The 144,179-nt window shown below is 41.0% G+C and overlaps 3 pseudogenes; all 3 read right to left on the reverse strand.

Moving 5' to 3' along the window:
* Window positions 1-594: 594 nt before the first annotated feature.
* Window positions 595-68,055, reverse strand: LOC103287715 (cTAGE family member 2-like; annotated as a pseudogene).
* On the reverse strand, window positions 68,052-71,046 carry LOC129147282 (cTAGE family member 2-like; annotated as a pseudogene).
* Window positions 71,047-103,279: 32,233 nt separating this feature from the next.
* Window positions 103,280-106,100, reverse strand: LOC103287714 (dolichyl-diphosphooligosaccharide--protein glycosyltransferase subunit 1-like; annotated as a pseudogene).
* Window positions 106,101-144,179: the final 38,079 nt, after the last annotated feature.

Genomic DNA, 144,179 nt, shown 5'->3' on the forward strand with positions numbered 1-144,179 from the left:
ATAATACTAGCAGCTTCTAAAAATGAGAGTTTGAGGGTGAAAATCCATCACATTATTGAGACATAAAGGCTAAGTTCAAGAGTCCGGTGCAATATTTGGAGGCTAGAAGAGGAAACGTCAAAGAAGTCTGGCTTGTGGAGCCGCCTCTCGCAGCTGGTAGGTGCCTGGGCATGAAGAAGCAGGGGCCCAGCGTGCTGGCTGCCCCCTTCAGGATGCCTCTTAAGCGTAGGTCAGCTCTCGCTGCTGATGACCTAGCAGCCTGGCTTCTTAGTCACTTCTGAGTGGTGGCGTTCGGCATGGCTGTTGGAGAGGTAAAGCCTCCTGGAACATGACAACCTGAGCCTCCCAGGCCTCCTGTGGGACTTTTAGTCATTTGCCAGCCTCCGCCCCTCACTTAGGAGCTGGGAAATGGCTTGCCTACTTGCTTTATAAAACCCGCACGTTCTCTTAACATCGTGGTTTTTTTTTTAGGGAAGCTTTTGCTTCATTGGTTTTTATGATGATGTTAACATATTCAGACGCCAGACGCAAGGCCACTTTAAAAAAAGATAATCTCTTACAAATGGTTATATTTCTTTCTCTGGCTATTTGGTGTCAAGATGACAAGTGGCTCATAGGTGTGGGGTCTGTGTAGGAAGTCTCCGACATGGCCACACTGAGAATGTTTATTGTAGAAAGGGAACTTTTGCCCTGTGAAGTCACCTCCTCCGAGTCACCAGTAGCTTTCTGATATTCTATCACAGGAAATTCCTGGTGGTCCACAAAAGCAGTCTTCGGAGTGCAGCTGCAGAGAGAGAAAATAACTGCTGGATTTGACAGTAAGTCTGGGGACCCGTGTTCAGGGGTGGCCGGCACCTGGGCTCAGTGAAATGCAAACTGGGAGACTCTGAACAATGTCAAAATAATCCAAGGAACAGAGGTCAACTGACCTCTCATTGTAATGCATTTAATGCTGAGAAGAAGGTACTAGAGGATGTCTTTTGTAGCCCAACAAGGTAGTGAGGAGTTCTATTGACTTTGGTTTCCTTGAAGCTGTCGTAACTGCCCTACCGCCCCATTTTTTCCCATCACCTGATGCTGATTGTCAAACCTCGGCTTGAAAGTGTAGGGAAGCCCTGGCTGGTGTGGCTCAGCTGGTTGGGCGTCGCCTGTGCACGGAAAGGTTGCTGGTTCCATTCCCCGTCAGGGCCCATGCCTGGGTTTGGGGCTTGATTCCTGGAAGGGGGTGTGCAGGAGGCAATGGATGTATGTTTCACTTCCACATCCATGTTTTTCTCCCCCTCTCCCTTCTTTTCTCTCTAAAAAGAGAAAACAATCTTAAGAAAAAGAAAGGTAAGACAGTGACATGCTTGAAGCAGCAGATTTTGAATGAAAAACGGCCTTACATCAGTGATTTTGACTCAGAACATTAACATGCTTTAAATACCTTACAGATTTTTCCTCACCAACCTCAACTGTGTGACACAATCCAAATCCCTTCATTTTCTGGGCCTTAGTTGTCTCATCTGTAAGTGGGGAGCGTCATGAATCTCTAAGGGCTCTTCCAGATTTGAGATCCTAGATTCAAAGCCTTTCCATGTCCCTGCCTCGGGGAAGGAGCAGGCACCATCTGTTGCTCTCGATGGATGAGGAGCCTGAACCATGGGTCATGCCCAGGACTCATGAATGATTTGGTGCAAGTGTCCTTTTCTTGGAAGATCTCTGGCTCTGACTGTGGTGTAAGAATTAGAATGAGCAACACCGGCCTAAAGTAACAAACAATACAGGTGAATTAGGGATTGACTTCTCTAAGATAATTATGACCCTTCATTTGGGATTGTGTCTGGGCTCTTTGAAGGCCACCTCAATAGCTATTTTTTTCTGAAGTCCCGTAGAACAATGTAAGTTTTGCATTAAACCCTTAATCTTCTGTACCAATGTGTTTTGAGTGCCTTCAGTGCACCAAGTGGCTTGCTTGAATTGGTCCACCTTAAAGGCAAAAATCTCATTGGATGTTTTTGGACTGTTGCAATAGAACTGGCCTGAAGAATATTTAAATGTCTGCATGATTCTCTGTGCAGTAAGATGGAAGGCCAAGGAGAGGCAGAAATTCATAGGAGCCAAGGCAATGATGAAGTCGGGAAGGACTGATTCAATAGTCTTTGTGGCCTTCTGTTGGCAGCCTGCAGTTTCTAACCACACAACTGGCGGCTGCTACACACCTCCCACCAGCCATAACAATTCATGGAAATTAATAAATGCATTTATTGGGAGAGGTCATGGATAACACAGGAAAATCAGTCCCCCAGCTTCCCAGATAAATACTTGGGATCGAGTTTCAATAGAAACCAGCAACCTCTTTCACAGCACTGAGTATTTATAGCAAACAGAAGTGGTTCAAGTTTGTAGATAGTTCAGCAAGGTTCAGTATGGTTCTTGTATTTGTTTAGTTAACAAATGTGTTTAGAGGAGGTTTGTGTCACAAAATACCAAGTAGAAATTTTGGAATATGAGAAGACTGAATTAATGAGTCTGATTGTCCTCTCAGACTGTGGTCATAAAAACAATCATTTTTGCTTAAAATTGACATGCTGTTCAATGGGGGTAAGAATAGTCTTCAACAAATGCTGCTGGATGAGGTAGATATCCACATGCAAAAGATTAAATTGAACCTTTTCTTATATCACACACAAAATTAACTCACAATAGATCATAGACCTATATGTAAGAGCTAAAACTATTACGTTTTTAGAAGAAAACATAAGAGTAAGTCTCTGTGACCTTTAATTAGTCAATGCTTGCTTAGATATGACACCAGAAGCCTAAGCAACCAAAGAAAAAATAGATAAATTTTACTACATCAAAAGTTAAACCTTTTGTACTACAAATGATATATCAAGAAAGTAAAAAGGCCGAAACCGGTTTGGCTCAGTGGATAGAGCGTCGGCCTGCGGACTGAAAGGTCCCAGGTTCGATTCCGGTCAAGGGCATGTACCTTGGTTTCGGGCACATCCCCAGTAGGGGGTGTGCAAGAGGCAGCTGATCGATGTTTCTCTCTCATCGATGTTTCTAACTCTCTATCCCTCTCTCTTCCTCTCTGTAAAGAATCAATAAAATATATTAAAAAAAAAAAAGAAAGTAAAAAAATGCCAGGCTGGTGTGGCTCAGTGGTTGAGCATCAGCCCATGAACCAAGAGGTCACTGGTTTGATTCCCTGCAGGGGCACATGCCTGGGTTGTGGGCTCAAACCCAAGTAGGGGTGTGCAGGAGGCAGACAATCGATGTTTCCCTCTCATCAATGTTTCCATTTCTCTATCCTTCTCCCTTCTCCACTCTCTAAAGTCAATAAAAATTTATTTAAAAAAAATAAAAAGACAACCCACAGAATGGGTGAAAGTTTTTGGAAATCACATATCAAATAAGAAACTGATGTTGAGAATATATAAAGAACTCTGACATAATGGTAAGATATGTACACATATAATACCTAAATAAAAAATATTAAAAAAAAAAAAAAAAAAAAAGAACTCTGACAAGTCAAAAACAAAAAGTCAAGTAACCCAATTTAAAAAATGTGCAAAGGATTTGAATAGATATTTCTCCAAATAAGCTTTATAGATGGCCAAATAAGCACATGAAAAGATGTTCACCTTCATTAGACAGTAGAGAAATGCAAATCAAAATCGCAATGAAATACAACTTCAAGCCCACTAGGGTAACTATAATAAAAAAGACAACAGTAACAAGTGTTGGCCAGAATATGGAGACATTAGAACTCTCATGTATTGCAGGTGGGAAGGTAAATTTGTGTAGCTGGTGTGAAAGCAGTTTTGCAGCTTCTCAAAACATTAAACATAGAATTACCATATGAGTCAACAATTCCAGTCCTAGGTATATGCCCAAGAAAATTGAAAACATATGTCCTCACACATAAACTTGTACATAAATGTTCAAAGCACCATTATTCATAATATAGCCAAAAACATGAAAACCACCCAAGTATCCATTATATAATGAATAGATAAACACAATGTAATATAGTCATACAATATTATTCAGTTATAAAATTGAAAAACGTACTGATACACGTGTACCATGCATGAACCTTGAAAACATTGTGCTAAGTGAAAAAGCCAGGTACAAAAGACCATATATTATGTGATTCCATTATATGGAGTGTCCAGAATGGGCAAATCTATAGAGACAGGAAGTAGATAGTGGTTTTCTAGGACTGTAGGTAGGGAGGAGGGAGAAGGAGGGAGTTGGCTGAAGGACTGCTAATGGGTTTCTTGTTTGGGATGATATTACTATCCTAAATTCATATCATGGAGATGGTTGTACATGTCTGTATAGATACTAAAACCATTGAATTGTATATGTTATGCAGGTGAATCTTTTTGTTAATCCTCACCCAGTGATATTTTTTCCATTGTTTTTTTTTTTTTAGAGAGAGTGGAAAGGGTGGGGAGAGAGAGAGAAAGAGAGAAAAAAACATCGATGTGAGAGAGACACATTAATTGGTTGCCTCCTGACTGAGCCTGCAACCAATGCATGTGCCCTTGATTGGAACTGAATCCAGGACCCTTCAGTTTGTGGGCTGACACTCTTATCTACTAAGCCAAATCGGCTAGGTTAGGGCACGCGCAGGTGACTTTTACAATATGTGAATTATATTTCAGTAACTCCTTAAAACTGACATGTAGGTAAGTAGGTGATAAGACATTATGATGTGGCTGCACTCTCTAGGCCTGCTACTCCCCATGATCCCCTTCTCACCTCACCAGAACCTCCACCCAGATAGCCAAAGGGAGGCCTTTCCCAGCTGGGCTGTGAGAAGGGAGGTAGCAGTGTTTCTCTACTGCCTCCTTCTAATTGGCTGAGTCCCAGAGAGAGAAAAGACCCAAAGAAAGGCCTCAGGCTGTTTTTGGTTATTGAAGAAAAAAATGGTCTATCTGTACTGACTAGTATACCTCTCTCTCCAGAGCTTTAAAAATGGTTTTTAGTTTCTTATAGAATCTTTTAAAAGTATAAATATTTACATATTACAAATTGACACTATATATGACAGTCTAATCCTTTTCCTTTTATATATTTATAATATATGTATATTTGAATATTAACATTTTTGCTATTCCATTTTTTCTATTCCAGAGTCTTAGTCCCTTTTAGTATGATTTATCATGGTGTTGTTGTTTTTTGTTAACCACAGTTGGTTATGGTGGTCATTAAATGTACCTGATAGGTTTTCTGTTTGCAAAGAGTGTGGCTGGATACGGCTGCATTTGCTGAGCTCTGCTGTCTATCTCTCCATTGATATACTGCTCATGGCTGCTCCCAGCCAATGGCTGAGCACACCAGGGATTCTGAGGCCTGTTCCGGGGATGCCTGTGACAGATTACTTTGGCTCTAGGACTCCTTGTCAGCCTTAATGAAGCCTTTCCAGAACTACATTGCATTCTCTCATCCTTCAATTGTCAAACCTTCCTTTCCTCACAAAGTGGGGGACCGTGTGACGAGGGACATTGCCCTTGACTGCTCCTGGCAGGTGAACTACACTGGATCTCTGACCTCCCTCGGGGCTGTTGGTGATGCCTCACTGCTGTTGATACTTTTTCATGTTGTTCTAGTCTGACCAGCAACCCCTGCCAGAGTATTGTGGCTTGTGAAACTGATCCAAAGCCAACTGTGTTTGGCTTTCTGGCCCATTTGCATTCTGACAATGGTGAGCCTTTTATTGCAAAAGGCTCTCAACAATGTGCTGCTAGTCAAGTATCTGATGGAGTTTCTGTGCTTTCTGCCATTCACAGACATTCTGTGTTGTTGACTGTGGAAACAGCCTACTCAAAGATTGACTGACAAAAAAATTCTGACTCTACTCCTTCACCTTTTCCTAGTCCATACATATTAGTGAGACAGTTTGGTCATTGAATTTGGAAGTCCCCAGAAAGGAATTGCCTTCTTTCAGCATCTTCTTGGGGAACGATCAGGACAAAAGAAGTGGGGGGTGATCATCAAGAATTGTGAAGGGGCCGAAACCGGTTTGGCTTAGTGAATAGAGTGTCGGCCTGCGGGCCCCAGGTTCGATTCCGGTCGGGGGCGTGTACCTTGGTTTCGGGCACATCCCCAGTGGGGGGAGTGCAGGAGGCAGCTGATCGATGTTTCTCTCTCATCGATGTTTCTAACTCTCTATCCCTCTCTCTTCCTCTCTGTAAAAAAATCAATAAAATATTAAAAAAAAAAAAGAATTGTGAAGGGTTTGTCCTACTTGCATACTAACAAGTTAGCCTGTCATCATTTCAGTGATGCTGGCAGAAGACACAAGACTCCTGGGTCAGAGACAAGGGACTTTGCCATTCAAGGCAATAGCAGTAGCCAGAGTTCCCAAGCCCAGTTCCCACATGGTAATAGGATGAAGGGAAGGTTAAATCTGTGCATGCAATGGGTGGCATGCAGGAAAGGAGCCCCAAATTTAAGGAGCCCACATCTTTAATAGTGGACAATGAGTCTGCCTGATCTTTGTCCTAGAGAAAAACATTATTACATGGAAACTTAATAATGCCCTTTGTTCTGGAGGGAGACATTATAGTGATCTTCCAAGGCTGTAGGCTAGACAAACACTCTGGAAAAAAAGTGTCTAGAACAAAAAAAGCCAGTGCTTTTGCTCACAAGGTGTGTAGAGAGACCCTGGTAAATTGTCTCCCAATAATTACATGGACCTATTTTGAAAACTTGGGACCTGCTATTATGATAAATGACATGAAGCTCCTTTCTGTCACCTAGCAGCAGTTCTAGGCTGGCCTGTGGTAAGCTCTCTGGGGGCACCCCAGGCAACAGGGAATTAAAACTTAATTCTTGTTCAGCTACCTGGATTTTCTTGTTGGGTTAATATGGCCCTACATTCGTGGTCGGCAAACTGCGGCTCTCGAGCCACATGCGGCTCTTTGGCCCCTTGAGTGTGGCTCTTCCACAAAATACCACAGCCTGGGCGAGTCTATTTTGAAGAAGTGGCGTTAGAAGAAGTTTAAGTTTAAAAAATGTGGCTCTCAAAAGAAATTTCAATCGTTGTACTGTTGATATTTGGCTCTGTTGACTAATGAGTTTGCCGACCACTGCCCTAGATCATAGAGCTAGTGATCACATGGTTGAGTAAATTGCTTGCCAAGTCCTCCTGCAGTGACCCACGCAGGCCAAAGTGAGGGAATAGTGTTGTGATGGACTGAGTTGTATCCCCGACACCAATTCATATGTTGAAGTACTAACCCCCTATGTAACTGTATTTGAAAATGGAGCCTTTAGGGAGATCATTAAGGTTAAATAAGGTTATAAGGGTAGGTCCTAATCAATAGGACTGGTATACTTATAAGAAGAGAAAGAGATAGCAGATCTCCTCCCCTTCCCTCCAGTGCAGAGGGAATGCCATGTAAAGACATATTGAGAAGGTGGATGTCTGCAAGCCAGGAACCAACCTTGGCACCTTGGTTGTGGACTTCCCAGCTTCCAAAATGGTGAGAAAATAGATGTCTATTGTGTAAACCACCCTGTCCATAATATTTTGTTATGGCAACCTCAGCAGACTAATTCTATATACATTTTTTAAAAGTGCCCTTGTCCTTCTTGTACTTGAAGAGAAAGGTCTTGGTGTACATAGGGGAATATTTGGGAAAAAAGTCATCCCCCTGAAAAGTCTAGTACCCACCTGACACCATACATAGTTATTACAATATCATTGACTCTATTCCCTATCCTGTGCTTTACATCCCCATGACTAATTTTGTAGCAACCAATTTTTGCTTCTTAATGCCTTCACCTTTTTCACCCAGAGGGTCTTCTTAATGTTATTTTATTATGGTAATATATACGTAACATAAAATTTACCATTTCAACCACTTTTGAGTGTACAATTCAGAGGCATTCGATACATTCATAATGTTGTGAAGCCATCACCACTATCAAGTTCCAGAACTTTTTCTTCATCCTACAGAGAAACTGTATATCCATTAAACCATAATCCCCTATTCTCCCCTCCCCCAGTTCCTGGTAAACACCATTCTACTTTCTCTCTCTATTAATTTGCCTATTCTAGGGATCTTGTATAAGTGGAATTACACAATATTTGTTCTTTTGTGTCTGGCTTATTTCATGTAGCATATGTTTTTAAGGTTCGTTCATGTTGTAGCATGTGTCAGAATTTCATCCCATTTTAAGTCTGAACAATATTCCATTGTATGTATATACCATGCTTTGCTTATCCATTCATCCATTGATGCGCATCTGGGTTGCTCCCACCTATGGGCTATATAGCTTAGTGTTTTGAATCACAGTAACCTAACTTTGAGAACTGTCTCTGCACCTGCAAACTTTTTGAACTAGTGTAACTTAATTTCTTTAAACTTTAGTTTCCTCATCCTTAAAAGGGGAATAATGATGGTACCTGCATTGTAGAGTTATTGAGTTAAATGATAAAATGTATTAACAGCACTCAGTACAGAGCCTCAATAAATATTAATTACCATAATCCAGGTGGCACAGGAGAAAGAGTTTGGCTTTAGAATCAAATAGCCGTGTGTCCAAATCTCAGATGTCTTGCTGTTGGGTTGTTACTGAGGGAAGTTATTTGAGCTTCAGTTTCCCTATTTAGAATAGTAACATTCATTCTTTTGTACAACAAACATTTATTGACACCTACTCTGAACTCACAGGCATTCTTCTGTAAGATGGGATCAGTGAACAATACAGAAAAATAAACCCATACCCTCATGGAGCTTACATTCTAGTCATGTGAGAACTGAAACAGAAATGATTCCCAATTTATGTGCTTGTTTATCAGGACTAATAGTTTATTTACCAAGTTCTCCAGCGCCTCATCTCAGTTTTCCCACCAATCCTAAGCTGGTATGTTATAAACTGTCCAATTCTAGCCCATTTCCCACCTTGCAAAATCATCCTTAACATCATCTAGCCCAAGCCCCAAACTCCTATAGACACTGTGCTCTAAGTTCTCCTTTTTAGATAATACTAAGATTCTGTCAAGATAGCTTTCTCCCTTATTGAGTAAACCTAATACAGTCAGCTTTCCTCGATCAATAGGTTTTTCTAGTAGTTGTTTGGGCAGTAAGGGGGGATATAAACAATAAACAAGATAAGTAAGTGTAGAGTTGTTATAAAGAGACGTGGTGAGAGCTAATGGGAAGGGGGTTTTACAGGGCAGATTATTTGACTTATTTGACTTTACTTTGAGCAAGAATAAGAAGCAATTGAAAAGTTTGGGCCAGAGAAGTGGCATGGTCAGATGTATGATTTAATAGGTTAACTCTGGCACCAGCATTGAGAAATGACTGAGGAGAGCAAGGAGGAAGCCAGGAGACTGGGGGTAGGAATGGACTTGTCAAGAGGTAGTTGGCCTCTCTGTTTCGAATGTGAGACAGTACCACAGCTTCCTTACAGGATATCATAGAGTTTTAATGCCATGCCACTTGTGATTTGCCAACTAATAGTAAGAACTCAGTAAAGAGTAAACTGCGGATTTGCACACACTTACCTTCTGCCCGCAGCCGTGTTTTCCTGCTCCTGTCATTTGGTAAACTGAGGTGCCACTTTCCCGGGGATCCTTTCCTGATGTTCTTGGTCAGGCTTAAGTGTCTTTTAGGTGCCTCCATCACCCATCCTCCTTTGCACATGCACACTGCAACCTGAGCACTGTAGGTTGTTAGCGCTCTTACTTGTTCCTGTCCCTCTGCAGACTGCCCTCTCCGGGAGGCGGGCTTCACCCCCTTGTTCATTATTGAATACTCTGCACCCAGGACAAAGTCTGCAACACAGCTGGCATTCAGCCCACACCTGTTCCTTCTTATTAACGGCTTGATAATAATTTGTCATGGGAAAAAGGACAAGTTCCTTCATCTCAAGTATGGAGTTTGGGTTCATTTGCTGGGATTACATCTATCTATCTATCTATCTATCTATCTATCTATCTATCTATCTATCTATCTATCTATCATTGTTTTTAGCATTAAAAAAATAAATCCTCACCCGAGGATATTTTTCTGTTGATTTTTAGAGAGAGCGTGGAAGAGAAAGGGAAAGACAGAGAAACATTGATGTGAGAGAAACACATTGATTGGTTGTCTCCTGCACAAGCCTTGACCGGGCCTGGGGCAGGGGAAGAGCCTGCAACGTGCCCTTGACTGGAATAGAATCCGGGACCCTTTAGTCTGCAGGCCAATTCTCTATCCACTGAGCCAAACTGACTAGGGCCCCACTTATATTTAAAAGCCATGGAGGGCCGAGACCGGTTTGGCTCAGTGGATAGGGCGTCGGCCTGCGGACTCAAGGGTCCCGGGTTCGATTCTGGTCAGGGGCATGTACCTTGGTTGCGGGCACATCCCCAGTGGGGGGTGTGCAGGAGGCGGCTGGTCGATGTTTCTCTCTCATCGATGTTTCTGACTCTCTATCCCTCTCTCTTCCTCTCTGTGAAAAATCAATAAAATATATTTTAAAAAAAATAAAAATAAAAGCCATGGAGGAATAGCTCTCAACCATAGTTAGTTGTGGGCAAAATTGCAAAGTAGCCAAAAACTCCTGGACTTTTTGCCTTGATTTTGATTTAAAAAAATTTTTAGTTATAATGTTATTTATCTTAATTACTGAGTTTTTTGGTGTCCTTGGGAAATTGCTATGTTCTTTGTTCTCTGGGAAATTGCTTCACCAACCTCACCCTTGCCCTGGCCCTGCTGGAGAGGCAGGTAGGTGAGGTGTTGAGGGATGTGGGTGTGGGGCATGACATTTTTTTGAGTGTTACATGAGGAGCTTTGAAGAGAAAGTCTTAAAGGCTCCAAGCTGGGTGTATTCGTTATTAAGGGCTATTATAACAAAGAAAAGTTCCACAGACTGGGTGCCTTAAACTACAAACGTTTATTTTCTCACAGTTCTGGAGGCATATGAGTTCAAGGTGCCCACTGGTGAGGCTCTTGGCTTGTGGATAACTGTCTTCTCTCTGTGTTTTCACATGGCTTCTTCTCTGTGTTTTCACATGTCTTCTCTGGTGTCGCTTCTTCTTCATATAAGAATATCAGTTCTATAGGGTCAGGGCCCCAACCTTGTGACCTCATTTACCCTTACTTACCTCTTTAAAGGCCATGTCTTGAAAAACAGTCACATTGAGGGTTAAGGCTTCAACATATGAATCTTGAGGGACACAACTGAGTCCATAACAGTGGGTACCCCCTCTTCTATTCAGCTCATGCTGCCTGATGACAGCTTGGTACTAGAACACTGAGAATTAGCGTATGGATTTTGGTTCTCTCTCTAATGAGCTTTGTGATCTTGGGTAATTACGTATTGTCTCTGAACCTCAGCCTCCCCATCTCTAACATAGGTCAATAGTACACAGGGAGATGAAGAGGCTAATCTGAGATAATATAAAAAACCTTGAACACAATTCTCAGTAAACTTTAGGCCCCCTCCCTTTTGCAAACTACTTGGAAATGAGGAAACAGAAACTAGCACTGGAATGACGTTAAGGAGGCAGTTCAGCTCATCGACTTCAGGTAGCCGGAGAGCTAGAGTGGCTAGACAGAGACTATCTATTATTCTTCTGAATTTCGGTGGCTGCACACCAGTGTCCTTCACAATATTAGGTCTTCAAGCAGACATTGGGCAAGAGTCCCAGTCCTCACAGATATCTTTAGGTCAAACAGGAACCTTCCACGGCTGTCGGACAGGAGGGAAAAGTGCTGAGTCATGGATTTGTTTCCTTCTGATTCTGTGGTTCTTATCATGTCCTTCAGGAAACATTAGCACGCCCAGCTATTAATAATGATGATGAAATGAAGTTTCTGACTAAATCCGGGGTGGAGGTGAGGGTCACCTGTCCGGCTAACCTATCCTGCTATCTATGCAGGAAGGAAGGGACCTATCTGAGGGCAGGCTGTGAAGATAGGAATGTACAGCTGAGAATCCCTCAGCTTCACGCGATAGGGCAACCCAAGCCTCCTAAAGGTCGTGGTTGGGCGGGAGCTGTGAATGTTGTCATTGGCAGATTTTCCCAACCATTTCCAAAAGCCCTTAGTAGGCAAAGAGTGCAGATAAAGGCATAGTACCCGAGACCTTACAGAGTGGGACGACAGTCCTCATCCATTGCAGGATGAAGTATTTGTTTAAGTGAATAGAGGACTATACTTACACCCTCAAAAAGATGAAATGTTTTCCCTGGGAATTTCTATAAATTTTTTATCCCTTTGTCCCCCTTTTATATTAAAACATGAGCTGCGAAGGCTCATCCTTCCTGTACTCCTTCTCCTGCTCTCTCAATGTCCCCTCATGAGGCCCAACTAGTGTTGGCAAGAAGGAATAGTGTCAGATAATAATTTCTGTTTGGTGCCTAGAACCTTCCAGAATTTATGGTTATCAGAGTGACTCACAAGAGAGACTTTCATACTCTTTTTTTCTCCCAGAAGGTAAAGGACAGTTATGGCCACGCCCCTCAGTGAATAAGCTATTTTATGCTATTGCCTGCATTACTGGGTTCAGAAGCTCATTCTTTTACCCACAGCCTGAATGGAAAATTTCACTCAGATGATGGAGTATACGTTATACCTCCATTGCCCAACCCATTCAAACTTAATTGATATAAGGGAAAGTTTATTTCCACTGTTTTTGGTCTCTTTCCCTTCTTAAATTCATACTTAAGAAGTTTTCACAATGGAATTTAATTCCCAGCATTTAAATCAAGTTGTTGATTAACTTGAGGAACCCAGGAAGAATTCCTGTTGCAATCTGTTACCACAAACAGAGGGGTGAAGCTTACTAAAGCAATAAACTTGAGTAAGTCACTCAGTATCTACAACTGCAATGTCACTACAGTAGCCACTAGCCACATGTGGCTCTGGCTCTTTAAATTAAGCAATTAGTATAAACTAAAAATTCAGTTCCTCAGCCATACTATTCACCTTTCATGTGCTCGACAGCTGTGGCTTGTGGCTTCTGGACTGGACAGGAAGATACAGAACATTTCTATCACTGTGGAAAGTTCTCCGGGACTGCCCTGGTCTACAGGCTTAGCTTCATCACCTGACTGGGAAGTAACCTCAGATATCAGATGAGATGGTGCACTTGGGCACTTTGTACACTCTGAAGTGCACCACAAGTCATTAGCCTTAACTTGTAATTTGGATGGATGCAGAGTAGATTCCAGATTTCCTAAAGGAAACTTTCATGAAATAATCTGTCTCTTTTGGCATATCTGTCTGATAGTTTTACAAGTCAGCCCCATTTCTCCCATTATAATCAGTGTGACACGCATTCACCTTTCTTCGGCAGAAAGAGAAGGAAGTCCCTATCCACTCTAACTCCTGATTTCCAGATGGTCCTCAAATGCTAGCATCTTCCCCTGGACAAGCTCTCTAGGGCTTCTTTTGCCCCAACTTTAAGCCTCATATTATGTAGCAGAACAGTTCCTGTGGGAGGGCATAAAACTATCCTCCCCGACCCTCTGTCATACACAGACCCAAAGTCTCTGCTCCTACATGTTTGTCTCAGGAAGTATGCAGTAGAGATGTATACTGGAAGAGAAGGGGCTTTGATCTGAAATGGGACTGGGCTGGCTTTCACCTCTGTCACAAAGCTTTCATTGCCCCCGTCCTGCAGCGGTTCCTATTCTATATGTGACATATCATCCTCCTAGGAACTCTGACTTAGATATTTGATATTGTCTTAAATTCTTTCTCATTGCTAACCCTCATAGCTGAACAGTTGCCAAGCTCTGGTCACATTACTTTGTCTTTTCAGCCTATCCAGGGTAATCAGGTTCTATGGGAAAACTGGCTTATAGTGTCCAAGCTAATAACGTTGGTCTGAGACAGGAAGGCCATGTACTTTTTTTTCTAAAAGGAATTGTGTCTTTTCAGGAGAGAAGTCTACTAGGGACGCTAAATCAAGATAGAAAGACTACCTAGCAGATGGATGGGAACTGAAATTAAAGATGCCATAGCAATGGCCCAGTATCTCCAGTCCCCTACATGCTGTCCCCTGGCCTGGGCAGCCCCTATGCCCCCCATTGCTGGAGGCTCAGTGTCTCTCCTTCTGCCCACGTCCCCAGTGCAGCTGCCCTCAGCCCCTCTCACTACAGCAATAGTAACGTGAAGACATTAAGAACACTTGGTAGACTCCAGGCTTTATTTTCCCCCAATTAGTGATCTGAAAGTATATTATCACTCTTCTCACAATGCTCAACGTCATGAAAGGCTGCATCAACCATTCTTCCCGGGCAGTGTATGCACCTGTTAGCCAAGCTGCCAAGTAGAGTTGTCCCTCAGACAGAAATATTCCAGCAGAGGAGAAATGGCTTTCTGTCGGATGTGAGGCAGAGAATCTGGGCATGTGGAAAGACCTGCAAAGCTGTGGTTCTAGGCAGAGCTCCTGTGTCTTCATTCCCAGCCAGGCAGCTTTCTATGTCACTGCTCTTGCCTGAAAAAGCTAAGCAGAGATTTTTCAGAATGAAATCGCTTTGGGATGTTGTAAGTGATTCTATCGTTGTACCCAGGAATTTTGGATCTTTCATCTAGATTAGAGAAGAAAGAAATGAACAAGAAAAAAAAGAAAATGTACCAAGGAGGAGAATAAAAGAGAAAACAAGTGAGGTGGGAGTGCTTAGTGATGAGAAAATAGGAAGGAAAGACAAAGAAAATAATTGGTTAGAGGCTTAAGACACAAGAAAGAAAGAACCACAAACAACACTGAGAGTAGAAATTGCTCACTTGTAAAGAGAAAGTAAAAAGGGTCCATGAACTTGAAACAAACAAAACAAAACTAGGGATAAACCAAAGGGAAGAGGATAGTGGTATAAAAGAAGATTGAGCCCGGCTGGCGTGGCTCAGGGGTTGGGTGTCAACCTATGAAATGTTACACAGTTCAATTCCCAGTTCAATTCCGGATCAGGGCACATGCCTGGGTTGCAGGCTCGACCCCCCAGTAGCGGGGGCGTGCAGGAGGTAGGCGATCAATGATTCTCTCATCATTGATGTTTCTATCTCTCTCTCCCTTCCCTTCCTTTCTGAAATATATATATATTTCAGAATTATACACACACACACACACACACATATACACACACACACACACACATATATAAAGAAGATTGACATATATCAACTTGACTACTTAAATAATTTTCCTAGTGCATTTTCAGAATGATTTATCACCTAATAACTGGTAAAATTTTTATGATATTACAAACATAGTCAAATAGCTTATCTCTAAGGGCCTCCGATGTCCAATATGTAAAATGGAGAGAATTCCCTGCCCGCACTCTCCGGTGCCAATAAAATGATGCAAGGGAAAAGGAGTTGGTTAACTGTAGAAACGCCAGCCACTTGCAAGCCTTTTCTGTTTAAGCTGTATCCCTTATCAGTTGGCATGAAGAGGAGAGTGTGGTTAAGGGAACTTCAGAAAAGGCAGTTTTGGGCACCAAATGGGGCATAGAAAGGTTCTTACAATGTCATCAGGTTTATACTCATAAAATTTCAACATCTTGAGATAAAAGTCAGGGCAGAGGGGGAACACCCTCGGGCCATTCCTGGGAGGTGGCTTGCATTCCTGACCTTTCTCTTGGCAGTTGGGTTGTGGATGGTACACTTTTAGCCCTAACTTCTCAGAAGCAAGCCTGCATTATCCATTAGGGCCTGTCCATCCAGTTCAAGTTCACAGTGATAAATCTCGAAGCCTCCAAGGGTCTCACAAAGGTGGGTGTGGTGTGCTGATAGCAGGCATGATTAAGTGCTTTCCTGTGTCAAATATAGCTGTAATATACTACAAACAGGCAGTTGGGTTTTATACAAACTGATCTGGCTGCTATCAGCTGCTCTGACATTTTATACTAATACTTAAAATAAATCTAGAAACAGGAAAGAAAGTACAGAATTATTGTTTTAAGCAGCCTGTGCAAGCTTATCTTCAAAGTGGCAGAGGTTCCATTGTATTTAGAGAAACTGCTCACTCCACTGGCATAAAGGTTAGCAGCAGGATCGCCACCACTGAGAGCCAGTTTCCCACGTGAGTGCTGGCTTCACAGCATCGCACTCACTCCTGGCAAAGGACTCTGTCCCACCGTCATTGTCTTTGTGCTAAAAGCACCAAATGCCTTATAGGAGCAATTTAGAATTTCTCCTTAAAACAAGCCAAACCATTATGATATTGAGAGTCAGACTTAAAAGTCTGAAAGCATTTCCCCTTTGAAATGTTGGTTTTGACCTCCGCGTGTGGTGTTTTTTGCGTGTGTATGCATCACAGCTGAAACCAAAAGGAAGCCTTGTGCTATTCTGGATTTTCGTTTTTGGAATGGGAATCTGAGGGAGAAGTGTCCCATGAAATTAAAACGTAATTCTTTAAAGTGAACACAGAAGTCATTTAGCTCATCCAGTAACTCTCAACTCTGGCAATGCAGAAGAATCACTTGGGGAGTTTTAAAAAGATTGATGCCGAAGACCCACGACCTGAGTCCAATTTAATAATTCTGGAGACTTCTAGGGTTTTAACATCTCTCTAGGTGATTCCAATGGGTGGCAGGATGGAGGAACACTTATTTCAATGGCTCATTAGACAGATGTGGCATCTGAGGGCCAGAAAGGAGGGGCTTCTGGGGTCCCTCAGAAAGTGTGAGGGCACCTCCAGGCTGGGACCCTGAGCTCCATTCGGCAGTCTTTGTTCACACTGTAACTTATTGGTGCCCTTAACTGAAATCAATCTAAGAATGACTTGAATTCTAAATACTTAAATTTGCAATCATGGAGCTCAGTTTCTTTCTGATAGCCTCATTTCATAATTCAAAGTACTTTTTTTTCTGTGGACATAATCAAAGGATTTTATTTTTGTCATTTCTGGAAATTTCTTTATTTCTTGGTTTCTCCTTTCTCTCTCGAAACAACTTTGCATAGATTCGAGAATGACTTTAGAAGATTGATGCTTACGAAAGCTTATTACTCTTTCTGTGCGAATGTCCTCGTTTTTGGTGAACATTTTCAAAATCATTTTGTACCAAGTGTAGAATACATGCAATAGATGATTATGGAGATTATACTTACAGGATTTTCTGGCATAAACCTATTTTAAATATCCTATCTTTATATTCACATAAAGAGTAAAAAGAAGCCCTACCTGGTTTGGCTCAGTGGATAGAGCATTGGCCTGTGGACTCAAGAGTCCCAGGTTCGATTCCGGTCAAGGGCATGTACCTGGGTTGCGGGCACATCCCCGGTAGGAGGTGTGCAGGAGGCAGCTGATCGATGTTTCTCTCTCATTGATGTTTCTAACTCTCTATCCCTCTCCCTTCCTCTCTGTAAAGAATCAATAAAATATATATTTTAAAAAAAGAGTGAAAAGGAACTAGACATTTTAATATTTTGGTATCTAAATGATGTCCCTGAGATTATGCTTCAAGTGTTATGAAAAGGTTTGGTGAGCTCATGTGTTCCACTTGTAGGTTTGGAAAAGATGGTCACTTTATAGATACTTACATGATGCTGATGGAAACTGGTCATGGCCCTGAGACATAGGTGTGGCCACTGCTAGACTGGAGATAGTAACCCCTGCTCTTCTGGTCGTCTCCCCACCATGAGGAGCAGGTGACTTGTGTGGCCAGGGTGACAGCACAGAGCAGAGGCCCAAAAGCTACTGGTCTGATTGGCTTGTCCCTGCTAGCACATCTTAAAAAGTAGCAGGAGAGGTCTAGGAGGGTGCTTTGGATGGTAAGGACCCACTCTTCATGTTTCATCCCCTTTGGTCATATAGCTGTCCCCATCCCCTGACTCTTCCCATATAACTTCCTCTACTATCTCAACCCCACCTTCTGTGTGCTCAGGATCCTGACTGTATCTGAAATTCGGGCTGGCCGGTCACCACCATCCCCTCTCTGGCTTTTACAAGCAGCCTCTTCCCTGTCTTTTCTGCTTCACTGTTGTTGTCTTCTCATTTCTTATTCACCTGCAGCATCTGCTCATGCTCCTCTCATAATAAAAACAAACAAACAAACAAACAAACAGAAAATTCATTGAAGGCTTCACTATCTCCTCCGTATATCCTCATCCCTGCCATGTCCTAGTTTCAATGCCAGCCCTATCCTCATCCCTTGCCTTTCTTTGGGCCCACTCTCTGCAATCCAGGCTACAGGGTGTCAAACGTGGCTGCACTCGAATCACGGAGGTCTGTGTCCTGACCTCAGTGATACTGCTCATTAATTTGGGGTGCAACATGAGCATGGGGGCTTTCCTAAGTTCCCCAGGTGATTCTAATAGGCAGCCAAGTTGAAGAACATCTTCTCAGTGTTTGTGGGCTACGTGAGTGTTCTCTCCTCCCTTGGCCTTTGCACAGGCTGCTGCCTTGGCCTAAATGCTCTGTCCCACCCACTTCTTTTGGTTACCTGGTCATAGCTTACTTGCAAGAGGAGGCCATGGGACAGTTCAGTGTTAGCTGAAGGGCAGGGTGGCCAACAGGAGATTCAAGCGAGATTCCCCACTTAGAGGGTCAGCAAATCATCATTTTGTAAGAATCTGAGAGGAAGGGCGTTCCGTGCAGAAGGTCCCTCCCTCATGGAAAATGGGCTTTGTCTTTTAATTCTGGCTGACTATGGTTTCAGACCATGTTCTCTAATGCAAAGGAGGGTTGGAAATGAGATACTTTGGGGACTTTGGATGCCATTCCATTCCTGAATTTAAGTGTCCTCTACAAATTCTTTGCATAGCTTGCTTGCGTACACATACGCGCAACTTTCTCCCACATCTACATATCACAGAGAGGTGGGGTCCTCAGACCTCTAGGACTGCTTTGCCTAATTGGGGGAGAGAGGAGTGGAGGCAGGGTGGGGTTGTTAAAATATCTTCAGAAGCTGGACTAATCACAATGACCACTCCCTAAAGATAGGAATACATCTTGGCTTTGATCACCCCATTCTATTCCACAACAAATAGAGAGCGATTCTGTTGATTAAAGCAGCTTGAAACTGATCATTTCCTTCAATCACCAATTCTATTTCATATCTCCCTTCCCCCACAAGCATCTTTGACATTTTCTTCTGATTCACAGAAGAACAAGAACTTACAGATTTTATCTTACAGGACCATAAAGGATGTTTAAACAAAAACCCAAGTTCATGTAAGTGAAGGAGGATTTTAGGTTAGTCCTAGTCCCATCTGTGTACGACACACTGATTGCTTTGTGCAATCCCTGATGTTCACAGACGAAATGCAGTTCAAATCACGATGCATTTTAGATAACATGAATAATAGCAAAGGCCACGCAGTCTGATTCATTCTAATCCCAGCTCCACTATTTACTAGTATATGACCCTGAGAACATTCCTCACATTTCTGTACCCCAGTTTCCTCATCTCAAAAACTGATATGTTAATAGTACCTACCCCAAAGATTGGTGTGAGTTTTAACCCACTGGTTGCTTTTGAAGAGCTGACTTGGCACTTGGTGATACATGTTAATTGAATAAATGTAACTTTTAAAAAGTGGCTAGGATTTTTTTTTCCTGGCTGAGTCTTCATTTTGGTATGAATAGCATCACTTTCTTTAAATAGATTAGATGAATAGTTCCCATAAATTAAAGATGGTACAAGAAAGAAAGGCCCCCTGTCCAGTTTAAGTCCCAGTGTTACAACAGACTCTCTGTGCCTGACCAACATAGTCCTCAGAACGTGCATTTTAGGCCTAGAAGTGACATCACAGGTCTCATTTCCTCATGAAAATATAAACTTCAAATTACATAGCGGCCCAGTGATACCTGGCTGCAGAGCTGGTTTAGTGGCAGAGCTGTGACAATCTTTTTGGGTACCATGTGTCCCCAGGACACCAGGTGCCCAAATTGCATTGGGCATGACTTTTCGGATCACACCAGACCAGGTGCTAATTTATCCCTTCTCACCACTTACCATCTCACAGTGCCTAAATTAACTGGATGTCAGAAACATTTCTCACTTCTGAAACGCCAAATTCTGAACAAAAATACAGGAGAACTTTTTCGTAAGGACATTTTTGCTGCATTACATCTTAACAGCTACCCCTGAAGATCTTGGGTGGAACGTGAAAAGGTTAAGGATGAGCCCTGACAGTGTAAGCATAAGGAACCAATGCGTTAGAAATGAAAGTATTGCACAATTATTTCCAAAGAATGGACCTGCAAGTTTTTAAAAAAATTATTTAACTAGCTATTCAAGGTTCTTACTTGAAAAGAGAGAAACACTGAGGTTTTTAACCTTGTAGCTTTAGGTATTGTGGATAGTGATGTCTCTTGTTTGCTGAGATGATAAAAGGGCTTGTAATTAAATCAGCACTAAGCAAGCAGCGTGATTAGAGCTGGATAACATCTAAAACTACTAGGAGAATATTTCCACAAGAAGAAAGGAATTCACCCAAAGAAGGTATTGGGTAACTTTAAGACATTTAAGGTTAATGATATACATACCCACACACTAGTATATTCCCTCCCCCCACTCACCCACCCCAAGTTTTTCTTCTCTTTAATCAATTCACAAATAAGAAGTGCTGGCAGAGGACAAACATATAACTGAACTGGGTCACGAATCTACCCGAGGTTTTTAACACATTCTCAGACCAGGGTAGGTTTTAATCCCACTTGTCTTTAATCACATCATCACACTGACAAGTCTCCTGGTACGTGAAATCTTTGGGTCTAGCAACCAGGAGCCTCATGTGTATTCCAAACTTCACCTGTGAGGTGAATATAGCTCAGGTGACCTCACTGAACAAACCAGGCACCTCCTCAGTCAGAATTTCCCAAATGCCTGTGAGGTTGCCTCAGTTTCAGGTTCCACAAGCAGGCGGGAGTGCCTGGGTGGTGTAGTGAGGACAATGTTCAGCGATAGGCTTTGATTAGATGGCCCCTTAGCGCTGGGTTTACGGGATGGCTTTGCTCTGACACCACCTGTAGAGCCAGAACAATGCTCAATAAAGCTTAGACCTGCCACCTTGCACTGGACAGAAGGTAAACAGATAACCTTTGGGAAGATCCTTCACCTGAGTCCCTCAGTACCTGCAAAGTCACTGTAAGATTAGAAAATGTAATTACATCTGATACAGTGATCACCAAGACATTGTTTGGAGAGAGGGCTTTATCAGCTCCATTGTGCGAAGGTTAATGGAGGCTGGGATCTCTCGCCACTGGTCTCTCACCTCGAACAAAATAAGATCTGATTATAATGTTTAGAAAGTAGCTCAATAGCCCTTAGAGTTCCAACACTTTATGATTTACTTCAGTTGGTAGAAGCTAGCCATGGAGCCCCACAAATCTGAACCCACGTGACAGTGAGATCTGTGTACTGATGTGACACCCAGTTGACTGGCTCTAGGTCCTCTAGTGTCCTGTCTATGCTTCTCCTCCTACCTGCATAGAGCACCAACCTCATTATATAATGTTTCTCTGACTCCTCCACTAAGATGGAAAGACCCTTAAAAGACACTTATTTGGTATTCCCAGAGCCTAGCACAGATTTTGTTTTATAAGAGTCACTCCCCACACGATTACTGACCTGCTCAGAGAAATCTTGGGTTTTCCCCTAGGTCAGTGGTCGGCAAACTCATTAGTCAACAGAGCCAAATATCAACAGTACAACGATTGAAATTTCTTTTGAGAGCCAAATTTTTTAAACTTAAACTTCTTCTAACGCCACTTCTTCAAAATAGACTCGCCCAGGCCATGGTATTTTGTGGAAGAGCCACACTCAAGGGGCCAAAGAGCCGCATGTGGCTCGAGAGCCGCAGTTTGCCGACCACGGCACTAGGTAAATATTGGAAAGGTGGGTGAGGATGGAGTGGACCATGAGCCTCCCTCACTCCCCCAATTTCAGCCCCTGAAAATAGGTTGAATATTTACAAGCCCTGGAGGAGGAGGAAAAGGTGGGTGGGGGTAGAAGCAGAAGAGAAAATCCCCATAGTGAAAGGACATTGTTCACTTCATTTTTGAACCAGATGGGATCATCTTATCCAAATGCCTCATTTAACAGATGGGGAAACAAAGCTTGAATAAGCCACATAGAAGGATTATAACTTACATTATTTTTCTATCACATCATGACAAAGTTTCCATGCCATCCAAGTATTCACTTTGGCTGCTGAGAGAGTGTAGTGCTTACCCAGAGAGCACTGTATTCTTCTACAATCAGAGAGAAAAAAGGCCAATGCTTTTAGTTTAGTAAATTAGGGGATTGGGTATAGATCTAAAAATTGGGACCCAAAGAATCTTAAAAACACATAACATAGCTAGACACATAAAAAAGACATTTTAAGTTAAGAAGTACATAACATGATTCAGAAAATGTCTTCTAAGTCTTGTTGATCCAAAATTGGGTTTGATCAAATAACAGGACAATGTGTATTATGGTTTGATTTCCAACAAGTCCATACACGTCCCCACCTCAGCTTATTCCACATTTTCCACAGAGCTTAGACCTGGTGGGCTCTCTGCTGGGCCTGAGTAAGTTACTGGTAGGTAGCCCAACAGCCCGAGCCCATGGAGGAAAGGAAGAAATACAACCTGTGGAAACAGGGAAAGCAGTTCTCAACTAGTCAGTGTGAAAAAGGGGGGACTTGCTAAGAAGAGGTTCACCTGTTACTAACGTCTCCTGAAAGAAGTATGCCACGAGCGCAAGCTCAAGTATCATTATTCTCTAAATGTTTGATCATCAACACAAAATACAAACAGCTTACTTTAATACCGCATTTTCACCGGCATTGCATCTTTGTTCCTCAACAGGGTCCTATAGATAGAGGAAGGGACACAATGGAGAGGTTGAGCAATTAGCCCAGTCACCCAGCAAAGGCGAGGGTCAGAGCTGGGATGCGTTTCTTCCAGTTACACTTCACAGGCTCCCTGACCAGATATAGGAATACATTTTAGACTCTGCAGCTCATCCCTTTTCAAAGGAATCAGCCTATGAGACCCAAGACCCAGCCTCTTCTTTCTGTGTACTCGCATGCCCAGCAGGCATCCTTGCCTCGGAGTCTTGCACCAAGGTCAATCTGTACCAAGAACTTCTGACACAGACAGGAAGGAAAAGGCAAAGAACATGACCACAGAACACCTTGGTACCAACCGCATTTTCCCGTAGAAACATTTGGGTTTCCACTTGTATACTGCTCTATAGAAACCACCAACAAGTAATGTAGAACCTCCCCATTATTAGAAGTTATCACCTTCTTGATCTAGCAGGTATTGAATATGAAATAGATGACTTCCAGGCAATTCCCCATCATCCAATGCCTCTTTATCAACCATTTCCAGTTGGCTGGTTGTTCAGTTCTTGTGCACTCGGTGGCAATACAAAGACACCACGTGCTGGAGAAATCTGTGCGCAGGAAGAACACGTTGTAGCCATATTTTCGTTTTAGCCCAGGGATTTAAACATCCACGTAGTATTAATGCCCATTCCAGGATTATTTAAAGCAAACAGTCTCTTGCAATTGAAGCTGGCCTTTAAGTTCCCTTGAAAATGAAAATACCAAACCATCCACTGATTTGTATAAAACCCTTAAGAACACCTTCCATCCGGGCGAAGCATCCTTGTAGTTCCAAAGGTGACTCTGCAGATTTGCAGGAGGCTCTGGGTTGGCAATTTCAGTGATAGTTTCCCCCGTGTCATCTCTCTGGAAACACATGCTACGGTCTTCACACTTAATAACAATCCGAGCAAGGTGGAGAGATTTTAGGTGCCCTCACACCAGACCCAGGAGCCTGTAAACCATCTTTACTTACACAGCCGGCCGGGGGGGCAGCCCAGGCAGCCGGAGCAGAACATCCTGAGGGGTACAGTCCTGGAGACTGAAAATGAGGGAAGAGATCTGGAAAACTGGGATTTAACGAACTGGCCTTTGCATTTGCCACAATGGGATATTGTTAGGCCTGGGCTCCATGAAACAATAGACTTCGATAGGACATAATGCCCATTCAGAAGGACAGATTTACATCCTACCTCTTCAAGCACTCTGAGCTCCCTTTCCGTTTGCTCTCGGGGCACACAATGTATGTGTAACAGATTACTTGTCCTATTCTCTTCCTGTTCTCCCTCCCCCCTTCCCTTACTTCTGCCCCAGACTTCCAGTGAGTCCAGGATGGTTTTTATCTCTTGAAATGCTGCGTGATTTGTCATGGGACTCCCCTGCTGAAATACTCATATTGCTCTTCCTGGCCGAATGGATTCGAAGGGCAGGTCTGTTTGAATGTATTTGTATCCCAATTTCTCCAAGCCTGAAATCAGCCCCTAGATCAAATTCCTGGCTGCCTGAGATAAAGAATCTTCTATTTGTTAACAAAAGCCCATTCTCATTTTTATTGGGGACTGCATTACAAATATAAAACATCAAAGTCTTCATAATTTTTCCAAAGAATATAATCTGGTAAAGAGAAAAATGAATTTTTTTTTCTCATGTAAAGGCTTGTTGTAGCATAAACCTGAAGATAATACTCGTATTCAATATTATAAACCCTTTACAAGGTGGTCTATTCTGAAGCTATTTTATAGGATAATGTCACCTAAAGAAGTAGAAGATGAATAGTTTTGATCTTGAGAGAAACTATGGGAAACCATGTCTGCATGTGAACAAGGATTCAAAGTAATAGCAAGAATAGTTGTAGTAAGAAGGAGAATTACGGCTCTTTAAAAATTTTATTTTTAACATTTGAAATCATTTTATCAAGAACAATGGTTCCAGTGATCATAGGGCAATCACTGTGGGAATGACAATTTGATCTGGAACAGAGTTGATTGCACAGGGCTACTTTGCCTTACATGAGACATAATTGTTTTTAAATAAATCTTTATTGTTCAGATTATTACAATTGTTTCTCCTTTCCCCCCTCCCCACATGAGACATAATTTACTATTACAAGTGACATTTGCCTGTGGCCTATTCTTAGTGGTGGCCAGAAGGGCAACACCCTGACTTTGAGGTAATCACCAAGGACGGCTAGAATGCACAGTGAGGGGTCCTGACTAGGATTACCTTTTCTTCTGCAAAGTTGTTATAAAGGGAAAAGGAGAAAATTAACAGGAATCAGGCTCTTCTAGATAATGCATTCCAAGCATTATCTCCATTTTAAGTATTAGAGATTCACTTTTGAGAAGGGGAAATGGGTTCAGATGTCAGTTAAATCACTCAAGATCACTTGGTGAGTAAATAAACTTGACAAGGGTTTGAGCCCAAGTCTAGGCTCCGAAGGCCATATTCCTCGCACTGTACCATCATGTTGCCCAATTATGTTTAGTAGGAGCACACCTTCCTATTTTCCAGGTGGAATGCAGCTCCATTAGACCAGAGAGGAGTATTTTAAGCTGTGTCCCCTGGCTGGTGGGGCTGGGCCAGCCTGGGTAATGAGCAAGGGTGCTTGCTCTGCTAAGCACTTTCCATGTTTATTCTCATTTAATCTTCACAACGCAGCTATCCTCATTTTACAGTGGAAACTGGAGCATCTTGCGCTGGGTCGCACAGCTGGTAAATGAAAAGAGCCAAGATTCGAATGTCTGACCCCGGAATAGCATAGATGCTAAAAAAAATACACTACAAAATATATTTTCTGCATTTCTTAGACCTAAAGCAAGTCAGCGGAGAAAGATGTAATCAAGAAATAAGAAGACTTAGTTCATTTGTTAGCTGTGGTTCACCAAAGAAGGTATTGAAGGGTGAATTCTCTGCGGGAAGTTCCTGAAGCTTATCAGGGAGAGAAGCAAATTGTGGTTTTCCTTGTGATTTACATTTATCTGCCTCCAGTTCTCCTAGTGACTACGAAAAATGCAATTTCCTTATGTCCATCCTTAAGTTCTTACTCTTTAATGCAAAATGCTTTGTTTTACTTTTAAATGAAAAGAACCTGAGAGCTATGGCATAGGGTGGGAGCCTTTTTGCCTTTATCTATAACTCAGTGTAGAAACACACACACACACACACACACACACACACACACACACCCACACACAGTAAACCAAAAGCTTCATGAGACATAATTTATCTTTATCCACTGCAATATGTTTTTGTTTTTGTTGTTGTGAGTCCTTCCTGAGGATATTTTTTCCCATTGATTTTGAGAGAGTGGAAGAGATGGAGGGAAGGGGAGAGAAACATGGATGTAAGAGAGACACATTGATGGGCTGCCTCCCACATATGGCCCAAAGGGGGCCAGGATGGAACCTGCAACCCAGCTACGTGCCCTTGACTGGGAATTCAACCCATAACCCTTTGGTTTTCGGGCCTACATTCTAACTACTGAAACACACTGGCCTGGGCTCCAGTATGTTTTTATAAATAAAAAAAAAAATCTGATTACAACTCTCTAACTTACGTACAGGACAATAGATTGGAACACTCTAGGTAGGAACCCTAAATTCAGATTCTTACAGAGTTTTAGAATGGGCATTCAGACACATGTTTCTAGAACAACCCTCTCCTGGCTATCCAGTTGGTAAAGAGGGATTCAACTCTAGAGATGTTCTACCATAACTTAGTTTTGCAGAAGTTGGCTGAGGATCCTCTCCAGGCACAGAGTATTGGATTCTTTCTTTTCTCTTTCCATCAAATATTTAATGAATAACAGCGGGTCTTTACTAAGCTTATTAAATATAGGGTATAAGGATCCTGGTAAAACTCTGGGAAGGTACAAGTCCTATGCTTAGGGAAATGGGGAAATGAGGAGAACATGTGAAAACATGTGCCCAGACTTGTGATTAGCTGCACACTCACCTCTTTGGTTTGCTGCAAAGAAGGAAGGTGGGAGCATCCTCCTTAGATGGAAATAGGAAGTGTTTATTACATCAACTGGTGCTTTTACATCCCAAAAGGGCACCATTTGCCTTGTCATTAGAGTCCATGCTTACTCGAAAAGGTATCTTACACTGTAGGAATACATAAAACATTTAATAAATAATGAGTTAACTTGTTGACCTTGCAATGATAGGAGTGCAAATAGCACTGAATAATAAACAATATGTAAGGCTTAGCAATATATAAGATGTTTCTTCCCAAGCCATAAATGTAGGAAGAATTTTAGACCTGGAAGGTCTAAGATCACCTAGTCCCAAACCCTTGTGTTAGGTATGAGGAACTGAAAGTTCGGGGAGTAACCTCTCCAAGGTGCTGTATTGGTGAAGCCTTTCGCTTTACCTATGCTGCTTCTCCTGATTCTGCATTTTATCCCCTTAAGGGTCCCTCCATCCTGTCTCAAAGGGTAAGAGATCTTTCTTTTTTACAGCTGCATAGTATTCCATTGTGTAAATGTACCACAGTTTTTTTTTTTTTGTTTGTTTGTTTGTTTTTAAATACATTCATCTATTGATGCACACTTGGGCTGTTTCCAGATCTTAGCTATTGTAAATAGTGCTGCTATGAATATAATGGTGCAAATATTCTTTCTGATTGGTATTTTGGGTTTCTTAGGTTATATTCCTAGAAGTGGAATCACTGTGTCAAATGGCAGTTCCATTTTTAATTTTTTAAAAATATATTTTATTGATTTTAGAGAGGAAGGGAGAGGGAGAGAGAGATAGAAACATCAATGATAAGAGAGAATCATTGATCAGCTGCCTCCTGCACGCCCCCTACCGGGGATCGAGCCCGCAACCCAAGCATGTGCCCTTGGCTAGAATCAAACCTGGGACCCTTCAGTCTGCAGGCCGACGCTTTATCCATTGAGCCAAACCAGCTAGGGCCCATTTTTAATTTTTTGAGGAAACTCCACACTGTTTTCCATATTGGCTGCACCCGTCTGCTTTCCCACCAGCAGAGTACTAGGGTTCCTTTTTCTCCACATCCTCACCAGCACTTGCTGTTTGTTGACTTATTGATGGTTGTCATTCTGACAGTTGTGAGGTGGTACCTCATTGTTATTTTAATTTGCATCTCTGTGATGATTAGTGACACTGAGCATTTTTCATTTGTCTCTTGGCCATTTGCATGTCTTCTTTGGAGAAGTGTGTCTATTCAGGTCCTTTGCCCATTTTTTAATTGGATTGTTTGTTGTCCTTTAGTTGAGTTGTATGAGTTCTTTATATATTTTGGAAATTAACCCCTTATCAGATGTATCATTGGCAAATATGTTCTCCTATACAGTGGGTTCCCTTTTCACTTTGATATTTGTTTCTTTTGCTGTGCAGAAGTTTTTTAGTCTGATGTAGTCCCATTTGTTTATTTTTTTCCTTCTCTTGCCCTAGGCAATATGGTGGTGAAAATCCTGCTATGTGAGATGTCTGAGATTTTGCTGCATATTTTCTTCTAGGATTTTTATGATTTTACGACTTACATTTAAGTCTTTTATTCTTGTGTATGGTGTAAGTTGATGGTCATTTCATTTTCTTTTTGCATGTACCTGTCCAATTTTCCCAACAACATTTATTGAAGAAACTGTCTTTACTCCATTGTATGCTCTTGCCTCTTTTGTCAAATATTAATTGACTGTAAAGGTATGGGTTGATCTCTGGACTCTCTGTTCTGTTCTTGTGACAATATCAGGATGTTTTTATTACAACAGCTTTGTAGTAGATCCCTTCAACTTTGTTCTTCTTTCTCAAGATTGCCTTGCTATTCGGTTCTATATAATTTGTGGAGTATTTATTCTAGATCTGTGAAATATGCTGTTGGTATTTTAATAGGATTGAGTTGAATCTATAGATTGCTTTGGGTAGTATGGACATTTTAATAATGTTAATTCCTCCAGCCCATGAACTATTGCCAATCTCTTCCTTAAAGTCCTCCAGAAGTTCTTTTTATACATTTAAGTGCTCCTGTATTGGATGTATATATGTTTACCAGGTTTTATCCTTTTGTTGGATCAATCCCTTTAGTATTATGTAGTGACCTGTATTGTCTCTTGTGATGGCCTTTATTTTGAAGTCTATTTTGTCAGATATGAGTATTGCTACACCAGCTTCTTTTTCATTTCCATTTGCATGAAAATATTTTTTCCATCCCTTCACTTTCAACTTGTGTGAGTCTTTGTTTTGAGGTGGGTCTCTTGTAGACAGCATATATAGGTCGTGTCTTTTTTTAAAATCTATTCAGCTACCCTATGTCTTTTTATTGGAGAATTTAATCAATTTACATTTAAGGTTATTATTATTTTCCAGTCACAAAATATTACTCTTCTTTTGATTTGTTTGCAACCATTAAAAAAATGTAAGAACTTTACTTAGCTGGGTCATAGTCGTCATCATCATCATCATCCTAGATAATATTTTTTGAGAACTCATCAGGTACCAGAAGCTAGCCTTCCAATCATCCTGGGCACTGACAATCACTATGACTTCCATTTTAGAAACAAAGTACTGATGCCCAGAGAAGTAAAGAAACTACCTACCCCTGGAGTGCAGCGTTGGTGGCAGAGCTGCCCATGGGCCCAGGCATCAGCTCACAGCTGGTTGTCTTGTCTACTAGCAGGCCATCAGGCCTCCAATGATACTGATCAAAGGCAAAACTGAACAAGAATTTTTAAAATATATTTTATTGATTTTTTTTTTTTACAGAGAGGAAGGGAGAGGGATAGAGAGTTAGAAACATCGATGAGAGAGAAACATCGATTCAGCTGCCTCCTGCACACCCCCTACTGGGGATGTGCCCATAACCAAGGTACATGCCCTTGACCAGAATCAAACCTGGGACCCTTCAGTCTGCAGGCCGACGCGCTATCCACTGAGCCAAACTGGTTAGGGATGAACAAGAATTTTTTAACGTCATGAATCTTTATGTGCCTAGTCACATTACATTTGAAAAATAAAAAGCTAAAATGGCTAAGAATATAAAGAAAATGAACAAAATCCGAATTATTGTGAGAGATCAACATATTCTTAATAGGCATATTAGACAAAAATAATTAAGATTATGGAGGGCTAATAAGTAAGTCATGGGCTGTAATTTATAGCATAGTGACCATAGTTAATAATACTGTGTTACATATTTGAAAGTTATTAACAGTAGGTCTTAAAAATTCTCAGCAAAAGAAAAATAATTTTGTAACTGTGTAAGATGACAAACATTAATAAGACTTATTGTGGTGTTCATGTCACAATTCATACAAATATTGAATCATTAGACTGTACAATTGAAACTAATACAGTGTTATAGGTCAATTATGCCTCAATAAGAAAAAGACTGGAGAACTAGAATATCATAATTAACATACTTGATCTAACAGACATATATGGAAAACTTTTTTGCCTTCAGAGTAGAAATCAAAAAGGCCATAATCAATAAGCAGAGTGCACTAAAGTGAGAAATGAACAATAAAAGCAAGTTAAGAGGAAGAAAGAAAGAAAAACCCAGGCACTAGAAAATTTAACAATATACTCCCCAAATACGCCTGGGTTAGGGGATAAATCAAAATTCCAATTTAACAAATTTACAAATGAGCAAGTGCTTTACATATTAAAATCCAGCCAAAGTAGCTCTCAGAGAGAGAGAGAGAGAGAGAGAGAGAGAGAGAGAGAGAGAGAGAGCTGTGCTTAAAGAAGAGAGAATAATGGACACACACACACACACACACACACACACACACACACACACACGCCACCAGGTGAAGAGGGACACAGAAATGGAAGTGATGTGTCTACAAGCCAAGGACTTTGCAGGACTACCTGCAACCACTAGGAGCTAGCGACACCTTGATTCTGGGCTCCTAGTCTCCAGAACCCTGAGAAAATAAGTGTCTGTTGTTGAAGCCACCTCGCTGTGGTATTTTGTTTTGACACCCCCAGCAGACTAATACAGTATGCAAACCTTTATGTCAATAAATTTGGAAACCTAGTTGAAATGGGTGATCACCTGAGAAATATAAATGACTAAAACTGACTTATAAAAAAGGCAAAGACTGTGATAAGGTGATAAAAAATCATAAGCCCTCCAAAAGGTAGAGACCACATAGTTTTATGAATAGAATTGACTTAATATGCAAAAAAGCAGATAATCTCTATATTATATACCATATTTCAGCACATTGTTTCTACAAGGCTAACATATCATAAAAACAGAGAAGGGGAGCACACAAAATTAAAACCACAGGAATATCTTACTTATGCACATAAGCAGTACATTTCTAAGCAAATACTAGTAAATCCAAGCAAGCTGGGAGTACTAGGCTGGGGTAATGTTGCAGAACAGAAAGCATTCGTCCACTCGTCAGTAGCAGAGCCAAACATTAGACACGGAGAACTGCAGTGGAGAAATATTAGCTATTGTGTTATGAATGACACCACCCAGGAGGATGGGAACCTTATGTTCAAAAGCCCGAACTCCCAATGGCATATAGATTACAGATTATACAGGGGAAAATCACAAGACACAGCATCCCAATGACCTAGTCCAGGGGATGGCAAACTCAGCACTGGGCCAAATTTCTGTCAATGAACCTTCATTGGCACACAGCCACACTGATTCGTTTAGGTATTGTCTGGGACTGCTTCCCTGATACAATGGCAGAGCTGAGTGGTTCCAACAGACACCGTGTGCCCCACAAAGCCTGAAACATTTACTATCTGCATTTACCGCAGAAATAGCCGACCTCTGCCTTGCAGGCCTTATTGGGAAGCCTGTAGTTGGCATCGAGCAATGAGAAATCCCCCTCAAGCAAGGGTGACACATGGACCCAGCAGGGACCCAGTCAGGGCCCATTCTGAAGGATGCTGGTGACAAGCCTCCCTATTGCTGGTACCTGTTCATGCAAGGAGGGCAGTGTCTAAGCCTTAAAAATATTTTTGTGATAAAATACACATAATGTGCCCTAACCGGTTTGGCTCAGTGGATAGAGCGTTGGCCTGCGGACTGAAAGGTCCCAGGTTTGATTCCGGTCAAGGACATGTCCCTTGGTTGCGGGCACATCCCCAGTGGGAGGTGTGCAGGAAGCAGCTGATCGATGTTTCTCTCTCATCGATGTTTCTAACTCTCTATCCCTCTCCCTTCCTCTCTGTAAAAAATCAATAAAAATATATATTTTAAAAAAATACACATAATGTAAAATTTGCCATTGTAACAACTTTTAAGTGGACAGGTTGGTGACACGGTTGTGCAACTCTCTCCACCATTCATCTCCAGAACTTTTTTATTTTCCCAAACCAAAAGTCTAAATCTATTTTGTCATTTCTCCTGTTTTGAATATTTTCACCAGTAAGAGCTGCCTTCTACTATTCCTTATGATGTTGGCAATAAATATCCATTTTGATAGGCTGCTAAAGAGCAAATCCTTTGGGCTGACCGCGAGCTGCCTCGGTGCCCTGTCTAGGATGTGCAGCGAGCAACCACCCCTGGAGCTTACATTCTCGAGGACATGTGGGTAAATTAGAGCTGAAACTAGCTGGCCACACACACACACACACACACACACACACACACACACACTCGCACACACACTCACACACTGATTAGACTGAAGTAATGAAAGTCAATCGTGAACACTGCTACAACCAGCACAAAGCATGGTCCTGGATGCTTAGTAAGTGCTCAGTAAATATTTACTGAGGAGAGAAGAAAGGAAGGAAGGAATACACCTAATCTGAATGCAAGAGGGAAGAAATTGTCTTTCAGACTTTGGCTTTCCATAGTCCCGTTCTTAGAAATCTGACACTTGCACTCATGGTTCTCTCTTTCAGGACCTCGGTTGCTTTAATAATTCTCCTTCTACTGATAAGAACCTTCACTTTGAAATGGACATTTCCTCAGAGTGTCCCCAAGTCCTGCTTTCCTAGATTCTCATGTGGAATTCCTACCTCTTTTTCCTTTCCTCTCAGCTTCCTTGATAGTGCTCAGGTTTCCACCTTAGCTGACTGGTGAAGGAGATAGAGTGCCATCTGGATTAAACATCTGGGGGACTTCTCTTGTTCTCTAGAACAAGGGGGGGGGGGAGGCTGAAATACCCCTGCCTCCGAGAGACTAAGACATGACGTTGAGCAATTGCCAGGATTTGCATCCTATTGAAATTGAAGATGGGGCTGAATGGTCGCTCTCTCCCTACCTGCCTTCCCCTCAGATCTGATCAGAGGCCCACAGGGAGGGCAGGGAGACCGAGAGAGCTGGGTGTGCATGACTGTGAGGGTGTGAATTTAGGGTTGGGGGAGAGGAAAAAGGAATGAGCTTGTTTTCCACCCCAGGGAATCAGTGGCTGGAAGAGGCTTTAAAAACCACCAGGAAAGACGCTCTCACTGGGCAGATGGAGGGACTAGGCCAGGAGGAGCTGAGTGGCATGCAGAGGTGTGCCAGAGCGGCCAATCACACACTTACTGGAGCCAGAGCCTGAGCAGACCATGTCCACGTTCCTGTGACTAGGATGTTGAGTACATTTGCCTATATTGGCTGTTGCTAAAAAAAAAAAAAAAAAAGAAGCCATCACCAAGATGGTGACATAGGCTGTTCCTGACTTTGCTCCTCCCCACAGGAAGAACAGCCAACAACTATTCATGGACAGAGACCCCCCAGAGAATCCTAGTACTCGGGGGTGAGGCTGAAACACCACTGCATCACAGAGACCAAGGGAGACTGCATTAGAAAGCTCTCAAAATTCTAGCATCTTCCCAGGCCTGCTGGAGGTAACTAGGCCACTCAGCGGCAACTCCCGCATATACCTCTACTCGCCTCCTGGGTGTCACAGGCCTTGTCTGCCTCACATCACGAACTGGGTTGGGCTTTAGGCCCCCCACCGTAAGTGACAGCCAAAGGACCCAGAACGAGAGACTGTGAGGACCCTTGGAAATCATGCTGTGCACTGCTTTAATTTCCCAGATGGGGGAATGAAGAGCGTAAAGGTTTGGGAAGGACATTATACTTGATTAGAATGGAGTTGGTCTGGGAACAGTGGTGGGAAGATTGTAGTGATATTTTATACGAACATGAATCAGCAAATGGGGCCACTGCTCTGCATATTCAGTGCCTGACCTCCCCCGCCCTTCCTTCCGACTGGGGTCTTGCGGGTCCTGGGGCAGTGCACTCTCTTTGTTTTTAACCATACTCTTCCCTGGGCAATAATTCACTCGGGCAAAAGTCTGGCTGTCTAGCAGAGTTAGACTCACCGCATAGGCATGGGCTCACCTCTTCCTGTCTTACCGACCAGGACCCTAGGACCCGAATGAAGCAGACAATAGATACAGTGTCCCAGGAGACTCCATGATTTTTAAAAAATTAATTTTGATGTGAATGAACTTGAGGTTTGCCTTGTCTTCAATCTTTGACCCTTCTATGCTTACAGTTAGTTCCTGGATTTGCTTGTACACACCGTCACAAGCCCTGGGCGATTTAGACTAATATGGCCATCTACCTCTCCATTCTCAGGTAATCATCCTTTTGATTTAATTTGGGGAGGGTTGGGAGAGACAAGCAAGGGGAGGGGGAGAGAATAAATGTATGATTGGAACCAAGGTATCTCAGCCCATCTCTTTAAAATTGAGTTGAACACTATTGTAGACTTCTGACATGGAAGTATTTATATTAATTTAAGATACTAGATTCATGGCTAATGATAACTTTGTTTGTTTCTGAAAGCTAGAGACAAGCCAACAAGACAGTTTGGGCATGTTTGTATTATAAACCTCTTTTGGGCTGTTAGTGTTACAGATTAGTGAGATAAACCAATGAGGTCAGCTGATCCCCTATTCATTTTTAAAAAGTAAAAGCTGGAGAAAGGAGCTGGCTAGCTCTCAGGCGGTTTAAATTGTGTGTGCCTTTCTGCAAAACATCTTTATTGTTCAGGGTGAGAAGTTGAAGGTTTATTTTTAAGCATCTCTGTTTTTAGCTGCAGATCAACATTGCTGGCTCACGGTGGAAGCCCCTTTGTACGAAACATCCCTTATTGCATTTGTCCCTTGAGCATAGCATGTGCCAAATTGTCATTCCTAATAGGCCGTGGATTTGCTTGAGAGAGGAAACATCTTGATATCTCCTTGAGATGTGTGATATCAGAGAAAGTGTGTCATGGATTCTCAACAGCTCACACAAGAGCATCGAGAGGGGAGCAGTGCCAGGTGCCAGGCCCTCCCGCTCACCTGCTCAGGGACCGATGCTCATCACATTACCCAACTGTGTACACTTGGCTGCCATTTTCTCAAAGACACTTACGCAGTGGTATTTTGTAACGACGTCAATTCTTTTCCTGTCTGACCTGGAAGATTACAGTGACTCAATGCTGGCTGGTCAAGCTTAAAGATTAAATCGAAGACAACGCTTAATGTGTTTAACAGCTAGTGTAAAGGATTTCCCATGTATAAGAATCATGGTATAAAATAGCATTGGGCGTTTTATTCAGTCTTAAAAAGAAAGTAAGTGACACCGATGAAGGCATGCTTTATGATTGTATTTAAAAAAATATCTTGCATATTTTAAAAAGATTTAAACAGGAATAAGGATATGAGTGTCTAATGGAGAATCAACAAATGCTAAACTTGTAAAATACCCTACTATGCTGGCAACTGTGCAAGAATCTATTCTATGATTATGATCATTATTTTCTTAGTTAAGTTTTTTGGGGTAAAACTTGTATTTGGTTTAGTCTAGTGCTTCTCAAATTGCTCATATGGACAAGCATGTCTTGGGGAGCTTGTTTATCATGCAAATTCCTGGAGCATATTGTCAGATCTAAGTAGGTATGAAATGGGGCCCAGGACCATGACTTTTAAATAAGCAATCTTGGTAATTCTAGTGCAGGTAGTTGTAGAGATAGACATTTCTTACCCAACACTTAACCTCTTTTTGGATGCTGACAGAAAATGAGGTAAAAATAAGGATGTCAATGGCAATTAAGCTTTATGAACATATCTACCCAGGAAAAAGAACCTCCTGAACATTTTAAACTCCAATGTCTAGCATCCTAGAAAGGCATATAGTTTCAAAAGAAGGGGAAAGAGCCCTGGCATAAGACTTCTTTATAGTGCTTTTGGTATACTGTCTAGAAATACATCCAGTAGAAAAAAATCCTGCCTGAAATTTGTAGGGAATAAGTATATGGTGTGTACCCTGGGATTTTGCATCCCAGAATGCAAACTCTGGTCTGGAGTGCTTCATTGGTTAGCTCTGTGTCTCCGTTATTCCACCTGAAAACAGTGGGGCAGGAGCACGTGGTAGTGGGGGTATGGTGCCGGTGGGACTGGAAAAAGACGTTGGCAAATTGGCTGCCTGGCCCTGAGCTACCTTGACAAGCTGTATGTGCATGCTGCTGGGCAGAGGGAAGGAGGAGGGCGAACTTTAGCCTCCTCCTGGTCTCCTACGGTGTGATTTCCCTCAAATTTAGGAACATCTTATCTTTCCTCTTTGAGGACAATCAAGCCAAATGATTTTTATTTTTAAAACACTGGGTATAAAACCTATGGATAAATAGAGAAGCAAGAAAAATGTCTACCACACAGAAGCTTCTTTTCCATTGGGCTTAATTTTTCTCCCTGCTAGTTTGGAAAGCAACAATTATCTGAAGCTTCTTGGGAAGCAGGAATACTATGCACGATGACCTATTCCAACCTCAGTGCCCTTCTGAGTCATAAACCAATTGCCTACTAAAGTTGGACATCCCATAGGAACCATAAATGGAGCATGCACAAAAGTAGGCGTACTTATCAAAATCCTATTGGCATTTTTGCAGAAATAGAAAAATAACTCATATGATTCATACGGAATTTAAGGGGACTATGAACAACCAAAAATTTTTATTAAAAAAGAACAAAGTTGGAGAACTCAAGCTTCTTCTTTTTTTTTTTCTCTTTTTGTAAAATTTCTTTATTGATTAAGGTATCACATATTTGTCCTCATCCCCCCATTCCTATCCCACACCCCTCCCCATGCATACCCCCACCCCCCAGTTGTCCTTAACCACTGGTTAGGCTCATATGCATGCACACAAGTCCTTTGGTTGATCTTGAACTCAAGCTTCTTGCTTTCAAAACTTATTACAAAGTTACAGTAATCAAATCATTGTGGCACTGACATAAAGACAGACAAACCGACCAATGGAACAGCATAGAGAGCCCAGAAATAAACTCTTGCATGTATGGTTAAATGACCAATAAGGGTGCCAAGATGACTCATTGGGGTCAGAGAGTCTCTAAACATATGATGGTGGGAAAACTGGATATCCACATACAAAAGAACACAGTTGGATCCTTTTCTTAGATCATATAAAAAATCAACTCAAAATAGGTTAAACATCGAAAGGTAAGACCCCAAATTATAAAACTCCTTGAAAAACACTGAGAAAAATCTTCATGACATTGCATTTGAAAATAATTTTTTGGATATGACAGCAAAAGTACTGGAAACAAAAGCAAAAACAAATGTGACTATGATGAACTTAAAAATTTGGGGCATCAAAAGACAGTATCAACAAAGTGAAAAGGCTGCCTGTGGAATGGGAGAAAACGTATGTGTTTTGTGTTTTCTCATGAGATCACCAGCCAGATTCCGCCACAAAAGGGGACACAGGAGAGGTGCAGGCAAAGTTTATTATACTCACAGGTCCTAGGGATGGGAGCACTCCATGCCATGCAGAGTGAGATGAGGTGGATGGGGAGTGCTAAGGTTGCCAGCTCAACCACATGCTCCCAACCCACTGTTTTCAGGTAGGATAACACAGGTTGTGGGCTGGGAGACACAGGTGCCTGTATTGGGGTTCCAGGTAGAGTACATGCACACAGAACGAGGGGATTTAAATGGTGTGTTTGAAGGCCATTAGGGGACAGTCAAAAGAGGGCACGAAGGGGAACTCATGGCAGGGACCAGCCTTTTCACATTGTTATACTTAGTTGCCTGGGCAGAGTGTTCACAGCTATTTGTGGAGGAAAGTATAGGGTTTAACAATTTATAATACAACTGGAGGCCCAGTGCACGACATTTGTGCCTTGGGGGAGAGAGGGTTCCTCAGCCCGGCCTACAACCTCTCATAGTCCTGGACATCCCCCGAGGGGTCCTTAGCCCTACCCTGGAGGTGGAAGAGGCTCCCACCACCGCCACTGCACTCACCAGCCATGAGCCTGGCTTCTGGCTGAGCGGCGCTCCCACTGTGGGAGTGCACTGACCACCAGGGGACAGTGCCTGCGTTAAACGTCTGCCACCTGGTGGTCAGTGCACATCATAGCAACCAGTCGTTTTGCCGTTCAGTTGATTTGCATATTAGGGTTTTATCATATAGGATTTGCAATTCTATATTTAATAAGTGTTACTATCTAGAGTGTATAATGAACTTATACAACTGAACCAAAAAAAATTAAAATCATCCAATTAAAACATGACCAATGGATTTAAATAAACATTTCTCCAAGGAATTTATATAAATGGCCAACAAACATATAAAAGATATTCAACATCACTAGTCATCAGAGAAATGCAAATAAAAACCACAATGAGATATCACATCACACCAATTACAATGGCTACTATAAAAAATAGAAAATAACAAGTGTTGGCTAAGATGTAGAGAAATTGGAACTGTAAAATGGTGCGATTACTATGAAAAGTATTGTGGCCATTTCTCAAAATATTAAAAATAGAACTAATATGTGATCTAGCAATCTTATTTCTGGATATGTATCTAAAAAAATAGAAAGCAGTGTCTGGAAGCGATACTTGCACACCATATTTACAGCAGCACTATTCACAATAGCCAAGAAGTAGAAGCAAGCGAAATGTCCACTGACAGATGAATGAGTAAATAAAATGTGGTATATGCTACAGTAGAATATTATTCAGCCTTAAAAAGAAAGAAATCCTATCACATGCTACAACATGGATGAAACTCGAGGATATTATACTGAAATAAGTCATCTTCAAAAAAAGGCAAATAGAGCATGATTCCACTTATATGAGGTACTTAGTCAAATGCATAGAGAAAGAAAGTAGAATGATGGTTTCCAGGGGTTGGGGAGGAGTAAATGGGAAGTTATTGTTTAAGGGGTACAGTTTCAGTTTTGCAAGATGAGAAACTTACGGCAACGGATGGTGGTGATGGTTGCACAGTAAGGTGGATATAATTAACACTATTGAATGATACACTTAGAAATGATTAAGACGTTAAAACAAATGGGTGATCATTTTTCCTGGGACCCCTTTCTCCTCTGTAGCATGAGGATTCTTCGTTGCAAGTCACCAAAACTAACTCTAAATGATGTAAGCAGGCAAGGAATTGATAACGCATATGCCATATTTAACTGATTTGAAGATGTATACCTCTTATCCTGGCATGCCCGATATCAGAACCAATGTCACAATGGATGGTGTTTGTAGTGGATGTGGTAGATGCTGCTCAGATCCCTCCTTCAAGTCTATCTCTTAGGGTGCTTACAGAGGACAGCTTTCAGCTGTTGTTCCTTTCTGGGATTTGCTGGCTGTTGGAGGTTGCTGCCTCACCCAAGGCTGCACCCCACATTCAGTGTTCCATCACAGCTCAGCTCGTCTGGCCCCCCCATCCTGCCACCCTCATTCGCTTGTAGGTGTTGTTCTAGAGACCCTTCCCAGTCAGCTTTCTGCACTCAAACCTCAGAGGCGTTTTCCTGGGAAACCTTGGTCTAAGACAGCATGGCACCATTTGCTTGAGGGTCTTTTTCTTCTTTCTTAATGTTCCATAAAATAAAGGCAAGACTTACTATTGGTGGTGTCTTAGATTTATAAAGTAAGCTAGAAGTTAGCCAAGTGAAGGCGTGGAGGAGGCAGGGAAGCAGGTGTAAACAGCTGGTGGAAACTAGACCTCAAAAGGCCTTGTATGCCATTCTACTGAGTTTAGACTCTATCTTGAAAGAAGTGACATAAGCAAATTTGGTTTTTGGAAAGATCTGCCTGGTTGAGGGGTGAATGCTACATGGGAGAAGATACGCTTTGGAGCAGAGGAAACAAAATGATGCTGTTGAAACAAACAGTCTACAGTCGGGGATGGTGGCAGTAGAGATGATAAGGAGGAGGTATATACAAGTGTCCTTACGGAGGTGGAATCTAAAAGATTTGCTGACAGTAATGGCTGTGCAGATTTCTGGAAAGGGAAGACTCTGGCTTGGGTACCACATTTTGACAAGCCTAAGATGTAACAGATTGTAGGGTGCACCATGATTTTATGTGCCACTGACACAAAAAATGTTCCCAATCAAACTATGACCTGCTTTAGATTGTGGGGCACAACTCATCTCAGATATGTCAAAAAGTGGAAATGTTAGCAGATTAGAATTGAAAAGAAAATGCAGTATTTGTCCTTTTGAACCAGTTTAAGCCACCTACTCTGAGAAGTTTTCTTGCATCCCTAATATTGAATGAGATGCCCTTCTGAGCGCTTTCCTAGCAAGTGGTGTGCTTAGTCTTATTGTATTAGTTATCCTCTCATGTTATTTTGAACTTCATGAGCAAACATCCACATAAGCCTAACATGTGCTGGCTCTCTTCTAAGGTCAAAGGTTCAGCAAATGGACTCAATTGGAAAAAAATTCTCCCAGATCCCCCCTGTTGTCTTTTGCACAATCAACTGTGGGTTCCTTGGCAGAGCACCATGGCTTCCCCAACAGCTGGTGCAGGGCCTGACACATGCTGAGCACAATGAATGAATTGTTATGAGAATGAAAGGGTATTTCTTTCGTGGTAACTGGTCCAAGTCCTTAGAACTTTATGCTTCAGTGATTGCAAAGAGCCTGCCTCGTTTCTCTGCTCACCCTGACCATTTTGAGCTTTGCTGCTGGATTAATCTGCCCAAGACATTGTTGTTATTTTACCTTATCACCCACTGAGAAAGTCCTCTGTTCACTGCCTTAACCTCAGTCGAGTTCCAGCTCATCTTTCTAAACTCACTTCTTTGAGGAATCATGATCTATTTACAAATTTCAAGTCACTTCTGATTATCCTAGCTTTGAATACCCACTCCCTTTCTCCTCCCAAATCCTAGCCGCACAATAATACCCACTGCAGATCCTAGTTTATCCTGAAGCTTTTCTTAATTGCAATGGTTCTCAGATGTGCCTTTCATGTCTTATCTCCTGCAACAGTTATAATCTGTACTATTTAACTTTTTATATCTCTTTTATTATATTTGAATCCTTCTTTTCTTACCTCAATCAGATGGAAATTCTTCATGGTGGGGATTTACTAATATATTTATATATTATTTTGCCTACCTGCAGCATATGGCAGATAGAAAATACTTAGGAATAGTTTAGTGAACCAGTGAATGGATGTTAACCACTGGGAAGGGTGGGAAGGATTCCTAAGGCTTTTTGAGTGGGGTAATAAAAAAGACATGAGGGAAAGTGAAAAAATGCCATTTATTGCTTTTAATTATTATGAAAGTAATGATCTACATAGTTTTAAAGTGCTCAAAAGGAGGGGCGTAAGGGGACTTGACAAAAGAAGTGAAGAAATTAACCAAAGGACATATATGCATAGCCCATGACACAGACAGTAGTGTGGTGAAGGCCAGGGGAGGAGTGGGTGGGGGCTGAGTGGAAGTGGGCAAAGGGAGGGAAAGGGGGACATCTGTAATAGTGTCAACAATAAAAAAAATTGAAAGAAAGAAGAAAAGATTATATGGAAAACAGTAGTCTGCTACCATTCTCCACAGAGGCCAGTGGATGAAGCAGTCTTCAGCCCTAGTTCTGTTGAGAGAGACATTTAAATTCTTTTTGGTTTTAAGTACACGTCTTATAGACAATAATATTTATTATGATATATTGAATGTTTAATGTAGAAGATGCTTTACCTATATTATCTCTAATAATTAAAACAACTATTGCCCTAGCCAGCTTGGCTCAGTGGATAGAGGGTTGGCCTGTGGACTCCACGGTTTTGGGTTCTATTCCGGTCAAGGGCACATGCCCGGGGTTGTGGGCTCAGTCCCCAGTAGGGGGTGTGCAGGAGGCAGCCAATTGATGATTCTCTCTCACCATTGATGTTTCTATCTCTCTCTCCCTCTCTGTTACTCTCTGAAATCAATAAAAATATATTTTAAAAAAACTAACAACTAGGAAGGATAGATAGGTTCCATTTGGTATTTATAGTATAATACATTTATAGTATGATGTATTAATGCATTTTTCATAACCCAAAAGCACTCCTTTAATAAACATATGGGACTACATCAAACTAAAAAGTTTTCCTATAGCAAAGGAAACCATCAACAAATCAACAAAATGAAAAGACAACCTACAAAAATGGGAGAACATATTAGCCAAAATATTTGATAAGTAGTTAATATCCAAAATTGATAAGAAGCTTATAAAACTCAACACCAATAAAACAAACAATCCAACTTAAAAAATAGGCAAAGGACTTGAATAGACACTTCTCCAGAGGACATGCAGATGGTCAGTAGACATATGAAAAATGCTCAACACCACTAATCAGAGACATGCAAATTAAAACCACAATGAGATATCATAAAAAATTCTCCAAATCATACTTCATATTGTTTATGTATGAAAACAACAGTCAAAGTATAAAAACATGAGTGGAGAAGCTACACAATTTCCAAATTCAGTTTAGTAGTCACCTCTGGGGAGAAAGGTGAGGGGATGGGGTGAAGATGGATGAATGGGAAAATGGTGAGGTTTCAAATGGATCCATAATGCTCTGTTTAGTTTTTTAAAAATTTATGTTACATAAATATTATAAAATACTTGAATTTTGTTATTATGTTTGCATATGTATATGTGTGTATCACAAGTTAAGACTCAAATCAGTCTAATTTCAAACCAGTGCTCATGTTATGCTGTTTTCCTTAAAATGAAGAGTCTGCACCAAGGAAAAAGCTCTTAATAAAACTGTCCACCCAACCATTACTCCCAGTGCTCAGCAAAGTGCACAGTGGAAATGGCTTCCCAGGTCCCATTTACAGGAGAATTCTCTTCCTCTTGAACCAGTCTGAGCTCTGAAAACCGAGTCCGATTCTAATGATGTGTCAGTGTCGCTGCAATGAATGATGGGTTTGCATTGCAAGTGAGCTCATGAGCTGGGGACATTCATAGCTGTCATGTAGAGGGAGTCGGCCAGTTTCCAGTAAAGACTGGGAAGCAGGCTGAGAGGAGGGTGTGGAGGGGGGTGAAGTTCTTGAGACAGCAGCAGTGACCATGACCTGCTATTGTTAATGGGAAGTGAGCATGCCAGGTGCCCTAAGGACCTTGAGGGCAACATGGCTCACACGAGAGCTGCTATCTTCCATTCAAACCACTGCCTAGAAATTAGACTATAATATCAACCACTGTGCCTTGTACTCTTAGGAAAAAATTTTTAATTCTCTAATAATAAAAGATTCCTGAAGAAATCTGATGTGGGTATCCTGATGTTTTCTTTGTTCAGGCAGAAGAACAATAGATACAAATGGGCTGAAATGATTACATGGTATCTTGGATTTTTATTTTTATAAGCAAGGTGGTAGATTTGATGTGGTTTCTAAAACTTCAGGGTGTCAGAATACTATTAAAAGTTATTGCTGGTGGAGAGAGGAGATGGCAGGACAGTCATATTTTACTTTAAAAGTTCTCTTTTGCTTGAATTTTTATAAAAACAATTATTTTTCTCCACAAATAGCTTTGGAAAGAGTGATTGAATCTCTTTTAGTAGTAGAGAGTAACACACACCTTACGGTTACTTAAACCTTTAATTTTTAAAACCATTTTTAATTCTCAGAATTACTTTACCATATGTATTTTATCCCCATAATGGTTAAAATTTTCTTTTGTATTTTCAAAGCCAGTCTCTGAGCTGCCATTTACTATCACCAAGATTTAAAAGCAAAAAGAATTTTAGGTCTTCAATTTTTTTTAAAAAAAATAAAAGAATAAAAAAGGCAAAGGAAAATACAAAACTTCATAAGTAAACCTTATTGAATCCATATGTATTTTGGAATAATTTGGAGAAGGATAAACATTTCATGCTGATCCATGGGATGCAGATTTCTGGTTATACACTGAGTGGCCAGATTATTATGATTTCTGAACACATAATAATCTGGCCACTCATTGTATATCCTATATAATAAAAGGCTAATATGCAAATTGTCCCTTCGACCAGGAGTTCAACCAGCAGGCAGGCCGGCCAACCGCCCATTTCCCCTCCCCCTGGCCAGGCTGGCCGGACCCCACCCATGCACGAATTCATGCACCGGGCCTCTAATATATATACACTGAGTAGCTAGATTATTATGTGTTCAGAGATCATAATAATCTGACCACTCTGTGTAGGTATGTGCTGAGTCTTGGTGCTCTCTGAGATGCATGCATATGGTGTATCTCTGTCATATGTTGATTGTGTAGGTAGTCAAAAGCCACAAACTAAGAAATTAGAAATAATAATATCTAACACATATAATGCCAGTCATTCTAAGTGCTTAGTATATATATATTTTAGAAAGTGTTAGATTTACAGAAAAATTGTGAAGACTGTACAGAGAGTTCCCAATTACCCTGCATCCAGTTCCCCCTATTATTAGCACATTTGTTACAATTAATAAACCAATACATTGTTAGTAACTAAAGTTCACATTTTATGCAGATTTCCTTGCTTTTAACCTAATGTCCTTTTTATGACATTTTTTCTTATTTTATTTTTATTATTGAAAGTATTACAAATGTCCCCTTTGTGTGTGTGTGTGTTTTGTTCTCATTGACATACCCTGTACTCCATACTCACCCCTCCCTGGCCTTTACCATTCTATTGTCTGTGTCCATGGGTTATGCACATATGCATATAAGTTCCCTGCTTAATCACTGCCCTCCCACCCTTGCACCCCACCTTCCCTCTGAAATTTGTCAGTCTGTTCCATGTTTCTATGCCTCTGGTTCTATTTTATTCACCAGTTTATTTTGTTCATTGATTCCACATCGAGTGAGATCATGTGGTACTTACTTTTCTCTGACTGGCTCATTTCACTTAGCATAATACTCTCTAGATCCATCCATGCTGTTGCAAAATAGTCAAGTATTTTGTAGAGTATGCCTCAATTGGCTTTTTCCCCCTTGATGTTTCTGTCAATTAGTGTAGCATGGGGTTATGGGCTTATAGGAATCCCACAGAGGTAAAATGCTTTCTCCATTACATCATACCCAGAGTACATATTATCAACATGACATCACTGTTGACATTGACTTTGATCACCTGGCTGAAGTAGTGTTTGTCAGATTCTCCACTGAAAAATCACTCTTCCCCACTTTCCATGCTGTACTCTTTGGCATTAAGTTATTATGTGCAATGGACATTTCAGGTGTGGAGAGTTATGCTGTACCTCCTTTTGGGTGATGTATCCACATAAATTATTTGGAATGCTTCTGCATGGGAAATTGGTCTTTTCTTCCCCATTTGTTTATTTAATCAAATACTAATTTATTTTGTAGCTCAAATTGTTATAGCTTTTGCTGTTAGGAACTCTTTAATTAGGACCCTTTGCATATTCCATCAATGTGCGGTTTTTGTTTGTTTGTTTTGTGTACTTTTTTTTTTTTTAGCATTTCCATATTTCCTGGTACTACAAAACGTTATGCTCCAGACTTACCTTGTATATTGCCTGCCCCAGTCCTAGAATTAGCCATTTCTCCAAGAAACTCTGGCTCCTTTTATTGCTGAATGGTATTAGAAACCAAGATCTAGGTGCTAGGTCTGCTCATTGCTACTGGAGTGTCAGGCCCCTTTTAGCTGACAGAGCCAGCAAATATGTGTGTATACTAACCTGTGTATATATGTACAGTATGTTTATAAATACTTCTGTGTGCCTATCTGAATCCATAATTAAATGAAATATGAGTTCATACTGAGGTCTCCAACTCAATACGTTTCCACATCAATTATTCCAGTGTCTTCCTCTTGCTTCTCTGTAAATTCCCACTTCAGCAGTACAAAATATGACTCCCATCATCTGCCATCCATATACTCAATTGTTCAATTCCAGTACACATGTGTAGTGGTATCGGAATTTTAACCTGCACACCCATGGGAAGGAAACACTATTAATCAGAATACAGTACTCATATACAGTTTTATTTGCCTTTAGCTTGACAGGCTCCTCTTATTTCCAAATTTAGTTAGGTCAGTACCTATTCTAATTAGTAAACCCACCCTTCTGTAAGGTTGTTTTATGCATTTGTAACACATTAGATTATCTTTTCATAGTCTGTATTCCATTCTGGGACACCCCACCTTCTAAATGATTGTTTAAAACTCTGCATATAGTAAGAGTCATTTTATGTTGTAAAGTTCTGTGAGTTTTGACAAATGGATAGTGTTATATACATACACAATTTTGGTATCATACAGAGTCGTTTCAGCATCCTAAACATCATTCCTGATGCATCACCTGTTCAAAGACCATCCCCCATAAGTGCTCTTCTTCCCTGTTGTTATAGTTTTGCCTTTTCCAGATGTCAGATCATTGGAAGTATGCAATGGGTAACATTTTTAGACTGGATTCTTTCACTCAGTAATATGCATTAAGATTCATCGATGTCTTTTTGTGGCTTGATAACTCATTTCTTGTTGTCTCTGAAAAATATTCCATTATTTGATTATTATTTACCACAGTTTGATTATTATTTGATTATTATTTACCACAGTTGGATTATTATTTACCTAATGAAGCATATTTTTTGGATGCTTCCAGTATTAGGCAGTTGAATCAAGGTGCTATAAGCATTTACAGTCAGGTGTTTACTGTGAACATAGTTTTCAAATAAGTTGGATAAATACCTAAGAACATGATTACAGAATCTTATTGTAGGACCATGTTTAGCTTTTTAGAAACTGCTACACTGTCTTCCAAATTGCTATACTATCTTGCATTCCCACCAGCAATGAATGAATGGTCCTATTACTCCACAACACTGGCCAGCAATTGGTAGCATCAGTTTTGGGGATTTTAGCCATTCTCATAAGTATGTGTGGTATCTCATTGTTTTGGATCTTCTACTTTTAACTTTCCCTTGATTGGATAGCTAAATTACTTTACAGAGTGAGTTGAAAACTGATATATGGTTGCCTTTTTGTTAGGATTTTTGACAAGTTGTATGGAAAGTGTTCTAAAATAAAATTTAACTATTGCACAAGAGTATATAGTTTTGGCGAGTCAAATCTTTTTTTGTTGTTGTTAATTCTCACCTGAGGATATTTTTTCCATTGATTTTTTTAGAGGGAATGGAAGGGAGGGGAAGAGACAGAGAGAAAGAGAAACATGCACATCTCGACTGGTTTGCCTCCTGCATGCGCCCCACCGGGGGAAGGGGGTTGAGGAATCGAGCTCTGCAACTGAGGCATGAGCCCGTGACCAGAATCAAACCTACGACCCCTTAGTCTGCAGGCCGATGCTCCAACCACTGAGCCAAACTGGCCAGGGCAAGTCAAATCTTTATAAGTTTGTTTAGTTGGTGCTTGGTCTCTTTATGATCTGAAAATTCTAAAGAATAAATTATTAGAGTTGCAAGCAAAGTGATTAATTTACCATTTATTAGACATTTTTATGGAAATGGATAAAAATATAGAAATTCTATCATCCAAGTTTATAACTTTATATATATATATGTATATATATATATATATATATATACATATATATATATATAAAACTTTTATTGTAAGAAATTGGAAAAACCTTGAAAAAATCATCTTAGATAAAGTTAAGGGAGAAGATACATTTTTGTTAGAAATTATGGGGAAAAACTTATTTGACCATGTATTACTTTTTTAAAAATCACGATTGGCATGAATGGATATCAATTTTTATATTCCACTTTATATTCTTAAAATAACAGAATATTTAATTCAACAAAAATGTTCTTGTAGTGGGACATTTTGGACTGTTCTGGACTCCTGCCCTCTCTGCCCTTTATCATTGCCTGAATTCCTTCGGTAAGGCCAGGTTAATCTTTGCTGCTCCGGCAAAGAGCCGGGAGGGGTGGGGGACGGACTCATCTATCTTTGATTGTACAAGTAGGTAATTCCTTAGTCCTCCCCGGCATTTGGGTTGGGTTAGAATGATTTATGCTGGTAGGTAATTTTATTCACATTTCTTCATTGTTTTAGGAGGCTGAAGTTGAGTAATGATGTCACCTTTCACACCAGCAGGCCTATTTAACTCTACATTTGGTTTACTTAAGTTAATACCATCCGGTAGTTCCTATTTGTATTTTCCCAAATCTTTGAACTTTGCTCCCTCTTTATTCTTGATAAATCTGGGGTCTGCCCTTACCATCCTGCTTGGTCTCTAGGGATTTGCAAATTACAGGTCTGATTTGGTTTAGAAAAGACATTCCACTGCATTAAAACACACACACACACACACACACACACACACACACACACACACACCAAAAACCTCCACCCAGCAATTATGGATACAATCAGGGAATAGACTTGAAATGCCAGTTACAGGATAAAGAAAAGATAAATTACTGGGAGTTGTGTCTCCCTGTCATGAAATCTAGTTTTTGACCCGGATGGTAAGGAAGCTTTGTCCTCGGTCTTTAATTCCTCATGTTGAGTGTCAGCTCCCTCTCTGTTCCCAAGGAGCGGCCAGCTCGCGTGGGCCCAGAGCTTCACCACAGTAACACTGAGCTTCCAGGTATTCATGTGGGTGGTGTGAAGAACTGGAATTGTTCCCAAAACATTGTTAGTGCTCCATAATCACCTTCAGATCTGCCTCCTTTGTGGCTGTCATGCAGTGAGGCTAGAGTTGTGGATTTGAGGCAAAAATCCAGACCTCAGAAGCCAAGCTGTCATTTCTGTCTGTCTGGAAGCCAATAAAATCTGAGAGCAAGCTTCGACTTTAGATCCTCAGGGGAGAGAGAAGTGAGCCATCTGCATTGCACCAATTCACAATAACTTTTTACTGCAACATAAACAGCATGTGATCAGTGTAAAAAAAAAAATTGGAAAGAAGAGCAAAAACAAAAATTAAAAGCTATCGCATTCCCTTCACTTAAACTCACTACTGTGACGTGTGTGTGTATTCTGGATATTCTCATATGTGCTACATTGCATGTGGTTGTTATGACATATACATAAAGAAAACTTTCCATTCCTATCAGCACTTGCCTAGACCGTGGTCGGCAAACTGCGGCTCGCAAGCCACATGTGGCTTTTTGGCCCCTTGAGTGTGGCTCTTCCACAAAATACCACGGCCTGGGCGAGTCTATTTTGAAGAAGTGGCGTTAGAAGAAGTTTAAGTTTAAAAAATTTGGCTCTCAAAAGAAATTTCAATCGTTGTACTGTTGATATTTGGCTCTGTTGACTAATGAGTTTACCGACCACTGACCTAGGAGATACCAAAAAACTAAATATTGTATTTCATCAGAACTGATTTTAACCAACTGACACTAATTGGGTCTAAACCAAGACTTTTTTTTGACAATGGGGCCTGTGTTTTAACCAATCTTTTACTGTGGACTCTGCCTTATTCAGAGTGCTGGTTTTCATTCCCCAAACCACCACACCTTCCCCTTCATCCCCCTGACTTTTTCCTCTGAGTGAACTATTCAGTGACTTTCTTTATTAGTGTGCATGGCCAGGAAATAATAATTTGATTTTTTATTGTCTTTGAAACCTACAATATTTAAGAGGTTAATCAGTAAGCTCTCAATGGCGGTATCCAAATTATTAGGCACAATGAACTGATCACTGCAAAGGTACATTAAGTTGGGCCATTGGAGACCTGACTTGGAAAAGGTGGCTTAGGACATGCGCCTGGCTTCCTCATTTCGGGGCTCACCTGGTGTTGGCTTACCTGTTGGTTCCTTCCTGAGGGCTGTGCATTCCCTGTGGCCCTAAAATTTTACCACATTTTCAACTTGGGGATTCTAAATCTATTTCCTTCTGTGTTTCTATAGAGTTATATTTGGAACAATTCTTCCGAAGTTTGTTTATTTTCCCTGCAGGTTTGCCTGGATTTCTTAGACAAATAGCTGGGTTTTTTGACCCATCCACGACAATGAGTAGAATTCACAAGGCCTCTCAGGCTGGGTCACAATTGATTTATAATTTTCTGAACATATCCAAGTCTAGGGTCTCAAATTTTGTTGTATAAGCACTTCATTTTAGTTTGACTAATCAATATCTCTATTTAATTTTAGCTTTGATATAAAAATTAAATTTATTTCTAATTTTTTAAGTACATATTATAAGTAGTAGAGCCATGAGACTGAGGGGTTGAGTGTTGTCTATTTCTTCATGTAACATGCTATATCCCACTGGACAAAGTATAGTATTTTGTTGTTGGTTTATTTTGGTGGGTGTGGGGAGTAAATTGAGTATTTTTTAACATGGTAATTGTCTGTAATATGTGCACACATGCTTGCACACTCAGAGTGATCTGCTTGGGGAGGAATATACTAAGTATGTCTAAGGGGAAAATAAAAAATTTAAAAATTTCTGTAGATTTTCATTATTGTAGGCAATTACATCCTCATTACTTACAAAACTATTATCGAACCTGGCCAAGAAAGCAGTTTGAGAGGGGAAGAAAAAAATCTTGAGAAAAATTCAACAGTGGCACAGCCGAGTTCTCAATATGAAGAAGGTGCCATAATGTGGACATTTGCTGTGCATTTTGTCTTTGCAAAATATTGGGAGAGATTTGTCAATGGGCAGAAAATAAGAGAAGGTGGTATGAAGTAGGCTTTTGCAGTCAGTTTTGTGCAGGGTCATCAAGATAGTGCTTAGTCTTTCCCTGGCACCAGGTTCAGAACATTTCCAATTGCAGTGGTCTTACCCTCATCTCTTAGGGAAATTGACCCACCTGAGGGAAGTCTTTAAAGGTCGCAAGGCGGCCTGGAGAGGCTCAGTTGGTTGAGTGTTGTCCTGTGCACCAAAATGTTGCTGATTCGGGGAGTGTGTGCAAGGCAGCCATTTTTGTTTCCCTCTTCCTCCCTTCCTCTCTCTAAGCATGTCCTCAGGTGAGGATTAATAAAATAAAATAAAATAAAATAAAATAAATAAAATAAAATAAAATAAAATAAAATAAAACTAACTTTAAAATAAACAAATAGAAATTAAGGTCTCGAGGCAAACGGTTTCTGCTGTCCTTAAAGGATCTTATTTCACAAAATAGGGTCGACTCTTACTTTCTTCCTCCTGATTTTTTTGTCTACCAAGCTAATTGAGGCTATTTTGACTGCCTCAGTACACGTATGACTATGCAGCACCACATTATAACCTGGGCAGATGATGGGTTTGTACTCTCCAATCACTATCTGGGCATAAGATGTGCATCCAGAATGATAGAGATTATTAGGATCACGAAGTATGAATCCTGGAAAAGTCTCCTCTTCTTCCTTTCAGGCCACTTAAAAACATTTATCTGTGGATACTGAATACATGTTTTATGGACTGAAAATAATTTATTGTAACTTGCATTTTCTGTTATCATTAAAAGTGAGTTATTATAAATAATCCCAAGAAATAGTTGGCCCGGCTTCAGATGTAGGGGAGATGAAAGTTTATGTAGAACTTTCCCTAGTTGAGGACTCTTTAATTCAAGGTCTGCTAGGCATGGACAAACCTTGGAGCCTACCCTCTCACAGGGCAAATGAGTTTCCCTTGAGAAAGTGAAAGTGCCAGAGAGCCATCTATTGAGATCACTTTTCATTACACCAGGAAAACTTTGTATTTCAAATAGCAAAGCTCTAGAAGAAAACATATCGGGAAGAGATAATATTAATAACAATAATGATTATGAAAGTAATGGCTAATTTTTTTTTTGGTGTGTACTAACTATAGCATCAGGCACTGTTCTGAGGGCTTTACATAATGAATATTTATTGTAAAATTACGAAGTGTGCTATTTATTTTCCTGAATCTTTGTAGAATCACCTTTAATAACCAAGAAGTTCAGTAAAGTAAGTAATGTTATGCGCATTTCATGTATTGACATCTTAACTCATTTAGAGAATTTAAGCAACTTTCTGGAGGTGAAAAATATGACAGCATTTCTATGTACTAAATGGAGTTCTTTTCTTTTGAGCTTTACTTTTCGTGTTTATATCTCAGTAAGACCATTGTCTTCTTTGGTTTGATCCCCTTGGGGGATTGTTCTGTCTGTGGGTCCTCTGCTCAAAGCATGTTTGTGAGTTAATATTTGGGATGTCTTCAGAGCCAGTTTATCACAGAAAAATAAGTCTCTGTGCTTTTGACAGTTTGGTTGTTCTTTTGGTATCTTTGCTTGTTTTTCCATTTTACTGGTGTTCTTTTTTTGAGTGAGAGGAGATACACTTTTTTTTTCTCTATGATATAAGTCGCAAAATATCCTTTTCTTTGTTTATCATTTATTTTTTATTTATAGGGTTCCCATCGTGTAAAATTTAAAAAATAACACGATTATTTCAATGCATTTTTGTTTGTTTTTATGGCTCTGGCTTTTGTGATAATTTAATTTAATTTAATTGTTGTATTTAACTTGATCATCCTCATTTTGGGGTTTTTCAAAAACAATTACCCCATTGCTCTTTTTGTACTTTTTCTTTTTTCAGAATTTTCATCTTTGAGTAACTTATTTTGGTGTAAAAACTAAGGTAGAGATATGTTATAGGGAGAATTGTGTGCCCCTGAAACTCATATGTTGAAATCCTAACCCCAATACCTCAGAATCTGACCTTATTTGGGAATAGATTGTTGCAGATGTAAGTAGTTAAGATGAGATCATACTGGAGTAGGAAGGGCTCCTAATCCAATATGACTGGTGTCTTTATAACAAAAGGAAATGTAGACACGCACACATGCATGATCACACATGCATGGAGAGTGTCATGTGAAGACTGGAATTTTGGTGCCACAAGCCAAGGAACTACCAGAAGGCAGGAGAGAGAGAGCGGGAATAGATCCTTCCCTAGAGCCTGCAGAGGGAGCATGGCCCTGCCAACACCTTAATTTTGGACTTCCAGCCTCCAGAATATGAGAAAATAAACTGCTGTTGTTTAAGCCATTCAGTTTGTGGTACTTTATTATGGCAACCCTAGCAAACTAATAATACAGGACACAAATTAATTCTTCCCACCTTGTTATCCAGTTATCCAACACCAATAACCTTCCTAAGCATTGATTGGTAAAGTGACTTCTGCAATATATTAAGTTCTTTTATGTATATGAGTTGGTGTCTATAATTTCTAGTCTGTGCCATTGACTATTCACACAGATAACCCAGTGTTTCAAGCATGCCTGCTTTATGATGTGCTTGGGCATCTGGTAGGACAAATACACCCCACCACTCTATTTTTAAACTCTTTTGGCTCTTCTTGTTTGATAATTTTTCCATACAAATTTTAGAATTTTCTTTTTCTTAATTGTTCTTAAATATTACTAAAGTGTTTCTAGATGTGTGCTATTTTCCCATTTACATTTCCTCTTTGGCAAATTATGGGGTCTTAATAATTCTTTAATTATGGAATATTTGTCTCTATTGTTTTTTTCTCCTCATTTATATATTTTTTCTTTTGGTGGTACTTATTACCTGGATTTCGGTACTTCTATATCTATCGGTAATAATTCTTAATTTTAAACATATTTTCTTTCTCCACCCTTCTTTCCTTTCTTTTTTCCTGACAGAATTGCCCAATTTGATCTTTCAAATTCAATTTGATCCTCATTTGTATACATTTTACTTTTCATCCAATTTTTTAAAACACAGCGGTTACATTTCTTATACCTATTATATTTTTTAATGAAAGACTGACTTCAGAGGCAGATAATTGGATTAATCCGAATTCTTATTCCTTGCAGTCTCAAATTTTGCCCACGTATCACCTATTTATTTATTTACTTATGGATAGAATATATTAAGCCTCTGTGAGCCCACCACAAAACACAAAAGCTAGGATCTTGAAAACAACCAACATCTGACAATGAGTTCTGACACCCTATGCCTCTTCCCATCACCATAGGAAGTAGCTAACCTAAATCTTGTGTTAATCATTCTCTTATATAATGATACTAGAGGCCTGGTGCATGAAATTTGTGCTTTTGTGGGCGGGGGGGGGGGGGTGTCCCTCAGCCTGGCCTGCACCCTCTCATAGTCCAGGAGAACCCTTGGGGAGCGGGCCTAAGCCAGCAGTTGGACATCCTTAGTGCTGCTGTGGAGGCAGGAGAGGCTCCCGCCACCGCCGCTGTGCTCGCCAGCCATAAGCCGGGCTTCTGGCTGAGCGGCGCTCCCCCTGTGGGAGAACACTGACCACCAGGAGGCAGCTCCTGCATTGAGCATCTGCCCCCTGGTGGTCAGTGCGCATCATAGTGACCGGTCGTTCTGCCATTTGGTCAGTTTGCATATTAGCCTTTTATTATATAGGACTAGAGGCCCAGTGCACAAAATTCATGCACGGGGGAGAGGGGAGGTGTCCCTCAGCCCAGCCTACACCTCTCCAATCTGGGACCCCTTGAGGGATCCCGGTGGGATTGGGTCTAAACGGGCAGTTGGACATCCCTCTCACAATCCAGGACTGCTGGCTCCCAACTGCTTGCCTGCCTGCCTTCCTGATTGCTCCTAACCGCTTCTGCCTGCCAGCCTGATCACCCCCTAACCACTCCCATGCCAGCCTGATTGTGTCTAACTGCTCCCTTGCCAGCCTGTTTGCCCCCAACTTCCCTCCTCTGCCGGCCTGGTCACCCCTAACTGCCCTCCCCTGCAGAGTTGATTGCCCCCAACTGCCCTCCCTTGCAGGCCTGGTCCCTCTCAACTGCCCTCCCTTGAAGGCCTGGTGCCTCCCAATTGCCCTCCCCTGCTTGCCTGATCACCCACAACTGCCCTCCCTTGCAGGCTTGGTCCCTCCCAACTGCCCTCCCCTGCTGACCATCTTGTGGTGGCCATATTGTGTTCACATGGGGGCAGGATCTTTGACCACATGGGTGCAGCCATCTTTTGTGTTGGAGTGATGGTCAATCTGCATATTACTCTTTTATTAGATAGGATAGAGGCCTGGTGCATGGGTGGGGGCCAGCTGGTTTGCCCTGAAGGGTGTCCTGGATCAGGGTTGGGGTTCCCTTGGGGTGTGGGGCGGCCTGGGAGAGGGGCCTGTGGTGGTTTGCAGGCCAGCCATGCCCCCTGGCAACCCAAGGGAGGCCCTGGTATCTGGAATTTATTTATCTTCTACAATTGAAACTTTGTAGCCTGGAGCGGAGCCAAGCCTCCTGCTCGCTCAGTGGCGGCAGCCATTTCTGTTGGAATTTATGTATCTTCTATAATTGAAACTTTGTAGCCTGGAGTAAAGGCCTGAGCCGGCCAGGGCTGCAGAAGCTTGGCTTCCTCCATTGCCTGGGGCAACCCTAGCCTCCTGCTCTTCCAGCACAGTGGCTGCCGCCATTTCTGTTGGAATTTATTTACCTTCTATAATTGAAACTTTGTACCTTTGAGTGGAGGCCTGGGCCCGCCAGGGTGTGTGAAAAGCTTGGCTTCCTCCATTTCCAGGGAAACCCAAGCCTCCCTCCTGTTCTCTGTGGCTGCAGCCATCTTGGTTGGGGTTAATTTGCATACTTGCTCTGATTGGCTGGTGGGCATGGCCTGTGGGCGTGGCTTGTGGGTGTAGCAGAGTGATGGTTAATTTGCATATTATTCTTTTATTAGATAGGATATCTTTTAATTTTGTAATTTTTTGTAACTTTCAAAAAGAGCATCGTACTTTATGTAATTACTGGGAACTTTCTTTATTCATTATATTGCTAAGTTTCTTCCATATTGATGTCTCCTTCCATAGTTTATATGTTTCGGCTCCTGTATAATATTCCTTTGTATAAACATACTACATTACTTTTCATGCATTTTCTCTTTGATGGACATTTGGGTTACTTCCAAGTTTTTGCTGTTGTGAGAAATGGTACTCTGAACATTTTTCTCTCTCAATATTACATTTCTTAATTTATTCATAAATTGCATGTCACTTTGAAACATTTATTTTCATTACTCTATAGTATTTTATTGTATGGATATTCCACAATTTATTATTTATTCTATTTTTATTTACATTTTAAGTTGTTTCCCATTTTGGCTATTATGAATGGTACTTCTGTAAATATTCTTGTACATTTCTTGATTCACCTCTGTTGCATCAAGGTGCATTTGTTGGGTAAAGTCCTAGGAATACACTAGCTGGGTCAAAGGCTTTGTTCAAATTTGGTAGATCAGTAGTTCTTAGAGAGTGGTCCATAGATCCTGAGATCCTGAAACACTTTCAGGGAGTCCATAGGGTAGAAACTATTTTCATAATAACACTAAGACATATTCACCCTTTGCACTGTGCTGCCATTTGCACTAATGTGGCAAAAGTCATGGTAGGCACAACTACTAGTTCCTTAGGCTGGCTCAAGTCAATGGCTCCAAACTTCAGTGTGAGTCATTGTTTATGGCTTCACAGCTATGCTCAGACAGAAAAGATAAATGTAAGTTTCATTTGAGAATGTGAGGAAGCAGTAAAAACTACTAATTTTACTAATTCTTAATCCTTGACTACATGTCTTTTTTAACATTCTCTGTGACGAAGAAAGAAGTATGCAAAAGGCTGTATACCAACTTATGAGGTTTCACTCAAGGAAGAGTTTGTCAAAATCTTGGAAACTTGTATTACCACTTCCCCTTCTAAAACACAAAACAATAGCCTGGCTGGCATGGCTCAGGAGTTGAATGTTGACCTATGAACCAGGAGGTCATGGTTTGATTCCTGGTCAGGGCACATGCCCGGGTTGCGGGCTCAATCCCCAGTAGGGGGTATACAGGAGACAGCCAATCAATGATTCTCTCTCATCATTGATGTTTCTATATCTCTCTCCTTCTCTCTTCCTCTCTGAAATCAATAAAAAATATATACATATGAAAAAAAAAGAAGAAGAATCTCCTTAAAAACAAACAAAAAAAAACACCCACAGAACTATTTTTGGGGAAGTGCATCCCTGTTGTCCTATTATTTCATTTGTATCTATGTCAGTATTAATTGAATTTATTAATTCTAAAATATATATGTAAATCCCTTTGGGTTTTCATTACATGAAATCATTATTTGTAAATAATATTTGTATTTCTTACTTTCCACCTCATATAAATTTTACTTATTTTTTCTTCTTGCCTTGCCATCCAGGTTAGACCACCATTACAGTAGAAGTAGTGATAGCTGGTAGCCTGGTCTCATTCCAATCCCAAAAATTAAGCGTTCAACATTTCACTATTACTTATGATATTTGTTGTAGGTTTTTTATAAATACCCTTTGGTTGGTAAAAGAAGTTCTTCCCTATTTTTGGTTTGCTAAGAGTTTTATCAAGAATAGATTTGAGCCCTGGCCAGTGTGGCTCTGTTGAGCATCGTCTCATGCACCAAAAGGTCACCCAGTTAGATTCCTTGTTTGGACACATGCCCAGGTTGCAGGCTCAATCCTCAGTAGAGAATGTGCCAATAGATGTTTCTCTTTCATAGAAGTTTCACTCTCTCCTTCTCCCTTCCACTTTCTACCAAAAACAAAAAACAAACAAAAAACACAAAAAAATATTCAATTAAAAGAAAAAGATAAATAAATATTAAATTGATATATTTTTTAAAAAAAGGAATAGACGTTGAATTTTATCAACTGCTTTTTTCTGCATGTATTGAGATGTTCATATGATTTTTCTTCTTTATTCTGTTAATTTTAAAATTAAATAATTTAGTGATGAATTGGTTGGCTAATTGCTTTTGAAATATTAAACCAATCTTGCATTCATGGAATATACTTAATTAAGTGCAAAGTATTATCTTTTTTCTATATTTCTAGAATGAGTGTATTATTATTTGGTTTGGAAAGTTCTGAGTAAGAAGGCTCCATAATTTTCCTTTTTTCATAATGTCCCTGTCATTTTTTGGAATTGAAGTTATACCAGCTTTCTAAAAAGAGTTAAGGGAATGGAAGAGTTTGTGTTTAGAAGAATCTTTCAAGATATAAAAGAACACAACTCAAAAAATTTCATTTCCTTCTGAAAAGTTACTAGATGCAGTGTGGATAAGCAAAACAAGTTTTTGTTGTTCTCTGTTTTTTACATCAAACCTTAAGAGTTAATGGCTGACTGTGTCATCCTATGAACAGCCTCTTAGGAACACTCTAAAATCTTTAAAAAAATAGATCTGCAAAACTCCTAATGCAATTGTTCTATATTCACTTTAAAGCTCAGACTAATGATGATAATAGTTTGAATATAGCCATTATTGTTAGTTAAACCTAGAGTGCACACACTAGGAAAGACTTCTGCATAATTTAGTATTTTCTCTCCCTTGGCCAGGACTGAATATATATCTATTAGATGCTTCAATATTTATCCTTTTAAAAAACGGTGGTAAACTACACATAACAAAGAATTTTTCATCTTTATCGTTCTTAAATGTGTAGTTCAGTGGCATTAAGTACATTCACATTGTTGTGCAACCATAATCACCATCCATCACCAGAAGGTTTCATCTCCCCAAGCTAAACCTCTGTACCTTTAAACACTAACTCCCCATTCTCCCTCCCCCAGCCCCAGGGCAACATGCTTCTCCTTTCTGTCTCTATGAATGTGATAACTAGGTACCTCATTGAAGTGAAATCATACAGTATTTGTTTTTTGTGACTATTTTACTGAGCATAATGTCCATAAAGTTTTACTCAAATCATAGCATGTGTCAGAATTTCTTTCCTTTTTAAGGCTGCATAATATTGCATTGTATGCATATGTTACATTTTGTTTTTTCATTCATCCATCCATGAACACTTAGATTGCTTTCACGCTTTGGCTGTGAACATAGGTGGACCATGTCAAGTCATGTGGAAAGCACCAATGAAAAATAGAACAGATTCTGGTTTGGGGAGGTTTACAAGTTCGATGAAGAAGTGTTATTCAAAATAACAACAACAACAATAAATTTCACGTTCTTTTTTTATTATCTATGCCAGTAGTTTGCATTAATGACTTGTAGCATATTATCTAGGGAGATGGGTCCATCAATAGCATGCATTCTGACTTCTCATTTTTCTAATACAGGCAAAAATGAAAGTAGGAAGTATGACACTGTTGAGAATTAATGTAGCTCTGTTGCTCAATCCCTGTGTTACTTGAAGCCATGTACCGGTCTCTCTGTAAAATGGGCTTGATGCTATAGTGTTTAAGTCTTGTGGTGTCATTGTGGAAGCTGAAAAGGGCCTCTGGCAGTGCCCTGCACAGGTGACCTCAGGAGGAACAACCTGATGGCCCCCACACACTATCCCATGGAGGCTCCCGAGTTTCAGAATTCCTGCTCCCACCCTCTCCTGGAGCCAGAGATGGGGACCTGCTGGGGCTGGCTTGGGGTGGAGAGACCAGTCGTTTTCAGTATCAGCCCTCGACAAGGGTTGTTATTTTTCCTGTCATGTTTGTTGGGGTCCAGCTCAAGTTTGTTTTTCTTGCAGAAAGGCAGGAAGGCCAATTTGGAACACACACAACTCACATGTCATCGATGATGACTTGGCCCAGCACTTGGCATTGGCTCCTTGACAGTTAAAAGGCACAGGGTGGGCGAGCCCCTGCTGCCGCACCGAGGAACAAGGAAAAGGAGGGAGAATGCGAGATGCTTATCTGTGCAGGCCTTGCAGGCCCCTCCATTCTTTCCCCCTGCTCACGCCTCCCTCAAGGGACTTCTGGCTTCAGCTCACACAATCTCCCGCCTCGAGGGCCCTGCTGTTCAGTGGCCGCCTCCACTCTCTGTCCACCTCTTCCTCTTACTGAATGCGTGAGGAAGCATCCCACCCCAAGGAGAGGAAAGTCTGGATCAGCAGAGATCCATGCAGCAGCCTTGTGGGAGGCAGAAGCAGGAAGAGGGAGAAAGAGCACTTTCCATTTTGGACCCAAGACAATTGTGTGGCTCTTTGAGAAAAGCTTGGTGTTTTTCCACTCAGACTTCAGTAGTGTTGGTAGTCACCGTGTACAAGTTTTCACTGGCTTTAAATATTAGGGCGCCTTGTGGGATGGTTTGCTCGTGAAGTGTGTGTGGATGTTTGATGAGTGTGGTCCAGTCCTATCATGGAAAGGCCTTGGACCTTCTGAAGACTGAATCACAGTTGGGGAAGGAGCACTCTTATTCCAGGGAAACTTGACTGGGTAAAACTGCAAATTAAAAATAATACAAACAGCCCAGCCAGCGTGGCTCAGGGGTTGAGCATCGACCTATGAACCAGGAGGTCATGGTTCGATTCCCAGTCAGGGCACATGCCCAGGTGTGGGTTTGATCCCCAGTATGGGGCATGCAGGAGGCAGCCAATCAGTGATTCTCTCTCATCATTGATGGTTTCTATTTCTCTCTCCATCTCCCTTCCTCTCTGAAATCAATAAAAATATATTTAAAAAACAATACAAACAATAACATTTCTAAAATGTGATCTTATGTTCTCAATAACGAAGGCTCCTTCAGTTGACCCATTATAAAATGAAATGTTTCAGGCAGTCAATGTTACTTTGAGAGTATGTAGCCCCTCAAAACATCAGTTTTGTCACCTGTGGAATGACTAATGTTGGGGCTTACTTTGCAGGGTTTGAAAGGATTCAGAGAGACCCAGCTTAGCATAATTCCAAACACCTATTAATCTCCCCCCAAAAATGACAGCTGTTTTTGTGATTTCTATATTCTCATTGCTTCTTTTTGAAAAAAATTATGATAGTTGTAGTTGGAAAAGAAGTAAGAGTCAGGGCTTGAAAGCTATCTTTGAAAAATTGTACTTTACCTAGTGGTATACGATTAGCACATTAAACATTCAAAAACATTTGTGAAGTGAACTAATAGCTTTATAATTTCTTTTAAAAAATATATTTTATTGATATTTTACAGAGAGGAAGGGAGAGGGATAGTTAGAAACATCAATGAGAGAGAAACATCGATCAGCTGCCTCCTGCACACTCCCTATTGGGTATGTGCCTGCAACCAAGGTGCAGGTCCTTGACTGGAATCAAACCTGGGACCCTTGAGTCCTGCAGGCTGATGCTCTATCCACTGAGCCAAACTGGCTAGGGCGCTTTATAATTTCTTGGTCTTCTGCCTATCTTATCTTTCAACTACAATAAAGCAGGAACCTTGTTTTCCATTTCCTGCAGGTAAAATATATCTTTCATGTCAGATTTTTGTTGTGTTGAAGTTTCTTTTTAGATGCATTATACATAATCCCTGCTATCCTTTAAAATATTTCACTCGCTTATTAAGTCCTTCACAAATAATATACCGATGTGGTAGATCACATGTCCAAAGCCAGCTACAGCAATGTCTCCCATCCCATAGTCACTGTACAAGGTGACTTTATCACTCCCCACCAAGAGATGATGTCTCAGTCTCATCGCCGTGAATCTGGGCTGACCCTGTGAGTGCTTTGACCAACATAGAGCAGTACAAGTCATGTTTTGAGACTGCAAACCTAGGCATGAAGAAGGATTGACAGGTTCTGTCTTTCTGCTCTGGGAAGTCCTGATGGAAGTCCAGCAGGTAAGCAGTCTGGCTACTGGGTAGACCCTACAAAAGAGGCCACATGGAGAGGGAGAGGTCCTGAAACTGTATATATTGAGAAGTCCAGCTGTCCCACGTTCCAGCTGAACATAGGCCCTAGCTAACCTGCCAGGCAAATGAACCCGCATGGCATGGCCCAAGGCAAGACCAGCAGAAGAAATACTCAGCTCCTCCTGCGTTGCAGAATCATGAGCAAATAAATAGTTGTTATTTTAAACTACTAATTTAACTTAATTAAGTAGCTTATTTTATTTGGTTGTTGACAGTATTACAGATGTCTCTCATTTTCTTCCTTTTGGGCCCCTCCCACCCAAACCCTGCCCCACCCCAGCCTTCTTTATGCTATTGTCTGTGTCCATGGGTTATGCATATATGCATATATGGTCTTTGGTTAATCTCTTCCTGTCTCTTCCTCCCCTCCCCTGCCACCCCATTGAGATCTGTTATTCTGTTCCATGTAATCATATCTCTGGACCTATTTTGCTCATCAGTTTATTTTGTTCATTAGATTCCACATATAAGTGAGATCATGCAATATTTGTCTTTCTCTAACTGACGTACTTTGCTTAGAATAATAGTCTCCAGGTCCATCTATGTTGTCTAAAAGGGTAAGAATCCTTCTTTTTTACAGCAGCATAGTATTCCATTGTGTAAATGTACCACAGCTTTTTTTTTTTTTAATCCTCATCCGAAGATATCTTTTCCATTGATTTTCAGACACAGTGGAAGGGAGGGAGGAGGGGAGAGGGGGAGAGAGAGAAACATGGGCATGAGAGAGACACATCCAGTGGTTGCCTTCTGCACCACCCTGACCACACCCCCACCTGGCCTGGGGATTGAACCTGTAACTGAGATATGTGCCTTTGACCGGGAATTGAACCTGAGACCCCTTGGTCTGCAGGCTGGTGCTCTAACCACTTAGCAAACTGGCCAGGGCTATACCACTGCTTTTTTGTCCACTCATCTACCGATGGGCACTTGGGCTGTTCCCAAACCTTAGCTATTGTAAATAATGCTACTATGAACACAGGATGAATATATTATTTCTGATTGGTGTTTCTAAGAATATATTCCCAGAAGTGGGATCGCTGGGTTAGACGGCAGACGCATTTTTAATTGTTTGAGGAACCTCCGTACTGTTTTCCACAGCGGCTGCATTCCCACCAGCAGTGCATAACGGTTCCCTTTTCTCCACATCCTCACCAGTACTTGTTGTTTGTTGATTTATGGATGGTAGCCATTCTGGTATGTGTGAGGTGATTATAGTTTTTAATTTGTATCTCTCTGATTATTAGTGACCATGAGCATATTTTCATATGTCTATTGCCATCTGTATGTCCTCTTTGGAGAAGTGTATATTCAGGTCCTTGCCCATTTTTAAAATTGTATTATTTGTCTTCCTGGTGTTGAGTTGTATGAGTTCTTTGTGTATTTTGGAAATCAAACCTTATCAGATGTATCATTGGTGAATATGTTTTCCCATACTGTAGGGTCCCTTTTCATTTTGTTGATGATTTCTTTTGGTGTGCAGAAGCTTTTTAGTTTGATGTAGTCCCATTTGTTAATTTTTTCCTTTGTTTCCCTTGCTATAGGTGATATATTGGTGAAAATACTGCTAATTAAGATGTCTGAGATTTTACTGCCTATGTTTTCTTCTAGGAATTTTATGGTTTTGCAACTTACATTTAAGTCTTTTATCCATGTTGAATTTATTCTTGTGTATGATATAAGTTGGTGGTCTAGTTTCATTTTTTGCATGTACCTGTCCAATTTTCCCTATACCATTTATTGAAGAGACTGTCTTTACCCGATTGTATGCTTTTGCCTCCTTTGTCAAATATTAATTAACCATATTAGCATGGGTATTTCCTTTCATTTAAAGGCTGAATAACATTCCATTGTATGTACATGCCACATTTTGCTTGTCCATTTACTCACTGAGAGACATTGTGTTGTTTACACTGTTTAACTACTTTGAATAATGCTGCTATGAATATGGGTACAAATATCTCTTTTAGTCCCTGCTTTCAATTCTTTTCTCTTAAAATTTTTTTTTTAAAAAAACTTCTATTAAGGTACAGACAATTAAAGTTGCATATATTTGTGCATCCAGCAGACTTTTCTGTAGGATGTAAGCTCAGCAGAAAAAGTTGGAGGTATCACACTACCTATCAAGCTATACTACCAGGCCATAATACTGGTAATTAAAACAGAATGGTATTGGCATAAAAACAGGTATACAGAGTGGGGCAAAAGTAGGTTTACAGTTATTTGTATGGAAAATAGTACAATAATTAATAAATAATAATCAAGAATAAACTCTGTGTTTTGGTTACTCACAATTGTAAATATACATTTGTCCCACTCTGTATAGATCAATGGAACAGAATGGAGAGCCCAAAAATAGACTCACGTCTACATGGTCAATTAACATTTGACAAAGGAGGCAAAAACATACAAAGGGGTAAAGAGAGCCTATTCAATAAATTGTGTTGGGCCCTGACCGGTTTGGCTCAGTGGATAGAGCGTCAGCCTGCGGACTGAAGGGTCCCAGGTTCGATTCCAGTCAATAGCATGTACCTTGGTTGTGGGCACATACCCTGTAGGGAGTGTGCAGGAGGCAGCTGATTGATGTTTCTCTCTCATCGATGTTTCTAACTCTCTATCCCTCTCCCTTCCTCTCTGTAAAAAAAAAAAAAAATCAAAAGGGCAAAAATAATTTTTAAAAAATAAATGGTGTTGGGAAATTTTGGACAGATATATGCAAAAAAATAAAACTAGACCACCTTCTTACACAATATAAAAGAACCAACTCAAAATGGATTAAAGATTTAAATGTAAGACTCAAAACCATAAAATTCCTAGAAAACAACATAGACAGTAAAATCTCAGACATGTCTCTTAGCACTATTTTTCTGATATACCTCCTTGGGCAAGGGAAACAAAAGAACAAATAAACAAATGGGACTACATCAAACTGAAAAGCTTTTGCACAGCAAAGGAAACTATCAACAAAACTAAAAGAGAACATACTGAGTAGAAGATATTTACTAATTATACATCTAATAAGGGGTTAATATCTAAAATTTATGAAGAACTCAGACAACTTAACACCAGAAAAACAAACAACCCAATTAAAAACTGGGTAGAAACCTCAATAAGGTACTTCTCCAAGGAAGACATACTGATTGCCAATAGATATACTGTATAAAAAGTTGCTCAACATCACTAATCATCAGAGAAATGCAAATCAAAACCACAATGAGATACCACCTCACACGTGTCAGAATAGCTATCATCAGTAAGTCAACAACAGTAAGTGTTGGTGAGGATGTGCAGAAAAGGGAACTCTTGTGTACTATTGATGGGAATGAAGATTGGTGTGGAGGTTCCTCAAAAATTAAAAATAAAATTGCCGCCTTAGCCGGTTTGGCTCAGTGGATAGAGCGTCAGCCTGTGGACTGAAGGGTCCCAGGTTCATTCTGGTTAAGGGCATGTGCCCGGGTTGCAGGTTTGATCCCCGGTGGGGGGCATGTGGGAGGTAGCTGACCGATGATTCTCTCTCATCATTGATGTTTCTATCTCTCCCTCTCCCTTCCTCTCTGAAATCAATAAAAATATATTAAAAAAATAAAATTGCCTTATGACCCAGCTATTCCATTTCTGTGAATATATATTTAAAAAATCCAAATCACTAATTTGAAATAATATATACACCCCTATATTTATTACAGCATTATTTACAATAGACAAGATATGAAAGCAACCCAAGTGCCCATCAATAGATCAGTAGATAAAATGCTGTGGTACATATTCACAGTGGAATACTACTAAGCCCTAAAAAAGAATGAATTCTTACTTTTTGTGACAGCATGGATGGACCTACAGGGTACTATGCTAAGTGAAATAAGTCAGACAGAGAAAGACAAATACCATATAATTTCACTTATATGTGGAATCTACTGAATAAAATAAACAAACAAATGATTATATGGTTGGGTTATTTTGGCATCTCATTAAATTCATATGCTATAATTAATGGGTAAAAAGTATAGCATTTTATACATACATTTATAAATATGTATTTAATAGATTTTGGCAAATTCTTTATAGATCTGGAGGCACCCTGGCTATTTTGCTGTCTTAGGTATCTCTTCAGTCTTTTTACTGAAATGGATATGCATGTGGAAAATACATAATTTCTGGATTATAGGTCACATTTTCCTGATTCTTTGCATATCCAGTAATTTTTCATTGTATACTGATGTTCAGGGAGTGTTAGATTATGCCATCTGCTTTTAAAGGATGTTGAGTTTTATTCTAGCAAGCAGTTAAATTATTAGTGGGTTCTCTTGATCCTACCAGATGGGTTTGTTTCTGTTTGTCTCTTAGTCCTTTTGTCCTTAGTCCTAAAGAACATGCCTTTTTCCAGGGCATGTGCTTCACTCCGAAAGCATGGCCTTCCCAGGTCTGAGTTGAATGCCTGCAGTGCTAGCAAAGTCCCTCCACTCTGAATGGTAGGAATCCAACATCTCCCAGCCTGAGTGACCCGAGGACCCCTGTGGAGCTCTCAGCCTGCAGCCGCTCTTCTCTGCAGGGCCTATTAGAATGTTCTCTGGACTGTTGCAGTCTAGCCTTCAGCCCAGGACCATGGGGCAAACCCACTCAGACTTCTGCCATCCCTTCTCCCTTTCCCTATAAATTCCAGCTGCTTCACCCGAACTCCAGAGTCTGCTTCTACACGTCATAGAGTTCAGAGTTCTCTGCTCCCTGTGCTGCAGTTTGAGTGTGTCCCTGGGCTGAAAGCCAGGCTAAATTGGGGCTCATTTCGAGTATTTCCCTTTTCTCTAGGATTACCACATTCTGTTTCCTGTTGTCCAATGCTTGGAAACATGTGCTTTATATTTTGAATGCAGGGAAGCTAGGGCTGGTACCAGTTACTCTGTCAAGGTTGGAAACTGAAGTCTGAATTTTGAAAAAAGTAGCAAAGTTTTCAGAATTGTACACAATTTTTATAATATTTTATATGGTTTTGTGGTCTCGTTTACATAAAATGATAGTAGTAAACACGAACTCCCCTCTCCCTCCCAGCTCCTGGTAACCACTATTCTACTTTCAGTCTCTATACATTTGAATCTTCTAGGTGCTTCATAGCAGTGGAATTACACAGTATTTGTCCTTTTGTGTCCAGCTTATTTCATTTAACACAAAATCCTAAGGTTCATCCATGTTGTAGCATGTGTCAGAACAATATTCCATTGTATGTAGATACCACGTTTTGTTTATCTATTTGTCTATCAGTAGACACTTGGGTGGTTTCCACCTTTTGGCTATTGTGAATAATGTTGCTGTGACCATGGATGTTCAAGTATCTGTTCAAACCCCTGCTTTTGATTCTTTTGGAACATACCCAGAAGTGGAATTGCTGGATCAGGATAAGTTTGGCCTGATGGAGGAGTCATCATTCAATGATCCTGTTCCCAAGGAGGTGAAAGTGACTCCAGTCAGAGGGTTCCCTGTGTGGAGCAGTTAAGTGGTCATAGCTTGATTCTTCTCTTTCATTAGAAATCTGATAGTCTTGAGGATTCCCTGGGCCTCTTGAACCTCTTCTCCCTCTCTTCCTGGAAGCAAAGTTGAGAGTCTGAGTGGATCCTCCAACAAAGATGGAGGGGAGAGAAAAGCTCTCCTTTCAGATTAAGGTCTACCCAATGGTGAGGGACAATATGGGGAATGCTCTCTGCCAAATGCTGTATCGGGAACATCAAGTGCCTAAGGACCTTTTTCTAAAAGTTTAAATTTAAGCTCTGTTTTAGTTAATTTTTGTCTGATGTAAGAATTTTCTTTCTTTTTAAAAAAATTTTTTTTGTTAATCCTCACCCAAGGACACTTTTCCCATTGATTTTTTAGAGAGAGTGAAAGGAAGAGGGAGAAAGAGAAACATCGATGAGAAAGAGACATCAATTGGTTGCCTTCAGCACGCACCTCGGGGGGCTAGGGATCAAACCTGCAACTGAGGCATGTGCCCTTGACCAGAATCAAACCCACAACCCTTCAGTCTGCAGGCTGGCATTCTATTCACTGAGCCAAACCGGCTAGGGAAGAATTTTCTTTCTTTAAATCATTGAGGTTTCTTTTAGCAGTCCAATCTGTCAACCACTTATCATGTGAATTTTTTCTCATGGGAAATAATCTTCCCTTGATAAGAATGAATGGTTCTCTCCAATTCTTCAAGATCTTTGGCTCACTTTCTGTTGGTCTCCAGCACTTCAGCTACATGGCTGACGTAGCTTTTCATCTGCTTTAGAAAGTTTTTCCTTTTTCTTTAACCAGTTATTTCATTCTACTGTCAACTTCCTGTGAAATATCATTTCATTTCCTAGATACAGCTCAGTCATTACTGTAAGTTTGTGTTGAGCTTTTGATTCTCATTTCCAAAATGTTCATTTTTCTCACTGCAGAGATGCTGTTCAAGTCTGGAGATTTTGTTTTTTAAATATACATTTATTTCAGAGAGGAAGGAAGAGGGAAAGAGAGAGAGAAACATCATTGATGAGAGAGAATCATTGATTGGCTGCCTCCTGCATGCCCCACACTGGGGATTGAGCCCAGAACCTGGGCATGTGCCCTGACCAGGAATTGAACCGTGACCTCCTAGTTCATAAGTCAATGCTCAACCACTGAGTCATGCTGGCGGGCAAGTCTGGAGATTTTTAATACACTCTGTAAGCTCTTTCTTTCTTTTTTTTTTAAAATCTACTTCAGTTACTTAGTATATATTTGACTTCTTTCTTCCTCTAGGGTTTTTAAAGAAGCCTTAAAAACACTAGCAGCATGATTCAACTTCTTCAAAGTTCTTTTTTTTTTTTTTTTTGGTTGATAACCTAAGAGTGCACTATTTTCTGAATCATTCTTCAGTTCCAATTCCAGTTTTCATCCATTAAGTCTTCTCCAAGTACAGCAGTCCAATCTTGCATTTTAGCAAGTATTCAGTCAGGAATTTGATCTGATTTTATCACATAGAACTTGTTTTACATATATTTTGGAGTCTTCAAATGTTATTTTCTGTTTATTAAATTCACTCACTTGTTTGTTCCATTCTTCAGCTTCTTGTAAAAGCTGTTTCTGGCTTTCCTGAAGTTGGAATTTTCATTTAAAACATCTTTCTAGCTATCTTAAGTCATTCTTTATTCATTTGAAACATTTTGAAGGTCGCTTTGGCTTCAGTTACTTGTGAAATGAGTGATTTTGGTTCATCTTCTAAGGACTATATCCTTTTTGAAATATCCACCATTGATTCATCTTGTTCAGAATGTTTAGATTTCTCTTCCTTTTTTTCTAGAAAGAGTATTTCATCCTCAAATTCAGGTTTGGAACTGTCCTCGACTCCCCTCTTCTGAGCATTGCAATAGGGCCCACAGACTATTCCAAACTATATTATTATTGAAAGCAACTTCTGTAAGAAGCTTGGGGAAATTACAAGGGGAATGTTCGCCACCTGCCTTTGCTATTTCCTTTCCAACTCTTTCATTTTACCACTCTTAAGAGGCTAAGTCATCTTTCATAGACCCTTTCCCTTAGCTGATTGCCTACACTCCCTTCTATTCCCCCCTTCCAAAACTTAGCTGGGTTTCTGTTACAGTTTTGCAAACACCATTCTCCTCTAGGTGCCAAGAGAAACTGGCCAGAGGGTTAATGTGTTAATGGTGCTAGTGGGTATGTGGTTAACCTTCTCAATCATTTACAGTCAGTAGCCACAGGACCCATGTCCCACTCCCTCCCCTCCTCCCAAAGTAGTTACTGCCTAAAAACCTGCTGTTTTACATCAGGGGGTGAGGGGAGGTGAGAAACCAGGAAGCTGAGATTTCTAAGAGGATCTGGAAAAAGAGCAAAGATCATCTATATGCTGTGAAGTGGTTTTCACACACAACTGATAAATCATGCTGTTCTTGAAATTAAGATGTTGGCATTGAACAAGCACAAATGCAGACTAAATATATGATTGTCTCATCCTGATTAACATCCCAATGGCCTGAACAATAGATCCACATAGTGAGAAGGGCTGTGGTATTGCTTGGTCTTGTCTTGCTTGGGAATATTGTGAGACCTAGTCAATCAGTATAAGAAAAATAACTTGAAGGTGAAGTGCTATCTGATAGTACTTAAAGAATTCTTCCAAAACATACAGATTTAATGAAAAGAGGAAAAATTGAGTACAGATAACACCAACACAGAAAAACAAAACCTGTTTCTAGGGAAGCAGCAATATTTTCCTTTTTAATACAAGCAGAAGGTAACAATGAACTTTGAGAATTCCAATCCTTGAACTCAAGAGTCAGGATTTGAGTAAATTCTCTTATTTTTGTAGATTTAACAAATTAACTCAGAAGTCTGTTCTTGGCAAAGCTTGTGCATTCTGAAATAACAGACATTTGCAGCTCAAAATCTTGAATTTCCTAAATTACTTTTCTATAAAAGTCTTCTTTGATTTTCATTATTATTATTACAGAAAAAATGCTCATGCCTCATAATTCCAGAGAGCACTGATAAACAAAAATAAAAGCAAAAAGACAGATGACTGCACCCCCTTAGTACATAGGCTGACTGTTTCAGTTATTATGTTGGTATTTGTCCTTTGAGATTTCTTTTCAGAGAACATTTTCCTCTACAAAATGGGATAATGCCATAAATCCTATGTGGAAACATGCTTTTCTCACTGCCCAATGCATCTTGAGCATGTTTGCAGGTCAGCAATGTATTGCCAGTGCAATGCAGTATTAGGGGCTGCATTCTAAGCCGAGCACTGTGCTTCTGGGCTGGTTTGTCAACATTAGCAAGACTGGCAGAGTTCCTGTCATGATGAAGCTGACAGTTCGGTGAGAAAGAAACAGGAAACTGTAGTGCACCACACAGCGATGTAGAAGAACAGGTGTATGATAGAACCACACATGGCTTTTTGGAAGGAGGAGTATTGAAGCTGAGACTTGAAAGATAAGTCAGAATTAACCAGACCAGGATAGCAGGAGGGTGTTGCAGGCAGAGGGGGTCACACTGGCACTAAGGTTTTGTGAGGAAAACATTCGGGGCTCAGGAAATCAAGCGGAGGACAGTATGCATGCGACCAGTGAGTTAGGGAGGAGGGTAACCACAATACCCAGTCCAGGTCAAACGTGAGATAAGCACCGTAATATATGATCAGGTGCTCAGATTGTACCCTGAGTGCATTGAGAAGCTGTGAAAGGTTTGAGCAGGAGAATGATCTTCAGATTTGGGTTTTGGGAAGATGACCAGGATTAGAACTGAAGTGTAGAAAGGGGCTTGGTTGGGCCCAGAGTGGGACAGTGACACCAGGGAAGATGCCTCTATAGAGTTCGGAAAGTAGAGATAGAAACAAGGTTGGTTCAAGAAATACTTAGGAAGTAGATAGGAAAGTACTTTCATTGCATTATTCTCTATGATTGAGAACTCAAACAGAAGAACCGGGGTTGGAAAGAGGGATGTAGATGGTGAGCTTAGCATGGTGAGAACCGGGGTTGGAAAGAGGGATGTAGATGGTGAGAGCATGTGAAATTGGGGTCCTTTTAGCCTTTTCCTGTGGAGACACCAGCAGGTGAGCCTACTAGGTACTTGGTTTTGAGTTTGAGGTCACAGATATCTATTTCGCTAGCTTTTGCTGGCATCTCTATGTTCCTGCTCTTCTGAAAGAATTACAGCTTCTTACATACACTTTGCTCTCTTTTATCTCAGTCTTTATAAATGCTGTTATCTCGGCCTGGAACATTCTTCTTTTCCCCTTATGTTTTTCTCCTGCTTAATTTCTATTCATACTGATGACATGACCTCTACCGGGAAGTCATCCCAGATGCACCTGGGTCTGGTTTAGGGGCCTGACCAACACATTCCCAGACCATCCCATATCCCAGCACTTGTCATGTGATAACTGCTGATTTTCTTCTTTGTGTTCTCCCCAAAGTTTATAAACTTCATGAGAGAAAGTATTGCCAGAGAAATTAGCGGGCCAGATTTCCTCGCCGCTTATGGGAGTGGGGTTCTTCGGGCACTGCTGCAATAAACATTTCAGTGGCCCCATGGGAGAATTAGATGTGGCAAAAGACTTTCTTTGCATGGAGTTACATTTCTTGGGTTCCAAAGTTCCATGTCCCTTAAACCAGCCCTGAAAGAAGTGCAACTGGGGGTTCAGTAGAACCAAAAGCAGAGCCAGTGTTCAGAGTTTCTGTTCCATGTTGCAGCCGGGTCCAGTTCAGCACCAGGCTAATTAAAGTCTGTTAGTCCATTATATGGAGTCCACATGGCTGTGGGCCACGTGAGTGAATGTAGGGGAATGTGCCCCCTGCAATAGGAGTCCTAAGAGGACCAAGAGCCAAGAGCAAGAGAGCCAAACAAATGAACTCCCTTTTTCTAGGAGTTTAAATATTCAGGTTTCTCCCCCTTGCAGGGCCACACCTATTCTGGCCACTGACTTGTTCCCAGAAGTGATTGACAAGTAAGCACCTTCCTATGTCACTCAGACCTTACTGGGCATGTGTCCAAACTGCCTTTGTCCGGTCCCTTCCCACGACGAGCAGCGGGAACAGACTTGGAGAGTGTTAAACTATAGCTTTCTAGCAAAACTGTATAAATGGCCTGCCTATATTATCTAGTCTTCCCTGTATTCCTTTCCTGTTAATAATAACCAGATTATTACAACAGTATCAAAAAGATTTTGTCTGAATTGTAGAAAGCTTTATTGCCATTACCTCCTGTGGTCCTGACACTGAGGAAGTATTAGTAAGTAAGTGTTGAGTGAACCACTAGAAATTGAAAGACAGGCTTAGAAAGAAGTGGAGGAATTCTGAGATTTAATGTTAAGTCGGGGGGCAGAAGATACTAAAAGAGGCAAAGCCAGGAGTAAGGGTAACTTATCTACTAACTTTTTTCAGAATTTATTAAAATAATATTGTTTGATATTTAGGTCCTCCCAACATTTTCTTAACAATTTGCTGTTACAAACAGTGTTATCATAAATGCTTTTCTACATATAAATTTTGTGCCCATTTTAAATTATGTTCTTAGAATAAATTGATAAAAGTGGAATTGCTGTGCCAAATTTTCATTTTATTAGATTTTTGATATCTAATAGTAATAATTTATCTACCAGGAACATTGTATCATAGTTGTGCTTATTTCTCAGCCCTGAACTATTTAACATTTTAAAAAAGAATAGTTTATTGATTTTTTTTTTTTTTTTTTTTTTTTTAGAGAGAGAGGGGAAGGGAAAGGAAGAGAGAGAGAAACAATAATCAGCTGCCTTCTTTATGCCCCCCTTTCTGGGATGGAGCCTACAATCCAGACATGTGCCCTTGCTGGGAATTGAACCAGCAACCTCCTGGTGCATGGGACGACACCCAACCAACTGAGCCACGCTGGCAAGGGCTTAACATCCTATATAATAAAAGGGTAATATGCAAATTGTCCCCTCGACCAGGAGTTTGACTGGAGTTCCACCAGGGGTGGGGCCGGCTGGCCAACCTCCTGTGTCCCCTCCCCCTGGGCAGGCCTGGCCCGATCAGCCCCGATAAGGGTGGGCTGGCTGGACCCCAACCATGCACAAATTTGTGCACTGGGCCTCTAGTTTTAATATAAAGCTCTTGTTCATTTATTTATACTTTTTAAAATATATATTTTATTGATTTTTTACAGAGAGGAAGGGAGAGGGATAGAGAGTTAGAAACATCGATGAGACAGAGACATCGACCAGCTGCCTCCTGCACACCTCCCACGGGGGATGTGCCCGCAACAAAGGTACATGCCCTTGACTGGAATCGAACCTGGGACCCTTGAGTCCTCAGCCCGATGCTCTATCCACTGAGCCAAACCAGTTTCGGCTATTTATACTTTTTTTATTGTGGTAAAATATGCATGATATACAATTTACTATTTTAATTATCTTAAGTGTACATGCCAGGGGCATTAAATACATACATAATGTTGTACAACTTCACCACTGTCTATTTCTAAAATTATTTTTCATCACCACAATCAGAAAGTCTATGCCTGTTAAACAATACTTCCCCATTCCCTCCTTCTCAATTATTTCAGAAAATCATTTGCATGACTTTGGAAGGAATTTTGTGTCTTATTGCCATTTCATTCAACAATGGGGATGTTAACTCTTAAAACTTCTGATTCTGCATTAGGCCAACTACTGGGAAAATGGGTGAATAGTTATATATCTTTGTGCCAAAGAATGAAGCTTTGAGAATATAATTTCAGGCCCATAATGCCATAGAATAGGTAGGCCTTAGGGTTTTGGAGACCCAGAAGAGCATCCTTTTGTAATATTCAAGAGTTTTTCAATCAAGCTGAGGATTTTTCATCTAGTAATCCTATATAATAAAAGGCTAAAATGCAAATTGTCCCCTCCACCCAGAGTTCGACCGGGAGTTCGACCAGGAGGCAGGTTGGCCAGCCAACCACCTGGGACCCCTCCCCCCAGCTGGCCTGGCCCGATGGCCCCAATTGGGGCAGGCCAGCTGGACCCCGCTCATGCACAAATTCATGCACTGGGCCTCTAGTATAAAATAAGCAAAGACCAACATATTTAGGATTTTGGAAGTTTATCCTAAACTAGAAATTATCAAGATACAGAGGAGTTCTTTTTGTTTTTACAGGTGAATTTTACAATCCTAAGTATTGATGAGGTGTGGTTTACCTAAGTGGTAGCAATTTTAAGAAAAATAAGAAGGGACATTTTGTCTTTGCTTTGAAATGATTTCCCAGAAATGAAAGATTGGATTAATTTTTTAAAATTTCCATGGCACCTTCTGGGGTGCTTTCATGAAAAGTCAGAATAACCCAAGAATGAGACACCATGGGATGGAGAGGACCATATATTTGGACTTGATAAGAATCCTGAGGTTAGGGTATGTTTGGAGACCCGCTTAAAACAATGGCAGCTTGCAGCTCTGCTAATGACTGGCTCTTGCCTATCTTTTTCTGTTAGAATTACTAAGCAAAAAGGTATTGTATTGAACCTCTGCATAACAGGAGGGAGAATTTATGGAGGATTAACTTTCTTTCATCTTTTTACCTTTAAATAGAGGAACAAGTCTAACAGAGTGAATTAAAGGGAGGTACTTTCTTAAAGGCTTTGAAGTTTTCTTTGCAAACAGAGTTGAATTGATTTGAGCATTTTCCCTTCAAAGTAAGAGCCCTGCAAGCAAGTTTTCTTTATACATTCCTTGCTCCTTGTGAATCAGCAGAGGTTATACAGTGAAAAAGAGGATCTGATAAGGAGTAGGAGCAAGCTAACCCCTTCAGAATATTAGTAAATGCTGAGGAGCTCATAAAGTGACAAAACAATTTCTTTAATGATTAAAAAGTTCTCCTTCTGCACCCTGGAAGCATTAAAACCTTGGGATGGTGATAAGGTTAACAAAAAACAACAACAAAATCCAAGTAGTAATACAACCCTAAGTGCATCTCATTGCTATTTATTTTTTTAAATGTACTTTTATTGATTTCTGAGAAGAAGGGAAAGGGAGAGAGAGAGAGAAACATCAATGATGCATGAGAATCATTGATCGGGTGCCTCATGCACACCCCACACTGGGGATTGAGCCCATAACCTGGGCACATGCCCTGACCGGGAATCGAACTGTGACCTCCTGGTTCATAGGTTGATGCTCAACCACTGAACCACACCGGCCAGGCCATCTCAGTGCTATTTAAATTCAGCTAAATGCTGTCCAATGGTGGGGCTTTCTATGCATTAGTAGCTGAAAACACACACACCACAAAATCATGTGTAAGATGTTTCAAAATAGCCAATATTGATGTCTTATATAAGTCACCAGTTTTGATGATCACCCCACATTCAGGATACTTTCCTAATTGAGCGTGTACCCTGTAGTGGGCTTAAAGCAGCCTTGGGGCCACTGCAGCTCAGCCACTTATCAGCTTTCGTACTGCACAGACTTTCTGGGACTCAGTTTCCTCATCTGTGCAATGGAGATATCAATGGGAAACAATTCAGGAAGCTACTTGGTGTAGTGGCAGGGAATTAATGAAGAGAGACACTTGCTGTGCTTTTGAGATACTTGGCCTGCATTTTATTTTACTAAGTAGAAAAAGAGACTATTTGGATTAAAGGAGGCCATGCATGGAAACAGCCCCGCTCACATCTCTGGGATGGCATTGGAAGTGCTCTTACCTGGACAGCTGCTGGCCTAGGTGCCAGCATAGCCACAGGGCCTGCCCGGGTTCACCTTCTCTTGGGGTAAAATGAGAGGTGTCGGGCCCAGACCTTTTTACAGACTCTGATGTCTGAATCTTAAAAGCAAGCAGGTACTTTACTCAGAGTTGAGCTCTGGAGAACAAGAAAGGATTGGGAACTTTTCCTGTTGGCTGGGATCAGAACGGGAATCCGACACACGTGAGGCAGTGAGCATTGCCTATGGTCTCCTGGGCGCCCCCGTGGGAGGACACCCTCTGCACACCGTCTCCGCAGGCTGGGAAAACCAAGGCAGCAATCGTTCTTGCTGAGCTTGGTGGCCTCATCTCTGCTGGCCCTTCAGTGCGTAAGGCTTTCGAGCTCCAGATTTTCTTCTCACCTTTATCGTCCCTCCTCTCCTCCTATGTATACACATGCATGCAAAATTTTAATGTAACACCCTTTCGTTCTACCGTTGATGAGATGCTTGTAGCAACTTAATACTTGTTTATATTAATTAGCCTATGGTAAAATTGGTTTCTCTTCTTTTTAATCCTCACCTAAGGATATGTTCATGATTTTGGAAAGGGAGGGAAGGGGGGGGGGGGGGAGAAAGAGAGAGAGAGAAAAACATCAATGTGAAAGAGAAATATCAATTGGTTGCCTCCCATATGTGCCCCAACCAGGAATCGAGCCCTAAACCTTTTGGGTTCACTCCAGCCAGCTGAACCACCCGGGCAGGGCTGAAATTGGTTTCTTTATACTCGTTTTGACCCAGGTCGTTGTGACCAGAGTCTCAGGAGAACCTTACTGTATGTCCCCAAGGACCAATTACGGTATCCGCCAATTCATTGCTCACTGTGACTTTTTAGAACACAACTACTGTGAATAGTGAGAATTGACGTGCATGTGTGTCCACAAACTTATGTACAGAATACACACATAAAACCACCTTCAAGGAAAATAAACCTAATTGGGAAGGTAAAAATATAAAAATAAATAAAGGCAATACAAATGGAAGCACTTGAGTGACGTCTTAAAGAGACTGGAACAAACTGACAGCTGACTGGAGAATGAGTTAACCTATTGAACCCTTGATATCCGAGTAAAGCTTTCCCCTGCGATGAAATGGAGCAATGACACCCACTGCTTGGCTAATTTCTGCTTACTTTTCAGTACAAACAAAGCTGTGTTCAAAATAAGGATAAACACATCCATGTTAATTTTATGTGAGACTAATTTCCCTAACAGCAGAGAGCGTGTTTCTTTGATCTCTGCCTGCCATCTAGGCCGCAAAACTGCTCCTTAATGTCCTTTGCGCGGGCTTATGTTCCCTGAAAGTGACAGATCATTCTGTTTGTACTCCACATCGAATCTGTATGTCTGCCAAATTGCAACTTTTTTTTTTCCTATTTAGCAATGGACCAAAGTATTCATGTGAAGAGTTTAAAGCCAAAGTTTGTAATTATCAGCTGACAAAGTTAACTTGAAATGACCATTCTCAGAGGAGAGGCGTGTATCAGTTGGAGTTTTTCTATCGTTTGACATGATGTCAAATGCTTTATAACTTCAGAAATTCTGGCAGAAGTTCAGCCAAGTGCCAGTTTTCCCCAACTTCTTCCTTGATTTTAACACCTGAGACTTGTAGAAGAGAGAATGCACAGCCACATGATGAAGCATTGAGTCCGTTAATTCCCAGTGTCTTGGGCTTGATCAGTGATCCACAGGCTTTGTTCATGGCGGGGTGCGGGGTAGGGGTGGGGCTAAAGCAGCGATTTTCCACCTCTTTCATCTCATGGCACATAAACTAATTACAGTGATACCAACCTCTAGAATCGCTATTATTAAAAAGACTGGCAATGCCACATGTTGGATAAGATATAGAGGAACTGGCCCTGGCCAGTGTGGCTCAGTTGCTTGGGCGTCATCCCATGCACCAAAAGCTTGAGAGTTGGATTCCTGGTCAGGGCACATGCCCAGGTTGTGGGCTTGACCCCTGGTAGCGGGCGTGCAGGAGGCAGCTGATCAATGTTATACTCTTGAGTCAATGTTTCCCTCTCTTTCTCCCTCTCCCTTTCCCTTCCTCTCTCTAGAAATTAATTTAAAAATCATATATATATATATATATATATGTATGTAAATTAAAATCACATATATATTAATTAAAAAATCATATATATATATATATATATATATATATATAGATAGAGAAGCTGGAACTCTAATACATTGCTGTTGGGAATGCAAAATTGTATAGCCACTTTAGAAAACACAGTGTATGGTTTAATTTATATGAAATCTTAGAAATGGCAAAATACTAACTATTGTGCCAGTCTGTGCTAGTAGTTGTACAAGTGTATACAATTGCCAAAATCCATCCAACTTTACACTAAAAAGGGGGGAGCTTTATTGTATGTAAATTATACCTCAAAAAGTCTTGGGGGGAAAGTAAATTGGCGATATTTACATTGGAAAGGTAAATGTTGAGTAACTATTTTCTGTAGTAAATGGTGCGGCAGTGCAGCTGACCTGCCATCTAATTGGACTCTTGGGCTTCTTCGCACCCCATTTAAAAAAATCTTTATTGTTGAAAGTATTACCTATGTCCCTTTGTTCCCCCATTGACCTTCTAGCCCACCCCCGCCCCAGGCCTTCACCACCCTATGCACCCATTTTTATGGTGTTGTCTTTTTTCAGGCATGTTTTAAAGAAAGTAATATAAATATTTGAAGTACCTTTAACTTTTCTTCATTAAAACTCCAATATAAATATTACATAAATCCCTATGAACATTCTGTACATCCACACCAGTTTGCAAATATGTGATTAACAATTTAAGTTGGAAAATAAAGACAGACTAATGACTCCATATATTTTACTCCCTTTGCCTTAAATATGTGTGCTGTTGGCTAAAGCACTGAAAACACACTGAAAGAAAGAACACTGCTAAAATATTGTACTTTCTTCACCGAGGAATATGAAAATCAAAGCTTAATTTGACAGCTTAAATGTTGTCCGTCCAACAGTAAACAGTGGTGTGTTCAAATAGTGACCTTTTTCCCTTGGGTCTTTGAAACTTGAGATCCACTTTGATTTTTTGAGCCAAAATGTCAGTGCATGAGAATATTGCCAGAATTGTGCTTTAAAAACCAGTAGGACTAAGGAAGTCTATACATAAATAGGGGCCCGAATTGTAAATCTCAGTGGGCAGAGACGGTTTTCAAAACACAATTTCTGAAAAATACTTTGCATTTCTAATGTACAGTGTGGTGCATTAGGCGGGGCTTAGGAACCTGATATCCAGTAATGATCTATCTGTGGAAACAAATGGACCTGTGAATTTAAATGTCAAAACACTCTCTTCCTTTTTATTTTATTTTTTCCTCTGCTTTCTCTTCTTATGCTTCTTTTGGCTTCAGGACCTCTTGTCCCCTGATTTCACTGATGTCAATTTCCCCCAAATCTGATATTTTCTTATTTGTATATTCCATTAAGTGATAATAAAAAAATTTGGTAAAATCAAGTTTGTGGATGAAAGTATGGCATGGTAGGGCCCTATAGCATTTGCAGATTATAGTTCTAAAGGGCCTGTGGGAGATGGATTCTTGGGAACAGTGAGCTTGGAAGTCACACTGGGTTTGAATATTAGCTCTGCTGTTGCTCTGTCCTTGACTGTGAGCTAGTGTCTAAACCTTCCCAGGCCTTAGTTTCCTCATCTGTAAAATGGGATTCATGTTTAAAGATTGTTGAGAGGATTAAAGAAAATATTGTACCTAAAGTCCAAATGTCCCTGAAGTTTGCTACTAAGTCTATAACATCCTAGTCTCCCATCTGCCAAATGAAAAGACCATCACCCTGTCTTTCTCTAGAGTTCCTAGGAACCCTGTTTCACAGATAAGCCAAGCAGTGGACTGCACATCTGCAGTCAGCTCTGCCCGGCTGTCCTCGGCCACCCTGCTCAACTGGGTTGAGGCTGAGCTGGGCTAGATGCCCAGAAGTGGTGCCCTGTGCAGGCCTCTGGAGTGGTACCTGGAGCTTCTGTTCCATGTGCCTCCACTTCCCTAGTGCTCTGCATGGCATCTGAAGAGAGGAGGGTATTTTCTGTTTGTGTCTCTCCCCTCCACCCCACCCCTTCACCCAAAGTCACAGGGATACTTGTTCCCTGGCACTAAATGTGTCCTGGAATGCCCAGCCTTTCCTCCTCTGTGACAATTAGGCTCTCAAAGGCTTTGTTGTTCCTATCACCGTTTCCTCTTCTCCAGGTCCTCTGGTCCAGGAGTCTGACCTGTACATCCATGCCTGGACCCAATATGTGGACAGTGTCCATGTATGTTTGTTACCAAGGGGCTCCTGGGTCTTGTAAAGATCAGGAGATGGAACTATAGATAGGTTCATTTATTCGTCATTCAAAAAATACTAATCACTACACTAAGAGCTGAGCATCAGTGGTGGACAAGATAGATTTGGTAAATATCCTTACAGAACTTTCAGTCTAGTGGCAATAAATGCAATCAATGTGCAATTTACCAGGCAAATAAAATAATGTGCCGAAGGGAGAGTAAACAAGGAGCTATCATGTCCAAGTGGATTGGTGGGTGCGAGGGAAGCTTCCTGCAGAAATGATGTTGGCCCCGGTCAGCCGAGAAAAATCAATGCCTTTAATGAAGGGGGAAAATATTGGAGTAAAGGCAAGGGAGACAGGGCTGTCCTCCCAAACCATGCAAAGCGAGTATCCCCCAAAAGAAGTATCCCCTAACAGGGAGAGCAGGGTGTAAAAAGAATGAGCTGGGGGTCAGAGATGGAGAGCCCTAATGGGACAGAGCAAGCTATAGCCCAGCCCGCATCAGAGAGCGGTTGCTGGATTTGGGGCTTCCAGTAGCTCTCAGAGGCTCAGCCTGCTCCTGGGCAGGTACTTTCAGCCTGAGCAGAGGCTACCGGTTGAGGCGACCACCCTACACAGAAAGGCGACAGGCTGGGCCAGCTTATGGTGACCGCATGAACTGTGACCGTGCTTTCTTTAACTCCCCTCGGCAAAGCCTGCATTCCTATGTCAACCCCATGAGTCAAGGGTTCTCTTCACAATATTCTGACAAGATGCAAAATGACGAACACAGAGACTACATTACCGAGCAAGTGAACTTTCTATTACACTCAAATTCAGTGGTTTTTCCCATTTCTCTCTGAAAACATGGTAGATGGAGATGTTTTTCTCCCTCCCCTGGCTCTCTGCTGCGCTTCTCTCCCCTCAGACGTCTCTGCTGTATAGTATGAGGAAAGGGACTCTTTCTGACAGCATTTTGCATTTCCTGCGGCAGGATGTTTTTGAATGTAGAAGCTTTGACCTCAAACAATAAGATGAGCAACTTTAAATGAAGAGATGACGGGGACTACCTGCCTGGCTCTCTTGTTTCTTCAGAGATGAACGACACACATATGTCTGGATCTGGACAGATTCCTTGACATCTTTTTTGGTTTTTGACCTCTAGGGTGATTGCTTTTTCATTTTGAATCCTCTCATTTTAAAAAACCTAGTGTCCTATTTAAAAAAACACACATTTCAATTATAAAATAAAACAAATATTAAAGTACATAAAACATCTACCTGTAGCTCGACAGGTAATTATACAAGACCACCCAGGCTGAGATATAGAACATTGCTGTGTTCCCAGTATCCTAATGTGGAGAGGTAAAGATTGGGATCTGCGGTCCTTGTTTTTCTTTATGATTTTTACTACCTCTGATGCTAGCCTGGGAACACACTTCCCTTCTGTTCTTGCTTTTCTTCCCACCTCCTTTGGGAAATACCCTGGAATGTCTCTTGGTCCCACCCCAATCGTGAACTTGGGTTAGGACCCCCTCATCGGTCTTTCTGTTGGGTCCATTCTATACCATTATCACTGCCCTGGCATAATGCACACCAAGTATTAGTATCTTTAAACAGGAGTAACAGTCTATACAGTATACTCCATGAGGACCAGGGCAGCTGATTCATCTTTGGGAACCCAATGTCCAGCACAATGCTTAGCATGTGATGGGCGCCCAGGAAATGCTTGTTGATTTGGAAATTAACTCTGAAAAGCATTGTCAAGGTCACCAGCCTAGTGAGTTCTGTTGACTGTGTTTTAGACATGTCTGTAGACTCATTATTAAGGTGAGAATTTTCCCTCACTATTGTTTATTACTAAATGATTGTTAATTTGGAATGCCAAATCCTTTGCTGAGGATTTTTTTTTTCTCGGCAAAGAGGTGCTGGTAGTGGGTTGAGAATGGGTGGGAGGAAAGGGGCGACACTTGGAGATTGGCTAGCACTGTGGTCGGCAAACTGCGGCTCACGAACCACATGCGGCTCTTTGGCCCCTTGAGTGTGGCTCTTCCACAAAATACCACAGCCTGGGCGAGTCTATTTTGAAGAAGTGGTGTTAGAAGAAGTTTAAGTTTAAAAAATTTGGCTCTCAAAAGAAATTTCAATCATTGTACTGTTGATATTTGGCTCTGTTGACTAATGAGTTTGCTGACCACTGGGCTAGGATACTCAGAGGCCCTCAGAGCCAGCTGTGAATATGGGTAAAAGGCCATAACCAAATCCTCAGAAGCATCTCTGCCCCGTGTCCTAGAAGAAACAGTTACTCCACATATTTGGGGGATATGCAAAGCCTGGCAAAGGTGAAGAGGGAGCTCCTTGTATGGTTGGGATGAAGCTGAAGTGGCCACCATACGGATTTTGTGCTATTCCTGCTGTTTATCTTTTAAAAATAGGGCAGTGGTTACACAGCTGAGGCTCGGAGCCTGCCCAGCTCCCTGCACGACTCTGCCCGCTCCCAAGCTTGACAGCACTTCCTTCCTGACCTCGAGTGGCTTCCTGCTCTGGCCTTATCGCGCACAAAACTTGACACTGCACTGGATGGAATGCACTTAAAGTCCATACATGGAAATCTTTTGCTTTCTACATTTACAAACAATTGTCATCGACAAAACGCTTTCTTTCCCCCCAGACTCTCTTGACTCTAGTAGCGTAGGATTAATACAGTTGCAAAAGAGCAAGGGAAAGAAATCACTTTCCATCTTCAGTGCTTGTTTTCACCTGAAATTTCAAAATTTTGTTTTATGAGCCAAAGAAATAAATAGTAAGTACGGTGTGTGTGTGTGTATGTATATATCAACAAGAGAGAGGTGGTGGGAAGATCCAGTGTTTGCAGGGGGATTTGGGAAATGGCTTCCCACACAGAGTGAGTTATACAATTATGCAATTCACTTTATATGATTTTCATTTTATTACGTCTTCACCTTACAGAAGAATGGTGGGTATTTTGGTTGTGAATATTGTTATATAAAACAAACAGTCTTTTAGTACTGACATCTTTGGCTTCCCTGGCAAATTTTAAGTGTTTTGGTAATTCTGAAAGCTCTTTTGTTTCCCTTCATCTGAGATCTCCTGATGTACTTTCTCCCATAAAATTTCAAGGTACATATAAGATAATCCTCACATTGAAAATTAAAGTTTCGAATGCCAAATCCATCAAAGATAAATGGGGCTCACAGAATTTTTAAAGCTTCATTTTCTGAGCTAAACATAGAAGTTTCAGGGACATATATGACAAACAGCTTTGCAATGCATTAAAAACAAGCCACTCTGAAAATAATTTAAAATTTGGTATGGTGCTGATCTGGACATTTCAAGGGGTTAACAGAAAAGAACGTAGCTTAGAGAAAGTTCCTGGGAGTGTCTTGGCTTTCTAAATTTAATCGCTTTTCATGAGCTCATCAACCTTCTTAAGATATTATGATCTTTTACCCAGGCTGGGGGAATTTCCTCAGATGTGATTAAAGAGTGGGCTGGGCCATGTCCTCAGAAGCCAGAGTGCTTAGTACTGGAAGCATGAACTCTCTTGGAATCTTTCCCGATTTTATTTCAGAGAACCCCCCCTCTCCCCCCTTGAAGAACAACTCCCACGATGGAAGGCAAGGGACAGAGGAAGCCTTTTGAAATGGATTTATTTTTTAACTTAAAAGTTGAAAAGTCTCCCCTCACCTCTCTGAAAACTACTTAAGTACGAGTCAGGGGAAAGAGTTTGAAGTCTCTTTCTTAGGATGAGTAGATTAAACAAGTGAAGAGTATTCAAAAATACTTGTGGAAGTGCACACTCATCCTGAGTTATTATTGCCAACGTCCATGACTTAATTACTTCAGCCTGGTGGACCCCGTGGGTGAGGGTAGCCTAGGTTTTTCGTTGATTCCTAAGGAATAAGGCTGCCTTAAGGAAGTTACTACATGTGAATCTAAACTCCCCTGTGACATGTGACGAAGTTAAAGCATGTGACAGAGAAGGTAGGGGACTGACTGAGGGTTGGAGTGGGAGGGAAGATCTCTGTGCAGATTGTATTTGAGCTGCCGCCAGCTGAGGTACAAAGGCCTGTGGGCTCACTGCGCCCTCCCAGTGCATGGAGGGTAGGAATATTAAGAAGGGAAGTCGGGGATGTAGGCCGGGGCTAGATCACGCAAGGCCTCCTCGGTCATGGTAAGAGTTTTGGATGTTTAAGTGTTGTGATGTACATAACCTATAATTTGCCATTTTAACCATTCTTAAGTGTACAGTCCAGTGGCATTACATTCACGTTTTTGTGCAGCCATCACCGTCCTCCTTCTCAATAACTTTTATCTTTTGAAACTGAAATTTTAAATCCACTGAACAATAACTCCCCACTCGTCCTCACCACAGTGCTTGGCAACCACCATTGTACCTTCTCTCTCTCTGAATGTAACTATTCCTATGTACAAGACATGTCAGTAAAATCTTATAATACTTGTCCATGTCTGGTTTATTTCGCGTGGCATAATATCCTCCAGGTTTATCTTTGTTCTTGCAAATAGGATTTGCTTCTTTTTTTTTTTTTTTAAACAGGAAGAGAGAGAGAGAGAGAGAGAGAGAGACAAAGAGAGAGATGTGAGAGAGAAACCTCGATCTGTTGCCTCCTGTATGCACCCTGACCAGGAATCAAACCCACCACCTTTTGGTGTGGAAGACACCGCTCGAACCAACTGAGCTACCTGGCCAGGCCAGGATTTACTTCTTTTTTAAGGCTGAATAATATTTGACTGTATGTATATACCACATTTCCTTTAACCATTCATTTGTCAATAGACAGTTATTGTGAATAGTGTTGTAAAATACACTCCAACAGGGCGCAAATATCTTTTTTGATTCCCTACTTTAAATTCTTTTGGGAATATCCTTAGGAGTGGAATTGCTGATCACATGACAATTCTCTTTTTAATTCTGTTTTCCACAGCTGCAGCTTTTTACATTCCCATCAGGAATGCAAAGGGGTTACAGTTATTTCACATCCTTGCTAACACTTGTTATTTTTTTCCATTTTATTTTAAATAATAGTTGTCCTAATGGATGTGAAGAACGTTTGAAATCTTTAAGTTAGAATCCATTAAATGATTTTAAAGGTAGTCACACGATCCACTCTCTTTTTTAAAACAGTCACTCTGGCTGCTTCATGGGGAATGAATTGAAGGGGGAGAAGAGAGCAACAGGGAAGATTAATTATGAGAATACTTTGGTGTCCAGGAAAAGGATGATGGTGGCATGGACCAGGTGAGTCATTTTAAAGAAAAGAAGTATGGAGATTCAAGCTATGCTTTAGAAGAGAAATTTATTGGTCTTAAAGATGGGTTGGATGTAGGCTTCTGAGAGAGAAAGAGAAAAAGCAATGAGGTATTAAGGTTTCTGGAATAAACAACTGGGTGTTGTTACTATTTTCAGAGATGAAGAAGACTGAATGGAGGGTGGGGGAGGTACCAGGATTGGACATGAAAGGCTCATAAAATTTTCAGTGGAAGCACCAAGAGATAGAAAATTGGATTGGTAACATGGGGCCTGGGAAAACAGCTGAAAGCCAGAAAAGTTAAGTCAGTAACTTAAGGTCACAGAGCACAGAATGCAAGTGGCGGAATCAAGAAGCAAACCCAGGATGGTGTGCCTCCGAAGCCTGGTCTTATCTGTTCTGTGTCACTGTCTTCCAGTCAGAGCAGGTCATTCTCCAGGAATTTTGATCAATGACCACGTTTATCTACTTTGGAAAATCTCTAGTAATAAAAAGGAGTCGGTGTGGAGTGACCTCCGAGGCACAGTGGGAAACCTTGTCATTGTGATAGTCTTTCGAAAGCAAACCAGTTAAAGAGATGAGGAAAGCGCAGCTCAGTGTTTGAGCATCGACCTATGAACCAGGAGGTTGTGGTTCAATTCCCGGTCAGAGCACAGGACCGGGTTGCAGGCTCAATCCCCAGTAGGGGGCATGCAGGAGGCAGCTGATCAAATGATTCTCTCTCATCATTGATGTTTCTGTCTCTCTCTCCCTCTCCCTTCCTCTCTGAAATCAATAAAAATATATTAAAAGGAAAAAAAAAAATAAAAGCCGAGGAAAGCCAAGAAAGGAAATTAGGAAAACACTCTATGTATTTTTCTACTCACATTGCCCACATAATCAATGGCTTCTGAAGCATCACTAATAACTTTATAGTCTTAAAAGCATAGAATGCTTTAGTAAGGATTGAATGGCATGTTTTGTGGAATGCTCCTTCTGGGGGTTGGAGAAGTACAGGCAAAAAAGTAGTGGATTTGGCCCTGGGTAGTCCTTGGTTTGAATCCTAGTTCTGCTTCTTAGTTGGCTGTGTGACCCTGGGGGAAATTACTTAACTTCTCTGTGCCTTTTTCTTCATTTGTAAAATGGGGACAATCATTTCTTTCTCAGGGGATCCTGTGAGGCATGCAAAGTGGTTAGTTACAGCTGGGTTCATCTTAGGCTATGTATAAATGATAGCCATTATTAATAATAACCATCTTTACATTTTTTTCTTTTTCTCTTTTCCTCTTGTTCTGTACAATATTGTTTTCTCTTAGGTGAAAAGATACAGAAAAAAAAACAGTACAGAACACAGGCCATCAAGGTCCCATGGAATTATTGAGAAATCAGGGACGTCATTCTCCCTATTGAGTCCATTTCCTAAAATAACTCCTTGACCATCTGTGACCCTCCTTGACAGAAGTTACGGATAGAAACGAGTGAGGAGTTCAGCTTGTTTGTTACCAGCACTTGTCTGGTCGCTTTCTTGGCCGTCCTCAGCTTTTTAACTGCTTTTGCTTTTGGAGGACAATCATAACAACAAGGTTTCCCACTGCTCTCGCAGAGGTCACCACGCTGCACCGAGACTTCCCGGAGGAAAGCACGCACGTTTTTTTTGCTCAACGGGCAGCAGCTTGACCTTTTCTGACTCTCTCTTGCCGAGGTCCCAGTGCAGAGCCTGACTTTTTAAATCAAAGGGCAGAGGCACATAGAGCAGGAGCTGGCATGGTTTGGGCACTGGTGGAGTGCGGCTGATTAGGAGGAAAAGGTCAACACTGCCTTGTAGGGTCCGTGGCTGAGGAGGTCCGAACTGGTCTGTAAGATAAGTGACAGGTTTACAGCTACTGAGCCATCATCAGGGGGTTAGAAGTAGGGACTGGGGCTTGTGGAAGGCTCCAGAATTGGGATACATCCTGGTGGTCTTTTGCATGGAAGTGGAAGGTAGACAGAGGGTGGTTGGATCACCCATGAGGAAGCAGAGTATGGGCAGAGAATGCTGTGGGGTCAGAATTTGAGACCGACTATACTGTGGAGTAGGAAAAGAAAAAGGAGCCAACGATACAGGCACGATGTAGAAATCCTGCATCTCAGAATGTAAAACAGAGCCCAGGGTTATCCTATCTAAGAGGTGTCAACCCTGGAGGTACTGGGAGGTTAGGAATGGAGGGCAGGCCATGGCACTTGGTAGCTCCCAGTAGCTGGTGACTCTAGTACCCGTTTCAGAGACTGAGGGAGAAGTTTCATCCTCACATTAAAGGGAGATGGGTCACCCAGCCAGTGTGGCTCAGTGATTGAGCTTCGACCTTTGAACCAGGAGGTCACAGTTCAATTCCCAGTCAGGGCGTGCAGGAGGCAGCCCATCAGTGATTCTCTCTCATCATTGATGTTTCTATCTCTCGCTCTCTCTCTCCTTCTTCCTTCCTCTCTGAAATAATTTTAAAAAAAAGATATTTTATTGATTTTTTACAGAGAGGAAGGGAGAGGGATAGATAGAGTTAGAAACATCGGTGAGAGAGAAACATTGATCAGCTGCCTCCTGCACACCCCCTACTGGGGATGTGCTCGCAACCAAGGCACATGCCCTTGACCGAATCAAACCTGGGACCCTTGAGTCCGCAGGCTGATGCTCTATCCACTGAGCCAAACTTGTTAGAGCAAAAGATATTTTTTAAAAGGGGAGATGGGTCATTAACTTGAGGGGCTGGCGGGTGAAGGAAACCTATTACAATAATCATTTGAGAAGGATCTACAGTAAATTAAATTTGATCAAATTATTTTTGGAAATTGCCACAAATTTTAGTCACTGTTTTGAGCAGATTACCTAATACAGACTTTTTATAAATTACTGACATAGGCACAGAACTGCTTATACCCAGCAGGTTTTAAAACCACCGAAGTGTTTAAGAAACAATGTCCCATTTTCTCCTTATGTTTTAACTTGACCAATCCCACCCGAACTAAATGCATTTCAACTATTTTCAACCGATTTTTGAGGTCTTTTTTGTACTTACTATTTTGAAACTTATTTTAGTTTTTATTTTAAAATAAAATTTATGATTTATTTGTTTCCTAAGATTTCTTTACTGAGCGTCTTAACTTTGCAGCATCTGGTGAGTGTTCGTTTCCCTACATACTAATAGTTGCCCCTAAAGCACTTTCCAATTACCTTTACATGAGTAAGCTTCAGGGCGGGAAGGCGAGACCCTCGCTGTACCTTAGTCCCCCTCCTTTGAGAAAATGACACATTACGGAAACTATTAGTTCTTAAGAGGGGAGTGGTTATTTCCAAGATTGAAGAAGAGATAGACCATTTCAAAAGATTCACCCCTTTCCCTTTTATCTCTCCTTGTTTATAGAGATGGGAAGGTTCATATAAGGAAACCTAGCCTCGCAGCACTTTCCTTTTGAGGCTGTTTGTAATGTTTCTGTGTGCCAAAATGCCCCGAGTTTATTAATATGCACTACACATTGTGTTTATTTCTGTTTCATCAAGGTTTTGCCAGATCATGGCCTGTCTGTGTCTGATAGTAGCTGTGTTTGTGTATGAGCACAGGGTCATCTGATAAGGAATTGTCGCATCATGCGATTAAGCGATGTTTAACATGGGTGTGAGCCAGAAGAGTTTGACTCCCAGCACACTTTTAGAAGGTCTGATCAACAAAAGAAAGTTCAAGGCATCTTGAAAGAGGTCATTGATTACAACCAGTCTTGATCATTCTGGACTTCTTCCTTCCTGCAGAGACACAATTAAAATAATGTTGTACAGTAGAAATGTTTCATTGTTGGAGGAAGGACACTTTCCCCCCCCCCCACAGAGATAAATCAATGTAAAAATCTATCTCCTGTTCAAGAAGATAAAAACAAATAGTTTTAGAAGTTCACTCAATGAATTGTAGAAGAGTAGATGCTTTATTACGTGCATCACTTCCCAAATGCTGTCTTGGATGACTTTCTCAGCATATCCAAGGCCCCAGGGGCAGACTGGGTGCATTGTGGGGGTAAGAATTCTGTATTATTTGCTTTCGTATCCCTGGTTTGGTTTTGTGGTACCCAGTAAGTGCCTCATAAATTTCAGTCGAAAGACTGGATGATGCTTGAAGCAAGTCCAGTTACTAGGCAGGAATCTTAACTAAAACAAACTGACTTGTGATAGTTTAATGATATTTTTGTATTGATATACAACCTCCGAATTATCAGTGCTATAATCAGCTATAAAACTGAGTTAGTCTGGAAAATACTGGAAGAAAGTTTTGTCTGATAGCTCGCTAAAGCTCAGGAGCTATGCCACCCTCAGCACTATTGGTTTTATGCACCAGGGAAAATTCCAAAATGAAAGTTTTTCCTTATTATTTTTTTGGCCTTGGGTTCTTCTCCTAAATACTATGGGTATATCATCTTGTTGAAACTTAAGAAAACATGCAAAAAAAAAAAAAAGAAAAGAAAGAAAAGAAAAGAAAAGAATGTGTGTTCTCTTCCGTAAAGTCTGGTAATTTTAGTAATCCGTTGCCCTATGAGATACAAGGCAACTCTGCTTCCTCTGTAGCCTGTTTTTTCTTCCTTTCTTTCAAAATAACCTGCCATCTTTCCAAAATAAACATGAAGGGGAAATACATTAGTGGGTATGTAATCACCCAGCTATCTGGAGCAGCATGCCTCTAAAAAAGTAGTAAAAATAAAAGTCATCAGAAATTTATTCTGGTTTTGCAAGACTTGTTAGTATTCTTGTCTTTTCTTTATATGATTTTTAAAGAGAAACATTTATATTTATGTAAAAAGTTTGCTAAAGTGAAAATTAAATAGCTGTCTGCCTAGAACTTATTTTCTCTTAGATTTCTCAGGTTATAATTTTGGTGAACGTCATCAAAATAATTTACCTTACAAATTTTTAGCATTCTAGAATTGTAATATGTTATATTGAATATAATTATTCAGTAATTATAAAGCCTGATTCTGATGAACTTATCTAATAACTTTGCTAACCATATAATTATGTTATATACATTAATCATAAAATGTCTATTTAACATTCATTCTTAGACACCTTAAGTTTAAGGATACTTCTAGGATTTCTTTTAATCCTGAGGGGCCTTTGATATTTAGGAAACATTCAGAAAGCTGACTTGCTCGAAATACTGGTGAATAATTTTTCTAGCTTCAATTTATATTTTGGAAAATACAATGATCACTCTACTTTTCCTTTCTCCTGTTCTTTTTCTCCTCCTTCCCTTCTTCATCTTCATTCTTTTTATTATCAACAAATGATTTATTTAGTATCTACTCTGATACTGTGCAACAGAAGTCCAAAAATTTCAACTATTCTCCTTAGATCTCAGAGCAAAAAGCTGACCTAAGAGTCAAATCCTGACCCATTCTATATCATTACCACATCCAGGAGCAGAATGTTAGAAATAGAATACAGATTTGTTAATAAAGATCCTGCTCTATTGGAGTCTATGATAATTTGTAGAAAGCTAAGCTAGACTATCTGTGCACAGCCTACCCATCTAGAAGACAGGATTTGCCAAACAATTTAACAGCTTCGTGGGATAACAATGTTTACATCTCGGAGGCAAGTCAATGGCTTTTGCCCAGACACATGCTTATGTGACCTGAGGATCCTTATCTTGTCACCAAAGTCACAAGAAGGTTTACTTGCAAGCAGACCTTCGTAACCATGGGGATCTTAAAGCCAAATAAACAAATTACAAAAATGATTCTTCAGTATAGACTGGCTGTACCCTCAAATTCCAAACTACCGTGACAATTATAACTGGTATGTTTAGACCTTCCCTTGCCTTTGAAGGTTTATGTATTACAATGCTACATGCTGAAGAGGGCCCCTTGTTCTCTCTCCTGTGAGTTAGCCTCCAGCCAGGACTCTGGAAGGAGAACCTGAGTGTGAGCTCACAGCTCAGCCCCTCTTTGGGTGAGGAGGATCCGTTCTGAGGCTGGAGGTCTTGGTAAGGATGGCGAGAACCATGCCTCCCTGTGCCTCTCTCTCTGAAATGGACACTTCTCACTGTAGGGCGGGGGCATGACTGGGGCTAGAGATGGGGAAGGAAAGACAAACATCCTCTGCCAGGACCCAGGGATCCCACATCACAGTCCTTTCTCTGAATGTCTTCACTAGCTCACCTCGCCCGGTCAGTGGGGATGGCGCAACAGTTGCTTAATTCATAAAAGAAAAGGAAGAATAAAGGAAGAGCAGCCGTGCTTGCTGGCAGTTTGTTTTTGTCTGGGTACCTGTGCTGCCCAGTCTGGCAGGTTTCCTGTTGATGGATGACCAGCTGGCTTCCAGTCACTGTGCTGGGGCTCCTTAGCTGCCTGAGCCATCAGATTCAATCCCCAGGAAGCGAGCTCATCCACAGTCATCAGAGCTTTAGTCCGTGGGTTATAATAAAAGCTCTTGGAGACAAGGAGGAAGAATTCAATTAAAATGTGTAGCCACGCTTCCTCAGGGCAGAACTATGGAGTATTTCTGACTGTATCTTGGAACTGGGCAAACTAAAAGGCCTCGTTTAATTAGAGAAAGAGGGGTTGGCACCAATGGAGCTAATTCTTTTACCCCCAAATTACCAAGTAGGCAAGTTCAATGGAAATCCCAGGCTAAAGAGTCAGCCTGCCCACATTAGTCCAGCTCTATGACTTTGGGCAGGTTACTAAACACGTCACCTCAGTTTTAATGTACAGTTGTCCCCGATTGTCCATGGGGGACATCTTCCAAGATACCCAGTAGATAGTACTGAACCCTATTTATACTATGTTTTCTTCTGTACACACATACCTATGATAAAGTTTAACTTACGAATTAGACACAGTAAGAAATTAGCAACAATAACTAATAATGAAATAGAACAATTATAATAATATACTGAAATAAAAGTTATGTGAATGGCTTTGGGGCCACTATTAGATAAAATAAGAGTTACCTGAACACAAACACTGCGATACTGCTACAGTTGATCTGCTAACCCAGATGGCTACTCAGTGACTAACAGGCAGGCAGCATCTACAGCGTGAATACGCTGGATGGAGTGGGACAGCATGGGATTTCATCATGCTACTCAGAACAGCTTGCAGTTTTTAAATTTATGAATTACTTATTTCTGGAATTTTCCCATTTAATATTTTCGGACTGAGGTTGATTGCAAGTAACTGAAACCACAGAGAGCAAAATCGTGGATAAGGAGGATTACTATATCTATAAAAATGGTATAATAGTGATGTTTCAAAAGGTTCTTAGGAATTTCCTTTGCAGATTTAAATGAGTTAATATCTATAGACACACTCATGGATAGAGAGCAGGCCGACAGCTCTGTTGTGTGTGTGTGTGGGGGCGGGGGGGAAGAGTTTGGGGAGGCGTTGAGAGGTTGAGCAAAAAAGAAAAAGAGACTTAACGGACATGGACAATGGTGTGGTGATTGCGGGGATGGTGGAGGTGGAAGAGGGCAGAGAGGAGATAAATGGTGATGGAAAAAATGAAATAAAATAAATGAGTTGGTATCTGTAAAGTGCTTTTAACAGTGCTGTCACAGAGTCAGCACTAAACATGTTTCTTTACATAAGCACAGGCTGTTTTATTACCATTTCATGAAATTCACCAACTCTGGATGAACAGAGAAGAAGAGAAAAAAGAAAGAGGAAAGCAGAGAAAAAAAACTTTCTGGCAAGGAATAAAGATAACTTTATATATATTATCTCACATAGTATTTCCTTTAATTCTCATAATAACTTTGAAATAAGTAAAGAGCTACTATTTTAAGAGAGCTGGGAAGAGAAGTCATTTTTCCCCCCAGCTTTATTGAGGTATGATTGATATGTCAAGGTTGTATATATTGTTGTACAATGTGATTTTTAAGCTGCAAAACAAGATGATTTAATCACATTACATGTGAAATGATTGCCACAATCAGGTTAATTAACACAGTCATCACCTCACATAGTTACCATTTTTGTGTGTGGTAAGAACACTTAAGATCCACTCTCTTAATAAATTTTAAGTATAACAATATGGTGTTATTAACTATTGTCTCCATTAGATCCCAGACCTTATTCATCTTGGAACTGAAAGTTTGTATCCTTTGACCACTGCTGGCTCCAAAAATGATCTAGGACTGTCTGTTCAAGTGTATATTTGTTTCCTGTGGGCAGTAAGGACCCAGGAGAGGTTTGACAAAGAGTGACATGACCATTGTTCCTGCCGCCTAGCCACAAGCCTCTCTGGTAGCAGAGTCAGAGAGACCTGAGAAGGCCTTGGACACAGTCCACGGAGATGGGTCTCAAAGGGGAAGGAGGATATGGGATGGAGAGATGCAGTCAGAGTTGAGACATAGAGTGTTAGGATTTCGTGACCAGCTGTGGGGTCAAGAGAGGAAGGAATTGAGGGCTGACACCAAGGGTTACTGAACTTGGTAATAGTGACTCTACACATTTTGGTTTAATTGTGGAATTTAAGCTTAGTCAAGTCATCGAATTTAGCTTATTTTCTACAGTATCACATTGCAAGCTAATATCACTTTGCTTCTGTCACTTATTACTAGTAGCTATGTCATTTTGGGCAAATCAGTCACATCCTGAGCCCCTACTCTCTCATTGATAGAATTTGGATAATATCTACTCCTATATAATTCAGTTTATAATTTATGTGCATAATCTAGTCATGACCCAAGAGATAGTTGGGTTAGTATGTTCATTCCTTTGAAGGAAAGAAATTTGACTAATGGAGAGAGACGAGGTCAGTGGGTGGCTAAAGTGCCTGTTCTCTCTTCCCCTCCTTGGCTCTTCCTCTTCCTGCCTTCCTCTCTCTCAGCCTCACTGCTTTCCCCTCCTCTCCTTCCTTTCCTTCTTCCCCTTTTCTTTCTCTCCACCTTCACCTTTACTTCTTTTCCTAGCTAGATTCTGCAATTCAGAGAAGCTAACTATTTCTTTCTTGTAAATAAAATGAGACAAGTAAGCCATTTCTGGACTTTTACTTATGGGTCTAGAATTTAGCTCACTGTACATGTTGGTATTTAAATCTTAATATTTAAATCACCATTACACTGGTCCTTTGCCTCAACTGATCTAAGTGTTTATAATTTCGGTCTTCTTTCAGATAAAAGGTTCTCATTGTTTGAAAAGTGATGCCCAAGTGGCCAAGAGGACTCAAGTGTAAGCATGGGTGAAGGGATGCTGCACTGTCTGCTCACACTGAACTTGGGCCCTGCCCCTCCAGACCTTTCCTGCTCACCTTGCTTCAGCCCACGCATAATTCCATTCCAAAAGCAGGTAGAAAAGGAATCCCCACAAACCTCTTTCCATGTGCTAAGCTTGGAGGGAGGTAGGCCAACTCTCCTAGGCTCTTTGGGCCTCTGTGCACTTCCGGATCATAGTCCTCCAAATCGCAGTATCATTTAAATACCTGTCTGTTTCTCCTCTCCCTTACTAAACCCTGAACCTCAAAAGCTGGACCTTGTTCTATTCATGGCTTTATTCCAGCACCTGACACAAGAGTGGGCACAAAGCACTTAATGAATGACTGAAGAGCAAGTAAGGTGTGTGTCTTAGGGGTGTGGGTAGAGATGTCTACTGCTACACTACTTCGAGAGAAGACTTTGGGCCATGTGGAACTGGTGTTATTTGTCACACATGTGTATACAACAGACCAAGCCCTGGGGGCATTTGTTGTAGCATCAGGCACTGGATGGGGAGGATAAGCTTTGGGGCTTCTGGTCTTTCTGGGTTAGTTTGTCAAGTCCTTTCTAGTAAAACTTCTGCATAGCTATTCCATGACAAGAATAAAGCTCTTTTAAGGCAGAAGGAGCATTACGCTACTGGATGGTTCTCCATAGTTTATCGGGTCACAGCAGCATCCTATTCTTTGCCTACTCGATGGAGTCTGAAGTGTTGGCACGTAAAATACAATAGGTTATTGTATTTAAGAGGTGCTTACTGAAGAAATGTTTAGGAGGGGAGATTGGACCCTCCTTGCGTTTGTGTGGTCTCATTCCATGGGGGCCAGAATCTGGCAATTTCTGGTTCTGTGGCCAAGGCTAGGCAATGCTCCGCCACTTTTCTGTTGGCCTCTCAGCTAGGTTATTCTCTGGGAGACAGGAGAAAGGAGAGCATCACTGCGCTAGCTGGGAAAGGCTTTATCTCTGTCTTTCTAGCACGTAGGCTTTGTAAATAAACCGGAGTCTCGACTTCCCTGCTTTGTTAGCGTGTGCTATCGTCAGGACCTGGAGCCACTTGGCCTTTCTGTCAAAGACACTTGTTTATGTGTCGTCTAGAAAGCCAACCGCTGCCCAGAGGGAGGGCCAGTTTGCCGGGGAAAGTGTGTCTGGAGTGTAGACCAGAGTGTATCTTGTATCCCTTTTATATATTTTAGACTGATGGGAGCTCAGTGTTATAAACAAAGTGAATATTATAAGCCAAATTTCCACAAATAGAGAGATGCTAAATTGCTGATAGCCTTCTGATAAAGTACCATGTTTCCTGTTCCTCTTGAAATCATCTCCTAAACTATGTTCTATAATTATGATTTAAATTAGGTGTTATCCACCTCTCATCAGATACTACTACCAGAGGGAAAAAAGGAAGATAAACATTAAAAAAAAAAAGAAAAAAAAAAAAAGAGGTACTGTTAGGGGAGGAAGACAGAATAAAATACCCTGTTCTTTTTTTTTTTTTTTTTGTAGCAAACTACATACAACTTAAAAATTCATCATTTCAATTATTTTAAAGTGACACTTAGTAAATTCACAATGTTTTGCAACCATCACCACTATCTGCAACATTCTGATCACTCCACTGGCCTTCTCATTTTAAAAAGCCAAAATTCTATCTGCCTAATAAAGAAACCAGAACAATTTTTTAAAAAATATATTTTTATTGATTTCAGAGAGAAAGGGAAAGGGAGAGATGGAAACACCAATGATGAGAAAGAATCATTGATCAGCTGCTTCCTGCATGCCCTCTACAGGGCATGTGCCCTTATGGGGAATTGAACCTCGATCTCCTGGTTCATAGGTCAACGCTCAACCATTGAGCCACACTGGCCGGGCAAAACCAGAACAATTTTAATCAACCACTGACTGCAGCAATCAAGTCATAAAACATCCATATTATATATTGACCATCCACAAAAAAATAAATCTGATTTAATTCTTTGGTATCGACTGTTACGAAGAAAATTTCCAAAGTATATACTGCATAGATATAGGCAAAAAACTTGACATGTAGAATATTTGAAGAAATATAATTTTATTAATTTTGTGTTTGTAGAGTATCTCTACTAACAGAAAAGAGAAGGTAGAAACACATTTGGTAAATTTTACTTAATAAATATAAAGATGCAAATAGGTGCCCAGATGGTGTGGCTCAGTGGTAAGTGTCAACCTATGAACCAGGAGGTCATGGTTCGATTCCTGGTCAGGGCACATCCCTGGGGTTGTGGGCTCTTTCCCCAGTGTGAGGTGTGCAGGAGGCAGCCGATCATTGATTCTCTCTCATCATTGATGTTTCTCTCTCTCTTTCCCCCTTCCTCTCCAAAAAAAAAAAAAATAGATGTAGGTAGGTGATATCAATGTACAGTAATATTTTATTATTATTATTATTATTATTATTATTATTACCTAATAATAAGGTAGAAATCACTAGTGATTATCACATTAACAGTATGTGGTTTAATAGCAATATTTGTATATGATGATTTTCTAGGAGTTCATGCTTATTAACTCCATTTTAAAGCAGGCTACCCTTTCCTTTGGTTACTTAAAAAATTTTCCCTAGCAAATACTCTCAGAGAAAATACAAGGTTAAATTTCAGTGAGTCATGACAAACTCCATGTTATCAAAGCTCCAGCAAGTACTCTTCAACCATTCTCATTAACTAGTAGCTTTGGCAGCAAGATAATCTTATTTTCTTCTTTATAGGCTAGTTCCAGAGTTCTAGTTATAATGTGAGTCAATACTTCTAACAAGTGGCATATTAGGAACTACTGGCAGCCATATTGGATGGTGGCTCTCAGCTCCAACCTGTGGGATTTTAATGTCATTTTAGGTGAGGGGCTTTGCCAGCGATGATGCTGAAGCCAAGCATGGGCTACCTCACTTGGAGACAAAATATTCCATCTCTTCCTTGGTGGAAGTAGTTAGGATGGTCTAAAGACAGAGCAGGTGGCACATGTTAGGGAAGCTAGATAGACAGAATATTTCTCAGCAGTGATGTAGAGGCCCAGACAAAAATCTACAGAAGAACCTGTATTTAGGTGGAAAGAAGAGTTCACATTGGCAAGACACAAGGCAACTGGATCCGGAGAGACAAACTCTAATGGAAAGAAAATTTAAAATTCTTTAATCATGAGAACAGAAAGTTGATTCTTCCTTTCTTAGGATCACTGCTAGTTCTCCATTTCTTAGAATAATTAATAGAGAACAGACATCTCTACATAGAGAAATAGAGGTGATAATAACCTAAATTATATGTCTAAGCAGTACATTATAGACTTGGCAAAGAAAAATGTAAATTTCCAGTGTAAATTTTGTCTCATTTTTGTTATTGTTTTCTTTTTAATTTTTTAAAAATATAGTTTTATTGATTTCAGAAAGGAAAGGAGAGGGAGAGAGAGATAGAAACATCAATGATGAGAGAGAATCATTGATTGGCTGCCTCCTGTATGATCCTCACTGGGGATCAAGCCCAAAGCCAGGGCATACATCCTGACCAGGATCAAACCATGACCTCCTGGTTCATAGGTCATTGCTCAACCACTAAGCCATGCCAGCTAGGTTTTGTTATTTTTTTTTAAATACATTTTTATTTACTTCAGAGAGGAAGGGATAGAGAGAGATATATATAGAAATATCAATGATGAGAGAGAATCATTGATTGACTACCTCCTGCACGAACATCACTGGGGATCCAGCCACAACCCAGACATATGCCCTGACTGAGAATCGAACCATGACCTCCTGGTTCATAGGTCGATGCTCAACCACCGAACTATAATTGGCCAGACTTGTTATTGTGTTTTGTTTTGTTTTGTTTTTATCAAGAACAAGCATGTAGTATTTTTCTTTAATGTGGGACTTGATCATTATTATATTTTATACTAGAAGCCCAGTGCACGAATTTGTGCATGGGTGGGATCTGGCCAGCTCACCCCAATCAGAGCAGATCAGGCTGGGCTGGCTGGGGGGAAGGGATGTGAGAGGTTGGCAGGCTGGCCCTGCCCCCAATTGGGGTGGGGGTGGGGCAATTGGGGCGGGGCCAGCCAGGGGGAGGGGCTGCAGGCAGTTGGCCAGCTGGTCCCACCCCCTGGTCAAACTCCCGGTGGAGGGGACAATTTGCATATTAGCCTTTTATTATATAGGATAATGCATATGAATATTTTTACATAAGTGAAACACAATTCTACTTTCTAACTTACGTAATATTATGGAAAAGTGATATAGTATACTAATAGAAATTTTCTTAGCAATGTCTTCAACTTAAGTATGTTATTGATACACTCAGATTCACATATGCATTTGGACACATATGCATTTGCCTTCAGGCAAGAAACACTTATAATAACATCTCTATAATATTTACTTTTTACCTCAAATTTTGGAAGTGATGTGTCTTAAAGGGCCATTGGTTTCTATATTTTCTCTTTCTATTTGGAACAATAAAAGTACAAATATTTTTTTACAAGTATCTTTTAAGTAAGTTGAAGGAGGATTTTATTCTAGATTGTAGAAATTGAAACTGATTTGCTAAACCAAGGAATTTTTTGGTTATTTGTGGGGTTTTTTTTTGTCTTTTTTTTTTTTTTGTCTTTGAATCAGGATTTCTAACTCCAAAAGTTACCTGAACTTTGTTAAGAAAGATCACTACAAAGAATTTTTATGAAATTCCTGACAGGTACTTTAAGCAAACTCAACGCTCAGCCCTTGTAGATATGAAGCATACTTATGATAAGTTGAGGTCTCATTGACCCAATGGAAAACTACAGATTGATACTTCTTTTGTTGAACAGCCTGTGATTTCATTAATTTCATTGACAGTAATTCTGAGTGAAATTTATGAAGGCCACAAAGTAGAGTTAGTGAACCGCATGAAATGTCAGCATGTCCACTTTGGACTCTGCGATCTACATTTCTTTTCCACAACTCCCACCCTTACTGTTTGCTTTGCCAGATGGCTTTTTTTTTTTCCTCCTAATCTAATTTATAATGCTTCAACATTTAACCATGACCTTACTGGAGTTACATTCCTGACAGCCCTAGAAGGCCTCTCTAATTCAACCAAGCACCAAGGGGTGTTTTACTGTGGACATTTTGTTCTCCATGTAGGCACCCTACTCACACACACATACCCCACATACCACATATCACACACACCACACACCACACAGGTGCACATCACACATACTACACAACACAGCACATACCACACACCACATCCACCACACAGACCACAAGCACACATGCATATCCCACACCACATACACAATGTCTCAGAGGCAGCATCTACAAAACCACTTTCTTATGTTTAATATCAGATGGATTATTTTACACTTCATGACCATACTGGGCAATTCTTTTTCTGCCTATGGTCTATTTTCCTGTTTTAATAAAACAGCATCCCATCTCAGTCCTGCTACATAGACATAGTGTCTCTTTCTGGCCCCAGTGCTGTGTGTCTAGGTAAGTCATCAAAGCTAAGAAGACCTAGCTGTTGACAGAAAGGCACACTGTCTTTCTTCAGCTGGATTTGGGGTTCTGAGTTGTAATCCTGGAGTTGCTGGAAGGGATCGCCTATTTGAAAATGGAGCCACGCCCTAGCTGGTTTGGCTCAGTGCCTAGAGCGTCAACCTGCAGACTGAAAGGTCTAGGTTTTGATTCTGGTCAAGGACACATGCCTGGGTTGCAGGCTTGATCCCCAGTAGGGGGCGTGCAGGAGGCAGCCGGTCAATGACTCTCTCTCATCATTGATGTTTCTATCTCTCTCTCCCTTTCCCTTCCTCTCTGAAATCAATAATAATATATTGAAAAAGAAAAAAAGAGAGAGAACAGAGCCAACAAAGAGGTGAGCAAGGCTGTGATGTGGTGTCCAGGCCTGGGTCCCCTGCCAGATTCGCCTCCCTACAGTTCCCATTTATGACTAGCAAGCTTTGTTTTCATTAATTTCAGTTGGATTTTCTGTCATTTGCAATCTGAAATGTCCTGACTAGTCAATGATTTTTAGAGAATATTAGCTTGTTATCTTTCTGAGATAGTTTGAATACATAGTATTCCTCTAGGGCTGACATATTAATTTGTGTGTTTAGTAAACACCTTTTCCATCAGTAAAACACAGGCAAGAGGCATAAATTTAAATTACAGAATTTGTAACTCAGTTTATTATGATGCCCTGATATTAATAATAAATAGGGATATTTTTGTTTTGATGAATATAATATTTTGGTTAGGAATTTTAGATATTTTGTCTAGATATAAAGATAAACATATAGCCATGAATTAAAATATTAAAGGTAATATATATTTTAAGTTAGAAAGGTGATTTATTAAAGAAAAGAATAGACAATTGCCACCCAACTGTACATTAACAAGTCAGATCTATTAACATAACAGCATAGCCAAAATATGAGAAAAGATAAATATTTTAATATATTTATTCTGTCAGAATTTTTTAAAAGAACAATAATTACAATAAAGCACTACTGAGTACCTAATCAATACCTAATATTACACTAGAGGCCTGGTGCATGAAATTTGTGCATGGGGGGAAGTTTCCCTCAGCCTAGCCTACACCCTCTCCTGTGGGATCTGGCCTAAACCAGCAGTCAGACATCCCTCTCACAATCCGGACTGCTGGCTCCTAAACGCTTGCCTGCCTTCCTGTCTGATTGCCCCTAACCGCTTCTGCCTGCCAGCTTGATCGCCCCCTAACTGCTCCCCTGCCGGCCTGATCGCCCCCAACTGCCCTCCCCTGCTGGCCTGGTCACCCCTAACTGCCCTTCCCTGCAGGCCTGGTCGCCCCCAACTGCCCTCTCCCGCCAACCACCTTGTGGCGGCCATATTGTGGCAGCCATCTTGTGATGATGGCACAGCGGCCATCTTGTGACGATGTCATGCGAGGGTGTTGCACCATGCCACCTAGGCTTGTATTATATAGGATGTATACTTTCAGTATTTCAGTACTCTGTGTGTATGGGTGTGTTATGTATAAATATTTTTTAATTTCTTTATTGATTTGATTAAGGTATTACATATGTGTCCTCATCCCCCATTACCCCCCAGACCCCCCCCCCCACTCATGCCCTCACCCCCCTGTTGTCTGTGTCTATTGGTTAGGCTTATAGGCATGCATACAAGTCTTTTGATTGATCTCTCCCCTTTACCCCCACCCTCCCCTACCTTCCCTCTGAGGTTTGACAGTTTTAATGCAAAAAGAAGCACTACAAATTACAAGTCTAAAAAACTTAACAATGCATCACAAAAAGGCCACAAATCAAAAAATCTTCACAATATATTTTATTAACTAATTGTTTGACATATCTCTATAGCACTTTTCTTATGTTTTTTGGTAACATACTTTTTAAGGCCTCTCTACTGATATATAACACAGATTTTATAAGATAATTTTTCTTAAAGAGAATATAAAGATAAATAACTTTTCTCTAGCATGGTTGGCAGATTTTTTAAAAGTTTTTAAATTTTATTATTCAATTAGAGTTGACATTCAATATTATTTTGTTTTAGTTTCAGGTGTACAACATAGTAGTACAGAGTAATTCCCCAATATTTTAAGTATCCACCATGCATAGTTATTACAATATTATTGATTATATTGCCTACACTTTTTTCCATTTCACAATTTGTTATTGGTAATATCATGTAAATCTTAACAATTATTGTCAAATTTGAGAAAACTATCAAGATTTTTTACAGATGAGTGTAAGATTTTAGGGCATTTCAAATTTTTTTGCAAAGTAACTGCTCTTAAATACTTTTGGAATTGTCAACAAACAATTAATTTGTCCTTGATGGTCTTCTTGTGGTGTTGTCTTGTGAATTGTGGATCATTTTCACTGACATCATAGCCAAATGCCTTAAAATAGTCCCTTCGGGTTCCCCAAACAATGTGTGATGGGGACCCATTTGTCAGAGGAGGAAGTTCAGGCTCTGAGGTCGGCCTTAGTTCTCAGAGCTGGGCAATCCTATGGAAAAATCAAAGGAAATATTCTGCCTGAGCTGAGTCATCCACAGATCTTCCCCATGCAAAACCATCCGAGAGGGAACCCAGTGTCCGTGCTGCTGCAGCCCATCCATATTGGTGAGGTGTGCCCGCCAGGACACTGTAGGGAATCAGGGAGGAGTTGCTGGTGGAGGAAGCAGTAGCTGGGCCCATGGAGCCCTTGTGTTTAAGGGAGAACAGCCATGAGCTGGAGAATACATTAACCCACCTGCTAGTGGTGGTGAGCAATTTGGACTGCAAAACCATCAGAAAGCAGGCCTGGTGAAAATGAGAGGATAGAGCATTTTTGACCATTTAAGCCACTTGGTTTTCTTTTGTCTTTGATTCAGACATTTGTTCATCACCTCCCTTAAAAGATCAATTTGTTTAAGATGAAGCTTCCATGTTCCTGTCAGAGAAAGCATAGTCCACACTTTTTTTTTTTTTTTTTTTTACAGAGAGAAAGGGAGAGGGATAGAGAGTTAGAAACATCGATGAGAGAGATATATCGACCAGCTGTCTCCTGCACATCCCCCATTGGGGATGTGCCCGCAACCAATGTACATGCCCTTGACTGGAATCGAACCTGGGACCTTTCAGTCCGCAGACCGACGCTCTATCCACTGAGCCAAACCGGTTTCGGCAGTCCACACTTAAATAACGAATATTCTCCTATTAGAGCTCCCATTGCCACATTGGGAGAATATTAAAAGTGACTTTAGAATACTTTTCTGGAAAATATCCTGGGTTCTCTCTTCATTGGTGTTTAGTCCCCATAAACCTCTCTGTAAAGCTGATTTAGAGCAGCATACCTCTAGAGGGGCCATCAATGCTTCTTCGTGGCTCTAGTGGAGTTCGGAGGTGAGGACTATAAGTATCTGCAAAGAGTGTCCTTGGGGTATGAGCAGTGCCTGAATGTCAGCACTGCCAGCAGGGACTCCTGCAGCATGAGCACCTGTTGAACGTGTAGTGCACCATAATGTCCTGTTCTACCAGATTATCCTTTTTAGGAAACAATCACAGGGTAGCCAGATGTGTCTAAGTAGGTGTAGTGCAGCTTATCTGGGGCATGTCTGATTTTTTTTTTTATTGATTAAGGTATTACATATGTGTCCTTACTCCACCCTCCCCCATTGCCCCCCAACCCCACTCCCATTCATGCCTTCACCCACCTGGTGTCTGTGTCCATTGGTTATGCTTATATGCATGCATACAAATCCTTTGGTTGATTTCTCCCTATACCCCCCACCCTCCCCTATCTTCCCTCTGAGGTTTGAGCATCTGATCAATGTTTCTCTGTCTCTGGACCTGTTTTTGTTCATCAGTTTATGTTGTTAATTATAATACACAGGTGAGTGAGATCATGTGATATTTATCTTTCTCTGACTGGCTTATTTCACTTAGCATAATGCTCTCCAGCTCCATCCATACTGATGCAAATGGTAGGAGTTCCTTTTTACAGCTGCATAGTATTCCATTGTATAGATATACCACAGTTTTCTAATTCACTCATCTGCTGATGGGCACTTAGGCTGCTTCCAAATCTTAGCTATGGTAAATTGTGCTGCTATGAACATAGGGGTGCATATATCCTTTCTGATCGGTGTTTCTAGTTTCTTGGATATATTCCTAGAAGTGGGATCACTGGGTCAAATGGGAGTTCCATTTTTAGTTTTTTGAGGAAATGCCATACTGTTCTCCACAGTGGCTGCACCAGTCTGCATTCCCACAAGCAGAGCACCAGGGTTCCTTTTTCTCCACATCCTTGCCAGCACTTGTCATTTGTTGATTTGTTGGTGATAGCCATTCTGACAGGTGTGAGATGGTACCTCATTGTTGTTTTGATTTGCATCTCTCGGATGATTAGTGACTTTGAGCATGTTTTCATATATCTCTTGGCCTTCCTTATGTCCTCTTTCAAAAAGTATCTATTTAGGTTTGTTGCCCATTTTTTGATTGGTTTGTTTATCTTTCTTTTGTTAAGTTGTATGAGTTCACTGTAAATGTTGGAGATTAAACCCTTTTCGGAGGTAACATTGGAAAATATGTTCTCCCATGCAGTGGGCTTTTTTCTTGTTGTTTTGTGGATGGTTTCTTTTGCTGTGTAGAAGCTTTTTATTTTGATGTAGTCCCATTTGTTTATTTTCTCTTTAGTTTCCATTGTTCTAGGAGCTGTACTGGTGAAGATATTGCTTCGGCATATGTCTGAGATTTTGCTGCCTGTGGATTCCTCTAATATTTTTATAGTTTCCCATCTTATGCTTAAGTCCTTTATCCACTTTGAGTTTATTTTTATGTATGATATAAGTTGGTGGTCTAGTTTCATTTTTTTGTATGTATCAGTCCATTTTTCCCAACACCATTTATTGAAGAGACTGTCTTGACTCCATTGTATGTTCTTGCCTCCTTTGTCAAATATTAATTGAGCATAGTGGGTTGGTCGATTTCTGGGTTCTCTATTCTATTCCATTGGTCTATATGTCTGTCCTTGTGCCAGTACCAGGCAGCTTTGAGAACAGTGGCTTTGTAATACAGCTTGATATCTGGTATTACGTCTGATTTCTTAGGGGCTGTCAATTTGGATGTTCTTGGCTCGTTAGGGCAAGATGATCTTCACAGCCAGAGAATCTATCACTTGCTCATCAAACACGTGGTCCACAAACCTCATCTTCAGTGCATATTATAGAGGTTTGGTCTCTCAAATTATAGAGATACTTATAGCTTGGGAGGTTGTGGCCAATGATGTAATGGGTCTCCCACCCTCCAAAAAGAGGGAAACAAGGCCAGATCTCCATTTCTATGGAATCATCCAAAATAAGGAGGTGGCTGGTGGAAATATAGCCAGTCTTATTCCGGTAATAACATCTTGGGCAGCAGCAGGAAGGATGGTCTTAAGAGAATGGACTATCTGGGTGTCTCTGGTAATTATAGCATGATAAAGGCCCCATAAGCACAGCCCTTGTGTGCTCCAAGTCCACATTTTCTTCCACAGCAATATTACCCCATTGAGAGACCTCGATGATTCGGGTCATGCTGTGATAGTAAGGAAAGGGCTGTTGTTCTCATAATGTACGTTAAAAGTATCCTGACTATAAGTAGGGACATTTCAGAGATGTCCATAATCCAGGAGGTACTCAGATTGAATGGGGTTCTCCAACTTGGTACAGCTCTCCACATTTCTAGAGGCAAGCTAGAAATGCATAGTTTGTGTCTATTGGATAGGAAGAGTAGAAATAATGGTTGCCCTCAAACACCACAAACTGCTTCTCTGATTGATCTGAGATGGATATGGTTGAAGTACATGGGTATAGACTGTTTCCAAAATGACTGAAATCTTCATCACAGGATCAAGAGCAACTGGGAGCTTGACTATGAAGAGTCTGGTTTCTCGTACTTCCAGATTGTTCTCTTCCTCATCTTCTCCCGTCACTTGCATGCTGAGGTGAGCCAGCCAGGCCTTAGCTCCAGCTCCAAAGCCAGAAGGAAGGAGATGGCTCGGGAAATGGAACTGCCACCTGGGTGGGCCAGGACCACAATGACTGTCACTTGGCCAGGTGGCTGCTCAGGTTCACTGTGCGCTTCATGACCTCATTGACCAATGGTGTTGCATCAGGAGAGGTGTTACCTGGCGCTGAGGCCCAGGCCCAGAGCAGAGGAGCAGAAGGAGCCGGGAGGTAGGCACTCTCCATGACAGGGACTGAGCTGAGCTGCCAGGCATTTTCTTTAAGTATAAATTTTTTATTTTTTAATCATAGTTGACATGCAATATTATATTAGTTTCTGGTATACAACATAGTAATCAGACCTTTATATAACTTACGAAGTGATCACTCCCATAAGTCTAGTGGCACCAAACATAGTTATTGCAATATTATTGACTACATTTCCTATTCTGTACTTTACAGTGGATGGGTGATTTAATCATTTTGTAGATGAAGCCATAATATTAAGGGAAACATCCCTTTTCATTCAGTTTAACATAAAACTGTAGAAGGTTGCTACTGAACAACCGAAATAGAAGTGCCCCTGCACGTTATGTTGTCATAGCATAGATGCTATTTAGAGCCAGGAAAAGTGAAGCTCAGTTGCCACACAAAAGACCTCCCCAATTGTGTATTGCTGATTTCCTCACATTGTGGGCCTCCAGGATCTGCTGGCAAACGTGGGGGTGAGTCAGGCTTGAGCCGCTGATTCCAGGGCCTAGATAAGGCATCTGGAAATCTCTCCATGAGCCCACAGAAATGGTCACCCACTTTATCAAGGTTGCTTAGGGTGGTGTCAAGGGCATGGTCCTGCTGGGTCCCTTGGCGCCTATGCGAAGGCAGGTTTGGGCCATTGTATCTGCACAGTCCAACACCCAGGCCGTGTGCTGGATGGTGAAAGAGCTCAGCCTCAGGAAGGAGCGTTTATCCAGAGAGAAAAACCCAAGGCAATTCCCAGCACTGAGAAGGAACTAATAAATTTTCTGTGTATGAATTCCTTCAAAGCAGTCTTAAAGATATATCTCCAAAGGTTACAACCCAGACAACACTATTATTTCCCTTTGAAATATGTAAGTAGGGAATACATGAACCAAGCAACCCAGCGAGCCTGTGGCATGAATCTGTTGCCCGATTGGTTCATCCTGACCTCTTTGTGAATTCTTCCCTCTCAGGTATTCTCCTTACCTGAGGTCCAGTTGATGGAGACCCAATGCCTACTGGTCAATTGAAATGGTCACAGGCACCTTTAAATCCACGCCAGAAATATACTCCTGCATCTCAGCTAGCCTCCTGACCTCTCTTTTCAGCCATCCCCCATTTCTTCAAGTCCAAAACACAGAGCCATCTTCCATCTCTCACTTTTCTCTGTCCCATATCTAATTGTTTGTTTGTTTAGGTTACAGTAAAATATACAAAACATAAAATTTACCAATTTAACCATTTTTAAGTGGACAGATTGGTGGTATTAAGTGTACTCACATTGTTGTACAACCATTGCCACTATCCATCTCCAGAACTTTTTGTCATCCCAAACTGAAACTCAATATCCATTAAACAATAGCTCCCCACTTCCTCTAGCCCCTGGCAACCTCTATTTATTTTCTGTATTTATGAATTTGACTACTCTAGGTACCTCATATAAGCTGAATTGTGTAGTAATTGTCCTTTTGTATCTGGCTTATTTCACTTAGCATAATGTCTGCCAGGCTCATGCATGTTGTAGCATGTTAGAATTTCCTTTTTAAGGCTGAATGTTATCTGTTGTATGTATATACTATATTTATTCATCCATTCACCTGCCAATGGATGTTTCTAAGTTTGTTAATCTTATTAATTACTAGTTTATCATTGCTCCATTACTCTAATTGATGCAGAATTTCCTACTTTGTCTCTTTGTCTTAAATTTCTTCTTTCTAATCTTCTCTACATACCATCTGAATAATTTACCTAAAATTTCTAATAATTGCCCTATCCTCCTATGTAGTCCAAATGCTTGCCTCTCAATGGCCTGAGCTCAACCAACTCTTTTAACCTCATCTCATTTCTTTTATTAGTAGTCCCCATAGTCACCCTACTTATCAGGTCAAGAAACATTTGTTGGATGAGTAGTGTGTTTGGGGTACAGAATAAAACAGAAAGTCAGGAAAGGCTCCAAAGGACGAGTCCACCCTAGTGACCTGGAACATGGCTTGAGAACGCTCTAACTCCGCTTCTCCCGTGCCCTCTTTATGACTATGCCACCCACCAGTTGTTCACTGGTCTGTTCTTCACACCTCACTCTGTGAGCCTTGTCTCCCAGTGCAAGTGGGACTCCCACCCTGTCAAGTTACAAGTTCCCATGTGGTTATGAGCTCACATTCTGGAGCTAGACCACTTATCCTCAGCCCCAGCTCTGATGCTCACTAGCTTGTGCTCTGGGGCAAATTCACATCACTTTTATTACAGTATATTGTTATATTTGTTCTAATTTACTATTATTGTCACTAACCTGGTACTGAGCCTAATTTATAAATTAAACTTTATCATAGGTATGTATGTATAGGAAAAACCATAGTATATATGGGTTTGGTACTATCCATGGTTACTTTGCGTCTTGGAAAATACCCCATGTAGATAATGGGGGACTGCTGTATTATTGCAGTTACCTCTTTGTGATTACCCTTAACTGTAAATTTTAGCTTATTTATTAAGTTTCTGTTCTCTCTAAGGTATCTTCAAATGTGCCTGGCACAGGAGTATACTGGTAACAGAAAGACATCGTCTCCCCTCTTCAGGAGCTCCTACTGCGTATTTCTGTTTCTTTCTAGAGCCCCGTGGTGATGGCATCGTGCACTGCTCTTTCTCCCTCCCTCCCTTCCTTCTCTCTTTTTCTTCCTGTTCTTCCCTCTTTCCTGCCTTTCTTCCAACAAATACATATGGGGTGACTACCCTGTGCTGCATGCTGCCCCAAACGCTGGGGACCCTGCAACAGCCAACACACACATTCCTTCATCGAGTGCACTAATCAATGAAGAAGGCAAATTATACATGTGTAACTAAATAAGTAATAGGATTCAAGCGAGCAGTAAATGCTCCGGGAAAATCAAGAAGTATGACAGGAATGGTGTGTGCTGCTTGACATAGTTCTGTCAGGGCATCCCCGTGGAAGGGACGCCACCTGAGCAAGACCTGAAGGAAGGGAAGGTGTCAGCCCTGAGCAGACATGCAGGAAGAGCAATCCAGGCAGAGGAAACATCCAAGAACCAGAATCAGGACTGGGCTTGGTGTACTTGGGTAAAGCTTGTAAAACAGGGGGAAGGTGGTAGGAAGTGAAATCAGAGAGGTGGGTAGGAGATCATGGTCTTGTTGGTTCTTGAAATGTGTGGTTAGGGGTTTGTATTTTTATCCCAAGTATAATGATAAGTCACTTTGAGGACAAGTGACATGATTAACTTTAGCAAGGGACAGGAGCCAGTGTGTATGAGAAGAAGCAGGAAGACCAGGTGGCTGCCGCTGCATAGCAGGCATAGCAGGTGTGCACTGAATGCCTGCCGAGCCGAGCATTTGCTGGTACTGACTGTAATGATGTAACTCTAACTGAGCACCCGCCTCTAGCTTATGCCTTTTAATGTTTAAAAATCAAATAAGAACTAAGTAGATATTGTGTTGTCTGAATTAGATTCCCCAAATCTTAATCTTGTGCTAATTAGAAGAATTAATTGATTAAATTTCTAAAGGTCAAAAAGAGACTATGTTGGGCAGTGGTGGTGGTAATAAAAAATATTTAAAAATTTTTAAACATATTTCCTACAAGAAATTTTACATAGCGGAGATGGGAGAGACAAATTCAGTCCTTTCATCTCTCTCTGATACAACATGTGTTGATGTCATTTTAAATATCTCATGGGGTGCGTTTTTATTGTTTTTTAAAGGCAATTGTTTTCATATTTCAAACATCCTTCCATTAAGAATTTAAATTGTATTTTTTTTCTATTTTTAAACTAAGAGCCAGTGAATATATGTATATTCAATATAAGAAGTAATAAGAGAGAGCTGACCGAGGGACAAAAGGTTGTGACATAAATACTTTTTGAATTAATTTCTTAGATCTATTTCATTATGTTGGCCAATTTGAAGGAATTCCTGTCTCATCTGTGAAATTATTCATTTCAGGTATTTGTAGGTTACTAATCTTAATCTTTTACTCCTCTCCTGTTCCCTAATCCATGCCCCAAAGGAAAAAAGAATCATTGATTAGCCCAGCTAAACATCAAAAGAATGATCTTCCCCATAAATCAACCCCTCCAGTCTCTTTATTGCTTTGTTGATTTCTCCCAAACACCCCCATTTATCTATTGAAGTACCTATTCCTAAAGCCCTCGACTTGTTGTTAGAAATTCTTCTTTGCTTTTCTGTTACAGGTTATTGTCCAACTAGTGATGATTAGAAAATCAAGCATGGGGAACAGCACAGACAGTATCAAATCTGAGAAGCTCAACCACATCTGATCTTGGGCATTAAACTGACTAAAACCCAAGACTCAGTTCCTCACTTTTTTAGAAAGCACCTTCATGTCCTTGTTATCACAAAGGTAATCGGTTTGCCTTTGTTGGTTTCTTCTTTTTTAGAAATGAAATTAATGTGACGATAACCTCCTCACCAGACCTGAGTATTGATTTCTGCTTCATTTTCTGATCCCTCTTCGAAGTTCTGAAAACACTGCCAAAGGGGGATATTGATCAGCAGGCTGCCTGTCACTTCCTTGGGCACAAAGGAACAAGCCCTGTCACCTCCGTGCCCCAGAATAGAGCTAAAGGTAAAGGGTCAGAGATGAAAGGCTTCTGATTAGTTCTTCTTTGTAATCAGCCTCCCAGGAAGCTCTGAGCCTCTGTTTACACCTGTCCTTGGAGTTTAAGATGGAAAACTTTTACTCCCAGGCCCATGCACGGATGTAGGTGAAGCAGAACCCTTATCTTTTTCAGTTTCTTATTGGGAGAGATGGATTGTTTGTTGTGAAGGCGGTTTGTCTTTTTAGGTGAAAAGCGTATGCTTCCTGGGCCTTTCATTTGTCGCCTACACTGCCAGGACTCCATCTGCTATAGGAATCTCAACACTTTTAGGCATTGACTAAAGAACACCCAAATTAATTTCCTCTGAGAAAAAAAGCTTGCAGACCCTGAGGGACTTCTTTTCCTCTCCTCAAGTTGCAGTGATGCCATTGATTTCATTGTTAAACCAGAGCAGAGAGGGTCAAGGGAGTTTCACGAAGTGAAGAGAAAGAATGCAAGAAAAAAGTCATTACTTATCCATGTTCACAGAATGGCCAATTAAAATTCAGGGGCGGGGGGGGGGGGCCCCCGCAACTCTGAACCATTGCCTGGAGAACAAAAGTCTGCTAAGGTGGCCTTGGCTTAATCCATCCCTCTTAGAGTTAAGTCAGTGACTAACCTTTAAAAACAGGTCATGTCATGAAATTCTGGTACTTCTTGTTACTCTTTGATATATATTCTCTCCTTTCCATCCCAGATAATTGCTTTAAAGCAGGCATACATTTCTCGTTTGATTCTGCCAATCATCTACTCTCCTTCCCCATGCCATGTTCTAGTCACTTACTTCTCACTTATCAATAAGGAAAGTTATTTTCATGCAAATCTCCTAAATTGTCTCTAGTTTCTAGAGCTGTGTACATATGACTAGGTGATATGTTCGATAAGCTACAAAGAAGGAAGTAATGTGCAGGGTTTAGTTTAATAATCAAAGCGACTCTTTATGCTTCATGTAATTGTTAGGGTGCAGCATGGTAGATGGGCATAACACCTTGAGGATTTGGCCCCCACAGAGCCCTCTTCACCTCTACTTACTCCCCTTCTCTGCTCTTTCCTGTTCCTTTTTCTCTGAGAGGGGACAAAGAGAAGCAGTTTACTCTGGTCTCAGAGCAATGGATTTCAGTCACCTTCTCTTTCCAGACCTGTCAAATGATCTCTCAGATCTACCAAACTACTTCCAGACCCCATGAGGAGCTCCAGCTCCTAGTCCTCTCAAATCCCAACACAGAAGCCAGAGAGCAGTTGTATGTGGGCTGTGGGTAGCCATACCTGCAACCAGTTTACTAGGGGAATGTTCACTGTATTGCTTTGCAGCCAGATATTTATTATATTTAATAAGTTATATAATTATATTTCCCTTGTGTGCAGGAAATAAACTGGAAATTATTTTCACAACTGGCTGAGTATAACTAACTATAAATATGAGGCACTTTTTTTTTTTTTTGTCACGGCTCAGTGATCATCTTGGACTAAGGTGGCCATCACACAGCTCTGGTGGGGAATGAGAATCTCTGATCGCTTGAGAAGCAAATTCACATTAGCTAAATTTCCTGGAAAATATTTTCATGTGTACTTTCCTGAATATTTCAATCATGAATAAAATGTAAATAATTTTTTGGGAAAATCCATATAGGCAGATTGACTATTTGTCCATATTTTATTTATTTATTTAATTATATTAATCCTCAGCTGAAGTTGTGTTTTTCCTTGATTCAAGAGAGAGAGAAAGGTAGAGGGAGAGAAACATCAATGTGAGAGAAGAAACATCAGTTGGTTGCCTCCAGTATGTCCCCCGACCTGGGATCGAACCCATAACCTGGGTATGTGTCCTGATCGGGAATCAAACCCATAAGCCTTCTGTGCTCACAGGACGACACTCCAACCAACTGAACCACGCCAGCCAGGGCATGCCCATATTTTAGATTGTGGCAATCGAACTTAGCCTAACATAGGCACAACGAAAGTCCACAGACACCTGACTTACAAAGGCAATGTTTCCTTCTCCCTACTCCTCCAGTGTCAATTTAATTCTGTCACAAAATAAATAGGATGGTTTTTCAGAAGCCCATCTACAAATGCTAATTTTATCATGATAAGCAAGAAATCTCAGCGCTATTTGTTTTAGAGTATTTTCCATCCACATCGAGCCCAGCTGGTAACTCAACTTGGTTCATAAAACAATTCACATAGATACTGGGATTATAGACCTTTGAAGACAGTGTCAGTCAAGATAGGGTCACTTTATACCCTGCTGCTCCTAAATTCTGCTGAAGTTTGGCTCCTCCTTGTTGTCTGGCAATTCTGAATCCCTAATTAACAACACTCGGGCCTGTGCACATTGCTTGCCCAATGAGTATATGATGAAATTTAAACTCACTCCATTAAACCATGTCACCAGCCAGTAATAGGTGCCCTTCAGAATTAACCTGATGTGACTGGGTTAAGTCAATGTGACGCTTACTGTTTGCTTGTTTAATTCTTGTTTGATCTCACTACAGGTGGGATTTGGCCAGTTCCTCATGATTGCACACCCAAGGACTTGAAGCCTAGCAAGGAAGATGTCCTTGGGGAAACTGAAACAAGAAATAGAGAAATTGGTTCTAAAAGACATTGAAAGAAGATCCACCTACCAAAAGAATTTAGAGTTAATTCTACTCTCTCATTAACTATTGATGTGATATAGACAAGTAGATGTCCTAGGCATGTTTGCCCTCTAACTTAATGATGAGTTGAACTAGTTATATTCTTTAGGTTCCTTCCATTAATTAATCAAAACGTTAATTAATCAACTGGCCTTCTGGCTGTTCCTCCAGCCCTGACCTCGTTCCTGCTCAGTAATACCGCATACACTATTCTCCCATGCTGGGTGCTCACCCTGGGTCTTCACACAGCTGCCTTTTCACCAACAGGACTCGCTCTGATGGCAGTGCCATCAGAGGCCTTCCCGACAGCCCGGCCTCTTGCAGAGAGTCCCCTTGCCTCCTCCCTGCTCAGTTAGGCAGCACATATCACCATCTGAACTCAGAGTGATCACATTATGGATCTTGCCGACTTGTGCTTGTCTCTCCCTTTCTCTCTTGTTCATAGCCAAGTCCCCCATCAGAGAAGAGCCTGGCTCTCCCTGGAGTTCAGTAACTGGTTGAATGGATGTTCAAAAAGAAAAGATATCACTCTGTATCATGTGGATTATTCACAGATGCTATCTATGACTATCTAACTGTCTTGGTTGTTTTTCACAGCCCATGGGTGTGCTTTTTTTTTGAAGTGCTAGCTTTTAAAAAAACACACACACCACACAAGCTTTTTATTAAAAAATAATATCAAACTTACAGAAAATTTCTAAGTATATACAAAGAACTTTTGTCTATCCTTTACCCAAATCCATCAGAAGTCACTTACTATAAACTAATACTGTGATATCCTGACAAGCTTACTGTGCCTGAAGGGGGCAAGTAATTCCCATAGGTGTGCTGAAAATGCAGTGTCTCAATTCCATCTGTATGCTGAGACTATGGACCCAAACTGGAAGGGATAGTGGGACAGAAAGCTGAAGAGTTAATAAGGAACCCATACTTTCCCCCTTTTCTTTAGTAGCAAAGTTGCCCTTCTGTCGCAGACCATTTGGGGGCAGTTTCCTCACCTTTGTATTGTACCCTTTTGGCATTTGCCAGCAGCCTAATGCTGCCACTTCCTAGGCATATGTGCTTCTTTATCATCTCAGCGTATCTTCTCGCCACTCTCCTTTCTCTTCTTTGGCTGAGAGTTGCCAGACAGAAGTTGTGGACAGACCGAGAATAAAAAGAAAGCAATGGACACATTTAATTCTTAAATGCTTTGGGGAAAATTGAAAAGTCCCTGCAGTGATTGCTAAGGTCATCTCCTCTAGGGGGTGGAGAGCAGCATGATGAAGTAAAGAGCTGACAACCAGACAGAACGCAGCCTGCCCCGAGCTGGCTGCTGCGAAAGGGCGCAGAACGGAGCCTGGAGGTCATGGCCATCGGCAGCTCCCTCCTCTGAACCTAACGGATAGTGTGCCATCACTGCACATCGCCATTGTTTGTTTCACACTGTTGACACAGAGAAATGAGCTGCCTCGTCACCTACCCTGTGCCGAAAGCGCCATTTCCTCCCTCCTGCCCAGGTAAATATTTACTGGCTCTGTGGACTTCCAGGAGCGTCCGCATTAAGGGTGACGTGTGGCCGAGTCAGCCCGGGGTCAGACGCCAAGGGGCACAGAGGCTGAGCTTCTCGCAGCGGGCAACAGTAGCAGAGAGGGAGAAAGGCTTGAACTCTTTGGGACTCCAGTGTTATTTAAGTCGGCACGAGTATACTGTTGTCATTGGAACCCCCAGATCATTCGTCTGGAAAATAATCTTGGTCTCAGGTACAAGTAGGTAGACTCTGTGAATATCCTCATTGTGGACATCAAGGCCTAGGAATTAAAAAGAGGAAGAACGGAGATGAAGAATATAAAAAGAAAGGGAAGGAAGGTCCCTGCAGTGACTGGCTGGCTGAGGGACACACAGACTTTCCTTTTGTGGACATTCCTGGGCCTCAGGACTGTGGCTTGCTTGCCCAATCCTAACTAAAACATGGGAATGGTGGTGTCCCATGGACAGAATCAGTTGCCTAACAAAGTTCATTATTAGGCTGTTTTTGGAAGCCTAAACATACCTTCCAAAAGGGATCTAGATCCTGGATAAAACCCAGAGCTAGAAAAAAATGTGAGATCAGAAGTTGGGAAAAAATCAAACCTTTATTGAACCATGCCTTAAGCTGTCCTTGATTTTTAGTCCTCAGCGTCATCATGAAAGGATGGTATTTGGATCCCCATTGGATCAGAGAGGCTATCTCAATCAGAGGGGGCCAGTGACCCACCTAAGTCCACCGAGAAGTAAATGATAGGACCAGGCACCCATCATTGTTCTGACTCCAAATCCTACCCTCAATTCTCCACAGAACCTTGGCTGCCACTTCAACCTAGAAAACAACAGATGTGGCTGGAAACACATCTAAAAGCAAACACGGCGTGAGGCAAGCCAACCTCGGGGAGAGGCAGCCCCAGCTGCAGGTGTGAGGGAGAAGGGACCAGGACCGGGTGGGCGAGGAGGAAGGCCGGCCTGGGTGCTGGCAGGCCCGCTCCCACGCAGCCAGCCGGGTCCTGCGAGCAGATGGTGGCACACGCTTCCTCCGATTTCACAGCCATTGTTCTGCCGTTATTGCATGGGCTCACTGTCTATCATAGACGGAAATGAAATTGGTCTGGAACGGTTTCCTCTTCCCACAGTCTTCTTGGTTCCGTACTGACAGACGACTTGTCAATATAATATCCTTACAGATAGGAAAATGAAGCGGACCTATCCATTTAATGTTTGTGGGTTTTATTTTCTATTTTAACACGAAAGATAGCATATTTGCCTCCAAGATTTCCTTATCATACTAGAGTCTAAAAAAAGTGACTTAATTTTCCTGGGTCATCTGACTGTGTCTGTTGGAGCCGTGTGGTGTCAACACTCGGCGCTTGGGAGCTTAGCCAGCCTTCTCCCCAGTCTCAGGCCTCTGGGCAAGGGACCACAGGTTTACAGAGGGCGGTGAAGAGGAGCGGGACTTTGCTTTCGCTGCCCGTGGGCTTGCCTTCTCCCGGGGCCCTGCTTTACCTGGTCTTCCTTGCTGGTTTTCTATAATCTACAGATCTTTTCCCGGCTACTTGCTATGTCTCTTAGGAGGCCCATTTTGTGTGTGTGTGTGTTTTATTATGACGTGCAAACCACATGCTTTTCTGTTTTATCTGCAGCTGAAGGGTCTTTCCCACCCTGGACCTAGAAGGCGCATGTTTTTCTTTTTCGCTGTCTTTCTCCGTCAATGTAATTAGTCATTTCTGTGGCCCTAGAAATGTCTATTTAAGGAAAATCTCATTTTTCTTCTTGCTCTTCTCTAAAGCGTATTCTAATATGCTCCTGCCGCTCAGGCTGACAATGCTTGTTTTCCATAACACTGTGAATACTATTATCTAGATTGGTATTTCATGAATCTTTATAAAGGAATTTTTAGAACTTTCTTGTGCTAGCATGCATTATCTCATTTAATAACCAATGAGGTAGATACGCGGATCATCCTCCAAATTATAGATGAGGAAACAGGCTGTGAGATACGCCCAATAATCTGTTCTCGGCCCACAGCTCGCAGCCCCTGTGACAGAAGCTGCTAGGCCCTGGGGGCTGTGCCTGTCCGATGCGAAGCCAGGCCACTGCCCTGCGGGGTCTGCTGGGGCTGGCCGAACCTTTGAGAGTGAACTGACGTGGGGGGTCCAGAAAAGTCCCTTGGTTGGTGCCATGTCCTCATTCTCACATTGAGAACAGCTCATCTCGTGGATAAATTCCGCTACTTTTTCACTTGCTTCCATCATTAAATAGAATTCCTTTCCATTTGCAAAAATTAAATCTAGGCGCCCACTGACCTGACGTGCCCATTTCATCTCTGTACTGAGAAATCATTTAGAAAAAGGATTGGCCTGAAAGATTACATTTGCGTCTCACCCTGAAGCACCTTTTCGCTGGAAGGATTTGGTAACCTGTGTCATATTTGGAACTTTTCGAATTGAAATAGAAGTTTTACCCTGTTTATCATTTGCTGAGGGTTGTAAGGGGAAAGTGTCAACATAAATGTGGGATTTCCTGACTTTTGCAGATTTGAGTTATAATCTTGACAGGACTAGAAAGGAAATCTGAAAAAAAAAAAAATTAGAGTGTTTTATTGTGGAAATGTCCCCAAACATTTTCATCCCATTTTCCCAGAGAAACCTGACAACTTGGAGTGGGTCGAGGGGGGGAGAAGAACAAAACCCGATGGCCACATCCTTGAACTCTTTTGTGTGTTTAGAACAATGTCCCGTTAAAATCAAACAATATTGCTGCTAAATCCGTCTAGAATAGTCCTTGGTAAGTGCTCTTGCCTGGTGGAACAGCTCTGTGGGAAGGCCGGGTGGTCGAAGTGATGAGTGCTAGGGCTTCTGTGAAGAGCCAGGGTTCAACGCTGACAGTGGAGGCTGCTGGGCACGGCGAGATACAGTATCTTTCCAATAACCCTGTCAGCAGCTCCTTTCATGCCTGGGCCTTTAAATCCCCATCAGAGTGCAGAGCGAATACCACCACTGCAACCAAGTGGAAAACAAAAGCCCGGGCAAGGGCTGGGGGTGGGTAAGACTCATAAAGGAGAAGTCATGAAGTCTGGCTTTCTGGCCAGATTTCCTCTGGAAGGTGAGGTGTGGCCGGCACTGTGTGTGTGGAGCGCCTGGGAGGGGACGCACACCCTGCCTTCAGACGGCAGGACCTCAGGCTGGCCTGCAGCCAAGGAGCCAGACGCCAGGCCCGGGCTCTCAGCGGTGGGAGCGGTCGCTGCGCCTCGTTATACAATGGTATTATCTCAAGCCAACCACGGTTGCAGAACCTCGCAATGTTTCCTGTCCTTGCATTGCAGCACAAACTGTCCGCTTTCCAACTGCTTTCGGACACACTCACTGGCACTCGGTCACCAAGCTCAGAATATACATGTCTCAAGCCACTTCTTCCTTGGGAATTGCAGACATGGCATGCCGTAATCCATTGTATTTTTATCCCCTCCAGAGGACCTGCAAGACCATGAGTCACATGAGGAAAGGGATTAACTCTCTAAACAGTTTATGTAATGTAGGCAAATGCCCGGAGCGTCTTCTACTCGGGGAACATGGAAACATCTTGAAAGTAATCTGACCATCACATACACTATGCAATTTATTCCTGTAGGCCCACCATCTCCTTCTCATTCCCACTTTCCAATCCCTGGACTCTTGGTACAAAAAAACCAGGAGACTGCGGCAGGAGAGGCAAATCTGGGTGAATGTGAAGGAGGGAGCTTGCTTTTCATATGCAGGAATTGCTTTCAATATACTTTACATTTGATCTAAACCGTTATGGTACTTTCAAACACAGCCCTTGGAGTACATTATAGAAATTTTAAAAACCATTAAACCCTGGTACTAGCAATGTGTCAAAAAGGACAAGAAAGACTAGGCTCTCCTTTAAAAAAAAATTGTTTGGTGTTCTTGGCTTTGGAGTATTGCGATTAGGTTAAATATCTGATCGAGTCTTTCCAACTACGTGCCTATGCCAAAAAGTTAAGTTCTAGCAACCTGCTCCCAGAAATCAAGGGTTTAATCTAACAGTTACCAGAAATGCTCTTAAAACCTCTGCTTCCGGGTCAGGAAGTTTGTGGCCGGCCTTGGACTTTGCTACAAGCTGTGCCACTTCAGGAGTGTTGGATCAGGCTAGATGGGGGTGAGGGTGGGGGAGACGCAGGGGGGAATGGGGGAGGGGGAACCCTCTACTTTGTGCTCAATGGCAATTCCTGCTATTGCAGTGCAACTCTTTCAGTAGAACTGGATGACAATGGCTCCAAATAATGGGGCTCTTGGTGTACCTTTAAGGTGCCTAGATAGATTTTCTCCCTCGTCATTGTGCCTAAAGATCCCTCTGGTCCTTGCGTCTGTGGCCATGGGAAGGCTTTTAAGCCTGAACTAAGCAGCATGCTGACACATGTTGAATGACCAGCAACAAACAGCCCCCATGGAAGGCATCCGTCATGGCCTTTAATGAGACAGACTTAGAAATGTAGAATTTTTTAAAACTGTGAAGTATTTCAGGCATACAGATAAGTATAGGGAGTCCTACAATAAGTGTTCATGTTCTCACCAGCCAACTTTGATGAAATCCGAACATTTTGTGATATTCACTTCAGAGTTTCTTTTAAAGAAACAGTTGAAGACTTTTGGGGTCCCCTCTCCGACACCCTTCCCCTCTCCCTGCACAGGGGTGATTGCTGTCTGAACTTGGGCGTTTAACTTTCCCCTGCCTGTAGGATGGATGTTCTTCAAGTACTCACTGCTGTGTAATGGTTGGTATCTATTCTGATGAGTCAGTATGCTTTTCAATATATGAATACCACTGTTGCCTGTTTGTTCCCAAACATGTGTTTGTATGTACAATATGTAATACTATTTTGCATGTTTTAAAAAAGTGATCACGGACAACAGGGGGTAGGGGCATGCGTGGGGTGGGGTTTGGGATGGGAATGGGGGGAATGAGGACAAATATGTGATACCTTAATCAATAAAGTAATTAAAAACAAACAAAACAAAAAAAACTTGAATATGTGGTATTATAATGCACATAACCTTTTGATAACGTTTACCGAGATATAGTTCACATGCCATACAATTCACCTATTTAAAGTGTACAATTCAATCATTTTTAACATATTCACAGAATTGCACAACCATCATCACAACTGACTTTAAAGCATTTTCATTATCTTCCTCCAAGAAACACCCACTTTCTCCCCCCTCCCACACCCCCCAACTTCCCAGACCTAGACAATCACTCATCTGTTTTCTATCTCTATGGAGTCACCTCTTCTGGTCATCTATAATAATAAAATCATAATATGCTAATTAGACCAGACAGCCAAACAACCTTCTGGACGACCTTCTGGACGAAGCCAGGGCTGCTAGGGCCGAGCCCCTTGCACAAATTTCGTGCATTGGGCCTCTAGTTTCATATAAATGGGACCATACAATATGTGACCTTTTGTGTCTGACTTCTTTCACTTAACAGAATTTTTATGGTTCATTCATGTTGTAGTAGTGGTGTATATTGGCACTTCATTCCGTTTTATTCAATTATATGGAAGTATTACATCTTATTCAATTATATGGAAGTATTCATTCATCCGTTGGTGGGTATTAGGGTTTTTTCTACTTTGGGCTATTATGAATAATGCTGATATAAACATTTCTGTACATGTTTTTGTATGAACACATTTCAATTTGGGGGACTATATTCCTAGAATAGAGTTGATGGGTCATATGACAAATCTTATTTAATATTTTGAGGAGTTGCTAGGCTGTTTTTCAAAGAAACTGCATCAATTTGCATTCCCAACAGCAGTGTAGGAGGATTCCAATTTCCCCACATCTTTGTCAATACTTCATATTGTCTAAGTTTATGATTATAAGGCTTCCTAGTAGGTGTGAAGAGGTATTTCATTGTGGTTTTGATTTGTATTTCCCTAATGACTATTGATACCTTTTCATGTCCTCATTAACTATTTGCATATCTTTTTTTGAGAAATGCCTGATCAGGTTCTTTGTCCATTTTTTAAAAATTGAATTATTTGTGTTTATTATTGGGGCATAAGAACTTTTTTTTTTTCCAAAAAGCTTTATTGTTTCCATTTGGTCCAATGCATGGGAGAGGGCTTCAGGGTGGTTAAAGAATGGCTAGTAGTTTTGGGGAGAGGCTCAGGCAAAAGCCAGACACCAGGGGAATGCAGAGGGGCCCCTCAAAGGCCTCTGGGCTCCAAAGGCTCCTAGTCGTGCTTGAGGGTGAGCCTTTTGAAAAGATACTCCCCCAGCCCAGCCTGGAGGCCACCAGGCTGCAGAGGTGAGTCAGGTGTTGCCCATCTTCAGGATGAGTTTCACCTGCTCACCCCGGAAGTGGTTCTCCAGGAAGTCACAGGATGAGGGTCTGCGCGGGCAGAACCCAGGGCCTGCAGCTCCACAGGGCCTGGTTCAGGTTCCTCTCCAAGGCCAGGGCGGCTTCCACAGCATCCTGAGTTTTGCCCACTCATCTTGGGAAGCCTTCAGCACGTCCTGGAAGAGAATGCAGCCACCCCGCTGGTTTTGCATCTTTAAGAGATGCCATGTGCCCTCAAGCTTCTTCTCCCCCAACTCCCTGAAGAAGTGGCCACAGTCCTCCAGAGCCATTGTCACGGTGGAAATAGAAGCCCAGAGAGAGGTAGGTGTGGGAGCCCGCAGATGCAGGCTGGCCAGGCAGTTGACAGCACCCTCCGCCTGGGTGGAATAATGCTGACGAATATGGGAGCTCATGGTTGTTCGGCAATAAGGAGTTAAGATAGAAAAATAACCTGTGTGTTGGATGGTCTTGGAGGGGGTTCTGAAGATGGTGACTGGATAAGATGCTGGAGGGTGGTCGGAGGCTGGAAGAAGGGGTGTCCCTGGGTCTGTTCCATCCGAACACTACTGAAGCAAGAGACAGACCTGGAACCGCTGAGGGCACTGTTTAGAACTCTTTCTATATTATAGATATGTCCTTTATCAGATATATATGTCCTTTTCAAATATCTTCTCCTATTTTGTTGGCCGTCTTTGCACTTTCTTGAATGTGTTCTTTGCTGTACATAGCCTTCTGAAACTTTTTAAGTTAATGAACTTGGATAAAGCAACATTATTCAATTAGAAACATGGAATATTAGTACATGAATTTTAACTAATTTCAACCTCTGTAATAGTACTCAACAGTATGAGTACTTGTATTATGTTATTGATCCATTCTTTTGTTGATGGAAATTTGGGCTGTTTCCGGTATTAGTGTATGACAAACAATGCCAACACGCATGTTCTTGTCCATGTCTCCTGAGGCACGTGCTTATTGGGTAAATACCTAGGAGCGGAATACCCAGGTATTCTTAGCACCTGAAAGTAAGCCTTTAGATATTAGATATCATCAAATTATTTTTTTTTCCTTACCAGCAGTGTATTAGGAATCTCAGTGTGAGACATCTTTGCTAATACTTGGTACTGTTTGACATTTAAATTGTAGGTATTGGGATGGATGTGAAATTGAATCTCAAAACTGTGTTAAAATGTGGCCTTATTAACTGGGAGGGTCAGATTAAGCTGCTGGTGCTGTTATTTGTAAGACAGAGTGAGGAAATTGTGGCAATAATATGTTCTTGAGTATTGATAGCTCTGGAGACCCTCATACAAATAGAACAATATTAATAACTGCATAGAATGTTTGCTTCCTCTGGACAGTCTTAGTTGGCTGTGTTATATCACAATTATTTAATGTGGAGCATATTTTAAATCTGCAATATGAACTTTTGCTATTGATTAACGTAAGGTTTTAGAACTTATTATTATAAGCTGTTGTCAAATTCTTTAGTCCCTGGAAGTCCTGTAAAAGCAGAATGCATTCCAGTCCCGTTCTTTGTCCCCAGTCCTCACTTAGTCTTGTTAATGCCAATTTCTTCAACATTTCCTCATGTAGTTAAATTTAACGCTTTAGTCTTTTAGGAGTTGATGTTTTAAAAGTTAGTGTTTTCTGTACTACACATGTTATACATATGTAATTTTGCTTTTAAATTTTGCATTCAAAATTAACCCCACTTTCAAGGCAAATATTAAATAAATGAGACCATTGTAGTGTTACTCTTTGAAATTTTTAGTAGAGTGAAATCCCTGTATTCTAAATAGCTCATTAAAATTATACTTAAATCAATATAATATAATATTTATGCAAAGAAGAAACTTAATGGCAAGTACAGGTTTCATTTGTCCTTATTGGAGTTTGGTTTAAAAGGAGACTAAGTAGAAGTTTCTTTTTGGATTGTGAGAGCTCTAAAATTTGAATAATTTTTTAAAACCGAATGTCTCATATGCGTAGGTAAGTAAGCAAACAAAAAACCAGTAATAAAGTTAGGATTCTAATGGGGAAAGCTTATAAATGTTGTAATCCCTAATTTCCACAAAATGCTTTTTTAAAGTGTATTTGAACAGATGGGCTCTCTTACACAAGGTTTAAGGTAAGCTCAGCCTTTCACGTATTTTCATTATACCATTTACAGCTCACTAAAAACCTAGGAGGAAGGCACTACCTTGCTCATCTTGGCTTTAGATATCTGCCAGCATCTTCCACAGATTTAGATGGTGATATTAGCTTAGGCTCTGAAAAGAAACTAAACTTTAGAGTCTTTGGACATTTCCCTCCAGCAACTTTTCAAAAGCCAAGAAAGTTCAAGAGTTTAATTAGAGATAGTTGGTCCATTCAGCTCTAGTACTACGGAGCATTATCCTTCAGAGTGCAAGGTAAAGTCAGGAAATCCTGAGATGTTCTGTCTAAATTCTACTTCACCAAAGTGGTGAAAGATTAATGTTCAGTCTCAAAGTTATTTTTCATTGAAAATTGGGTAGACTCCAGTTAGCACCAGGTTTTTTTTGGCCAAACTCTCTCATCTCTCTGGGCGGAGCTCAGAGCTCAGCTCTCTGTGTAGTTGGTGGAACCTTGACCCTGGAAGCTACTCAGACGAAAAGATGGAGGGTGTGGAGCAGAGAGGTTCGAGGTCTTGTTCCCAAGGCAGTGAACGTTCAGCCGTTTCAGAGACTTTGCATCAAAATGTGCTGTTGGTTGACATGGAACCATCACACCACCAGGGACCAGAAAAATGGAAATGGCCCATTTCATAGGCCCTGCAGGTGTTCAGCTCCTGCCTCTTAAGTAGCTATTATGACATTAAGGAGACACCTGGGTTCGATTCTTTTAGTGTGCTAGCTTTATCACACATTAGCTCTGCGTTTCTTAAGTTCTCTGTGTGTTTCCTCATCTGTAAATTGGGGATCAATAATAGTACTATCCCACAGGGCTAATGGGAGGATTAAATGAAATGATAAATGTAAAGCACAAGAATAGTGTCTGGAAAATAGAACATTCTCAATAAATATTAAAGAGGACTGTGATTATAATATTAATAACACATGGAATAAATTCAGGGGAAAATCAATTCTTGATGTACTCAAAAAATTACTTGGATAAATCTTTAAACATTTTACAAATTATTAGACCCGTTCAATTAGATACAGAATCAATGTAGGTCTTCTCAATGCCATCGTCAAATTAAACTTAAAAATAAAGAATAACTTTACATGCCATGTAAAAATGCAACTTTGATAGTCTTGAAAATCTGAATAGTTTTTCTGGTTTCAGGACATATATATCAAAACAGAAAAAGTCTGTGTTCATTTTAATATTAAAAATCAAGAAGCATATATGACATGGCAAATATATTTAAGTATAAAATTCAGTTTCAAATAAAAAGCCACAAAAATTTTATTTTACTGAATAAATACTACAAAGGAAGTTCATCTTTGATCAATCTGAATTTCTAACTTCCTAGCTATGTTTTTACTCACGCAATTGAGAAATGGCCAAGTCAACATGTAATAAATCGGATTTTAAACAACTTACAATTAACTTTTCACTAATTTTTATTATTAACAGAAGAACAGACACATATACAATCACCCCAAATTAAAACCTGTTTAGATAGTGCTGTTTCAGACCATGTAGCAAATCTAAGTTTTAGCTAAACTAATAATTCTCGATAATTAGTGTGTTACATAATTATGATCCTTCACCAAAACTTACATTGTTTATGAGCAAGTGACTTTTCAAAAGTGGCTCAGGAATGTTTTCTTAAGTAAATTATAATGATAAATCAGCAGTAATATCTTAAATAAATATCTTCTAACATTTTCCCTTGATTTCCATGCCCAGAGTGAACAATTTATTTCAGGAGGAGTATTTCTGCTGACAGGAAAGTTAGGAAAAAGTCGTCTAGCTGAAGAAGATTTCCTGATAATCACGGAATCTTTGAAAGCTTGGCTCTAGACATCACTAGATGACGGTTTAACCTTGGGTCCCCTCACTGGGAGGAAACCCTGGTGAGAACCGAGCGTCCTCATTACTGGAGGGCATGCCTGCCAACAGAGACCATTTTGGAAGAGGGAAATTCAAATAGAAGCATCAATGGCCACCGACAGATTTCAGGAAATAGCAGTCAGGGGAGTCTCCAAGGTTGTCAAATTTTGGTTTTTCTTTTTCTTTTTTTTCTTTTTGATTAGGGAGGTGAGATGAAAAAGCAGGAACTATGCTTAGTCCTTCATGAAACAGAAACATTTGCTAGTCTGACTAATGGAAAAACACCATGCCTCAAAAGTTTCCCCAGAGTAATGACTATTGTTATTTGGCTAGGTTTTTAAAAAATAAAACCTTTACATCTAGAAAAGACTACAGATCATAAATATATCGCTAGGCACTGGAAACACGGTGCTGAATGACACATGGCCGTGTCCTCAAGCTGGAGACAGACACTTAAATTGGGAATTCCACTTCAGGGGGTTGAGTACTATGGGGATCTTGGGGATGGGGGATCACTTCTGAGCTGGTTTTAGGAGCCTGAGTCATGAAAGATGAAGAGGAACTTGTTAAACATGGCTGAGAGGGGGAGGATGCTGTCCCAAAGACAGAAAACCAAAAGGAACTGGAGGCAGAGGGGACCAAGACACAGCCTTGGAAGGGACAGAGTATGCGCTGCCTTTGTGGCGCCCGAAAAGAATTCAGTTTAGTATAAAGTATAAAGCTTGGAGATTGTGGGGGAGAGACAAAAAGGTGAGAATACTGGGTAAGTGTGCCGTGCCAGCACGGCCAAGGGTGAACCTGAGTGGGGGTGGCTGAAAGGCTTAGAAAAGACAGACAAGAGAATGAAAGCTGGGTCTCGGTGGGACGCTGCCTCTCTGATGGAGAGACAGCGACGACGCCCACAACCTGTGTCTTTATTGTATAGCAGATGCCACGAGGCAAAGTAAGGGCATGGTCAAGATGTTTACAACATTCTCATGGGTTTCAATCCTTCTCAACTACATGCACCTGAACTCTATCAAGCCCACATCACTCAAGCACATGGGGCCACGTGTTCGAACCATAGGTTCAAGCCCACAACCATAGTTGTTGGCTATAATTGTGCTAGGAGGGCCCTGCCCTCCAAGCTGGGACTTGCACGTGGCCATGAGAGGACTGTGCCCTCTCATCAGTCCCAGGCTTGAACCTGTCCAAACACTGTAGCTGCTCTGCACAGGTAAGGGAGGAGGGTCAACCTTGCATGTGTGCTAAGGAATTTAAAGCCTCCTCTGCCGGGTCTAAGATTAGGGTTTAGAAGGAAGACAGGTTAGAGACTCAGACTGAGAGGGGCTGGAGCCTGACCCAGGGTGCTAGGGAGCAATGCCTGAGGGAGGTGGACAGGACAGGACAGTGGTGAGTGGTTGGGGTGGGGAGGGATGAGAGCAAGAGAAGTGGAGGATGTGACCTGGGTCTCCCCAGAGGGGATGGTGGTGCCATCTTCAAGGGGAGACAAGAAGTCTTTGACAACAAATAGCACCTAGCTCTTGTCCACCCTGGGAACATTACTTAACTATCTGTGCCTCAGATTCTTCATCTAAAAATGAGGATAATAATAACAGAACATCTCAGTGTGACTTTATTGTGTGGATTAAGTAAAATAACACATGTAAAGCGCTCAGAGCAATGCCTGGAGCTCAATATGCACTAGTTGTTATTGTTAGGGACACAAGAAGATAGTCTTGGAGGAGAAAGAAGGCTTAGGAGGAACAGAAAGTCTAATTCTGTTTCAGAGACTCCCTCACAGCTAGAATAACCCATTTTGGCCACTTTGTCAGAAAAAGGTGAGCTTATCAATGGAGGGTTGCCTAGCTGGCTGCTAGCTGCGAAGACCCAGATCAACTCTCTTCTGAGCAGTTTTATGAAACCTGGGACATGTGGGACCATAGACCACACATTTGCTTCAGAGCTGGGCGAAAGAAATGTAAGTGAGAATGCTAATGCCCCATCCCTGTAGGCTGTTCAGACTACAATGTCTGAGACTACTACATCCGGTGAGAATTTTTTTTTTTTTTTACCATAACTGCTACCAACATATCTCAGACATTGTAGTCTGGACAGCCTACAGAGATATGGGGCATTAGCATTCTCACTTACATTTCTTTCGCCCAGCTCTGAAGCAAATGTGTGGTCTATGGTCCCACATGTCCCAGGTTTCATAAAACTGCTCAGAAGAGAGTTGATGTTTTTCTCAACATCTATTCCTTCTAAGTCTTTTCAGGCACCAATAAATAATAAATTCTTAGTGGGTACTTTTAAAAGTATATGCACCCTAAATGGGAATTGACGACCAAGACATTTTAAGATCAGCTTGTACCTCCTCTCACTCACCAAAGTAACTGAGCTTTACAAATTAGGATGACTGAGGGTTTTGCTAAGCCCTCTCCTAGACACTCACCGCCATTCATTACACACTCTGGAACCTGATTCTTCATCTTTATCCTTACATTTGTCTTCATTCTAGACATATCCGACTCTGTGACCTCTTAGCTCCTTTACCCAATGACCTTACTCTCTGCTGGGCCACCGCTTCCCGTTCTCACGGTGCAGAATGTGAAGTCTGAAATATGTTATCTCTTGAAACTGCTCCACCTCCAAAAATCACAAATTCAAACATCCTCCTTGCTGGCCACCGAGCCAGTCACTGCAGCTTCTTGCGCAAAGATTCCCACCACAACTATCCCTCTACCTCTGTTGACTTCTGTACCCCCCTCCCACTTCCTCCCTATTCACGGGCTCCTCCCCCTGGAACTTTCCTAATATTGAAGTTGGATTCTGGGGCCCATCATGCCAACCACTTGCCTCCAAGCACTCTACGCTCAGGCACACTCCTTTCGTTGCACACACCTGGCAAACTCAAATCTGAATGAACACTAGTCACTCTCTGTCCTTGCACCAGGCAGCTGGGCACTGCTGGAGGAAAGTTCCCCAGCCAGGCAGGTGGTATCACTATCCACCCTTGATCACCAAGCACATGGGAGACTCCCTTTTCTGACAACCTCCCTGTCCTCTGATCTGCTTATTCTCCAGCCCTCTGCAAAAGCTTTCCAAACATTTCCTATCTCCTTCAAGCTCATCTATCCCAATGGCTTTGCTTCCTATTTCAGAAAACACACACACACACACACACACACACACACACACACACACAGAGAGAGAGAGAGAGAGAGAGAGAGAGAGAGAGAGAGAGAGAGAGAAAGAAATACCAGGCAAGACCTCCCTTGATTTCTTTTTTAAAAAAATACATTTTATTGATTTTTTACAGAGAGGAAGGGAGAGGGATAGAGAGTAGAAACATTGGTCAGCTGCCTCCTGCACACCCTCCACTGGGGATGTGCCTGCAACCAAGGTACATGGCCTTGACTGGAATTGAACATGGGACCATTCAGTCCGCAGGCCGACGCTCTATCCACTGAGCCAAACTGGTCAGGGCCTCCCTTGATTTCTTGCCACCAAATCTCTACCACCACCTGCATCTGCCCGTTTTCCTTTCTGGAGACAGTGGAGTGTCTGTTCCCTTTTTAAAAAAGGTTTGTTTTCCATCCTGCTTTGAACCTGAAGAGACTGAGAAGTGGCTTATGGTTCCAGTAAAGTGGAGGTCATTAGTGACCCTAATAAACACCATATTGAAGGGAGATGAAAAGGAACTATAAGGAAAGCAACCAGACAGCTGTAGACAACTCATTTGAGAAATCTGATTATGAAGGGAGGTGATTGCTTATTCCTTTCTCCCAAACCTCGGGCTACCATTTATTGCTTTCATCTTTCCCTTCTCCCTTTCTACCCATTCCCGCTGCCCTTCAATATACAAAGATCTCTGTCATCTTAACAAAAACAGCAACAGCTAGATAAGCAACACACAACCCCCCCCCCCTTCAACCTTGTATCCCTTAGCCATTGGCCTTAGTTACTTCCATTCCTAATCAGATTTTTCCAGTGGGTTTTCTATAGCTTCCTTGTTGCTTTTCCACCGTCTATTTCCTCCAAATCTCATTCCAATATGGCTCTTATTAGAGTCACCAATAACTTCCAGATTGCTGGAACCCAAAGCCACCTCTCCGTCTCCTGGGGTGTTTCCCAGAGGCAGTCCTCATGGCAGAGGCTTGCAGGTTTGGGAAAGTAACTTCCAAAGAAGATGATACGATCAGTTCAACAAATCAACTCCACATTTACCAACTCCATACTGTGTGAGGCACCAGTTAAGTGATGGGACTTCATAGTTGCATAAGACACAGTTCTGTTCTCAAGGACCTACAGGCTGGCACGGTAAAATAGATATGGTCCTGCGCCCAGCTACAAGCAGTAAGTGAAGCCAATGGGGCCCAAGGAGCACAAAGGAAGAAGGAAAGATTAACCTTCTCTATAGTGGTCAGGAGAGGCAATGCCTAAGCTGGGGTTTAAAGGGTGAACTTGAGTGGCTGAAGGTGGGCGGGGGTCGGGCGCGGGGGGAGCATGTTCCCGGCAGTGACAACACGTGGCAGTGGGGATCCTATTGCAGGAGTGATATGCAGGGAACCTCATGTGATGTGAGACTACAAAGCTGGGGTGGAAGTGCTGATGGACAGGGCAGGGCAGATGTGGCTGGATAGATGGTGATCTCTGACCAGCAATGCACAGGTGCTCACACCGAGGATGCTGGCTTCTAGCCTATTTCTCCAGTGCCAACAACATCAGAACCATTTACTCATAATGATATTATAACCATTATAAATATTAACTTGATGATAACTAACATTTACTGAGCATTTGCCACGTGCTAAGCAGTATATTAAGTCAATCAATAGTCTCCATCAGTAAAAAAAAAATTGTTTGATCATGAACCAACAAATTGTGTTTGCTAATTTAATATTAAGTATGCAAATATACCGCCATAATAAAATTTTATATTTAATCTAGTGATGGTCCTAGGTATTAGCAGGGGATGAATAAATACAAAAAGATGGGATATTTTAGTTCATGAAACTTGCCACATTATTTGTGTTATTTAAATTAAACATGCTAATATATCGAAATTGCTTAGGACACAGGCAGAGTATAAGAGACAGTGGAATATAATGGTTGGGGCATCAATATATGGGACTAGATTTCCAGGCTTTAGGTTCTGGTTTCAGTACTTATCATGACTTCAGCCAAGTTATTTAGCCTCTTTGTGTCATTTGTACACTGGAAATTCTCATAGCATCTAATTCGCAAGGATATCAAGAGGTTTAAATGAGTTTATATATATCTAATGCTCTTAACTCTTCATAATACAATTAATAATAATTGTTCATAATTATCACTTATAGTAAGTACAATTAACAATTATTTTTAATAAATTATGATTAAAAGCATGCTATACACCGGCCTAGGAAATTAGTAGCAACCATCCATAGAGCTAAACATTATGATATTGCTAAGTCCAGGTAGCTTTTCTTCCTCATTTAAAGTATGATTGGATAATTCATGCGTAAACCAGTTTGTCTGCATGGAATTATGGTCTAGAAGACCAAAGAAAGAAATCACTGCTGTAGGTGTGCACTCTGGAGGGTTCACATGACATTCTCCCCATATCTTTTCTTTATTGTAATCTCAGCTTTCAGATTTACTGTTCAGCCAGTCCAAAGAGCATGTGTTTTTGTATTCTGAAAAACTGTACCAACCAACAGTGTACAACAACAGAAACTGGTTGCAAAGCTTTCACTTTTAAAGAGTTTCCAAGCACCCTGCCCTTTTCCTAAAGGACTCTTTTCCCTTTTATGGATGAGCACCAGGCTCCAAGACAGTGTAAATAGAACTTCCTGTTCCAGGGAAGTGCTGGCTCCTGCAGGAGCCCAGGGGTCCTTTGGGAAAAGTTGATAGGAACTATGAGCTGGATGTGACCTGAGGCCCAGGAGTAAGCTGAGCCAGCAGGGAGGGAAACACATTTAACAGCCCCTTTGTGCAGACTGAGGTCCCAGAAGCCCTTCTGGGAAAGTAAGTCTGGTGCCATACACACAGTCCTCGCGAAGAATGGCAGGGAAACAGGCTGGGCTGTAGAAGGATGTTCCCAGATGCAACGCCCAAATCTTGGACCTGGCTGCCCTGAAGAACCAAGAGATGTCTTGAATTCCCACAATTTGGGAATCCTGTGCTTCACATGAGTGGAGATTTTAAAATCAGAAAAGACCAGTGGCTCCTGCACAACTTAAGCCTGGTCCGATAGCAAATATCTTTTAGGGTGCCGACTGCCTACACACTAAGGACATGACAGTTAAAATCTACTTTCCTTCTTTATTGACCATAATATTTTCACATACTTTTAATTGATAATATTTAAAGTGTTATTTCTTTGTGGTTGAGTTGATGTGTCATTTGTTCTGATAATTGTGATCTTTGACTTTTGTGTGCTTCACAGTCTCATCAGTAGTGGCAAGACAATAAACCAAAGGAGCATAACTGATCCTTTTATACTTACTCATAATGATATTATAACAATTACAAATATTAATTTGATGATAACTAACATTTACTGAGCATTTGCTACCTGTTAAGCAGTGAATTAAGTCAATCAATAGTCTCCATCAGTAAAAAATTGTTTGATCAAGAACTGACAAATTATATTTGCCAATTTAATATTAAGTATGCAATTATACCACCATAATATTATATTATGTATAGTTATAAAGCATAAACAAAAATACAAATTAAAAGGGTGATATGACTAAACAAATAGAAGTTCTTGTATTTTCTTTTTGCACCATAGTAGTTTGTCTACTAATGGAGTATGGGAACCTCAGTTTGAAAACTATTCTGAAAACACTGTATAAACTGTTATTAAAGATAGCAACTGATGTATACAGAGGTGTAAAAAACAAAACAAAACAACCTTGCCCGATGTCACCAGAGTGTCACTGTGGGACAGGCTATTGGCTTCTGTGACCTTCCTGTGACCTCAGGACCTCTCTCACTCCAGCTGCACTTCCAGGAAGCTGTACCATCCTGCCAGTATATTCATATTTCTGGTCCTTCTTAATCTGAATATACATGTACTTAAATAAGATGTCCAGATGAGTTCTAGTCTTAACATCTGAGATCTTTAAAACAAATTGAATCAAACTCTTAACTTCATCTTTGGGTCATATGTAAGAATTTCAGAATAACTTGAAATTTCTTCATCTGAAGGTGTTTCTCTCTTAACCAAGAAATGAAGCCCATGTTAACAGGATGGCAGTAGAGTAGGAGGATGTTACAGTCACTTCCTCCCAGGACCAAACTGGAATTACAACTAAAATAAAGGGCAAGCAACTTGAATAACCACCGAAAGATTAGCTGAAGAGAAGTCTTATAACCAAGTATTTATAGAAGAAGCCACATCAAAACTGTTCTTGGACATTTCTCATAGCAATATTTTTTTCTGATATGTCACCTCTGGCAAGGGAAACAAGAGAAAATAATAAACAAATTGGGACTATCTCAAACTGAAAAGTTTGTGCACAGCAAAAGAAACCATCAACAAAATGAAAAGACAGCCCACTGAATGGGAGAACATGTTCACCAATGATCCATCTGACAAGGGATTAATACCCAAAACTTATAAAGAATGTATACAACTTAACACCAAAAAACCAAACAATCCAATTTTAAAATGAGCAAAGGACCTGAATAGGCACTTCTCCAAAGAAGACATACAGCTGGCCAATAGACATATGAAAAGATGCTCAACATCACTAATCATCAGAGAAATGCAAATTTCAACCACAAGGAGATATCATCTCACATTTGTCAGAATGGCTATTATCAATAAATCAACAAACAACAAGCATTGTCCAGGATGTGAAAAAAACTGAACCCTTGTGCATTGTTGGTGGGAATGCAGATTGGTGCAGCCACTGTGGAAAGCAGCATGAAGTTACCTCAAAAAATTAGAAATGGAACTGCTTTACGACCCAGCAATACCACCTTTGAGAATATATTTGAAGAAACCCAATATACTAATTCAAAAAATTATATTAACTCCTATGATCACTGCAGCTTTTATTTACAATAGCCAAGATTTGGAAGCAGTCCAAGTGCCCATCATTAGATGAGTGGATAAGTAAGTTGTGGTACATTTTCAGAATGAAATACTACGCAGACATAAAAAAGAAGGAAGTCTTTCCTTTTGGGACAGCTTGAATGGACCTGGAGATTATTATGCTATGTGAAATAAGCCAGTCAGAGAAAGACAAGTATCATATGATTTCACTTATATGTGGAACCCAATGAACATAATTAACAAACAAAACAGAAACAGATTCATAGATATAGAGAACAGACTGACAGCTGTCAGAGAGTGGGGGGGCTGGGTAAAAAAGATGAAGTGATTAAACAAAAAATCCTCACAGACACAAACAACAGTATGGTGATTACTAGAGGGAAAAGTGGGTGGGTGGTGATAGGAGAGAGTAAGGGGGGGATAAATGGTGATGGACAGAGACTTCCTGGGGTAGTGAACACACAATATAATATACAGATGATGTATTACAGAACTGTACACCTGAAACCTATATAATTTTATTAACCAATGTCACCAATAAATTCAATAAAAGCAAAATAAAATAAAGAAAAAGAAAGAAATGAAGCCTAATTATTGGGTTTATTGTGGTTAAAAGTAAGCATGGAACTGAAAATGGAATTAATAAAATTATTCTATTTAGAATGGCCTCAAAAAAGAATGCAATGTTTAGGAATAACAAAAGCAGTGCAAAATTTCTACTCTGAGAACTACAAAGCATTGTTGAAAGAAATTTAAAAACTTCTAAATAAATGAAATGATATCCCATGTTTATGGATGGAAGACTTACTGTTGCTATAATAGTAAAACTCCTCAAATTGATCTACAGATTCAACTCAATTCTTATCAGATCCCAGCTGGCTTAGGAGAAGAAATTTACAAGCTGATTATAAAATTCATGTTGAAATCCAAGGGACCAAGAACAACTGAAACAATCTTAGAAAAGAAGAACAAAGCTGGAGGATTTACATTTCCCAATTTAAAATTAACTACAGAACAGTAGTAATCAAGCCAGTGCGGTACCAGCATAAAATCAAACATATAGCTCAATGGAACAGAACTGATTGTCCAGAGATAAGCCTTCAGATTTATAGTCAATTAATTTTTGACAACTGTGCCAGGCAATTCAATGGGGAAAGTATAGTATTTTCAACAAATGGTGTTAGGACAATTAGATGTCCACCTGTCAAAAATGAAGTTATAGCCTTACTTCATGTCATATAAAAATTTATTCAAACTTGATCAAATACCAAAATTTAAGAACTAAAACTATAAATACTTAAAAGAAAACATAAATTTAAATTTTCGTGACCTTGGGTTATGTAATAGTCCTTTTCTATGGCACCAAAAACACAAACAACCAATGGAAAAATTAATAAATTCAACTTCTTCAAAATGAAAATATTTTGTACTTCAAAGGACACTATCAAGAGAATAAAAAGGCAATCCAAAGAATAGATTTTTTTGAAAATTATCTATAGATATAAAAGGCTAAGCGACTGGCCAACTGGCCTACCAGCTGGTAGGTATGACCAGGTAGCAGATGCTCAACGCAGGGGCTGCCAAGCGACAGCAACTTTGTAGAGTGCCCTCTCGAACTCTGGGACCCCTCAGGGGATGTCAGACTGCGTTTTTGGCCCAATCCCCGCAGGCCAGGCCAGGGGTCCAGGCCAAGGGACCCCACCTGCCAGAGGGACCTCTCTCACTCTGCAGATGCCCTTCAAGCCCTGGCGCCACCCCAGGTGCAGCCAGCTGGGGAGGGACCATGGGAGGTTGGCTCCAGGGCGTGTCTGGCCCATCTCGCCCAGTCCTGCCCCACTGGCCACCTTCTAATTAATTTCCTTTCAATGTGCACGAATCTGTGCACCAGGCCTCTAAGAGACTTGACTCTAGAATACTTAAAGAACTCTTAACTCAATAATAAAAAGACAACAACAACAACAAAAACCAGAAAGTCCAACTTTAAAAAATGGACAAAGGATTTGAAAAGACACTTCTCCAAAGAAGGTACACAAATGGCCAATAAGCACATGAAAATAGGCTCAACAATACTAATTGTTAGAGAAATGCAAATAAAGAATACACTGAGATAACAATCTATACTCACTAGAATGTATATTATAAAAAAAACAACAACCACAAAACAAAATGAGAAAAACACCCCATAAAAAAATATATATATTTTTAAAGTCAAAAGTATAGAGCCTGGCTGGTGTGGCTCAGTGGTAGAACATTGACCCATGTTTGAGGTACAATTTCCGTTAGGGCACATGCCTAGGTTGCGGGCCAATCCCCAGTAAGGGGTGTGCAGGAGGCAGCTGACTGATGTTTCAATCTCTATATCCATCTCCTTTCCTCTCTCTCTAAAATAAATAAAAACATATTTTTTAAAAAGTCAGAAGTAGAGAGACAAAAAGCAGATAAGTGGGTTTGGGGTAGAAGCAGTAATTGACTTCAAATTGGCACTATAGAACATTTGGGGGAGATGAAATGTTCTAAAACTGAAATGAGAATTTGGGACAACTGTATAAATTTACACAAAATTATTGAGTTGTAGACTTAAAATGGATGGATTATATTGTATGTAAATCATACCTCAATGAATTTTAAAAAAGAGCAAGAGGGGGAAAGAGAAATACAATCTTATGTTATCATTTTATTTCTAAAAGGAAAAATAGAAAATCTCATCTCTATGGCTCAACTCTTAACCCCAAGGAAAATAGCCTCAATTCTTTTTTGGGGGTGTGGTATTTTTGTGTTTGTGTTTGAGAGGAGAGTGAGATTAGGTAATTAGTTTTAATTGTTCAGTAAATGTTTACATCTTAGTATTTTAATCATCTCATAAATATATATATTTTAAACACCCAGTGCTTACTATTTTGTCTTTTTTAACCATCTTATTGAAATTTAATTCATACACCAGAAAATTCATCCACTTAAAGTATATAATTCCATGGCCTTTAGTATATTCACAGAGTTGTGTTCATCACCACAATCAATTTCAGAACCTCAAAAAAACACACAAAAAAACGAACTTCTCTGTTTTGGAAAATATAATTGTTTTTCACACACACACACACACACACACACACACACATGTTATTTATGTTGTCTGTAATATATTTGTTATTTTTAATGCATTAATGACTATTTTTGAAAAGTTCTGTTTTAATTTTTAATATGATTACTATTGATAGATATAACCCACATAAACAAAAGTTTTTGGGGGTTCTCAATAATTACAGAGTGTAGAGTGTTCTCAAGACCAAAGGGTTTGAGAAATGCTGGTCTATATACCATTGCAGTAGTCCCCACTTATCTATGGGGGATACATTCCAAGACCCCCAGTGGATGTCTGAAACCATGGATAATACTGAACTCTATACATATTTTTTTTCTACACATGTATGCCTATGATAAAGCTTCATTTATAAATTAGACACAGTAAGAGATTAACAACAATAATAATAAAATTGAACAATCATAACAATATACTGTAATAAAAGTTATATGATTGTAATTACTTGTCTTATGGGGTTCTTTGCTAAAGTCTTCATATAGACTCAATAATTTTTGGTGCAACACACTGCCATTAATTGAAATACGTTTTCTGTCAGTGTCTAGCACCCACAGTTTAATGCCTTCTCCATCTTAACTAAGTACTTATTACACCCTGTGGCCATAACTTTTGCAGCTCAAGGGGTAACAGCAAAACTAGCACACTTTTATTTATTTATTTATTTATTTATTTATTTATTTATTTATTGTTAATCCTCACCTGAGGATATTTTTCCATTGATTTTTAGAGAACATGGAAGGGAGAGAGACAGAGAAAAACATTGATGTGACTCTGGTTGCCTTTGCACACACCCCAACCAGGGCCGGGGATCCAGCCTGCAACCACAGTACATGCCCTTGACGGGAATTGAACCTGGGACCCATCAGTCCCCAGGCCAACAACACTCTTTCCACTGAGCAAATTGGCTAGGGCACAAATTTATTTTTTACTTCACAATTCCATAGATAGAAGATTCATTCTTACCATAGATTTTAGCAAACTCAGCATACAATTTGCTTCCTTATTTAGTTGAAAGCTTTCACCTTTTCACTTAAAGGAAGCCCCTTATGGCTTTTCTTTGGCAGATCCTAATTACCAGAATCACTGCTCTTGCACTTTGGGGCCAATACTAAGAAAAATAAGGGTGACTTGAACATAAGGACAGGACAAAGCGATGATTCACATCCAGGATGGATGGAGCAAGACAACGTGAACTTTCATCACGCTACGCAGGACAGCACGCAATTTAAAACGTGTGACTTATTTCTTTCTGGAATTCTCCATTTTTAGGCGAAGGTTGACTGCAGATAACTGAAACTTCAGATGAGGGGGCTTGACTGTATCTTGACTTCCTCAAGCCCCACACACTTCTCAGCCCTCTTTGGATTTTGCTTTCTTCTTACACTTTGCTGAAGCTCTTTACGTAAGATTACCTACAAATTCTGAACTTAAAAATCCAATTCTGTTTCCATTCCTTGTTTTATTTGACCACCCGTAAGCCTCTGCCATTGTTGTCCTATTGACCTTTCCAGGTGCGTGTCCTCCCACCCCCAGTTTGTACCTAGTCTTCGCCAGGCTTTGTGTGGAACAGCGCCTTGGCTCAGGTGGTGCTCTCGGTCTGGAATGTCCACATCTCTGTTAGCAGAACTCACTGTGCGTCTCTTCTGTTTTTTTTTTTTTTTTTTTTTTTTTTTCAGGTTTCTTCTGAAAGGTTCTGCTCTCTGAGATTGTCCCTCTCTCTCAGCCCAAGGCACACTTGCTTATTTTATTTTGCAAACTCAAAATTCCATTTGTGTTTTCTTTTTTAAATTTATTTTTATTGATTTCAGAGAGGAGGGGAGAGGTAGAGAGAGAAACATTAATGATGAGAGAAAATCATGGATTGGCTGCCTCCTGCATGTCCTCTATTGGGGCTCGAGCTCGGAACCTGGGCATATACTCTGACCAGAAATCAAACCTTGACCTCTTGGTTCAGAGGTCGACATTCAACCACTGAACCACACCAGCTGGGCCAAAAATCCGTTTGAATCAGCCCTTATCACAAATCACTGTACTGTATTTGTTCACATCTCTGTGTCCCCACTAGACTGTGAATGTGGGGCTCTCTCCTCTGCACCTAGCCCCTGTCCACGCTCTCTAATAGGTGTGCAGCTCAGTTAGCTGGGGGACATCAGAAGAGTGCTCCTTTGTCCCTTATTCCTCACCCTATCTGACCTCCCTTAAGACTGACATTGTTGTCCTGGATTAATAGCAGAGAAATTAATTTCTCTTCATAGTTAAACCAAGTTGTGACTATTGAATTGCTTCATCATGGAGAAAAATAGGCATAAAATAAATAAATCTGGTGATAATGATGAAATGAAGTTGTCCTCCGCTGAGGGATCCACCATTGTTCCTGCAGTTTTGTTGTTTGTTTGCTCTCATAGGTTATCAAAGTGGGCGGGACTTACAGAGAAAAAGAGATGTTGAGATGAAAGAAGGCATGGGAGGAAAAAGGAAAACCAGATGAGTTACTTGGGAAAAAAAGTACTGAAAGGGGGATGAGGGAGATAGAAAAAGAAAAAGAGAAAGCATGTGGGAAAGAATGTCCAGAAACTGTATCAAAGAATAGTCCATTTGCTGCCAATAAAGAGCTACAGGGAACAAGAAATACAGGAATGAGAGGAAACCCTGGCAGGATGCAGCTTCACAATTCTTTTCAGAGCTCGAGCTCATGCCGGCTTCTTTATATTGTCTCCAAAGTGTGTGTCCACCCTGACTCTCAGATCCATGGAGGTTTTCTCTGAAAGGCACGTCTGGGTCAAAAGGCCAGAGCCTCCCAGCCCCCCTCCCCCATTGGAAGAGGAACTGTCTTTTCTGGATATATGCACCATCATAGGAACAAAACCAGCTGCCATCACAACCATTTAATGAAATAATTTCCAATAAAGTAATTGTAAGTTTGGTATAAGATATTGATGAGATGCCTATAGAACCTCAATTGTTATATTCAATTTGTTTCATCTGTTGTGGTTATATAAGATGCCAAGTCAAATTTTAATATTATTTGATGTCAAAAATAAGAAATAACTCTTGTTAAAAATATTTAAGAGACCAAGGCTACAGTCAGTATTTGCTTCAGCTAAAGAGCAACAAAGCTATACATGTAATTATAATTTTTAAATTGTAACAGAACATAAGGATTGAGCTTACAAATCTCTCATATTTTAAAAGGAAGGCTTTCTCCATAATTTGAACATTTTCTTTGTTTAGTGATAGATCCAAAAGTTGAGAGAAAGTGTTATGTGATAATGTTTTAAAAGTAAAATGTTTTCTTACTGAACCCACTAGTGATACTTGCCTGATTTTGAAAGACAACACCACCTCTAATTATTTCAAAGTCAGCAGAATATACAAGAAACTAAATATTTTACAAAGACATTATTGTAATAGATAAATAAAGTATGGTACATTTTCACAATGGAATACTTCTCAGCTGTAAAAAAGAAAGAAATCATACCTTTTGTGACAGCTTGGATGGACCTGAAGAGGATTATGCTAAGTGAAATAAGCCAGTCAGAGAAAGACAAGTACCATATGATTTCACTCATCTGTGGAATCTAATGAACAAAATAGAAACAGACTCTTAGATACAGAGAACAGACAGATAGCTGTGGAGGGGGAGGGGCGAGGGGGCGGGTTGGGAGGCTAGGTGAAAAAGGTAAAAGGATATACCAAAAAAAACCTCATAGACACAGACAACAGTATGGTGATTACCAGAGGGAAAGAGGGTGGGGGGAGGTAGAAAAGTGTAAAGGGGGGATAAATGGTGATGGGAGATTTGACTTGGGGTGATAAACACACAATACAATATACAGATAATGTAGAATTCCCCCTGGCCAGGTAGATCAGTTGGTTGGAGCATCATTCGGATGCACCAAGGTTGTGGGTTTGATCCTTGGTCAGGGCATCAACCAAAATAAGTGGAACACCAAATAGATGTTTCTCTCTCTCCCTCTCTAAAATCAATTTTAAAAATTGTACATCTGAAACCTCTTTAATTTTATTAACCAATGTCACCCTGATAAATTCAATTAAAAATTGCCCTGAAACTCAAAATGAAAGACAAAAACTGTGACCCTAAGAGATCCATTTAGGAACAAAACCCATGATCTCTTTAGGGCTGTAGCAGAGCCAGCTCACCTAACCCATAGCTTCAGTCTCTCAAGGGTAAGACACCACTGCTCTCTAAAAAACTAGAGGTAGGCATTACCTCCTTTAAATCAGATAGAAGGACCCCAAGTAGGTCAAGAAGAAAAGCTACCTAAATCATCCAAAGACCCCCCCTTTTGCCCTAGCTGGTTTGGCTTAGTGGATAGAGTATCCGCCTACGGACTGAAGGGTCCCAGGTTCGGTTCCCAGCCAAGGGCACATGCCTGGGTTGCAGGCTGGATCCCCAGCAGGAGGCAGCTGGTCAATGATTCTATCTCATCATGATGTTCCTATCTCTCTCTCCCTTCCTCTCTGAAATAATATATATATAAATAAATATTTGACCTTTAGGATTATTCTAAAAAAAAACAAAAAAAACAAAGACCCCCCTTTTCTCTCATCCTCACAGCAGCATTCCAGGTTTATTAGTTTGTCTGTTAACATTTTTCATGGGAAACAAAACCCTGGGTGTGTGCCTTTTGGAGAACCACGTCAATCAACAAAGCTATACATAGAACAGAGTGATTTGCTTAGCAGTCAGAGCTCCCCACAGATAGCAGTTGTACAGATTTTGCCAAAGAAAGGAAGTGCTGTGCTTCCTTATTTTTCTAGCATCCTAGGCTTACAAGTCAATACACATCCTCCATACAGTTGACTAGTCAAATACATATTGACAAACCATACTGATTACTACAAGGATTAGATCTGTGGAATTACAATATTGGCAATGATGGAGCTCTTTTCTGAAATGTCAGTATTAGATGTATTTATTATCTTAGTCTTAATTTTAGAGGTAAGTTAGAAATGGAATATCTCGGAGTAATCACTTAGTTATATTACTAGTGAATTAGCAAAAGTAAAATGTCATTTAAGTGTACTTTGGAAAATTATACATGCAACTATAATCCATTTGAGTGACACTTAAAAACAGATGGATCAACAGGCATTCATGTAATGCTAATGGCTTTCTCACATTTCCTTAATGATGTTATAATCACCTATGGAAATACAGAAGCCATTTCCCATCTGCCCAACACAAACATGTTGCCTCCTGTTTTGCGTTTCCTCACGGTGACATTCAGGACTTCTCCGGTTTTCCGGACCGTCTTCAGTCCTGAAGTAAAAGTTGTTTTTTTGTTTCTCCTTAGGTTGTGTTAAGAAGAGTCTCAAACGTAAATCCTGGGCTGGCACCTCTTTGGAGATTGAAAACAACAATGATTAGTTTGGAGCTCTGGGGTTAAACCAAGTGCTCAGTGTGCTTCAGCTTTTATAATGCCCCCCCCCCCCACACCCACCCAAGACATTCCTCCCAATGTGCTTTCCTGTCCTGGACAGGGCCTCTCTTCTCTACTGACAACCAGGGGCCAGCTCTCAGATTTACTCTATCTTTTCCCTATTCTTTATGAGAAAATCTGAAACGAGAAAGCAGGGTTTGTTTGTTTTCAGTTCATCCTCACCTGAGGACATTTTTTCCCCCATTGATTTTTAGAGAGAGTGGAAGGGAGGGTGGGGGGGGGGGGAGAGAGAGAGAGAGAGAGAGAGAGAGAGAGAGAGAGAGAGAGAGAGAGAAACATTGATGTGAGAGAGACACATCGATAGGTTGCCTTGCTTAGCAGGGCTCCAATTGGGGCTGCACATACCCTAGGGTCTTTCCCTGAAATTCTGACTAGGAATTCTAGGATTCGCAGCACTCGGATATCACACAGGTACATTAAAATCACTGCCCTCCTCTAGAGCAGCTTCTGCTCCTGGGCCCCTGGTCAGTGGCCACGATCCAATTAGTTGCACAAGCATTAAACCTGGAGTCACACTCAACTCTCTCACCCCTCTCACCCACACAGCTTCCACCTTTAACCAGTTACCTAAGTTTTGCCATTTCCTTATGGTTCAGATTTATCAAGCATTTTTATCTGTAGTGGCACTATCTTTATTTAAGCAACAATAACCGGGTTACCTGAATTAATACAACTACTTCCAAGTCAGTGTCCTTGTCTCTAATGCTGCTGCCTTCCATCATTGTCTCCATGAGGCATCAACTTGTGCACATAGTTTGGTGGTCCCACTGCCCAGCAACCTTAGTATGGTTTCACGGGCCACTGTTGTTTCACACACACACACAATGCCACTCCCCCTGCCCCCCGCCATCCATCATCCATTTCCCCTATTTCTGGCCGTAGTGCCTGACTTTCCTTGGGGAACCTCCTCCCAAACCCCCATGACTCCTTCCTTTGCTTTGAATTCTGGCCATTCCTCTCCATCTCCTTCTGTTAAGCTACCTTTAGGACTGAGAGACAAGAGAATGGGGTGCCTTTGGCATGGTTATTTTAAAACCAGGTTGGCTATTGTGTAATATATAAATACATGTGGATTACTTTTACTTAAAGTACATTCTGAAAGAATAAAATTAATTTAAACCTTTATATGTCTACTAGAGGCCCGGTGCATGAAATTCGTGCACGGAGGGGGGTTGTCCCTCAGCCCAGCCTGTACCCTCTCCAGTCGAGGGATGTCCGACTGCCCATTTAGGCCCGATCCCGGTGGGCAGTCGGATCCCTAAACGGGCAGTCGGACATCCCTCTCACAATCCAGGACTGCTGGCTCCCAACTGCTTGCCTGCCTGCCTTCCTGATTGGCCCTAACCGCTTCTGCCTGCCAGCCTGATCACCCCCTAACCACTCTGCTGCCAGCCTGATCACCCCCTAACCACTCTGCTGCCAGCCTGTTTGCCCCCAACTTCCCTCCTCTGCCGGCCTGGTCACCCCTAACTGCCCTCTCCTGCAGGGTTGATCACCTCCAAATGCCCTCCCTTGCAGGCTTGGTCCTTCTCAACTGCCCTCCCTTGCAGGCAGGGTGCCTCCCAACTGCCCTCTCCTGCTGGCCATCTTGTGGTGGCCATCTTGTGTCCATATGGGGGCAGGATCTTTACCACATGGGGGCAGTTATATTGTGTGTTGCAGTGATGAGCAATCTGCATATTACTCTTTTATTAGATAGGATAGAGGCCTGGTACAGGGGTGGGGGCCAGCTGGTTTGCCCTGAAGGGCGTCCCGGATCAGGTGAGGGTTCCCGTGGGGTGTGGGGCAACCTGAGTGAGGGGCCTGTGGTGATTTGCAGGCCAACCACACCCCCTGGCAACCCAAGAGGAGGCCCTGGTATGTGGAATTTATTTTCCTTCTACAATTGAAACTTTGTAGCCTGGAGTGGAGCCAAGCCTGGGGCTTCCTCCGAGGCCAGCAGCCATTTGTGTTGGGGTTATAATTGAAACTTTGTTGCCTTAAGCGGGTGGGCCCAGCCAGGGTGTGAGGAAAGCTTTGCTTCCCCTGTTGCCGGGAGCAACCCTGGCCTGCTCTCTCAAGCTCCATTCTGCTGCAATTTGTTTGAATTTGTTTATCTTCTATAATTGAAACTTTGTAGCTTGAGTGGAGGCTTAGGCCTGGCAAGGGCAGGCGGAAAGCTTGGCTTCCTCTGTTACCTAGGAAACCTTGCTCTCTGTGGCTGTAGCCATCTTGGTTTGGGTTAATTTGCATACTCGCTCTGATTGGCTTGTGGGCGTGGCTTGTGGGCGTGTCAGAGGTATGGTCAATTTGCATATTTGTCTATTATTAGATAGGATTTTAAATACTATATGTCTTTTTGTTATTGAGTATTAAG

Source organism: Eptesicus fuscus, chromosome 19, assembly GCF_027574615.1.
Source record: "Eptesicus fuscus isolate TK198812 chromosome 19, DD_ASM_mEF_20220401, whole genome shotgun sequence".
NCBI lineage: Eukaryota > Metazoa > Chordata > Mammalia > Chiroptera > Vespertilionidae > Eptesicus > Eptesicus fuscus.